This window comes from Nerophis ophidion, linkage group LG04, assembly GCF_033978795.1.
Source record: "Nerophis ophidion isolate RoL-2023_Sa linkage group LG04, RoL_Noph_v1.0, whole genome shotgun sequence".
In the NCBI taxonomy this organism is placed as follows: domain Eukaryota; kingdom Metazoa; phylum Chordata; class Actinopteri; order Syngnathiformes; family Syngnathidae; genus Nerophis; species Nerophis ophidion.
This window is the reverse complement of record NC_084614.1, coordinates 77,188,264-77,332,442: the sequence shown is the minus strand read 5'-3', so window position 1 is coordinate 77,332,442 and position 144,179 is coordinate 77,188,264. Positions and strand designations below refer to the sequence as shown.

General features: G+C 40.8%; 3 protein-coding genes and 1 long non-coding RNA gene across 4 annotated transcripts in view; all 4 read left to right on the top strand.

Annotated features, from left to right (window-relative positions):
- The window catches only part of LOC133550465 (class I histocompatibility antigen, F10 alpha chain-like), a 14,718-nt gene extending 3,969 nt beyond the window's left edge, over positions 1-10,749 (top strand). Inside the window, exon 4 of the mRNA XM_061896448.1 lies at positions 10,655-10,749. Coding sequence (XP_061752432.1) covers positions 10,655-10,749 — 95 coding nt within the window. The remainder of the gene's footprint in view (positions 1-10,654) is intronic.
- A 13,384-nt stretch (positions 10,750-24,133) lies between these two features.
- On the top strand, positions 24,134-121,654 carry LOC133551955 (class I histocompatibility antigen, F10 alpha chain-like). Its single transcript, XM_061899169.1, has 4 exons — positions 24,134-24,434; positions 117,838-118,104; positions 118,376-118,654; positions 120,045-121,654. Exons 1-4 carry the CDS (start codon positions 24,380-24,382, stop codon positions 120,683-120,685), a joined length of 1,242 nt encoding a protein of 413 aa, XP_061755153.1. The 5' UTR covers positions 24,134-24,379; the 3' UTR covers positions 120,686-121,654.
- On the top strand, positions 84,336-88,531 carry LOC133551946 (class I histocompatibility antigen, F10 alpha chain-like). The gene is made up of 4 exons (XM_061899159.1): positions 84,336-84,666; positions 84,941-85,219; positions 86,922-87,503; positions 87,723-88,531. The coding sequence occupies exons 1-4, from the start codon at positions 84,351-84,353 to the stop codon at positions 87,746-87,748; spliced, it is 1,203 nt and encodes a 400-aa protein (XP_061755143.1). The 5' UTR covers positions 84,336-84,350; the 3' UTR covers positions 87,749-88,531.
- On the top strand, positions 104,666-107,924 carry LOC133550609 (uncharacterized). Its single transcript, XR_009806341.1, has 3 exons — positions 104,666-104,764; positions 104,931-105,023; positions 107,501-107,924. It is a non-coding gene; the product is annotated as an uncharacterized LOC133550609 (long non-coding RNA).
- Positions 121,655-144,179: the final 22,525 nt, after the last annotated feature.

Sequence of the window (144,179 nt, the reverse complement as noted above, 5' to 3'; positions counted from 1 at the left end):
CCATCGCTGAGGGACGTCATCACACTCGGAGATGAGATGGAGATGTGCTTTGTTCTTCGTCCGACTGCTCCTCACGCTATTCCATGTATTCTTCTTTGGCCGTTAAAAGACTTTCAAGATCAAACGTTGGTGGCTGTAAAATCGCACGTTTCATGGCCTTGACGTCATGACGAGGATTTCTTCTTTTCTTTCAATGGCCGCTGCTTATGATCAATATCACATTGTGTCACATTTCTGTCAATAAATCCGTTTTTTCTCCACTCGCCTCGCACTGCTTTCTTGGGGACCAGGAAGAGTCTCAGTCATAAAAATGGTAGAAGTAGGTCATTTTTGTTTATGTTTGTATTTTTTCATTCAACACTTAAATCACTAAATCAATTTCAGGTTTATCCGTCCTTATCAGTCTTTTTTTCATAATTTACGCCATTTTTGTCAAAACCTTGTTTTGTTATGGCAAAAGCACAAAATAATAATTTTCACTCAATCGCAATCTTAAATATGTCAATAATTCAGAACATCATCGATTTTAATTCATTATTTTTTTTGAGCAATGACAATTAAAACTTGTCCCACTGAAATTATTAGGATCCAAACGGGCCCCACTCATAAAAAATAAGTCAAACATTATTTTTACTTTCAACACTTAAGTCCCTCGATAAACTTCAGATCCATCCCTCGTTTCTGTGACGACCTGTCACGTCAGGTGTCACGCGGTCTGTTTGCGTTTGTGTTTATCTCCTAGTCAGCGCTCTTATTTTGGTCCCACTTCCTGTTTGTCTCCCTGAGCCCTTTTCCCTCCTCACCTGTCGCTGATTGGCAGCCTGGCCACACCTGGTCATGGGGTGAGGGTGATGGGTCAAATGCAGAGGAAAATCTCACCACACCTAGTGTGTGTGTGACAATCATTGGTACTTTTACTTTAATCAACTGGCTTCTATTTATGCCTGCCTCGCCCTCCAGTCAGGGCTCAAGGATTGTTTTGTGAAACGTTACTTTGGTTTTTCTGTATGCTGCTTATGCTTCTGTGCACTTCCCTGCTGCACCTCCTTGTGCTCCCTGTGGGAATTAAAAGACTCTCACCCGCACGTCGTCCTCCTGTCTCCTGCATCTTGGGGTCACAACTAGAGCAGCCATGCAAGTACGTGACAGCTTCTTCATTTCTTTTTTTTTTTTTTTGGCCCTATTAGTCAAAACCCCTTTTTTTTGTAGGATAAACACAACATATCCTATAAAAATACTCTTAAGTCAAATTTTGTAAGTGACGTAATTGGAGCCATGACTAGTTTAAATAATTTGTAACAACATTGAGTTTGATTCATTATTATTTTTGAGCAATGACAGCTTTAAAGAGAAAACAACCTGCATGGCAGCTTTATTAGACTCAACAATGCAACTTTTCTTTGTTCCATTTCACATGTTTTCACCTCTTTTATTCCACTATTTAGGTTTTTTTATACACTATCTGTAGAATGTGTCGTGTATGAGCTTATATGGGACATAATGTATAATATTTCTAATTGCCTTTTTCTTTTTCATGCCTTTTTAACCTGAGTCTTTCAAGCAAAAGCGTTCCAAAAATCAGCAAACCCGCCTTTCTTCTTCCTCCGTCAAAAGTAGGTGAATCCACAAATATAAATAACTACAGACCGATTTCCAAATTGGGTTAATGTTGAATGTCCAATCCAAGATGGCCGACAGGACTGTCTTTTGTTTGTCTGCTTGTCAAAGTGGTCTGAATTTCTATGTGTTTTATTCTCTTTTTTTTTAGCCGATTTAAGTAAATTGCACTAGTTTTAAGCGTAACAATTGATGAATGAAGGCTTACTTCCAAAAAGTGGTATTTCTGACTGCTTTTGTTGGATTTGGAAACCTGGAGGTCTCTGACCTGCAGAAGCCGGGGGATGTTTTGCTAGCTGAAATTTTGGCCTTCCATCTGCCACAGTCTGGATCTATACTAGTCTCAGCTTGGCCTTCCACTACCTACAGTCTGAGTCGACTGGCTTCATCTTGGCCTTCCGTCTTCCACGGCCTGGATCCATCTTAGCCTCAGACTGACTAAAGCTGGGCCTCTGCTAGCCTTAGCTTGGTCTTCCAACTCTTGTAGCTTGGACATCTGAACTTTGATTATTGGACCTGGGTAGGTAGTAAAACAATTTAACAATGACTTTGACAAAAGCTCTCTATTAATGTTTTTTCCTGGACTTGTTTTCTGCAATTGTAGTGGGGTACCTGACCAGGTGCTCCACCAACCTTTAACTCTACCAAACGCAATAACAATCACCTGGTCCTTTGAAACTACAGCATTTACACAAAGGTTATTGATATCCACATGTGGGTCAGTGCTAAATAATTCTAACCAGCTTCAGTTATGGTGTATTTCTGTGCTAAACAGATGGTTTTCTCCTTCTGATATTACTCATTTTGATATTGTGAAGCCAAATAATGTTGTCATGAGGTCACCTTGCCATATGAAACGGAAAATCTTTATATTGCTCTTACTTCTGCTATCAGGCAATGTGCAACCAAATCCAGGCCCAGCTTTATACAACATCAGTACTCCTGGTGAACTTAGAGCTAGGTCAGGTCTTGGTTTAATTCATTCAAATATTACAAGCCTACTGCCAAAATTAGACTTAGTCAAAATTTGGATTCAAACAACCAATGCAGATATATTTATTTTATCAGAAACCTGGCTAAGTAAAGCAGTCTCTGACAAGGACATTGCTATAAATGGATACAATGTCTTCCGATGCGATCGTCCTCGAAAAGGTGGAGGGGTGGCTATGTATATAAAAAACAGATTTAATGTTACTTTATTATCATCACTGTCAATCACTAAACCATTTGAACTCCTTGCCCTGCAGCTTGAATTCTCGCATGGCCAAACTCTCGCAATTGTAGGGTGTTATAGACCTCCCTATGCCTCCACTGAAGCCCTTGCCTCTCTTGAATCCTTTATGAGTGGACTAGTGAACTTCTCTTGGTTGGTGATTTAAATTTTGACTGGTTGACTTCCTCTTCCGATAACCTTAAAGCTGTATGCAACACACTAAATTTAACTCAATTATTCACTTCCCCACCTCGACCCAATACTAAAAACCCCTCAAAATCATCTTTACTTGATCTAATTCTAACCAAGGCTCCCCATAAGTACACTGGTACTGGGGTGTTTGTCAATGACTTGAGTGATCATTGTACAATTGCAGCTGTAGGAAACTGCAAGCTACCAAAATCAAAACCCATTATTACATGCAAAAGAGATAGTAACATTTTTTGCCTCCCAGCTTTTATATACGACTTAGCTGCCTTTGAGTGGAACAGAGTTGCTTTAATTGATGATATTGAGATAGCGTTGAAATACTTTTATAACAAATTTCAACGTATAGTCAATAAACATGCTCCCTTTCGAAAATGTAGAGTTAAAGGTGGAAATAATCCCTGGTTTACCGCTGCAATTGGAAACCTTCTCAAAGAGAGAGATGTTGCTTGGGCCAGGGCTCGAAAAACAAAGACAGAGGTTGACTGGCTTAGCTTTCGCCAGCTTAGAAATAAATGTACTTCGCTTGTTAGGAGAGCCAAGTCTGATTTTTACCTGCATGAATGCAAAAAACATATAAATGACCCCAAAAAGTTTTGGCAAACCATAAAAGCTTCTTTAAATCATGTGAAAACAAATGACTTTCCATGTCCTTTGATTACTCAATCTGGTACTTTGTCTGATAAGACAACTATATCAAATTGTTTTAATGAGTATTTAGTTTCTGCTGGATTTTTCTTTGAGTCGTTGAATCCTCAATCGTCAAATGTTGGTTTAACTAATGTTAATATCCCAAATACACCACAGGCTGTAATTAGACGCAGCACCTGCACTTGTGACTTCACACCTGTATCAGTATCTGAGGTATACAATGCACTAAAGAGCCTGGACACAACTAAAGCAGCAGGACCGGACCAAATGGAACCCTTTTTCTCAAAATTGGCTGCTGATTTTATTGCTGAGCCTCTCTCGCATATTTTTAACCTCAGTCTAACAAGTAAAATCATTCCAAAAATCTGGAAATCAGCCTTTGTTCTTCCCCTGCTAAAACCGGGGTGAACCCACACATATAAATAATTACAGACCAATTTCTAAATTATGCATTTTAGCAAAATTTAAAAAAAAAATCATCAGTAACCAGCTAAATGATTTTTTTAGAATTAAACAATATTTTATCCCCATTTCAATCGGGTTTTAGAATACAGCATAGCACTATTACAGCTGCTCTTAAGGTCCTCAATGATTTAATCGAGGCTGTGGACGGCAAAAAAATACTGTGTCGGCCTTTTTATCGATTTGTCAAAAGCATTTGACACAGTAGACCACAGTCTGCTCATTGAAGCTCTCCATCACGTTGGATTATCTAAAAATGCAGCTGCTTGGTTCACAGACTATCTTTCCAGCAGAACACAACGTGTACAGGTGGCTGGGACAACCTCTTCATTATTGGACATTACCAAAGGAGTTCCACAAGGCTCAGTGCTGGGGCCCATTTTATTTTCTATCTACTTGAATAATCTTTGCAATAATCTGTCAAATGCAATGTACCATTTTTATGCAGACGACACCATTATTTATTGCTGTTCAACCTCCAGCACTCAGGCTTTTGAGTTTTTACAAGCTGCTTTTGATGTCATCCAGGCTCGCTTATTTGATCTTAAATTGGTTTTAAATACAGATAAAAGCAAAGTAATGGTTTCTCTCATTCAAGGGTGCTACTGGAAAATATTCCAAATATTGTAACATCAAATGGAAACCCTATAGAGCAGGTCTTAAATTACAAGTACTTGGGTTTTACTCTTGATCAGGAGCTTTCATTTAAAGCCCGTATTAACAACTTGGTCTCTAAGCTCAGGGTAAAGCTCGGTTTCCTATTTAGAAATAAAAACGGCTTCTCTCTTAAAGTCAGAAAGATATTGGTGACAGCGACTATCTGGCCCGTAAATGATTATGGAGACCTGCTTTATTTTAGTGCTTCATCTAAATGCCTCCAGTCCTTGGACACTGTTTTTCACTCAGCACTAAGATTTGTTCCTGGCTGTCGTAGTCTCACCCACCACTGTCAACTGTATATGAAGTCAGACTTATCTTCATTGAGTGCACACAGATACACACATTGGCTGGCCATCATTTATAAAGCTCTTTTAGGTTTAATACCTCCATACTTGTCTACTTTGTGACAAAGAAAAAACAGCTCTTATGCGTTCTAACAATTTGTATGTTTTAACTGTTCCCCATGTACGGACTGAATTTGGCAAAAGAGCTTTTGGCATTGCTGCCCCTATGGCATGGAATGCATTGCAGACGAAACTGAAACTCACTGAACTAATTCCATTCGGAGCCTTCCGTTCTGTCCTGAGGGACAGAGAGCAAGAGACTTTTGCTCAGTGCCTGTGTTGCCCACATATGTGGTCCTCTCCAAGGTTTCTCATAGTCATCATGGTCGACGTCCCACTGGGGCGAGTTTTTCCTTGCCCTTATGTGGGCCCTACCGAGGATGTCGTTGTGGTTTGTGCGGCCCTTTGAGGCACTTGTGATTTAGGGCTATATAAATAAACATTGATTGATGATTGATTGATTGAAAGGCCTACTGAAAGCCACTACTAGCGACCACGCAGTCTGATAGTTTATATATCAATGATGAAATATTAACATTGCAACACATGCCAGTTTACTAAATTGCCATTTTAAATTTCGCGCCAAAGTATCCTGCTGAGACGTCGCGGTATGATGACGTGTGTGCGTGACGTCACGCATTGTAGAGGACATTTTGTTCCAGCACCGTTCCCAGCTATAAATCGTCTGTTTTCATCGCATAATCCCACAGTATTCTGGACACCTGTGTTGCTGAATCTTTTGCTATTTGTTCAATGAATAATGGAGACATCAAAGAAGAAAGCTGTAGGTGGGAAGCGGTGTATTGCGGCCGCCTTTAGCAACACAAACACAGCCGGTGTTTCATTGTTTACATTCCCAAAGGATGACGTTGAAGCTTTACTATGGAACAGAGCGGTCAAGCAAACACGGCTGGATTGGACCACACACACAAAGTACAGTGTATTATGCAGCGGTCACTTTGAAAGATCGTGTTTCGAAGAGGGTCCCTTGCGAAGGGCAGAGATGGGCATCGCCACCATCCGTCGACTGGTGCTGAAGAAAGGTGCGGGGCCGACCTTCAGGTTGTACAGTTACGACCATGTAATCTCACTAAAACACTAGTAAAACAAGCAGATAAGGGAATTTCCTGAATTATCCTAGTAAATTTGTCTAATAATATCTGAATCGCTCCCACTGTAGTCTTTTTTTTCTTCTAGTCCTTCACTCTCACTTTCCTCATCCACGAATCTTTGATCCTCGCTCAAATTAATGGGGAAATCGCCACTTTCTCGGTCCGAATCGCTCTCGCTGCTGGTGGCCATGATTGTAAACAATGTTCAGATGTGAGGAGCTCCACAACCCGTGATGTCACGCGCACATCGTCTGCTACTTCCGGTACAGGCAAGGCTGTTTTATCAGCACCAAAAGTTGCTAACTTTATCGTCTATGTTCTCTACTAAATCCTTTCAGCAAAAATATGGCAATATCTGGAAATGATCAAGTATGACACATAGAATGGACCTGCTATCCCCGTTTAAATAAGAAAATCTCATTTCAGTAGGCCTTTAATGTTAGTGCGGCCCGCAAGTTTTATATGAACGGCGCTTGACAGCGTTGTGTTATTCGGGTCCAAAATGGCTCTTTCAACGTTCTGGGTTGCCTACCCTGCGTTAGTGGAAAAGCTGCAAATGAGTGAAAGCGACAGAGACGTTGTCATGGAGACGGGGGTTCACTTAGGTGCCTGGCTGCAGTCACACCGCGACACCTGTCCGTCAGTAATAACAGTCCCCGATAACCTGGACCGATTCAAACCGTTATTTGCTTTTTTTTTTTCTTGTTTAGTTTGCATTGCCTCACACGATGAACACTACATATAAACACTCCGGGAGCCGTCACTTTTTTGCGCTCGCTATCCCGGTACTTTCCCGGCTATTATCCGCCGACCGCCGTGTTGCTGTAGGGAGGAAAAGCGGAGCGACGCACATTGCGGAAACAACATTATTCTCCGTGCGTGGGCTAAATACAAATATATTCCACAACCCCAAACATGTCTTTTTCAAAGCCTGCAGTGAAGAGAAGGGTTAGTGATGAGCAAAGACAATTCCAGGAAAAGTGGGAGATGCGATATTTCTTTGTTGAGCACAGGGGCACCCCGACGTGTCTTATTTGCACCCAGAAAGTTGCACAAGGGATACAATTTGAAACGTCATTATACAACTAGACATGCTGAGGAGTATGCAAAAAAAATAAATAAATACATCTTTTCTTGCGGCCCAGCCTCACTCAGACTCTGCATCCAGTGGCCCCCTGGTAAATTGAGTTTGAGACCCCTGGTCTAGAGTGTAGGCAGTGCTGTTAAGTTTCTCTGTGTGTGAATAAGTGGAGGAGGCGGAAACTTTGAGGCATGACGCAGCTGACTTGTTGATAAACTAGTTTGAGAAGAATGTTTTTGTTTTGCTCATAAGTGGATTGTACTTTTCAGTGGTGTAAATATTGACTATTGTGTGTGAAGTCCTACTAAAGGTGAACATTCAGTTTAAGAATTAGGCCATCAAGTTAAGATAAATGTAATGATGGTGGGAAAAATGTGGATCAAGGATACTTTATTAAGTTGAGTCCACTTTTATATATTTACTTCCCCTCCTGAGAGATTGGCACCTTCTTGTGGTTATTTTGAGCTTAGTCTTCAGGTGGCACACCCAAGTTGCACAGGTGTGAAGGTAGAGGCCTGACAAAGTGCAATCCTCGTCTCCAGGATGGAGTTGGACTCATAGGGCCTGATTTATTAAAGGTTTGCGTGTACTAAAAGACGTGCAAACCCGATAGCACACGCAGAGCTGATCTACTAAACCTGTGCAAAGTGGATTGTGTCTCTTAAGTGAGCAGAATAAGGCGTGCAATACATTTTGGGTCTCTGTCTTCATTAACATGCAAAATATATGCTGATCATTAAAACTCCCACAATACTGGGAGAAAATGCGAATATAATTATTTATCACGCCCAATATGATTTATCAACACTCACCGCTGTCGTGCCAGCACTATTTAGTTTTTATTTAGTAACTGGGCACACTGACAGTTCCACACACGGCTGCAGGATCAGTGCTTGTGCTCCACAGACACACATTTTACAGATATCGTCTTTTCAGCAACATCATTTTATAGCTGCTAAAGGACTTAAGGGGCTAATTACAACCAATTTGATCGATGCGTTTTTGTGGCCTTTATTATTTTTTTCAATGATGTTCTTTTTTTCAATATACAAAACCCGAGACCAATGAAGTTGGGACGTTGTGTAAATGGTAAATAAAAACAGAAAACAGTGATTTGCAAATCTTTTTCAACCCATATTCAATTGAATAGACTGCAAAGACAAGATACTAAACGCTCAAACTAGAAAACTTTATTTTTTGCAAGTATTAGCTCATTTGGAATTGCCTGCAACATATTTGAAAAAAATGGCACAAGTGGCAAAAAAGACTGAGAAAGTTGAGGAATGCTCATCAAAAACTTATTTGAAACATCCCACAAGTGAACAGGCTAATTGGGAACAGGTGGGTGCCATGATTGAGTATAAAAGCAGCTTCCATGAAATGTTTGTTCATTCACAAACAAGGATGGGGCGAGGGTCACCACTTCATGAACAAATGTTTAAAAACAACATCTCTCAACTAGCTATTGCAAGGAATTTAGGGATTTCACCATCTGCGGTCCGTAATATAATCAAAAGGTTCAGAGAATCTGGGTAAATCCCTGCACGTAAGCAGCAAGGCTGAAAACCAACATTGAATCCCCTTGACCTTCGATCCCTCAGGTGGTACTGAATCAAAAAGTTGCATCAGTGTGTAAAGGTTATCACCACATGGGCTCAGGAACACTTCAGAAAACCACTGTCAGTAACTACAGTTGGTTGCTACATCTGTAAGTACAAGTTAAAACTGTACTATTCAAAGCGAAAGCCAGTTATCAACAACACCCAGAAATTCAGCCAGCGTCGCTAAACCCGAGCTCATCCAAGATGGACTGATGCAAAGTGTAAAAGAGTTGTGTGGTCTGACGAGGCCACATTTCAAATTTTTTTTTGGAAACTCTGGACGTTGTGTCCTCCAGATCAAAGAGGAAAAGAACCATGCGGATAGTTCTAGGCGCAAAGTTGAAAAGCCAGCATCTGTGATGGTGTGGGGGTGTATTAGTGCCCAAGGCATGGGTAACTTACACATCTATGAAGGCACCATTAATGCTGAAAGGTACATACAGGTTTTGGAGCAACATATGTTGCCATCCAAGCAACGTTATCATGGACGCCCCTGCTTATTTCAGCAAGACAATGCCAAGCCACATGTTACAACAGTGTGGCTTCGTAGTAAAAGAGTGAGGGTACTGGACTGTTCTGCCTGTAGTCCAGACCTGTCTCCCATTGAAAATGTGTGGCACATTATGAAGCCTAAAAGACCACAACCGAGACCCTGGACTGTTGAACAACTTAAGCTGTTCATCAAGCAAGAATGGGAAATAATTCCACCTGGAAAGCTTCAAAAATGGGTCTCCTCTATCCCCCGGTCGGACACGTTGCACAAAGTGTCGCTTTATGCGGACGACTTGCTCCTATACATCTCAGATCCTGCTAGCTCACTCCCAGTAATCTTTCACATTTTGGAGCGGTTTGGCACACACTCTGGCTACAAACTTAATTACCAAAAAAGTGAACTGTTTCCGATCAATTCCTTAGCTAAACAGTTACCACGATCTTTAGCTGCATTCAAATGGGCACATGACGGGATCCATTACTTGGGAATCCGTATTACTCCGGCTATGTCTGAAATTTTTGACCTCTAATGGAAAAAATGGAGAAGGACTTTGCCCGCTGGTCTGTTTTACTATTATCTCTCGCTGACCGGATCAATCGGATCAAGATGATCTCTCTGCCTGAATTCCTTTACCTTTTCCAACATATCCCCATATTTATCACTAAATCATTCTTCGATAAATTAGACAAATCAATATGCAAATTTATACGGGGGGCCGGATCGGCCCGAATCCGCAAGTCGGTCCTACAATCTCCCAAATTCTGAGGGAGGGCTTGCACTCCCCAATTTCAGACAGTACTATTGGGCGGCTAATGTACAGAAACTCCTATACTGGATGGACGGAGGCTCTCAGACCCTCCCGGCCTGGGTATCCCTTGAAACGGCAATCCCACACTTTTCATGACGTTCTTGCTTATGCTCACCACTCCCTTTTCCATTTAAACTTGAAGGCGCAAACACCATTGTATCGATCTCCATGAAAATATGGAACCAGCTAAGGAAACATTTGGGTTTTCAAGGCCCATCTATATTAACCCCGCTACTTAAAAAACAGTTATTTAAACCTTCCCGTAGCGACCCCGCATTTATGACCTGGCACGATCACGGTATCACCACTGTGGAAGACCTCTATACAGACGGAGTGTTCTCATCCTTCGCTGAACTCTCTCCCAAATACGATTTGCCAAACTCCCACCTTTTTCCTTTTTTTCAGGTGAGGGACTTCGTAAAGAAGCAGTTCCCACACTTCCCAAATCGTCCTCCGGAAACTCTTATAGATACTTTGCTATCTCTGAGCCCAAATCATAAAAAATGTATCTCTGTGATAAATACCTCCTTAAGCTCAGTTGCTCCAAACTCTTTATCAGTGATAAGAGCCTCGTATATGTTTTCTTCCCAAGAGCAGTTTTGTCTGCCTATATATATATATATATATATATATATATATATATATATATATAATTGACGGATGGATCTGAAGTTGATATGAAGACGATTGTGTTTAAAGTAAACAGTAAGAAAAAAAATATATTTTTTTATTTCTAATGAGTAAGACACTTTTGGATCCCCAATAATTTCAGTAGGATTTTTTTGTGTGTGTCATTGCTAAAAAAAAATAATAATAAATTAAAATCAATATTTTTATTTGTTGAAATTTTTAAGGCTCCAATTATTATATAATCTCAAATATTCCACTTTAAAATTCTATTGGGGGAAACTATTGCATATTTTGTGTTTTTTTTTCCATAACAAAACAGGGTTTTCTTTGACAAAAAGGGCATACAACTTAAATCTTTGAAAAGGTTATATTGACAGATAGACCTAATGTTGATCTACAGATTTAAACCTGGAATAAAAATAATACAAAATAATGACACATTTTAAATATTTTTTGGACCAAAATCCTTTGGGGTCCCTGGGATGAAGCCTGAGTGGAGGCCAAAATGTATATTTTTATACATATATTGAATATGTTATATAGCAAAGTAAAAGTTGTGTTTCTTATCTAAGTAAATGTAACTCGTTACTACTCACCTACGTGGATAAGTGTGTTCACCTTTGACAGGTACGAAAAAATTAAAATAAAAACGATCACCTTTCTTTGATATTCTGCCAGCAGAAGCGTCTGCCTCACACTTTTCCCCCACGTTCAGCACTTTGGCCACAGCGAGTCCATCTCATGAAGGCTTTCTGCTGACTTTTTTACTCAGGATGAAACTTCCTGATGCAACCCTGGCCGGGAATCGAACCCATGCGAGGCAGATGCGTGTCCCGTTACCCCAGCAGGGACGCCTCACGCTTGGGAGACATAACGGAGGTGAAAGTTAAGATGTTGTTATATATTCAAATAACGAGGTAGCACACACGTTCAGTAACTTTTATATCTGACTGGGAGTAGCAGTAGCATACACTCTAGAGAGGGATCATCAACACTCATGTACAGCACTTGGTGAGCATGCTAAGTAGACACAACTCAACTACGGCAAGTCAGTCAGGACAAACAACGCTGAGTCAGCATGCACACTACATCACCTCCCCTCATAGATCAAAGGCAATGCAAAATCAGTACACACTTTCAATACGGCAACATTCAATTCTTCAATGCTGTAATAAACAAACACAAAAATGTCACAGATGTTATACCAGATAGTGCATTCAAACTCAAATTCAACCCTCTTTAATAACAAATGAAAAACTCCCTTCTGAAAAGAATCAGTCCCTGTAACGCTGAGGTCGCCTGATAGTACGCTCTGAGCGTCTCAAAGTCACTGTCTCTGGGTCAGGCAGCACTGGCGGTTCCAACTCAAAAGCTGATGGTTCAGGTTCTGCGGAGTCCGTTCCGCTCAGCTGACTCAGTTTCACCTGCAGGCTCTGAATCTGGAGTATCAGGAAGGTAGCGAGGTCTCAGCTGATCTCCGTGACGCCGGTACACTTGGTCTGGTGTCTCGCCTTGCACTCGGTATGACGCTGGACCAGTCTGTTGTGTCACTACCCCAGGAATCCATTTGGGTTTCTCTCCTGCGGTGTTGCGCAGATACACAGAGTCATTTACATCAAACTGTCTCTCGGCAGCCTGACTGTCATGTTTCTCCTTCTGCTGATACTGTCTCTTTCTGACTCGTTCGGTGATGCTTGGTTTCAGGAAGTCCAAACGTGTTCGCACATGTCTTTTCAGGAACAAGGCCGCTGGTGACTCTCCAGTGGTGCTGTGGGGAGTAGTGCGATAGCGCAGCAGGATGTGTGATATCTTGTCCTCAACACTCAGGTTCTGTCCAACAAGCTTTTTCATGCCTGCTTTAAAAATAGCAACATATTTGTAGCTGGATGTCTCGGTGCACCGGTCGTGTGAAGGACTCCATTCCTCTTTATGAACTGCTGAAACTCATCCGATGTGAACGTTGTCGCATTGTCTGTGACTATTTGTTCCGGCACACCGAATGATGCGAACAGTCTCTTAAGTCGTGTAATGGTTGCAGTGGACGTGATTTGTGCCATTTTGTAAACCTCCAGCCACTTAGAGTATGCATCAACCACAATCATGAACATGTGACCCAAGAACGGGCCTGCAAATTCAGTGTGTAGTCTTTTCCAAACCTCTCCAGGAAAATCCCAGGGATGCAGCGGGACTTGGCGTGGCGTGCGCTGTTCCAGCTGGCAGGTCTCACACTGCTTGCAGAGTCTCTCAGCATCCATATCTACATTTGGCCACCAGACATATTGTCTGCCAGAGTGTCCGTCGTGGATCTCTTTTAGCACTGCGCCTCTCATTTTTGCAGGTACTATTACTCTTGTTCCCCATAGAACACACCCCTGTTCGACAGATAGCTCATCTCTCTTTCTGTAGTACACCCTCAGTTCATCTGGTATTTCTTTTGGCCATCCTTCCATGCTGTACCTGTGCAGCTTTGAGAGCTCCGTGTCCTTTCGTGTAGCCTTGGAAATTTGTTTTTGCACTCATATAACATATAACAGTGCATTTATGCAAGCTGTCATTGTCTCTGTACCTGTATCTTTGGTCTCAGGCAGCGGGACACGAGACAGCCCGTCCGCATTGCCGTGCTCCTCTGACCTGCGGTATGTCCTGTGGTAATCATACGCAGACAGTATGATGGCCCATCTCTGAAGGCGCGCTGCTGCCATTGTAGGAAGTCTCTCATGTTCTCCAAACAGCGCGAGCAGGGGCTTGTGGTCGGATATTAAGTCGAACTTGCGCCCCCACAGATATTGATGGAACTTCTTCACACCAAACACCAGGCTCAATGCCTCTTTTTCTATCTGTGAATAGTTTTTCTCTGCCGGAGAGAGCGTGCGGGAAGCATAGGCTATTGGATGTTCATGCCCGTCTAGTGTTGTGTGCTGTATCACTGCTCCGATCCCATAAGCAGAAGCATCACATGCAAGCGAAAGCGGCAGACGTGGATCATAGTGAACCAGCACTTTGTCACTGGTCAAAAGCTCCTTGCATTTGCCAAAAGCACTCTGCTCCGCCTCGCCCCATCTCCATTTAACTTTAGCGTTCATTAGCCTGTAAAGTGGGGCCAAAATTGTGCTTTGCTGAGGCACAAAACGTCCATAGTAGTTCACTAGGCCCAGGAAAGCTCTGAGCTCTTTGACATTTCTGGGTGCCGGAACATCATGTATGGCTATGACCTTATTTTTGGATGTGTAGACGCCTTTCCCGTCCAGCACATCCATCCATCATCTTCCGCTTATCCAAGGTCGGGTCGCGGGGGCAACAGCCTAAGCAGGGAAACCCAGACTTCCCTCTCCCCAGCCACTTCGTCTAGCTCTTCCCGGGGGATCCCGAGGCGTTCCCAGGCCAGCCGGGAGACATAGTCTTCCCAACGTGTCCTGGGTCTTCCCCGTGGCCTCCTACCGGTTGGACGTGCCCTAAACACCTCCCTAGGGAGGCGTTCGGGTGGCATCCTGACCAGATGCCCAAACCACCTCATCTGGCTCCTCTCGATGTGGAGGAGCAGCGGCTTTACTTTGAGTTCCTCCCGGATGGCAGAGCTTCTCACCCTATCTCTAAGGGAGAGCCCCGCCACACGGCGGAGGAAACTCATTTGAGGTAGTTAAAAAGCTCCTCGGTGGCAAGGCCCCAGGGGTGGACGAGATCCGCCCGGAGTTCCTTAAGGCTCTGGATGCTGTGGGGCTGTCTTGGTTGACAAGACTTTGCAGCATCGCATGGACATCGGGGGTGGTACCTCTGGATTGGCAGACCGGGGTGGTGGTTCCTCTCTTTAAGAAGGGGGACCGGAGGGTGTGTTCCAACTATCGTGGGATCACACTCCTCAGCCTTCCCGGTAAGGTTTATTCAGGTGTACTGGAGAGGAGGCTACGCCGGATAGTCGAACCTCGGATTCAGGAGGAACAGTGTGGTTTTCGTCCTGGTCGTGGAACTGTGGACCAGCTCTATACTCTCGGCAGGGTTCTTGAGGGTGCATGGGAGTTTGCCCAACCAGTCTACATGTGCTTTGTGGACTTGGAGAAGGCATTCGACCGTGTCCCTCGGGAAGTCCTGTGGGGAGTGCTCAGAGAGTATGGGGTATCGGACTGTCTTATTGTGGCGGTCCGTTCCCTGTACGATCAGTGCCAGAGTTTGGTCTGCATTGCCGGCAGTAAGTCGAACACATTTCCAGTGTGAGTTGGACTCCGCCAAGGCTGTCCTTTGTCACCGATTCTGTTCATAACTTTTATGGACAGAATTTCTAGGCGCAGTCAGGGCGTTGAGGGGTTCCGGTTTGGTAACCGCAGGATTAGGTCTCTGCTTTTTGCAGATGATGTGGTCCTGATGGCTTCATCTGACCGGGATCTTCAGCTCTCGCTGGATCGGTTGGCAGCCGAGTGTGAAGCGACCGGAATGAGAATCAGCACCTCTAAGTCCGAGTCCATGGTTCTCGCCCGGAAAAGGGTGGAATGCCATCTCCGGGCTGGGGAGGAGACCCTGCCCCAAGTGGAGGAGTTCAAGTACCATGGAGTCTTGTTCACGAGTGAGGGAAGAGTGGATCGTGAGATCGACAGGCACATCGTCCAGCACATGTCCCAGATATTCAATCTGTGTCTTGCCGAAGTCACACTTTGACTTTTTCACTCTCATGCCGTTCTCTTGCAGTCTCTGTAAAACCTTGTCCAGGTTCACGAGATGCTGGGCTTCATCTCGGCCCGTAATCAATAAATCATGGAGATAAATTACCACATCAAGATCTTTCAACAGGTTCTCCATATTGCGTTGAAAAAATACTAACAGCTGAAGTGACACCGAAACAAAGTCTATTGTACACAAACAGTCCCTTGTGAGTATTCACTGTTGTATACTTTTTCGTCTCTTCATCCAGGAGTACTTGTTGATAGGCTGCTGCTAGATCTATTTTAGAAAATATTTTTCCTCCACATAGTGCTGCTAACACCTCCTCAATTCTTGGTAGGGGGTACGTTTCAGCGTTTGTAGCCAAGTTCACAGTTATCTTGTAGTCGCCACACAAGCGAAGTCCTCCATCCCGCTTAAGCACTGGAACCACTGGAGCAGCCCAGTCACTGTGGTTCACTGGACTGATGACACCCTCCTTTTCTAGGCGCTGCAGCTCCTTTTCAACTTTTTCTTTCATGGCGAATGGCAGGACGCGGGCTTTGTGGAACTTTGGGACTGCGTCAGGCTTTACAGAAATTGTGGCTTTGATGTCCTTTAATGTTCCAAGCTCATCCTTGAATACCTCATCATATTTAGCCAGCACTTCTTGGATTGATTTGGGCTTTTGTGCTGATGTTAAATTTTCAGCGACTGTGTTGATTGCGGCTGCTTTAATCATTTTCCAGTTTAGCCTGATCTCATCTAGCCATTCTCTACCACACAGTGAAGGACTCTCAACTCCCACAACTATCAGTGGTAGGCTAGCAGTCTGATTTCCATAAGCCACGTTTGCCATAAACTGGCCTTTTAACAGGAATTGGCTCCCCTGAGTCGCCCTTTAGCTTTACGCGGCTGCCCACTAGTGGTACATGTGAGAATGACTGCTCATGGACATCTTCTGAGATTATACTCATTCCTGATCCTGTTTCTATTTCCATCAGGACTTTCTTTCCATTTACATCAAAAATGGCCTTGTATGGCTGTCGGCCTGCACCATTTGTGCTGAAAACAGTCAAAATATCACCAACATCATCTTCATTTTTGTCAGTTTGCACATAGCCTGTCCTTCAATCAATCAATCAATCAATGTTTACTTATATAGCCCTAAATCACTAGTGTCTCAAAGGGCTGCACAAACCACTACGACATCCTCGGTAGGCCCACATAAGGGCAAGGAAAACTCACACCCAGTGGGACGTCGGTGACAATGATGACTATGAGAACCTTGGAGAGGAGGAAAGCAATGGATGTCGAGCGGGTCTAACATGATACTGTGAAAGTTCAATCCATAATGGATCCAACACAGTCGCAAGAGTCCAGTCCAAAGCGGATCCAACACAGCAGCGAGAGTCCCGTTCACAGCGGAGCCAGCAGGAAACCATCCCAAGCGGAGGCGGATCAGCAGCGCAGAGATGTGCCCAGCCGATACACAGGCGAGCAGTACATGGCCACCGGATCGGACCGGACTCCCTCCACAAAGGAGAGTGGGACATAGAAGAAAAAGAAAAGAAACGGCAGATCAACTGGTCTAAAAAGGGAGTCTATTTAAAAGCTAGAGTATACAAATGAGTTTTAAGGTGAGACTTAAATGCTTCTACTGAGGTGGCATCTCGAACTGTTACCGGGAGGGCATTCCAGAGTACTGGAGCCCGAAATGAAAAAGCTCTATAGCTCGCAGACTTTTTTTGGGCTTTGGGAATCACTAATAAGCCGGAGTCCTTTGAACGCAGATTTCTTGCCGGGACATATGGTACAATACAATCGGCAAGATAGGATGGAGCTAGACCGTGTAGTATTTTATACGTAAGTAGTAAAACCTTAAAGTCACATCTTAAGTGCACAGGAAGCCAGTGCAGGTGAGCCAGTACAGGCGTAATGTGATCAAACTTTCTTCTTCTTGTCAAAAGTCTAGCAGCCGCATTTTGTACCAACTGTAATCTTTTAATGCTAGACATGGGGAGACCCGAAAATAATACGTTACAGTAATCGAGGCGAGACGTAACAAACGCATGGATAATGATCTCAGCTTCTTTAGTCGACAGAATGGAGCGAATTTTAGCGATATTACGGAGATGAAAGAAGGCCGTTTTAGTAACGCTTTTAATGTGTGACTCAAAGGAGAGAGTCTGGTCGAAGATAATACCCAGATTCTTTACCGTGTCGCCTTGTTTAATTGTTTGGTTGTCAAATGTTAGAGTTGTATTATTAAATAGAGGTCGGTGTCTAGCAGGACCGATAATCAGCATTTCCGTTTTTTTGGCGTTGAGTTGCAAAAAGTTAGCGGACATCCATTGTTTAATTTCATTAAGACACGCCTCCAGCTGACTACAATCCGGCGTGTTGGTCAGCTTTAGGGGCATGTAGAGTTGGGTGTCATCAGCATAACAGTGAAAGCTAACACCGTATTTGCGTATGATGTCACCTAGCGGCAGCATGTAGATGCTGAAGAGTGCAGGGCCAAGGACCGAACCCTGGGGAACTCCACACGTTACCTTAACGTAGTCCGAGGTCACATTGTTATGGGAGACACACTCCATCCTATCAGTAAGATAAGAGTTAAACCAAGACAGGGCTAAGTCTGACATACCAATTCGTGTTTTGATACGTTCTAATAAAATATTATGATCGACAGTATCGAAAGCAGTGCTGTCCTTCTCTCCTCTCTTCGCTCACTGCTTTTCTTCCCTTTTTTATCATATTTATTTTCACGTGCTGGTCCTCCAGATCTGCATGCTTTCTGTATGTGCCCCATTTTATCACATTTATGACACTTTGCATTCTTGTAGTAGCAGTCACTTGCATTATGATTCTTGCCTTTGCATCTGTAGCATGCCTGTTGTTCTGAAGGCGAGCGCCGTCTTTGCCTCTCCTTTACCTTGTGAACAGCTGAGGTGACGTCATCACCCTTTCTCAACTGCCGTCTCCATGTTGACAGCCAGCTCCACAGCTCTTGCAAAAGTCCGTCTGTCCTCCGAGAGCAACTTGCGTCGACATGCCTCAGAACTGACCCCGCTGACAAAGCCATCACGCAGAGCCTCATCCAGTCCGTCACCAAAATCACACTTTGCAGCTAGTTGACGCAGCTCAGCGGTATATTCCGTAACCGTCTGGTTGCTTTCCTGAACACACTTGCGGTGCCTGAAGCGTTCGGCAATAACCAACGGCTTTGGCTCATAATAGTCTTTCAGAGTGTCCACAATCTGGTCAAATGTTTTGTTTTCGGGCAAATCAGGCTGAACCAAATTGCGCAGAAGTCCATATGTCACTGCCCTCACTGAACTTAACAACAATGGGACCCTCTTTTCATCATCGACATCATGGGCTTCAAACAGCAACTCCATGCGCTCAATGTAGGCTGACCATGATTCAATCTCAGACTTAAACTCGTCCGGTCGCTGGGAAAAGTATGCCATCTTCACTTCCAAAAAAAAAACCGCAAGGAACACTCATAAACCGATTAAACTCATCGCCAATATGTTATGTATTCAAATAACGAGGTAGCACACACGTTCAGTAACTTTTATATCTGACTGGGAGTAGCAGTAGCATACACTCTAGAGAGGGATCATCAACACTCATGTACAGCACTTGGTGAGCATGCTAAGTAGACACAACTCAACTACGGCAAGTCAGTCAGGACAAACTACGCTGAGTCAGCATGCACATTAATATACCACAGGGGACTAAACATACTAGATGCCGGATCACAACACATTTCTTCACCAGAAAATTAATCTTTAACATCAATAATTGTCCCTCAGTGGACACCATAGTCAGAGAGAACTAGGCGCCATTGGTTTAACTCTTATCTTACTGATAGGATGCAGTGTGTCTCCCATAACAATGTGACCTCGGACTACGTTAAGGTAACGTGTGGAGTTCCCCAGGGTTCGGTCCTTGGCCCTGCACTCTTCAGCATCTACATGCTGCCGCTAGGTGACATACGCAAATACGGTGTTAGCTTTCACTGTTATGCTGATGACACCCAACTCTACATGCCCCTAAAGCTGACCAACACGCCGGATTGTAGTCAGCTGGAGGCGTGTCTTAATGAAATTAAACAATGGATGTCCGCTAACTTTTTGCAACTCAACGCCAAAAAAACGGAAATGCTGATTATCGGTCCTGCTAGACACCGAACTCTATTTAATAATACAACTCTAACATTTGACAACCAAACAATTAAACAAGGCGACACGGTAAAGAATCTGGGTATTATCTTCGACCCAACTCTCTCCTTTGAGGCACACATTAAAAGCGTTACTAAAACGGCCTTCTTTCATCTCCGTAATATCGCTAAAATTCGCTCCATTCTGTCCACTAAAGACGCTGAGATCATTATCCATGCGTTTGTTACGTCTCGTCTCGATTACTGTAACGTATTATTTTCGGGTCTCCCCATGTCTAGCATTAAAAGATTACAGTTGGTACAAAATGCGGCTGCTAGACTTTTGACAAGAACAAGAAAGTTCTCATAGTCATTATTGTCACCGATGTCCCACTGGGTGTGAGTTTTCCTTGCCCTTATGTGGGCCTACCGAGGATGTCGTGGTGGTTTGTGCAGCCCTTTGAGACACTAGTGATTTAGGGCTATATAAGTAAACATTGATTGATTGATTGATATTTGACAATGTTTTTCTTTTCCACTGAAAAGGTGAGACCTGTTTTATGACTGTCTGAACACTTTATAAGATAGTAAAGTTAAAAATGCCCGTCCAGCGAATTCGTTGCAATACAGTGTTAGCTAAGGTGTTTACTTACATTTTGATGTGTTTTGAAGAAATGTGCAATTCCGTTTTTGTACTTAAATGTTTGATGTAAGTTGGCCAGTGTGATTAACATTTAGTTGAGTCTGAATTGAATGGGGTTGTGAAGGATGTCTTTTTACATGTTTATTCTGGTCACTGTGTTTGAACTACTGATTTGTGATTTATTGTTATTTAGCATCTGGGCATATTGAATATGAGACAGATTTATATGTTAATGTGTTCTTTTGCATTGAGACACATTTGTAATGTGAATGTTTTTCTTTTCCACTGAAAAGCTTAATGACCAGAGCCAGAGAGGACCACTAGTGTGAGCAAATAAATGCAACAAGGTCTCATCCACAATCCAGAACCACTGTGTCCAGTGTCCAATCTCTCTGCACAACAACCCACCTTATAAACACTAAAAACACAACGCAGAGTCCAAGGGTGTGTCGAGAGGCAGTGACATTGTGGGTTACATAAACAAGGAAGTGCGCTATCAAACGGGATCGATAGAGTCCAAAACATGATCAAAACATAATAGGAAAATACAAAAAGGGGACTAAACATACTAGATGTGTGATCCGGAAGCCGGATCACAACACATTTCTTCACCAAAAAATTCATCTTTAACATCAATATTTATGAAACATGTCCACAAAAAAAATCTAGCTGTCAACACTGAATACTGCATTCTTTTCACAGTTTATGAACTTACATTCAGATTTTGTTGGAAGTATTATTCAATAAATATATTTATAAAGGATTTTTGAATTGTTGCTATTTTTAGAATATTTAAAATAAAATCTCACGTACCCCTTGGCATACCTTCAAGTACCCCCAGGGGTACGCGTACCCCCATTTGAGAACCACTGCTGTAGAGGATGTGACTCATTTCTTTGTGGAATTTGGGAGGGGGTCAGAAATCGTTTGAGAGCCAGTTAAGGGTGTGGAGATATCAAATTTGGCATATGTATAGATGAAGGGAACATAGAAAATGCTTGTCAATATAATTATGTTGCAAGCTAAACATTTTTGTATCAAAATGTTGATTTCTGAAAGTGAAAACAACATTTTCACATTGGCTTAATGATTTACAAATAGGTGGTTCGGGCATCTGGTCAGGATGCCACCCGAACGCCTCCCCAGGGAGGTGTTAAGGGTACGTCTGACCGGTAGGAGGCCACGGGGAAGACCCAGGACACGTTGGGAAGACTATGTCTCCCAACTGGCCTGGGAAGGCCTTGGAATCCCCCGGGAGGAGCTGTGCAAAGTGGCTGGGGAGAGGGAAGTCAGGGCTTCCCTGCTTAGGCTGCTTCCCCCGCAACCCGACCTCGGATAAGCGGAAGAAGCTGGATGGATGGAATTAAATCTTGGATATTGGTTAGAAGTAGAACATCCCTCATGTTCGAATCTCTATTGGAGGAATTTGAATTGGATTAGCACTATTTGTAAATGTGGTATTTTTCATTATTATTGTGATTATTATTTTGAAATAATGTATTTGTATTGTCTTTTACTTCACTTTCCTTGACATGTTTTTTTTTCAAAACGCTAATTGCTCATCCTGGTGGATGTTTGAAATGGTTTGTATGTGTTGAAAGTAGAGATGTCCGATAATGGATTTTTTGCCGATATCCGTTATTCCGATATTGTCCAACTCTTGATTACCGATTCCGATATCAACGGACACCGATATATACAGTCGTGGAATGAACACATTATTATGCCTAATTTAGTTGTGATGCCCCGCTGGATGCATTAAACAATGTAACAAGGTTTTCCGAAATAAATCAACTGAAGTTATGGAGAAAAATGCCAACATGGCACTGCCATATTTATTATTGAAGTCACAAAGTGCAATATTTTTTGGAACATGCCTCAAAACCAGGGGTCACCAAGGCGGTGCCCGCGGGCACCAGGTCACCCGTAAGGACCAGATGAGTCGCCCGCTGGCCTCTTCTAAAATTAGCTCAAATAGCAGCACTTACCAGTGAGCTGCCTCTATTTTTTAAATGTTATTTATTTACTGGCAAGCTCGTCTCGCTTTGCTCGACATTTTTAATTCTAAGAGAGACAAAACTCAAACTGAATTTGAAAATCCAAGAAAATATTTTAAAGACTTGATCTTCACTTGTTTAAATAAATTCATTTATTTTTTTACTTTGCTTCTTATAACTTTCAGAAAGACAGTTTTAGAGAAAAAATACAACCTTAAAAATGATTTTAGGATTTTGAAAAACATATACCTTTTTACCTTTTAAATTCCTTCCTCTTCCTGACAATTTAAATCAATGTTCAAGTAAATTTATTTTTTTATTGTAAAGAATAATAAATACATTTTAATCCAAGTCTTTATTTTAGCTTGTGTTTTTTCGACAAAAATTATTTGTGAAATATTTCTTCAGTTATGATTAGAATTCAAAAAAATTATTGTGGCAAATCTAGAAAAACCTTTAGAATCAAATTTAAATCTTATTTCAAAGTCTTTTGAATTTCTTTTAAAATTCTTCTTCTGGAAAATCTAGAAGAAATGATGATTTGTCTTTGTTAGAAATATAGCTTGGTCCAACTCGTTATATATTCTAACAAAGTGCAGATTGGATTTTAACCTTTTAAAACATGTCATCAAAATTCTAAAATTAATCTTCATCAGGAAAAAATACTAATGATGTTCCATAAATTCTTTTTAAAAAATGTTTCAAAAAGATTTGAATTAGCTAGTTTTTCTCTTCTTTTTTTCGGTTGAATTTTGAATTTTAAAGAGTCGAAATTGAAGATAAACTATGTTTCAAAATTTAATTTTCCTTTTTTTTCCTGTTTTCTCCTCTTTTAAACCGTTCAATTAAGTGTTTTTTTTCATCATTTATTCTCTACAAAAAACCTTCCGTAAAAGGAAAAAAAAATGTATGACAGAATGACAGACAGAAATACCCATTTTTTTATACATATAGATTTATTTATTAAAGGTAGATTGAGCAAATTGGTTATTTCTGGCAATTTATTTAAGTGTGTATCAAACTGGTAGCCCTTCGCATTAATCAGTACCCAAGAAGTAGCTCTTGGTTTCAAAAAGGTTGCTGACCCCTGATATAAATGAATGTAACGATGGTAATAAAATGTTATATAGCAAAGTAAAAGTTGTGTTTCTTATCTAAGTAAATGTAACTCGTTACTACTCACCTACGTGGATAAGTGTGTTCACCTTTGACAGGTACGACAAAATAAAAATAAAAATGATCACCATCGAGTTCAATGTTTGGCTTTACCGTGTCTACTTTTACTTTCACTTTCTTTGATATTCTGCCAGCAGAAGCGTCTGCCTCACACTTTTCCCCCACGTTCAGCACTTTGGCCACAGCGAGTCCATCTCATGAAGGCTTTCTGCTGACTTTTTTACTCAGGATGAAACTTCCTGATGCAACCCTGGCCGGGAATCGAACCCATGCGAGGCAGATGCGTGTCCCGTTACCCCAGCAGGGACGCCTCACGCTTGGGAGACATAACGGAGGTGAAAGTTAAGACGTGAAATAAAAAGAAGTGAGGATGTCCTGCGGTGTAGCGACTTTATGTCTATCAATCATTATTTGTATTGATGCTTTCTTGAGAGGACTACAATACGATCACTGATCGGATGTTCCAGCCCTGTCATTACTTTTAACTCTCAATCTCACCTTCATTCCTCTTTCTTTCTTTTCTTTCCAAGTTTGGCGGCCAACTTGACACACCTTTTTGTTGTCAAGTCACGTGATTTCCCAGAAAAGCCACACAAGCATTTACCTGACGTGGCCACAAGGGGCGCTCTCTAGTGAGTCCAGTAGAAGACTTCTTGTCAGTTGACTGCTGCCACTTTTCTGTGCAGAATAGCGTTTCGTTTTCTCTCCTCACTGTGACGTCACAGAATGCTGACTCCTCATTGGCTCGGGTGGAGTATTATAAAAAGAGCCTCGACAGTTCCTGGTTCATTTTTCCTGTTTGCGAGTCAAGCGAGTGTTCTTCACTTTTGTCTTTCTCTGCGGGATTAAAAGTGGCAAACATCTTTTTGTTTCGCGCTGACATCATGAACTTGTTTTTATTCTTTCTTCTGGTCGTGCAAATGCACAGCGTGACGCCTGGTAAGTCCTTTTTATAAGTTTATTAATATTTTATTCATAAATCCTCTTTGTGCCTTCACTTATTTGACTTCTGAGAGTTTCTGTTACTTATTAATTAAATTATTGTTGTATTATTTAAGCCCTTTATTACTTAATCCTGGTTCTTTTTAAACATATTTTATTGTTTTCCCTTTTTCCTAGTAAAAATTCAAAATGTTCCAATAAGGTTACAGAAGCAGATAAATCCGTTTAGGCTCTTTATTTTTTTTACTTTAGTGTTTCTTGTTCAAAGACTTATTTTTTCCAAGGCTTGTAAGAACGAACACAAATCTTCAAACACGGAAGTGTCAGAAACTAATCAAGTGTAGTAACATCACCCCGCCACAAGATGTCAGTAAGAGTCGACATCAAATGGGCAGAACAGGTTGTGTTCAACTCTGTTGTACTTTTTATTCAGCCTCCATTGTAGAAAATATATGTTTATTTTCAAAATGTTCAAACCGTCAACAGATGTTAGTAATATTATTAATGTGTTGTATTTGTCATAGAACATGTGAGTCTTGACTGTGATATCTAGCAGTGTTTGATGTTCACTTTAAGACCCGACTGAAGACGGAAGGAGCTAAAATATTCACAGTGCAAGATTGTTGAACATGAAACTAAATAATAAAAAGTCATCCTGTTGTTGTTTTCTTCTTTCAGTGATTCACACGCTGCAGTATTTCTACACTGTGTCCTCTCAAGTTCCAAACTTCCCAGAGTATGTGGCTGTTGGTTATGTTGATGGAGTTCAGATTGATCACTATGACAGCAACAGCAGGAAAGCAGAAGCCAAACAGGACTGGATGAACAAAATCACAGCAGAGGATCCAAAATACTGGCAGAGACAAACAGAGGTCAATGTTGGTAATGAGTTGAGGGCAAACACAGCCTTGAAGTTCTTAAGAAGCGTTTCAACCAAACTGGAGGTTTGTTTATGTTGAACTTTCTACTACTTAAATGTATTTGATGTACTCTTTTTATACTGTAGTAAACACACATTACTGCACTGATACTTGTCTCTGTCCATCCCATAATAATCTACACTAATACTGTGTGTGTGTGTGTGTGTGTGTGTGTGTGTGTGTGTGTGTGTCTCAGGTGTTCACATTCTCCAGTGGATGACTGGATGTGAATGGAATGATGAGACTGATGAAGTTAAAGGTTGGTATCAGAGAGGTTATGATGGAGAAGATTTCATATCGTTGGACATGAAGACATGGACATTTACTGCAGCAAAACAACAAGCTTTCCCCACCAAACTCAAGTTGGACCAGAACAAACATCTACTAGAATACTATAAGTTTTACTACACTGAGGATTGTCTTTCTTACTTGAAGAAGCATGTGAACAATGGGAAGGAGGTCCTAATGAGAACAGGTAGAAACACAACATGTACTTTCACCTTTTAACTTGTTAGCACTCCCCCTATAGGAACATTACTGACATTACACCCTGTCTCTTTATACTCTTCTCTCTTTCTCTCACCTTCTCTCCATCTTTACCTTCATTCTAACCTTCTCTCCATCTTTACCTTTGTTCTCACCTTCTCTCCATCTTTACCTCCATCCTCACCTTTTCTCCATCTTTACTTTCATCTACACCTCTCCATCTTTACCTCCACTCTAACCTTCTCTCCATCTTTATCTCATTCTCTTCTTCTTTTCATCTTTACCTCCATCATCACCTTCTCTCCATATTTACCTTTGTTCTCACCTTTTTTCCGTCTTTACCTCCATCATCACCTTCTCTCCATCTTTTCCTCCATCTACACCTCTCCATCTTTACCTCCACTCTAACCTTCTCTCCATCTTTATCTCATTCTCTTCTTCTTTTCATCTTTACCTCCATCATCACCTTTTCTCCATCTTAACCTGCGCTCTCACCTTCTCTCCATCTTTACATCATTCTCTCCATCCTTACCTCCATTCCCACCTTCTCTCCATCTTTATGTCATTCTCTCTTTCTCTCCATCTTTACCTTATTCCCTCCATCTTTCCCTCCATCCACACCTTCTCTCCATCTTTACCTCTGTTCTCCCCTTCTCTCCATCTATACCTCCGTTCTCTCCATCTTTACCTCCATCCACACCTTCTCTCCATCTTAACCGGCATTCTCTCCTTCTCTCCATCTTTACCTCCATTCTCTCCTCTCCATCTTTATATCGTTCTCACCTTCTCTCCATCTTTACCTCCGTTCTTCCCTTTTCTCCATCTTTACCTCCACCCTAACCTTCTCTCCATCTTTATCTCATTCTCTTCTTCTTTCCATCTTAATCTCATTCTCTTCTTCTCTCCATCTTTACCTCCATCCTCACCTTCTCTCCATATTTACCTTTGTTCTCACCTTTTTTCCGTCTTTACCTCCATCATCACCTTTTCTCCATCTTTATCTCCACTCTAACCTTCTCTCCATCTTTATCTCATTCTCTTCTTCTTTTCATCTTTACCTCCATCATCACCTTTTCTCCATCTTAACCTGCGCTCTCACCTTCTCTCCATCTTTACATCATTCTCTCCATCCTTACCTCCATTCCCACCTTCTCTCCATCTTTATGTCATTCTCTTCTTCTTTCCATCTTAATCTCATTCTCTTCTTCTCTCCATCTTTACCTCCATCCACACCTTCTCTCCATCTTTACCTCTGTTCTCTCCTTTTCCCTCCATCTTTACCTCTGTTCTCACCTTTTCTCCATCTTTACCTCTTTTCTCCCCTTCTCTCCATCTATACCTCCATTCTCCCCTTCTCTCTATTTGTACTGCCATTCTCTCCATATTTACCTCCATCCACACATTCTCTCCATCGTTACCTCCATTCTCTCCTTCTCTCCATCTTTACCTCTTTTCTCCCCTTCTCTCTATTTGTACTGCCATTCTCTCCATATTTACCTCCATCCACACGTTCTCTCCCTCGTTACCTCCATTCTCTCCTTCTCTCCATCTTTATATCATTCTCTCCTTCTCTCCATCTTTACCTCCATTCTCTCCATCTTTACCTTATTCTCTCCTTACCTCCATCCTCACCTTCTATCCAACTTTACCTCCATCCACACGTTCTCTCCATCTTTACCTCCTGTCTTCCCTTCTCTCCATCTTTACCGCCGTTCTTGTCTTCTCTCCATCTTTACCGCCGTTTTCACTTTCTGTCCATCTTTAACTCCGTCCACTCTCTCACTCCATTTTAACCTCCGTCCACAAGTTCTATCCATCTTTACCTCTATCCATCTTTACCTCCGTTATCACCTTCTTTCCATCTTCCATTCTCCCCTTCTCTCCATCTTTACCTCCATCTACTCTCTCCCTCATCTTTACCTCTGTTCACACCTTCTCTCCATCTTTACCTCCGTCCACTCTCTCTCTCCATCTTTACGTTCATCCACATCTTCTCTCTATTTGTACCCCCATTCTCTCCATCTTTACCTCCGTCCTCACCTTCTCTCCAGCTTTACCTCCGTCCACTCTCTCAGTTCATCTTTACTTCCAATCTTGCCTTCTCTCCATCTTTACCTCCGTTCTCACCTTCTCTCCATCTTTACCTCAATCTAGACTTTCTTTCCATCTTTACCTCCATCCACTCTCTCACTCCATCTTTACCTCCGTTATTACCTTCTCTTCCATATTTACTTTAATCTACACTTTCTGTCCATCTTTACCTCCACCCACACCTTCTCCCCATCTTTGCCTCCATCCACACCTTCTCTCCATCTTTACTTACATCCAGACTTTCTCTGCGTTTTTACCTCGATCCACACTTTCTCTCCATCTTTACTTCCATCCCCACCTTCTCTTCATCTCAACCTCCATCCCCACCTTCTCTCCATCTTTTCCTCCATCCACCCCTTCTTTCCATCTTTGCCTCCATCCACACCTTCTCTCCATTTTAACCTCTGTCCACACGTTCTCTCCATATTTACCTCCGTTATTACCTTATCTCCATCTTTACTTTAATCTACAATTTCTGTCCATCTTTACCTCCATCCACACCCTCTCTCCATCTTTACCTCCATCTTTGCCTCCGTCCACACCTTCTCTCCATCTTTTCCCCCGTCCACACCTTCTTTCCATCTTTACCTCCATCCACACCTTCTCTCCATTTTTACCTCTATCTTTGCCTCCGTCCACACCTTCTCTCCATATTCTCTCCGTCCCCACCTTCTCTCCATCCACACCTTCTCCCCACGTTGTCCTGTGTTCACACGTGACATCACTTCCTGTGCAGAGCTTCCAGAGGTGTTCCTGCTCCAGAAGACGCCGTCCTCTCCGGTCAGCTGCATGGCGACAGGTTTCTACCCCGACGGTGCCGACCTGTTTTGGAGGAAAGACGGCGAGCAGATCTTCGAGGACGTGGAGCACGGAGAGATACTCCCCAACCACGACGGAACCTTCCAGATGTCGGTGGCGCTGAAAGTGGAGGTGACGGCCGACGTGGAGGGCAAGTACGAATGTGTGTTTCAGCTGTCAGGCGTCAAGGAGGACTTGGTCACCAAGCTGGAGAGAAGAAGCATCCTGAGCAACGCAAGCCATGAAGGTGAGAAAGACACATTTAGTTGGAGATGTTTCCCATCACAAGTCCACCTGTCACCATTATTGATCCATGTCACCATGACAACGCTTGACGTCTGCATGCAAAGTAGTCATGAAGGTTTCCTCTTCATGCTTTGTCACTCCACTTGTGCTTTTTTGCTCTCCACAGACAACTTGAGCGTCGCCCTCGCTGCCACGGCGGCGGTCCTCGCTGTGGCGGCCATCATCATCATCATCATCATCATCATGGTCATGGTCAGGCGTCACAGAAACAGACAAGGTGAGGGACGCCAATGTCCTCTGTCTTCTTCTTCTCGGTGCACTCGGTCCAGGCCGTGAGTTGATGCTTTCATCCGGGCTGCAAAGGTGCGGCCATCTTTTAGTTGCCTTCCAGCCAAACACTCAAAGATCCACAGAGACAGAGCGCACACTCTCACGTAGAAACACGGCGTGACGTGAGGGGAAAAGTCCACTTCACCTTGTTTCTCTTTCATTTCAGCCCAGTACGATCCAGCTGGTAAGTAAAACATCTTTTCTTTGAGCCGCAAGAAACAAAGCCGTGGTGAAGCGTCACTCACATGGAGGTCTGATGTGGACCTTTGTTACAAGTTTAGCCGGAAAAGCCCAACTGGAGCTGACTCCTTCACAATAAAAGTCCCTCCTGTGAGCACACGCAATACAAAGTCTGGCATATCTCACTTTTGACAGGAGTCCTCATGATGAGGATCAGCCAAATGAGACATCAAGTGTGCTGACTCGTCATGTTTCCAAGTCACACCTCAAAGATCTGATGTGAGTGACGAGGCACCTTCTGGATGTTCTTCCTTCACCGTTTGCGTTTGTCCCGCAGCTCGCCACGGCGGCGTGGAGCTCGACGAGAACGTGCAGGCGGCTGAAGGCTGAGTAAGCTCACATGGACTGTCTGCACCTCCAAATGTTCTTGTGTGAAGATGATGTTCAACTTGGATTCACCTGCTTCTGTCGGGAATGTGCTGAGTGGTCTTCTTCCTCCAGGATGCTTTGTGCACTGGAACACAGGGAGATGTCTCCATCGCTGAGGGACGTCATCACACTCGGAGATGAGATGGAGATGTGCTTTGTTCTTCGTCCGACTGCTCCTCACGCTATTCCATGTATTCTTCTTTGGCCGTTAAAAGACTTTCAAGATCAAACGTTGGTGGCTGTAAAATCGCACGTTTCATGGCCTTGACGTCATGACGAGGATTTCTTCTTTTCTTTCAATGGCCGCTGCTTATGATCAATATCACATTGTGTCACATCTCTGTCAATAAATCCGTTTTTTCTCCACTCGCCTCGCACTGCTTTCTTGGGGACCAGGAAGAGTCTCAGTCATAAAAATGGTAGAAGTAGGTCATTTTTGTTTATGTTTTTACTTTTTCACTCAACACTTAAATCCCTAGATCAATTTCAGGTTTATCCGTCCTTATCAGTCTTTTTTTTTCATAATTTACGCCATTTTTGTCAAAACCTTGTTTTGTTATGGCAAAACCACAAAATAATATTTTTTACTCAACGTAATTGCAATCTTAAATATGTCAATAATTCATAACATCATCGATTTTCATTCATAATTTTTTTTGAGCAATGACAATTAAAACTTGTCCCACTGAAATTATTAGGATCCAAACGGGCCCCACTCATAAAAATAAGTCAAACATTATTTTTTATTTTCAACACTTAAGTCCCTCGATAAACTTCAGATCCATCCCTCGTTTCTGTGACGACCTGTCACGTCAGGTGTCACGCGGTCTGTTTGCGTTTGTGTTTATCTCCTAGTCAGCGCTCTTATTTTGGTCCCACTTCCTGTTTGTCTCCCTGAGCCCTTTTTCCCTCCTCACCTGTCGCTGATTGGCAGCCTGGCCACACCTGGTCATGGGGTGAGGGTGATGGGTCAAATGCAGAGGAAAATCTCACCACACCTAGTGTGTATGTGACAATCATTGGTACTTTTACTTTAAACAACTGGCTTCTATTTATGCCTGCCTCGCCCTCCAGTCAGGGCTCAAGGATTGTTTTGTGAAACGTTACTTTGGTTTTTCTGTATGCTGCTTATGCTTCTGTGCACTTCCCTGCTGCACCTCCTTGTGCTCCCTGTGGGAATTAAAAGACTCTCACCCGCACGTCGTCCTCCTGTCTCCTGCATCTTGGGGTCACAACTAGAGCAGCCATGCAAGTACGTGACAGCTTCTTCATTCCTGGTTTTTTTTTTTTTTTTGCCCTATCAGTCAAAAACCCTTTTTTTTTGTAGGATAAACACAAAATATCCTATAAAAATACTCTTAAGTCAAATTTTGTAAGTGACGTAATTGGAGCCATGACTAGTTTAAATAATTTGTAACAACATTGAGTTTGATTCATTATTATTTTTGAGCAATGACAGCTTTAAAGAGAAAACAACCTGCATGGCAGCTTTATTAGACTCAACTATGCAACTTTTCTTTGTTCCATTTAACATGTTTTCACCTCTTTTATTCCATTATTTAGTTTTTTTATACACTATCTGTAGAATGTGTCGTGTATGAGTTTATATGGGACATAATGTATAATATTTCTAATTGCCTTTTTCTTTTTCATGCCTTTTTAACCTGAGTCTTTCAAGCAAAATCGTTCCAAAAATCAGCAAACCCGCCTTTCTTCTTCCTCCGTCAAAAGTAGGTGAATCCACAAATATAAATAACTACAGACCGATTTCCAAATTGGGTTAATGTTGAATGTCCAATCCAAGATGGCCGACAGGACTGTCTTTTGTTTGTCTGCTTGTCAAAGTGGTCTGAATTTCTATGTGTTTTAGTCTCTTTTTTTAGCCGATTTAAGTAAATTGCACTAGTTTTAAGCGTAACAATAGATGAATGAAGGCTTACTTCCAAAAAGTGGTATTTCTGACTGCTTTTGTTGGATTTGGAAATCTGGAGGCCTCTGACCTGCAGAAGCCGGGGGATGTTTTGCTAGCTGAAATTTTGGCCTTCCATCTGCCACAGTCTGGATCTATACTAGTCTCAGCTTGGCCTTCCACTACCTACAGTCTGAGTCGACTGGCTTCATCTTGGCCTTCCGTCTTCCACGGCCTGGATCCATCTTAGCCTCAGACTGACTAAAGCTGGGCCTCTGCTAGCCTTAGCTTGGTCTTCCAACTCTTGTAGCTTGGACATCTGAACTTTGATTATTGGACCTGGGTAGGTAGTAAAACAATTTAACAATGACTTTGACAAAAGCTCTCTATTTAATATTAATGCTTTTTCCTGGACTTGTTTTCTGCAATTGTAGTGGGGTACCTGACCAGGTGCTCCACCAACCTTTAACTCTACCAAACGCAATAACAATCACCTGGTCCTTTGAAACTACAGCATTTACACAAAGGTTATTGATATCCACATGTGGGTCAGTGCTAAATACTTCTAACCAGCTTCAGTTATGGTGTATTTCTGTGCTAAACAGATGGTTTTCTCCTTCTGATATTACTCATTTTGATATTGTGAAGCCAAATAATGTTGTCATGAGGTCACCTTGCCATATGAAACGGAAAATCTTTATATTGCTCTTACTTCTGCTATCAGGCAATGTGCAACCAAATCCAGGCCCAGCTTTATACAACATCAGTACTCCTGATGAACTTAGAGCTAGCCCATAGCAAAGCAAAATTGAAGATGAGATCTCATATATGTCTTATATATATCTCCTAGACATAAAAGAGCACTAATCGAGACCAAAGTAGATTTCTCATTCTTCTCAAATGGAGCTCCTGAGAAATAAGGCTCGCAGTGAGCACTGTGAGAGATCTCAAAGTTGTCTAACAGTTATCTCTTTTTCCGATTTCAACAAAGACCAAAATGAGAGATGAATGAGCTGGTCTCCAATATGTCTCAATAATGACTCAGTGAGAGATACACATGGTTTTGTTTCTCACTACTCACTGTTTGAGTTCTCAGATGTCTCTTTGCTATTTCGGCAAAAAGACAATGAGTATTGGTTTCAATACGTCTCAATGATGTCTGAGTGAGAGATATACTTGGTTTTGTCTCTCACTGCTCACTATTTGAGTTGTTATATACCCGTTTTCTGGCTTGGAAAAAATAATTTTCAAAAATGCATTTTAATTGACACAGTTTAATTATACCTCAATCATACTCCAGTTTATCTCACGCTAACATTTGGAGATAATAATTAATTCAGGCAATATGGATATATGGTCTGTAATCTAAATGGTTTATTTAAATAATTTTCTACTTAATTTGTTGATTTCTTATCCGCACGCCATGTACAGTAACTCAGTGAATACAATTGTGAGATTTAAAACTGAACCCAAACAATACTGATATGATCACAAGACACTTTTTAAGAGCTTTTAACATTTGTGAACTTTCTAGAGCAGTGGTTCTCAAACTCTTTTAACAAGGTACCACTTCAGAAGATATTTGGCTCTCCAACCACCATTATAAGGACTAATATTAAAATACAGTAGCATAGTAGGCCTATGTATTCATTAAAAAAAGACAGTAGTTTTATTAAACAAGTAAATTTAATAAATTGGCCACTGAAATATTACACACAATGCAAAAACATAATCAACAATGATACTCCATATACAGTACATATTTACAGACTTTTACAGCATCCACGGCAACATCACATCAGTGTGTATTTTCAGAGCATTTATAACAATGATCAAAAAATTGATTTGTGGCTTCTTAGGCCAGTTCAGTTCTTAATTATCTAAAACTTTTCAAGTGTATTGGGGAAATGAGCTGCAAACACAATGCCAAGCATAGATGTGAAGTCAAGGAAAACAACTTTACCCAATATGTCATCCAAGGATACTACTGTACTGGCAGAAGTTTCCAATAGGGGAATAACATAACTGCATGTCTCATATGTTACACTATCTTGCAGCAAAGAAAAACCTGCATGTTTAAATTCACGAACGAGGGCCCATTTGGCACATGAATGTGCTACGGTAAACAAGAAATCAATCTGTACATACTTTAAAAAAAAGGATGAGAATCTTTCTTCTGACACACTAGTCCCACAAAACAGGCATTTTATTTGTTTACTTTCTATTGGCCCAAAACAATTACTGGAGGATTTATGTAATATAATAAGCGATGATGCAGAGTGGGATAAAAAAAAGTTTTTGAACTTCTGCACACTGTTTAAGCAGTCTGTGTTCAGACTATCGGGATAAAGCAACTTGAACATTTTGAGCATATCGCTTAGGGCCTTATCAGTGACTTTATGACAGTTTACATAACCCATGATGATCAGAAGGCACTCTGCCATGGCTTCTGATGCATTGTCATGTATTGGTTTGTCTGTTGTGTCCTTGAAATTTGACTCTTCTGCACACTCCTCACTCAAACTATCTTCAAATCCTTCATAAAACGTATGTCCGTCATTGTACATCCAATCCCCTATATCAGGGAGAGCTTCCTCAAATGATTGAGATGAATCATACTCAGCATCGACATGTAGTTTAGTTGTTAGGCCATCAGGAGGATCTGTGAGGGCTGTTCTGGAAAATGTTTTTCCATTGTCTTTGATAGTCAGAAGTAGAAATATTTTCATGTGCTGAAATTAAAATAGAATACAAATCATTAAAGGTTTTTTATAACATTTTGTCAAAAGGCAGAACGTATAACATCTCAGCATATCGCTCACATTCTTACACTCAAAAGTTTGTCATATTTTAGCAGGATTTGCTTCGTGACAAAATTCACAACAAAACAATAGTCAGACACAGAAGACGGTGGGTGTACCTGGCAGGTAGGGAGAGGCTTGATGTTCCAGAGTGGTACATCCTGCACGGTCACCTGAAGGTTGGATGTGTTCCATTTGAAGAGCAGTGTTTTGGGATCCTTCAGGAGGCACCGCCTCCTTCAGTGTTATTCTGCTGCTATCCCCTGACACAAAGAAGAGGAACCAAAAAACTCAAAAGACTAAGATTTAGTAAACACACAGCATCAAACCAAACCTATGAGAAAGGATCTTGACGAGGGATGCAACATTATTGTAAATATTACGTTACATTGGTTTCAAAATTCTCACAATAATGCCGTGATGTGTGACGCTATCAAACGAGAACTCCAGTGGGTGTGTTTTTTTCTGACAATATTAAGTAGGCTCATCTGAGAAGTAAACTCGATCTCCCATGATAACCCGCGTAGTGTGGGACAACAAAGTTCAAACAGGGGACATTATATAGGGGTGAAAAAGTGGAAGTGTGCAGGAGTGACGGGAATGTTTGTGCTTCGGTGATCCGAGGAATTGTTGCTGTGAAATATTTCTGTGCCTATAACTGTCGTGCTTGTTTAACCTTAAATAAAGTCTGCATAATACAAGGTAAAGCTTGCCACGTTCATCCAGACCATTTCCAAGTCGGCCCAGAGCTGTTGCACCTCACCAAAGGAAATGTGGACATGCACAAAATAAGAAATTTGCCGACACTTCACACCACAATGTCTACAATAAGTTAAGGAATATGAGTAATATATTAGAATGAGTTGTATTTTAGAACCATTATTTGGAAAATATCATTGATGTGAAACCAAGACGTAAGCAAGGGACAATATCCATTTGTGAGGTATTTATGATTAAAAGTCAAATTATTAGTTAATTCTTAAGAATCAGTATTTTACAAACTAATACTAACATTTCCATTGCAAATGACAGTTTCTTAGGAAGTTAAAAGTAAAAAAAATACTAAACTAAACAGCAGTGATGTAACAATACCAAAATGTCATATCACCGTTACTGTGACCAAAATGATCACTGTTTGCATTATAATCGCATTATTGTTGAATGTGCTAAAAATTTAATCAAACCCACAATAATACCAAGTTATATTAAAAAAAAACATACCGGACAAACACAGTATAGTTTCTTGGCTAAAGAAACATTATTGTTCTACATTAGTTACACTGCAAGTTTACTGTTAATGTCAGTTTAAAGACACATATTTGAAAGTTTTGTTTTTTGTTTGTTTTTGTGTGTTACTTGAAATTCTGGAATTCTGCACCATTCCTTTGCACCTGAAATACCTGTTTATAATAATAAATATGACTACAACATATGAACATTATGTTTGTGTTCAATTATAGTAAGTCTGTTTATCCTAAACATTCCTGCCACTTCATTTAACACCACCCATCTATCCATTTTCTACCGCTTATTCCCTTTGGAGTCGCGGGGGGCGCTGGTGCCTATCTCAGCTACAATCGGGCGGAAGGCGGTGTACACCCAGGACAAGTCCCCACCTAATCGCAGGGCCAACACAGATAGACAGACAACATTCACACTCACATTCACACACCAGGGACCATTTAGTGTTGCCAATTAACCTATCCCCAGGTGCATGTCTTTGGACTTTGACATTTTTGTAACAATATCTTATTGTGGCTTTAACACTATGAGGATATCATACCGTGAAATTTTGATATTGTTACATCCCTAATCATGACCTGATGTTACCTACCAGCCTTAACTTGAAGGTGAAAGGTTCAAAAAACATTAATTACACATGCTGAGATTACTTATATTTCAAGTTTCATTCTTCATACGTACTACTGTAATCAGGGTAAAAGAAAGCAATATTTCCATGCTTGTTCCTGACAAACTGTGGACAGCTTTTTATCCTTCTATCTGGTCTGTAAATCTCAATCAGAACTAATCCATTTAAACAAAGAAAACGCATATACATGTAACTTACTTAGCCATTGCTCATCAGTCTTCACATAGGTGGTTGCAGGACGACATGACTGCAGGAAGAAAAATAAAATATCATATATCTGCTGCCAGTTTAATGCACCACAACTATGCCAGTCTACTTACCAGCTTTACAGTCCTTCTTGATCATTTATTTGAGTCGACTTCTTTACCAGTTCTTCTCCATCGTTTTCCAGGTTTTCATTTTGTCATTTCGACACTCCAATACTATGTAAATACAGACAAAGGTTGCTGGAATATACAGTGGAACTTCTTGTAAATGTAAAACTCTATATCATGTCGAAGCAGTGTATGTTCAGTAATTTATATTGTTCAACTTCAAATGTTCTTTGAACATTTACTTCTATCATTGCTATTTCACTATGGGATGTATGAAGTGTAGTTTATCACTTGAGATGCCTCGCTGGAGGTAACTTTCATAGCTTCTAGCAAGGTTGAATGCGGCATTTATAGCTATATTTCCGTAAATCAGTGACGTTACAGTAGTTTAATAAATACTAACTCGTGTATGTTAAAGTAATTTAAATACCAAAACAAAAACAATAAATGGTATTACTTACTTGCAGTTGTTATTTTTTTTATTTTTTTTTTTTAAAGGTTTATTTATAAATTTCAACAATTACAAACAGTAAGACAAACAGCAATATACAACATTATAAAACATTATGAAAACAGTACAAAACAGCGCCAGGGGGTTGTAAGTTCAAAATAATAAAAAAAGAATACAAACATATATATATAAATAATAAACAAAATGCAAAGCCGTAGGCTTATTCAGATTCATCAAACAACTTAAATTTGGAACACAGCATCATCGTTTTCACAGCTTTTTTGTTGTTAGAGGTAGAGAGTGTTTTAATGTAAAGTTCCAGATCTTGCAGTTGTTATTCCTTCAGTGCCGAATTGTTTCTTCAAGTCACATCCGCCCACTAAATGCGCATGCGTGTTTTTCAGGTAGAGCAAATATGATTGGACAGATTCATGGGGCGCCGTGCCAAATCTCGCGAGAGTGTCGTTGAGATGCACATCTCAGAATTTAGATAAAGTTGATTTTCTCCTTATATGACCATCTGAAAATAGCCATTTTTGGCTATGAGTAACTTTCAAAGGAAGGAAATTTAGAAAATTTACGCTTTCTATCAGACGGCGGCGGACATGACGCGTGGTTTGCCGTCAGTTAACGTCAGAAGAAGAAGAAGAGGCGGGGAAACAGTAGGTGGCGTAACATTTGAACGTTGTCTGTGCGCCTACCTTAAACTAAAACGAGGAAGAAGAAGAAAGCGAAGAAGAAAGAGAAGAAGAAGCGGGAAAGTTTTTGGAAACGACAGTCGCAACGCTTGCGACATGAGACTTGGAGAGGTAAGTATGCTAATATTTTTTAGTTGGTCAACCATGTAATGTTGTGAAATGAAAATATTTAACTGTTGTGAAATGAAAATATTTAACTGTTGTGACAACGGAGCGGTCCTTTAGGAGGCTGCGGTAACCATAATGGCGTCTGCCCAACAAGTAATGTTAGCATACATAATGACCTTCACAATTGGATTCTACAGTGCATATTAATTTGGGGAGCTTAACTTAAAAATGTTTTTTATAATACTGTTGTAGATAAAGTGACACTCGACAAAGGAGGTCCGGGTTGAATTTTATCGGTAAGGCTGGCTATTTGCAATAAATAAGAGATTACATCCAAAAGTATTAAATGATTCACTAATTTGCCCCGCCATTTTGAAAGCAGCAGTATATTTGCTTACTCGCTGGCAGAGGCACAGTATGTTTTGTATCATGCTATCGATTGTATAAACTGCATATATTTAGGAAAATAAAGTAGGTATGTGTGTAAAATGTTAAACATTCATTAAATGAATTCGGTATTATCAGTCAGGTCTTTTTAAGACTAGCAACATGATATAAGAATAGTTTTCCTGTGATACATGTTTAAAAACTTATTATTGTTTTAACCTGGTCAAAATGCACTAATTATGGTCAACCTCTTCAATACAAAGTCATTGGGGCTCGAGATTATATTCATGACCTTTTTGTTAAAAATACTATAACTTTCCTAAAATGTACCCCATTATAAAAAGGTGCCATCAAGCCCACCGCACCTCAAAATAGATATGAATTAAAATAAGAATTAAACTGTCTGGGTTAAGATTTTTTTTTTACTATAGCCAGAACGATCATAAAATATCATTTTGTTTACTTGTTTTTAACAGAAGTTAAATATGATTCACCCTAAAAGTTAACATCCATATGGAGTGACCCCATATATGTAAATAATTTCCATTTATATTATAGTTCCATCCATATATTTTCTACTGCTTTTCCCTTTCGTATCGTGGGGGTGCTATGTCCTATCCCAGTTCCGCTCGGGCGAAAGGCGGGGTACACCATGAACAAGTCAACTTAGATCGACAGACAACATTCACACACGCGTCAATTTAGTGTTGCCAATCAACCCATCCTCAGTTTATGATCCAAAATTAATTTTTTCATTTACAGCTTGGACCAAAAGGAAACGACTACAAGAAAGTGGTTAAGAGTTCCCACAAAGAAAATGAAGGACCTGCATAATTCTCCTCCCCCAATTAAGCAATCTGGTAAGTTTCTATGTATGTGTGGCAAAGCGGACTACGGTTAAGCCAAATTGCAGTACATGTAGCTAACAAACTGGAAAAATGACTTTATTAATTTGTGTAGTATTTAAAGAACAGCTGAAAATACCACCTTGAGAAAGTCGCCCCAAAGCAGTTAGGTAACAATACCCTAATTGTAATGAGGCCACACACCTCTAAGACAGCGATGGGCAAGCTCTTCCTACTGCATCTGCTTTAAAATGCAAATAGGGATGGGGAGAGGGAATAATCATAACATTGATGTCCAAATGAGATGACAAATACCAGTCCAATTTTTTATACTCAAATAAACAATTTTAAACACTTTCTCTTTTGCACTCTCTCTTTCAGATTGTTTGGCATTCGTCAGATGGGAGGACGGTTATACCGGCAAAATCTTTACAGGAGCAGACATTTTGCCAAGAGATGGCTCCTGTGCAGATCTTAGATCTTAAAACAGGAGATTCTGTTTTAGCAAAGTGGTCAGATAGTAAATTTTATAGGGCAACTGTTGAACATATTTTAGGAAAAGATCAGACTCAGTCACCAAAAGGCTGCCAAACTCCACAGGAGTTATTTTTAAATATGTTGGAAGCCAGTGAGCCATCACACTCAACATCAGGGTCTGAAACCATTACAGTAGATCAGAAACCACTGTCTGAACATGATAATATTACAGCGCTGAATCTATCAAGTGACGGGGGACTTGTAACAGGCGGCAACACTGCCTATGGGTAAGCTTGACATTTATTACCTCATGCCTATGGGTCTACAAGTTCAAAACGTTTAATCTTTAGCAAATTTAGTGAATTTCAAAACCAAAAAAAACAGCATTAATTTAAACATTATTTTATTTGCCATCAAATCATTGTTTCAGTAAATAGTATGTTAATGACAAATACAAATATTTGATGTATTAAGTTGCCCAAAACCCAACATCTGTATCCACTCTGATTTCAGGATTAAAAGTTCTGAACTTGTGGACCCTGAAAACAATTTGTTGCCATCATTTTATTACTTTTTAGTTATGGTCAAAACGTTCCTAGAGTGTAAATATCCACTCTACAATCTCATGTGTCAAAACTAGGGAGTAACAAAATGAACATTTCATGTCATGGTTACAATTGTTATCACAGTATTGATGAATGTGCTCAAGAAGTACTTGAACACACACTGAAGTCTTATAAACAAGTTTTATTGAGAAAAATTTACACAATATGTACTTTCTTAACAGTTTTTAAACATTCAGTTTCACGTCAAAATATAAATTCCGTTTGTTTTGTTTTTTCAATTAAATATAAATAAGAATATGAGAAATATAAATAAAAGTAGTTTAAAGATGGGAGTTCAAGGATGAGTGTCAAAAAATCCGGAGCTAACTTCTTATCAGCAATCAAGTATTAACTAAACACTTGTAGGTTCTCAGAGCAACACTCATCGGAAATGTGTCCAGTAAAAACCTGTCCGATCGGAGCGTTCAACAATAACAAAAATTCCATGGATGAATTAAGTAAACAATATCCAAAAAATAGGATCCAAACAAAATTTGTGGAACGCTCTCCTTGGCCGCTGGTACTTGCTGCTGCTCTTGCCTAAACACCGCACTGAATTTCAGGACAGGGACACCAAAACAAGCTTGGCTTGCTAGTTAGCATAATTATCATCATCGAGCTAGCTTACTTGTTGTTGATACTGTTACATGATTGGCTGTTGGCGTGTCCCTTCCATTGCTCAGTAAATACTGTTAACTGATTGTCTGTTGTAGCATGTCACTTCCATTGCTCAGTGACACTTCCTGTTTTCTGTTTACTGGGTTCCCAAAGCGCGAGTGACCTCATGCAGCGAATCATGCTGGCTCGAATATTTTATCGAAAGCATTTAATATTGATATGATTATGTGTATTGCGATGTATAATTATTGTTTTATTGGCCCAGTGCTATGTAGTATTGATTCTTAAAAAATATTTTCATGGGCTTTTGTCGGAGCCCTACATGCGGATGGAAATGTTCCTCTTTTTTGTGAATTTTCCTCCTCTTTTGTCAAAGGGTGCTCACATGCCTGTGCTTCCTTTGTGGAGAAAGGAGGTAGGGCAGAAATCTCAATAAGCAATAGTTTAAAAAAAAAACATATTTAAACCAAATATAAGTACTGGTTTGACAGTTTATACTTAATTGTACATTTCATAAATAATCCTGAGATATATAAAGTAATAACTTTTTCGTGATAGTCAATGTTATGTATCACTTACTATTAAAAAAATCTGTTATTTGTTATTGTTGACTAAGTGAGTTGTCTATTTCCTTGCAGTCAAGATGATTTCATCTTCAGTACTGGTCCAGTTCCTTTGTCTTTGATGTGAAATGTTTTTGTTAAGGAGTACTGTACAGAATGATTATAGATATAGTCAATTTTGGTCATGGTACATTTATTTTAATTATTGGTACTGTCCATCATAGAATGAGGAGAACAAATCATTTATACATTGGTGATTTTGTAGTTCGATGTCTGTTACTTATATTATTATTTTTAGTAATATCATTATAGGCACACTTCAATTGTAAGTGATAGAATCCAAAACAAAAATCCGTAAAATCACATTGTATGAATTTTTTAAAAGTAATTAATTTGCATCTTATTGCATGAAATTTATATTTGATACTTCAGAGAAGTAGAGGTTACTAGGTGATCAATTCCGTGGAGAAAAAAAAATGCAAGTTACTTGAAAATAATAAAATGTGTAATTTTTTATTTTGTTTTAGATTTTACAGAACCGCCAGTCTATTAAATACTTGTTCTCCTCACTGCACATAGACTAAGGTCCACTTTGGCCGCTGCAGGTTAAAATATACTGTAGGTCATTTCAGTAATTTTTTTGTAGTTCAGTATTTCTCATCTCTTTTGATGTTGTATATACATATATGGACAAATTGGGTTTATACAATTGTAATCTATTGTTCAATGAAATATCACGATAGGTTTACCAGAGAGGGAACCATTGGTCCATCACCCTACAGCGGCAATACAGCCATCCCATCACTGTATGACCTCCACATCAATTGTCAATTTCCTTACGGAGGCCATATATCTAGCCTATCACCATATGACAGGGGTGTCCAAAGTGCGGCCCGGGGGCCATTTGGGGCCCCCAGGTCATTCTTTAACGGCACATTTTAAAAATACAACTGAAAAAAATAAAAAGTGATAAAAAGCGCAAACAGGTGAAATGTAACAAGAAAATGTTGCTATGCTTTAATAACACAAAGATGCCATGCAGGCTGTTTCTTTCTTTAAAAAATAATGAATCAAAATCAATGTCATTTTGAATTATTGACCTATTCAAAACTTCAATTACGTCACGTTAAATATTCTACTTTAAGATATTTTTTGGGGAAAATGTTGCATATTTTGTGTTTTGCCATATAAAAAACTGAGCTGTTTTTTTTTTTTTAAAGAAGGGCCTAAAACAAACAAACCAAAAAAATTAAACAACAATAAAAGTTCTAAAATTGACGGATATATCTGAGGTTGATCTCGAGATTATTGGGCTAAAAGTAAACAGTAAAAAAAATGTATTATTTATTTTTTAACACTTTAACGAGTAGGACACTTTGGGATCCCCAATTATTTTAGTGTGATTTGTTTTTAAGTGTCATTCCTCCAAAAAAAAATAATGATTAAATATCCAAAATTAAGGCTCCAATTATTATATAATCTCAAAAATTCCACCCCAAAAAGTTATTGGATGAAAATATTGCATATTTTGTGTTTTTTCCATTTTTTTTTTCCTAATGTTGATCTAGAGATTTAAAACATGAATAATGATAATAATACTGAATAATGACACATTTTTAATATTTTTTTTGACCAAAACCCTTTGGGGTCCCGGGATCATAACTAAGTGGAGGCCTAACTGTATATTTTTTTATACATTTATTGTATTGGTTTTTAAAATATGAAAATGGCCCCCGCTTGCTTTGATTTTTCAGTGTGCGGCCCTCAGTGGAAAAAGTTTGGACACCCCTGCCATATGGTCTCAACATAAAAGGTCCATTTCCCTACGAAGACCATGCATCCTGCCCATCAACCAATGGCCTCACCACCGAAGGTTGATCACTCTGGAGGCTGTACACCCCGCCTATCCCCACACGACTTCAACACCGTTGGCCCATCACCAAATGTCCACAACACCTCTGGTCCTTCACCCGGCGTACACAATAGCTTGCCACCTAGCCGGGTGAATCCACCTGAGAATAAAAACGCAGCTTTCCTGGCACCAGACAGGAGAGATGCACTCAACCCATCTGTTGAGGACACTATCTGTTATCAACCACAGGCAGAAAAATCATGGACGCCATGTGATGGATGTAGGGAGGAGTTGGAAAAAATCCGGCGAGAAAAGCAACGAATCAAAGAAGTCCTCTTGAAAATAGGTAAGTACCCAATGCTAATTCATTCATGATGTAATTGTTTTGTTTACTTAAACTTGTGATTGGGCCTTGAACACATTATTTTCTCATTCTGGTATTGTTTGTGCTATTTTTTCCCTTTCAGATCCGGGCCAAGTCAGAGTACTTCAAACTCCCTGCGACCTCGTTGGAGACAAATACACCGACGGCCCTCATTAATCGGACCAGCAAGAGCTCTTTCCTGAGAGCGGCGTATTCATATCATCGTTCCGCCTTGCTGCCATGAGACATGCTTCAAAGCCCAAATGTATGCGTTTATTCCACGCACTTTTTGACCTCTTTTTTACAGTAGAGGAGTGTCCCTTTTGGTCGCCCTGAAAACAAACCTGCAGGAACACGAAAGCGCATCCTTGACCGGAAAAAAGTTGAAGGAATCCTAAGTAAGTTTTCCCAAACTGAGGGTGTTTTCATGCCAAAATTGGGTAACAATAATTAAATAGAAGTTCAATATGAGAAATGTTGATCCCTTATCGATTACAGCACACTGGAAGTATAACTCAATGTTACATAATTACAATTTGTGATTGACTAAAAACTAGCGTTATGATGAGCAATATAGTGTTATGTCCATCAACTTGAAGTGTGGTTGTGTGTATTAATGATTTTGCGTAAATGAAGGCTTTAAACGGCAATAAAAAGCATTAAATGCTTTGCCCAGAGGCATTTAAAAAATTTAATACGATTGTAGGACATGGCGGACAGTCAATATGTCAAACGGTAAATGAAAATTAACTTAAGAAGGTTACGGTCATCGAAATTGTTAGTCTTCCTGTGTGTTTCTTTTTTTAACTGCGGCTGTCAAACTGCATACAAGAGGTATTGTAAGGTGGGAACACGACAAAAGCACTGCTTCAATAAAGCAAAATGAAACTGCTCTGGGGGCCTAAACTTTTCCATTCTTTGGTCACTGTAGGCGTGTAGTCCTTAACTGTGACACCATGTCAGGATAATGGAAAAGCTGAGCTTTTTTAATACACTGAGTCGTTTATTTCAATCATCTGCACTTCAACACATATGAGCTAACTTGCCTAACATTAGCAACTGTTGTGACGCAAGTGATCTACGCTAGCGAGGCAATTTTCACAGCAGACCACAACTCTTTTATTTTCTGACATTCCCACAATAAATGAATACAAGTTTCTTCAGCTGCCGGACACTTGATACATACTTGCTATTTACTGTAAACATTTTAAACAGAGAAGGTGTAAAATACAATAAATTCAAAATGTTTAATTGCCATAGCTTTTTTTCAAATGCATCTTATTGGCATTTTTACCAATATTGTTCTGTATTTTTCTAAAATGTTTAAATAGATCATCCATTTCCAAACACATGCATAATTTGCAATCCTGGTCTGATGTTCATTTATTATTCCATAAAACCTTTTAACTATTTAAAACAAATTGTATCCTGATTAAAAATGGTATCCTCCAGTTTGTGGCTATTATAAATCATATTTTCAGAGAATATATATATATACTTACAGCATGTTTCAAACAGACACAACTAAATAAATGGCTAATGGGTATATTATATTGATCATCTGATGCAGAATGGGATGTTTGTTTAGAGGGTTTGAGTGCAGTTCTCCTTTAATATTTTTGATAGTCAGAACCTTTTAATTAGCGATTGTCTACGGTCAAAACACCAGATGCTACTCCACAAAAATAAATAAATAAAAATACATTCTCCAATTAAACAGCTTTGTAAGCCAATTCTAATACACTAGATAGTAACAGTTAATGTAAACTTTTCAACTAATTAACTTGTCTAATGCTTGCAACTGTGTGTATACAGATAGATAATTGTAAGCTTTTGACTATATAAAAAAAAAAACTATGCAGTCGCACATGGGCATTACATTTTTTATAGTACCAAAAAATGGCATTAAAAAGCATTACATTTGAATTTGCATTATTATTGTTATTGCATTGCATTGCATAGATTTGATACCTGTAGAAACTGATGTGGGACAAAATTACGAATGGCTGATTATTATGTTCTTGCCTTGCAGCGTATGTCCTGAGATGCGGTACCCTTCCTGATTGGGACCATATTGAGGAGGCCAAGCTCAAGAAAGCTTTGGTAAACAAATGTCGGGCCAGAGACGGTTTTAAGTACGCCCTTGTACCTGTCAAGTTCATTCTATGGTAGGATGTTTCCTTGGTAAACATGTTAAATATTTTGGTCTAGGTTTGCGTAGTATATATTGTAAAAAATTGCCTTATGATGTAGCTTTTAGTACCATGTTATTCTGTGATAATGCATATTGAGGTGTGCTGTGCCAAGCAAATTTGGCACTGATGCCAGCGCCCCCCGCGACCCCAAAAGGGAATAAGCGGTAGGAAATGGATGGATGGATGGATGGATGGATGCAACCTCACTAACAAGCTAGCAGCTAATATCCTTTCACAGTGCAAAGTTTTTTCCAAATAAAAAAATAATGCAAACCGGAAATTACGCAGTATGTTGCTGCTTACATAATCAGGTATATTAGTAGCTTTTGTAACCAATTTCAAAATATTTCAATGATCATGTGTGTACCAAATGTTATATTGTTATCGCAGGAGGCTGTTCTATTGTTTACAACAGTGTTTCTTAATCATAGGGCTGGGGCCCACTGTTTGGCTGCGAGTACCCCTTGGAAGCCGCCAATAAATATCTGTTTCTTAGCTGTTGTCCGTCCATATGGGCAGCAATGGTACTCGGTTGTCTTACACTTTAGTGTAAGATGACTAATTCAGTGTTTATATTTCAGTTGGTCCCAGACTCCTCTTGTGGAAAAGTTGGTCGTGCCCCAAGGTAAAAATGTTAAGTATCCCTGGTTTTCAATGTGTGATTATTTTTTGTATGTAGACCAGTTCCACACAGCACAGTTACAATTTTATAAATGTATTTCAGTTTTTACTTGGAATATTTCAAAAATGGAAATTTTGTCATTTACTCACCCTCTTACTGAGATGAAGTCAAGTGTTTTTTTAACTAAGGTACATGGTTTGCTCAACAAGGAGTTAAAAAGCTACACCTGACTTTTTCACAATAGCAAAGTGAGTACTCAAGGTCAAATTCATTTATTTTTGTATTTGTTTTATTTTTTGTATATTGTTTTCTGTTTTAAGTATTGTGAATGTCAATATGTACATTATGTATGTACTAATTAACTACATTTACATTTTTGTATTTAATCTATTTTTATATTATATTTTGTATTTTTGTGTAGCCAAATAAAGTGATACACCTTTCAATATTTGAGTATTTGTTTAGTGTTATTTCTAATTAAGTCAGATGAATATTTTAATTGCACTCTCAATTTGTTCTCATGATTCTCAAATTTGAGATATGATAATAAATTTAAGAGAAATAATCAAGACATGAAAAAGACATACATAAGATCTCTTTTATTGCTCATACATCTCGTTTCTTTCTCTTTTTATTATCCTTCAAAATAAATGAGACATAATTGAGATCAACGGCATACATATATGAGCTCTCGTCAGTGTATCCCACTTCTCAAATATTGCTCAAAGGGTTGTCTCAACTCAACCTCCTTTGTCTCAGTGATGTCTTGTCTCTTTTTAGCTTATTTATTGCTCCTAAGGGTCCCTTAGGAGCAATAAAAGAGAAACAATTGATCACAGAATTAGACAGATATGAGAAGCTCAAAATGTTCTCAAGATACGAGATTAAGCAACAGATGAGCAAGCAAATTTTTGCTATGGGGAGTTATTTGACAGAGTTGATCACTCATGAGTTAGTTTAACTCTGCTGAGATGCAATTAAGCCCCGCCCTGCATTTCACTTCAGTTGGAGGGAAAAGAGACAATAGGAACCATTTCGCTTCTCTCGTGCAGTTCCACAAGGTAAGTGCAATTTAATCAAATGTACTGAAACAGCTGCAAATTAATGCTGTGAAATGTAGCATGTACAATAAAACATGTATGGAGAATATGTGTTTTAGCAACTAAGCTTTTTTTGTCACCAGTTCTGAGCAACAAAATCGGTCATGCTATTAGCTTGCATTTCTAAGCTAGCAGACAGTAGTAGCAAGTCACTTCAACTTTAAAAATGACAGTAAGTCACTTCCTCAAAGCCATGATAAACAAAGTTTTTACTGTACAAAATCTTATTTAAGGCTGGAACTAACAGTTGTGGGGGCTTTTGTTATTTTGTCCCTCACACTCTAAACTTCAAAAAACTGCAAAAACCTGTGGAGACATGTTTCTCTTGTCCAATTTTGTCTGCGGAGGGATAAGCTCAGTAGTTACTGGTTCATTTATTGCTACTGTAGCCGAGTGTCCTGGGTTCGCATAATTTGGGTACTGATAAAATAAAATAATAAAAGGGAGTCGTGAGAGCAGGTCCGGTCTCCACCACTTTATTGTCCCCTTCTTTACACCTATCTCCATACCCATCTATCACCTTCTTCAACAACCCGCCTTTATATAGACCTCGTCACAGCCTTACGGCAACACTGGAGGGACACCCTGAACTGTTTGTTACATACGTCCCCCCCTCAATTAGAAACCTCCCCGTTTCATCACAAACAAAATAGGTAACAAACAAGGGGAAATAGAACAGAGAAAAGAAAAAAAAAATTCAAAATTCACAATAAATCAACAATATATTTTTTTACACCGTATTGCATAGGCTAACACACTGGCCCCTCAAAACATGCAAAAACTCCCAGATGCGAAGGATGTCACTCCAATCGCCCCATTTGTAAGATAGTTCAATTATGTGGAGGAGGTCGCCCCCAGCGAGATGGTCCGATTGTACGCAGGAGGTTACCCCTGTCACCCCCTGCGAGATAGTCCGATTGTACGCAGGAGGTCGCTCCAGTGACCCCCTGCAAGATAGTCCGTTTGTGAGATAGTTCGTTTATGACGCTCCATCATGCCATCCAACTTGGGGTTATAGGCAGTGGTGCACGTCCTTTTTTTTTCAAGCAACATACAGAGTCTAATTGAAGGGGAAACACCCTGGGGCCCTCACGGCCCCCATGGGAACCTCGGGGCCACATCCAGAACGTCCATGACCACCCTCCGGGTGGGCCGACAAACCTGGGACCCGCCCACGGGGACGTTAAGGGCACCGACGGGTCCGACACGCTCTGTACTTCTCACGCCACCGTCGGCGGTCTCTCAGCGCGAAGGGCCAGCAGCAAGACCGCGGGAACGCCTCTGCAACCAGCCGGGCCACGCCCGCAGCAAACACCTCCACGCTCTCTCCCGGAGCACGCACACTCGCCGACAGGTTGGCCCCGAACCGGTCCATTGTCTTTGTTTAAAAGCTGCCCCCGGTCTCCCACGGGACGAGTTGGGAGGATCCGAAAATCCTCACCAGCTCCTGGTTGCAGTCGGCTCCCTCCGTCGGTGAAAGGAGCGGTTACACAAAAAAAAAAAGTCCACTTTCGACATCCATGCCGTGTGAGTGTCCGTCAAACAGCGCCTCCGGGCTTAAAAAGAGTCGTGGTCACCACACCACGTGTCCGCAAAATGGCCGGGAAGCTTAGCAGCTAACTCGAAACTCACGTGTCCCGTGTAAAACTTTCTTCTTCTTTTTTTTCAACACAGCAGTTAAAATAATCCCACCGCTGCCACCAATGTAGCCGAGTGTCCTGGGTTCGCATAATTTGGGTGCTGATAAAATAAAATAATAAAAGGGAGTCATGAGAGCAGGTCCGGTCTCCACCACTTTATTGTCCCCTTCTTTACACCTATCTCCATACCCATCTATCACCTTCTTCAACAACCCGCCTTTATATAGACCTCTTACGTCACAGCCTTACGGCAACACTGGAGGGACACCCTGAACTGTTTGTTACACTACTCTTCAAGTTTTGGTGTTATTTATTATCAGGGTATTCACTGGGTCATGGACACATTGTATTAAACATTAAATGAGATTTAATTTAATTTAGTATTTAATTCATACCAGGGCCTTTACAAGCATCTGAAACTGTCTTGACCTAGGAATATATAAATGTAAGAACTGATTGTTAGTTTTTTTTGCTTGATTAGGTACAAATTAATATAGCTGCAGCCTCTCCTCTGTTCTCAGGGGCACAGAAACACACGCACGTCAGTGAGCAGCAGAGCAGAGGTTACGGTGGATCCCGTGAAATGACAGTAACTGTAACATCAGTTTGACAACATCTAACTGTAAGTACTGTATGTGAAGAAAAACCTCCGAGTATAAACATCTGTAAAACCTGCGTAAACATGTGAAATACTTTTTAATCCGTTTGCTCCTCCATCTCTCATTTATCCTCTGACACAGCATGCTGGCTCATCTTTAAACTGTAGCAAACAATCTAGCAGTTGTTGTCCTTATACTTTCTGCTAACCATAACTCGCCACTGAAATGATTGTGTTAAAAGTTTCTGCTGGCAGAGCCAACCAGCCCTCACTGCCACATAAACAGCTGAGAAAGGAGGAAAGAGATAGGACAGGAAGAATAACTAATGTTTTTTTTTCTTTTTTGCTGTGTTTTTAATCCTATTTTGAAATTATTCAATATTGTGACTACAGGAATATGATTAAAATGACTTGTTTCCAGTGAGATATTGTTCAGAGTATATTGTGACTTTTCTGTTGTAGAAATTACTGTTACTGCTCTAACATTTAGTTTTAATTACAATATTCAATTGTGATCCCTTTCAAAATTCTCTCCCTCTCTCTGTCTCATGTATACATAAATATAGACACACACATATATATATATATATATATATATATATATATATTATAAAGCAATCATTTAGGAATGAAAAAGAAAATTATTGATAGAGGCCCCTGCAAAATATTAACAAATCTTATCCTTTACTGTGACACATTGACCTCTAAACTGTTCTTTCTTTAAATATTGACTTTCTTTAATATATGTTTTGCATGTCTCAGTGAAGATGCTGGTCCAGGTGAAGTACAACCAACAGCAGAAGTATGTGAAGCTGGATGACGTTGAGGGACAGTTTGACTTTCTCCAATTCCATGAAAAAAGTGTTTCAATTTACTTAATCTTACCTTAAAAACTGTTTAAAAATAGACCCAGTTTCTTTAAAAACCTCATGTTGTATACTCTGGTGTCTTTACATGCCTGAAGCAGTTTCCTTTATAAATGGGGATAATTTACTCAACATGTGTGCCACCTAGAATGTAAAGCATTTTATACACAAGAACAGTTAACTGAGAAAAGCCAATACTTAACTTTTAAATTTGGACTTAAGAAGTGTCAGGGTTACTTGAGGGAAAAAATCACCAGTGGATGACTCCATCTAACTAGAACAGTCATTTGCTGTGAGACAAATGAAACTGCACATAAAGCACATAAATCACAATTTTCTCATACTGTTTTCCAGTCATTGAGAGATTTTGCCTGCCACCCGATGCAAGCATTATGTACAAAGATGCAACAGGGACAGAAGTTGATGCGGAAATATTCAGCGACCTGGTTGGACAAGGCAATGTGGTGCTGACAATATTCTCAAGCCAGGGTGAGATATAACATCATGTATTATCAGGCACTCTGTACAGTACTGAATAAAATGATCAAATGTTTTTTTCTTTTATTCCTTTAGAATTTTCAGACCTGTCCTTGTCCTCTGCATCTGAGATCTCTGACTCTAGCTTCAACTCAAGCGGAACTCTTACCATGGATGAGATCCCTCGCAAGAGACAGCGAAAAGAGAATAAGCATGATGCAACATCAGCTAAACAGGTTTGAACAAAGCTTGATTCACTTGAGTTTTTTTACACATTAAAACAGTTTTTGCGTGTCAAGGATAGCTGTTTATCACCATATTTTGCATTTTCATGTTTTTGTTTTTTATCAGTTGATTGAAGCTGTAACAAGCTATGACGGAATGACAGACAGAAATACCCATTTTTTTTATACATATAGATTTATTTATTAAAGGTAGATTGAGCAAATTGGTTATTTCTGGCAATTTATTTAAGTGTGTATCAAACTGGTAGCCCTTCGCATTAATCAGTACCCAAGAAGTAGCTCTTGGTTTCAAAAAGGTTGGTGACCCCTGATATAAATGAATGTAACGATGGTAATAAAATGTTATATAGTAAAGTAAAAGTTGTGTTTCTTATCTAAGTAAATGTAACTCGTTACTACTCACCTACGTGGATAAGTGTGTTCACCTTTGACAGGTACGACAAAATAAAAATAAAAATGATCACCATCGAGTTCAATGTTTGGCTTTACCGTGTCTACTTTTACTTTCACTTTCTTTGATATTCTGCCAGCAGAAGCGTCTGCCTCACACTTTTCCCCCACGTTCAGCACTTTGGCCACAGCGAGTCCATCTCATGAAGGCTTTCTGCTGACTTTTTTACTCAGGATGAAACTTCCTGATGCAACCCTGGCCGGGAATCGAACCCATGCGAGGCAGATGCGTGTCCCGTTACCAGAGGTGGGACCAAGTCATTTTTTTGCAAGTCACAAGTAAGTCTCAAGTCTTTGCCCTCAAGTCTCGAGTCAAGTCCCGAGTCAAGACAGGCAAGTCCGAGTCAAGTCCAAAGTCAATACTGGAAAGTCTCAAGTCTAGTCCCAAGTCCTGCATTTTGGGTTTCGAGTCATTTCAAGTCTTTTTAACCACAGACTAATATATGTACACAGATTGTGTATGCTTTTAAAACGCTGTATGTATTTATTATTAAAAAAAACAGTGCTGACATTGCACTTCATAATAGCACTATTAACCAGTTATTCTAAACATTTAACTCATTCCTTTACAGTACAAACACATCTGAAAAAACAAGTGCAACTGTACTTATTTGCACAAAAGTGTTAACATTGTATTTCCATGGAATATTGCATTGTAACTAGTTCATCAGCAGTTTATGTCATGTTGTCACCTTATCTCATTGATCTCATCTCATACTGTATGTGTTTATGTCTGTGTACACATGAAAAACCACAAATACATGAACATAACAATGAACAGTGCTGTACTTGTTAGATGTCAGGGCCCTATGCAATATGTACACATATTCTTAATATAGTATACATTTTAACTGACCTTTATTTGACTATGTTTTTCTTTTTGTAGGTGGCTAAAATACGCGGTGCTGCTGACCGCCGTCTAATATTACGTTACTGTGTGTGATACATTCATTAACGTAACGTTATGTGTAGGTACCTCATGCAACCCTGCTTAAAAAAAATCACTTGACAATAAGTATGAATAAGGTAACATCTGCAGTGGACGCAACAGATTGCCGTGTTTGCAATGACGTTATAACCATAGACATCTTATAAGTAGACGCAGAATTGGCTGCTGTGACGCAAGCAATTTGGCCGCCATCTTGAAGTGGTGATGAGGAGCCGGCAAACAGCCTAAACTAACATTTGACAGGTAGAAAAAAAAGATGTTGGGCTGGTATTCAGCGTTTTCCTGCTCAATTGAGCGGACTGTTGAAAATAGGAATTGGAGGATTACTTTTCACAAGTAAGAATTTACATTAACATACTATTGGTTGTATTTTGTGAAAATAATATTACCTCAGAGTTAAGCAGGAGCAAAGAACTACAATATTTGTATGTGAAAATCACAAAGAAATCTTCTGGGGGAGGATGACCCCACTACAGGTATGTGGTTTACAAACTTTCAGGCCCAACTAAAACAAAATTCACCAGCCGCCACTGATTATGATGCATTCTCATTTTATTGTAACCACAGATAAGTCTTCAAGTAACAATATTCAAATACTAACTTTGTTGAGTAAGACAGAATTGTTTTATTCTGAATCCAGTGAAACAGATTGGTGGTTTTAGCTGAAATAAAGACTTTCAGGTGTTTATATATGTTTAAGTATTTGGAAGACACTTGTACCCCCTGTGAACATTTTTTTTAATTCAAGTACCCCCTAATCAGAGCAAAGCATTTTTGGTTGAAAAAAGAGATAAAGAAGTAAAATACAGCACTATGTCATCAGTTTCTGATTTATTAAATTGTATAACAGTGCAAAATATTGCTCATTTGTAGTGGTCTTTCTAGAACTATTTGAAAAAAAAAGATGTAAAATTAACTAAAAACTTGTTGAAAAATAAACAAGTGATTCAATTTTAAATAAAGATTTCTACACATAAAAGTAATCAACTTAAAGTGCCCTCTTTGGGGATTGTAATAGAGATCCATCTGGATTCATCAACTTCATTCTAAACATTTCTTCACAAAAAAAAAACTTTAACATCAATATTTATGGAACATGTCCACAAAAAATCTAGCTGTCAACACTGAATATTGCATTGTTGCATTTCTTTTCACAGTTTATGAATTTACATTCATATTTTGTTGAAGTATTATTCAGTAAATATATTTATAAAGGATTTTGAATTGTTGCTATTTTTAGAATATTTAAAAAAATATCATGTACCCCTTGGCATACCTTCAAGTACCCCCATTTGAGAACCACTGGTCTATAGGTCCGTAAGATATATAGATATCTAATGTATTCATACATTGTTTATGTAATATATACATGCATGTATATATAACCTAATCATATTGTTTCTTTAACTTAAAAATAGCTGACTGTTTTTTTCCCCTTCTCTGGGATTATATTCCCAGTTTTGATCTCCGACGTCTGGTCACTTATAGCATATAAGAATATTCTATTACTGTTAAGCAAATTATGAACATGCCAAGACATGTGTCTTTTATCATAGTTACACGTATGACAAAAAAAGCGCGTGAGTATCAGTGGTATTCAGTGAGTTAATATGAATTAAATGTGCTGACAATTCATTGCTCCTGCCAAAGGAATTGCCCTGAGTGGAGCGGATCACCACTCCAAGATGGCGGCCGCGCGTCACGTCAGCGGCAATAGGCAGTAGCGCTCGATGCTGTGTCTACTTATAAGATGTCTATGGTTCTAACGTTAGCAGTGAGTTCACAGCCTCACTCATTTAACTACACAACGAATAAAAGTTACGTTACTCAGCCAATAAACGTTAGCTTACATTCAAAACGTACCCTTCTTTGTGCAACTTCAAATGTCGAACGAAGTTGGAAGTTGTTGCGTCTCCGTCTGTAATCTTCCAACCGCATGTTTTGCATACGGCGATTCCTGTTTTGTTGACCAAGTCGTACTTTTAATACCCGAACGAAACACTTTATGGCATAATTTTATTCACTTATTCTTCTGTTGTTTGAAAGCTCTTCTTTGTTGGTTTTCCTGCAATTTGATTGGATGAATGCTGTGTGACGAAAACAACGCGGGTGTAATTTGATTGGCTGTAATTTGATTGGGTGTTGTACTGACAGGTAGCGCACAGGCTGTCATCGCACACATGTTGACAAACACGCGTACACAATGGAAGATACGGAGCGCTCCTGAATAACTTTTTAATTGTTGGGTTTTGGGGAAAGTAGCAATGATCGTGGTGACTGCTTGTATTATCTGGAGCAGTTTACCAAAGGACAGCCCAGAGAGTTGGTGCGCAGTTGCCTCTATATGCCTACAGAGAGAGGCTATGCTACAGCAAAACGCCTACTAAGGGAACACTTTGGAAATCCTTCAAAAATAACAGCAGCCTACATGGACAAAATTATGGTATGGCCAAACATCAAGTCTGAGGATGTAAAAAATCTCCAAGCTTTCGCACTGTACTTGTGAGAATGCTCCAATGCCATGGATGAGCTGCAGTACTTGGACGAACTCAACATCCAATCCAATCCACTTTATTTATATAGCACATTTAAACAACAATAACGTTTCCAAAGTGCTGCACAGCCATGTTAAAAACAATTGTAAAAAAAACAATAATAAAATAAAATAAAATAAAATATATATATATACATATTATGCTCCACCAATGACTGAATAAAAACAATAAATAAATAAATATAAAACCAATAAAAACAAATATGATTAAAAACTATTTTAAAGGGTAAAATCAATTAAAACAGTAAAATAGAAATCAAAGTGTATAAAAAACACAGAGGACAACAGAGAACAGAGGACCACACAACTCACGTAGTGTTAAAAGCCAAAGAATAAAAGTGGTTCTTAAGACGAGACTTAAAACACTCCACTGTGGAAGCAGTTTGAACATGGAGGGGCAGAGTGTTCCAGAGCTTAGGGCCGACCACAGAGAAGGCCCTGTCTCCCCTGGTCTTAAGTCTGGTCTTGGGCACCACGAGCTGGAACTGGCTCTCGGACCTCAGAGCGCGCGCAGGAATGTAAATTTGGATGAGGTCTGAGATATATTGAGGTGCCAGTCCATGTAAAGATTTAAAAACAAACAGCAATGTTTTAAAATCAATTCTAAAATGAACAGGGAGCCAGTGCAAACTCTGAAGAATTGGGGTTATATGCTGGCGTTTCCTGGCCCCTGTTAAAAGTCCTGCTGCCGCGTTCTGGACTAACTGCAACCGGGAGAGAGCTTTTTGGCTAATGCCAGCATAAAGTGCATTGCAGTAGTCCAGGCCACTTGAAATAAAAGCATGCACCACTTGTTCAAAAAGGTTAAAAGATAAAAACGGTTTAACCTTTACTAAAAGACGAAGGTGATAAAAACACGATTTTAAAACGCCATGGACTTGTTTGTCTAGTTTAAAATGGCTGTCTATAGTGACGCCAAGGCTGGTGCCAGCTAGCATGAAGATGCTCATACAAAAGCTGCCACACAAATTAAGGGACCAGTGGAGAGGAAAAGCAGCCGACATTGTTGACCAACAAAGGCGACGTGCTTGTTTCACAGACATTGTGAAATTTATTGAACAGCAAGTCAGAATTGCTTCGGATCCTGTCTTTGGCGACATTCAAAACATCCTTCGAAATAAAGCAGTAACCAAACCCAAGCCTATACATCAACGCAAATCACAGTTCAGAAGGAACAGTTTCGCAACTCATGTGGCAGTTGTCGTTAAACCTACACCGGCTCCACACCTCAATAAGTTTGTGAACACCTCCTGTCTTTACTGTACAAGTGAACATGCATTGGAGGACTGTCCAATACTGGAAAATAAGGCACACAGGGAAAAGCTTGACTTTCTAAAAGAAAAAGGCCTGTGTTTTGGTTGCCTGTGCACAGGGCACCTGAGCAAGAGTTGCGACAGGCGCATCACGTGCTCTTACTGCAACAAGACGCATCCCAAAGTGCTACATATTGACAGGAGGCATCTGGAAAGTGGAGAAAATAGCCAACTTCCAAAGGTAAAAGCAGATATTTGCACTACATCATCAACTTGTGGCCATACAGGGGCTGGCAAATATGGAATTTTACCCATCCTGCCCGTTCAAGTGAAGTACTCAAACGGCAGCAAGATAGTCCAGACATATGCTTTCCTAGATCCAGGAAGCACAGGGACCTTCTGTTCTGAACAATTCGTGAACAGGCTGAACACAGAAGGCCGAAAAACAAAAATCCACTTGCGCACCTTGGGGCACAGTAAGGTGGTCCCGAGCAGTGGTCTGGAAATCTCTCAGCTTACTTGTAGTAAGTTTTTTTCAGCTTCCTGATGTCTTCACTCAAAGGCAGATGCCCGTGTACACTAACAATCTGATTGGTGAGGCAGAACTTGATAAGTGGCCTTACCTCCAAGGCATTAAAATTTCTCGGATAACTGCCAACGTGGACCTGTTAATTGGCACCAACGCCTCAAAGTGAATGGAACCACGGGAGGTGATTAACAGCCACGGAGATGGACCTTATGCTGTCAGAACCCTATTGGGGTGGGTGATTAATGGGCCATTACAAGACAATGACACGCCCCACAGTTACTGTTAACAGTTTGGAGGAACCGCTTATGAACCAGTACATGCATGATTTCAATGAGCAGGGATCCAAAGATCAAAAGGATATGTCAAAAAAGGAAAAGAAGCCCAAGATAGAGAAGCCCAGCAGGAAGACACCAAAAAGAAAACGGAGCGCAGATGACAGTGACGATGAAAGAAAAGTCAGTCGAATGCGAACAATACGCCAGGCAGTCTCCAAGGCCGTGTCGAAACAGCGGGAAATCCTTCTGGGTGACGGAGGCCGTGAGGATGAAGAGCAGGATGACCCAGAGGAAGCTTACCTGGATCCTGATGAGTCTGGCAGTGATGAAGACTTCATGGTGGAAGATGACGAGGACAGCGACTATGGCAAGTCCAAAAAGAGAAGAGTTCCCCGAAAGAGGAGGAAGAAAACGACCCCGAGAGTCCTTTGGGAGAAGAAGAGGAGGAAACTGAGAAGAAAAAAAAGCTCTCCTACCCCCAAGGTGACGAAGAAAGCTGATGGCCAGGAGTAGGAAAAGAAGACAGCTACAGTCTACATGTACTGTTGGTAATAGATCACCTGTATTGGATGTGCATAAGGAAATGGAGGCAGAGGCAATATATCGCTGACCTTTTTTGGAACAGGTGGTTTCACGAATATTTACCGTTGCTACAAGAGCGACAAAAGTGGACAAATGAAAAAAGTTTGTCTGCAAACAAAAAGGATTATCATCTAAAGACCTGTTACAAAGATATGCCTTCTAGGTGAAGGTATTGAGTAAATTAACTGCATTATTGCAAAAGGGAACATGAAAACCAAAGAAAGAGGTGTTTGTTTTTGGTATTATGGCTCTATTTTTGTTTTATTGATTCCAAATTAAATCGCTCTGTTCGTCACGCCAGCAGCAATTAGGGGCTGGTGTGTTAGAGCCAAATACACTTTCTGTCTGTCAAATTGATGACGTCACTCAAGGGGTTGGCTCCAAGGCCAAGTGCCTGGATATTTAGGGAGGAGTCAGGATCTTGCCCAGGTGTTGCTGAGTAGAGGCGCAACAGTTTTTGACTGTGCCAGGCTAGTGTTTGTTTGCTCCCGTGTATTTTCCGTTTTTGAACAAAGTGTGTTATATAATTGTGACTTTATGTTAGTAAATATTTTGGTTAAACATGGACACAATTCTGGGCCTCAATTATTAGCCGGTTGCACACGTCTGAACTAGCTTCATTTATATTCGGCAACCAGTAGCAGTAAAAGTATAGGACTTTACCGCTACAGGGGTTTTGGATATTAATTATGAAATGTTGTTCCTAGATTACATCCATGCTAATAAAAAAAAACTGCAATGACGTATTTTACAGACAAAAAGTTACACACTTTATCCCATGCCTGTGCAACAGCAAACATCTGGGCCCCTGTAGAGGGGGTCCAGACTGAGGCCAAGGGAAACAAACCTCATAGCCATAACACACATAAACGTGTGCAAGAGGGAAACGTCAAAGAACACAAAGGACATTAAAGACTTTAAAAGATGAGAGCTGATGCAACCAGACGCAAAAGTAAAACAACAACAAAAAACAAACATATACACTCTGTGGTGTTCCACGCCAACGTCTGCTGTGGTGGGGGGAGTATGGCCGGAGACAGGAGCAGACCCAACAAAGCAACCAAGAGAGCCAAGTCCGCATGGATGAACGAGGATAGATAGAAGGATAGTACTTTATTGATTCCTTCAGTAGAGTTCCCTCAGGAAAATTAAAAATTCCAGCAGCAGCGTACAGAACTGAGGTCAAATTTAAAAAGTAAATCATAAACAAGAAGGGCATGTGTTATTGTTTTTGCATTCCGTCATCCTCGTACAGGGGTGTCCAAAGTGTGGCCCGGGGGCCATTTGCGGCCCACGGGTAATTTTGTAATGGCCAAAGCAAATTCTAAAAATACAATAAAAAAAAAAAAAAGTGCTATTAAAGAGCAAACAGGTGAAATGTGACAAGAAAATGTTGCAATGTTTACTCTAATAACACAAAGCTGCCATCTAGGCTGTTGTTTACTAAAAAAAAAAACAATAAATCAAAATCAATGTCATTATGGATTATTGACCTATTCAAGGCTCCAACGACGCCACATTAAATATTCCACTTTGAGATATTTTGGGGGGAAAATCTTGCATATTTTGTGTTTGCCATATAAAAAAGAAAAAACATAAACACCAATAATATATATATATATACTTGATGGATGGATCTGAAGTTCATCTGAAGATGATTGTGTTTAAAGTTAACAGTAAAAAAATATATATTTTGTTATTTCTAATGAGTAGGACAATTTTGGATCTCCAATAATTTCAGTAGGATTTTTCTTTTGTGTCATTGCCAATTATTATATACTCTCAAATATTCCTCTTTAAAATTCTATTGGGGGAAACTATTGCATATTTTGTGTTTTTTTCCCATAACAAAACAGGGTTTTCTTTGACAAAAAGGGAATACAACTTAAATTTTTGAAAAGGTTATATTGACAGATAGACCTAATGTTGATCTACAGATTTAAACCTTTAGTAACAATAATACAAAATAATGACACATTTTAAATATTTTTTTGACCAAAATCCTTTGGGGTCCCTGGGATGAAGCCTGAGTGGAGGCCTAAATGTATATTTTTATACATATATTGAATATGTTATATAGCAAAGTAAAAGTTGTGTTTCTTATCTAAGTAAATGTAACTCGTTACTACTCACCTACGTGGATAAGTGTGTTCACCTTTGACAGGTACGACAAAATAAAAATAAAAATGATCACCATCGAGTTCAATGTTTGGCTTTACCGTGTCTACTTTTACTTTCACTTTCTTTGATATTCTGCCAGCAGAAGCGTCTGCCTCACACTTTTCCCCCACGTTCAGCACTTTGGCCACAGCGAGTCCATCTCATGAAGGCTTTCTGCTGACTTTTTTACTCAGGATGAAACTTCCTGATGCAACCCTGGCCGGGAATCGAACCCATGCGAGGCAGATGCGTGTCCCGTTACCCCAGCAGGGACGCCTCACGCTTGGGAGACATAACGGAGGTGAAAGTTAAGACGTGGAATAAAAAGAAGTGAGGATGTCCTGCGGTGTAGCGACTTTATGTCTATCAATCATTATTTGTATTGATGCTTTCTTGAGAGGACTACAATACGATCACTGATCGGATGTTCCAGCCCTGTCATTACTTTTAACTCTCAATCTCACCTTCATTCCTCTTTCTTTCTTTTCTTTCCAAGTTTGGCGGCCAACTTGACACACCTTTTTGTTGTCAAGTCACGTGATTTCCCAGAAAAGCCACACAAGCATTTACCTGACGTGGCCACAAGGGGCGCTCTCTAGTGAGTCCAGTAGAAGACTTCTTGTCAGTTGACTGCTGCCACTTTTCTGTGCAGAATAGCGTTTCGTTTTCTCTCCTCACTGTGACGTCACAGAATGCTGACTCCTCATTGGCTCAGGTGGAGTATTATAAAAAGAGCCTCGACAGTTCCTGGTTCATTTTTCCTGTTTGCGAGTCAAGCGAGTGTTCGTCACTTTTGTCTTTCTCTGCGGGATTAAAAGTGGCAAACATCTTTTTGTTTCGCGCTGACATCATGAACTTGTTTTTATTCTTTCTTCTGGTCGTGCAAATGCACAGCGTGACGCCTGGTAAGTCCTTTTTATAAGTTTATTAATATTTTACTCATAAATCCTCTTTGTGCCTTCACTTATTTGACTTCTGATAGTTTCTCTTACTTATTAATTAAATTATTGTTGTATTATTCAAGCCCTTTTTTACTTAATCCTGGTTCTTTTTAAACATATTTTATTGTTTTCCCTTTTTCCTAGTAAAAATTCAAAATGTTCCAAGAAGGTTACAGAAGCAGATAAATCCGTTTAAGCTCTTTATTTATTTTCACTTTGTGTTTCTTGTTCAAAGACTTATTTTTTCCAAGGCTTGTAAGAACGAACACAAATCTTCAAACACGGAAGTGTCAGAAACTAATCAAGTGTAGTAACATCACCCCGCCACAAGATGTCAGTAAGAGTCGACATCAAATGGGCAGAACAGGTTGTGTTCAACTCTGTTGTACTTTTTATTCAGCCTCCATTGTAGAAAATATATGTTTATTTTCAAAATGTTCAAACTGTCAACAGATGTTAGTAATATTATTAATGTGTTGTATTTGTCATAGAACATGTGAGTCTTGACTGTGATATCTAGCAGTGTTTGATGTTCACTTTAAAACCCGACTGAAGACAGAAGGAGCTAAAATATTCACAGTGCAAGATTGTTGAACATGAAACAAAATAATAAAAAGTCATCCTGTTGTTATTTTCTTCTTTCAGTGATTCACACGCTGCAGTATTTCCAAACTGCGTCCTCTCAAGTTCCAAACTTCCCAGAGTATGTGATTGTTGGTTATGTTGATGGAGTTCAGATTTCTCACTATGACAGCAACAGCAGGAAAGCAGAAGCCAAACAGGACTGGATGAACAAAATCACAGCAGAGGATCCAAAATACTGGCAGAGACAAACAGAGATCAATGTTGGTAATGAGTTGAGGGACAAACACAACCTTGAAGTTCTTAAGAAGCGTTTCAACCAAACTGGAGGTTTGTTTATGTTGAACTTTCTACTACTTAAATGTATTTGATGTACTCTTTTTATACTGTAGTAAACACACATTACTGCACTGATACTTGTCTCTGTCCATCCCATAATAACCTACACTAATACTGTGTGTGTGTGTGTGTGTGTGTGTGTGTGTGTGTGTGTGTGTCACTCTGCTTTACAACACTGTGTGTGTCTCAGGTGTTCACATTCTCCAGTTGATGACTGGATGTGAATGGAATGATGAGACTGATGAAGTTAAAGGTTGGTATCAGCAAGGTTATGATGGAGAAGATTTCATATCGTTGGACATGAAGACATGGACATTTACTGCAGCAAAACAACAAGCTTTCCCCAGCAAACTCAAGAGGGACCAGAACAAACATCTACTAGAATACAATAAGTTTTACTACACTGAGGATTGTCCTTCTTACTTGAAGAAGCATGTGAACAATGGGAAGGAGGTCCTAATGAGAACAGGTAGAAACACAACATGTACTTTCACCTTTTAACTTGTTAGCACTCCCCCTATAGGAACATTACTGACATTACACCCTGTCTCTTTATACTCTTCTCTCTTTCTCTCACCTTCTCTCCATCTTTACCTTCATTCTAACCTTCTCTCCATCTTTACCTTTGTTCTCACCTTCTCTCCATCTTTTCCTCCATCTACACCTTCTCTCCATCTTTATCTCCACTCTAACCTTCTCTCCATCTTTATCTCATTCTCTTCTTCTTTCCATCTTTACCTCCATCATCACCTTTTCTCCATCTTTACCTCCACTCTAACCTTCTCTCCATCCTTACCTCCATTCTCTCCATCTTTATATCCTTCTCTTGATCTTTACCTCCATTCTCTCCTTCTCTCCATCTTTACCTTATTCTCTCCATCCCTCCATCTTTCCCTCCATCCTCACCTTCTATCCAACTTTACCTCCATACTCACCTTCTCTTCATCTTTACCTCCGTTCTCCCTTTCTCTCCATCTTTACCTCCATTCTCCTTTTCTCTCCACCTTTACCTCCATTATTCCCTTCTCTCCATCTTTACCTCCATCCACACGTTCTCTCCATCTTTACCTCCATCCACACCTTTTCTCCATCTTTTCCTCTATCTACACCATCTCTCCATCTTTATCTCCACTCTAACCTTCTCTCCATCTTTATCTCATTCTCTTCTTCTTTCCATCTTTACTTCCATCCTCACCTTTTCTCCATCTTTACCTCCATCCACATGTTCTCTCCATCTTTACCTCCACTCTAACCTTCTCTCCATCTTTACCTCTGTTCTCACCTTTTCTCCATCTTTACCTCTTTTCTTCCCTTCTCTCCATCTATATCTCCATTCTCCCCTTCTCTCTATTTGTACCGCCTTTCTCTCCATATTTACCTCCATCCCCACGTTCTCTCCATCTTAACCTGCTTTCTCACCTTCTCTCCATCTTTATATCATTCTCTCCTTCTTTCCATGTTTACGTTATTCTCTCCTTCCCTCCATCCTCTCCTTCTATCCGACTTTACCTCCATTCTCACCTTCTCTTCATCTTTACCTGCGTTCTCCCTTTCTCTCCATCTTTACCTCCATCCACACGTTCTCTCCATCTTTACCTCCATCCACACGTTCTCTCCATCTTTACCTCTGTTCTCGCCTTCTCTCCATCTTTACCTCTGTTCTCGCCTTCTCTCCATCTTTACCTCTGTTCTCATTTTCTGTCCATCTTTACCTCCATCCACTCTCTCACTCCATTTTAACCTCCGTCCACAAGTTCTCTCCATATATACCTCCGTTATTACCTTCTCTCCATCTTTACCTCATTCTCTCCATCTTTACTTCCATTCTCACCTTCTCTCCATCTTTACTTCCATTCTTCCCTTCTCTCCATCTTTACTTCCATTCTCCCCTTCTCTCCATCTTTACCTCCATCCACTCTCTCCCTCCATCTTTACCTCCGTTCTCACCTTCTCTCCAGCTTTACCTCCATTATTACCTTTTCTTCCATATTTACTTTAATCTACACTTTCTGTCCATCTTTGTCTCCATCCACACCTTCTCCTCATCTTTACCTCCGTCCACACCTTCTCTCCATCCACACCATCTCCTCATCTTTACCTCCGTCCACACCTTCTCTCCATCCACACCGTCTCCTCATCTTTACCTCCATCCACACCTTCTCTCCATCTTTACCTCCATCTTTGCCTCCGTCCACACCTTCCCTCCATCTTTACCTCCATCCACACCTTCTCTCCATCTTTACCTCCATCTTTGCCTCCGTCCCCACCTTCTCCCCACGTTGTCCTGTGTTCACACGTGACATCACTTCCTGTGCAGAGCTTCCAGAGGTGTTCCTGCTCCAGAAGACGCCGTCCTCTCCGGTCAGCTGCATGGCGACAGGTTTCTACCCCGACGGTGCCGACCTGTTTTGGAGGAAAGACGGCGAGCAGATCTTCGAGGACGTGGAGCACGGAGAGATACTCCCCAACCACGACGGAACCTTCCAGATGTCGGTGGCGCTGAAAGTGGAGGTGACGGCCGACGTGGAGGGCAAGTACGAATGTGTGTTTCAGCTGTCAGGCGTCAAGGAGGACTTGGTCACCAAGCTGGAGAGAAGAAGCATCCTGAGCAACGCAAGCCATGAAGGTGAGAAAGACACATTTAGTTGGAGATGTTTCCCATCACAAGTCCACCTGTCACCATTATTGATCCATGTCACCATGACAACGCTTGACGTCTGCATGCAAAGTAGTCATGAAGGTTTCCTCTTCATGCTTTGTCACTCCACTTGTGCTTTTTTGCTCTCCACAGACAACTTGAGCGTCGCCCTCGCTGCCACGGCGGCGGTCCTCGCTGTGGCGGCCATCATCATCATCATCATCATCATGGTCATGGTCAGGCGTCACAGAAACAGACAAGGTGAGGGACGCCAATGTCCTCTGTCTTCTTCTTCTCGGTGCACTCGGTCCAGGCCGTGAGTTGATGCTTTCATCCGGGCTGCAAAGGTGCGGCCATCTTTTAGTTGCCTTCCAGCCAAACACTCAAAGATCCACAGAGACAGAGCGCACACTCTCACGTAGAAACACGGCGTGACGTGAGGGGAAAAGTCCACTTCACCTTGTTTCTCTTTCATTTCAGCCCAGTACGATCCAGCTGGTAAGTAAAACATCTTTTCTTTGAGCCGCAAGAAACAAAGCCGTGGTGAAGCGTCACTCACATGGAGGTCTGATGTGGACCTTTGTTACAAGTTTAGCCGGAAAAGCCCAACTGGAGCTGACTCCTTCACAATAAAAGTCCCTCCTGTGAGCACACGCAATACAAAGTCTGGCATATCTCACTTTTGACAGGAGTCCTCATGATGAGGATCAGCCAAATGAGACATCAAGTGTGCTGACTCGTCATGTTTCCAAGTCACACCTCAAAGATCTGATGTGAGTGACGAGGCACCTTCTGGATGTTCTTCCTTCACCGTTTGCGTTTGTCCCGCAGATCGCCACGGCGGCGTGGAGCTCGACGAGAACGTGCAGGCGGCTGAAGGCTGAGTAAGCTCACATGGACTGTCTGCACCTCCAAATGTTCTTGTGTGAAGATGATGTTCAACTTGGATTCACCTGCTTCTGTCGGGAATGTGCTGAGTGGTCTTCTTCCTCCAGGATGCTTTGTGCACTGGAACACAGGGAGATGTCTCCATCGCTGAGGGACTTCATCACACTCGGAGATGAGATGGAGATGTGCTTTGTTCTTCGTCCGACTGCTCCTCACGCTATTCCATGTATTCTTCTTTGGCCGTTAAAAGACTTTCAAGATCAAACGTTGGTGGCTGTAAAATCGCACGTTTCATGGCCTTGACGTCATGACGAGGATTTCTTCTTTTCTTTCAACGGCCGCTGCTTATGATCAATATCACATTGTGTCACATCTCTGTCAATAAATCCGTTTTTTTCTCCACTCGCCTCGCACTGCTTTCTTGGGGACCAGGAAGAGTCTCAGTCATAAAAATGGTAGAAGTAGGTCATTTTTGTTTATGTTTGTATTTTTTCATTCAACACTTAAATAACTAAATCAATTTCAGGTTTATCCGTCCTTATCAGTCTTTTTTTTTTCATAATTTACGCCATTTTTGTCAAAACCTTGTTTTGTTATGGCAAAAGCACAAAATAATAATTTTAACTCAACGTAATTGCAATCTTAAATATGTCAATAATTCATAACATCATCGATTTTAATTCATTATTTTTTTCGAGCAATGACAATTAAAACTTGTCCCACTGAAATTATTGGGATCCAAACGGGCCCCACTCATAAAAATAAGTCAAACATTTATTTTTACTTTCAACACTTAAGTCCCTCGATAAATTTCAGATCCATCCCTCGTTTCTGTGACGACCTGTCACGTCAGGTGTCACGCGGTCTGTTTGCGTTTGTGTTTATCTCCTTGTCAGCGCTCTTATTTTGGTCCCACTTCCTGTTTGTCTCCCTGAGCCCTTTTCCCTCCTCACCTGTCGCTGATTGGCAGCCTGGCCACACCTGGTCATGGGGTGAGGGTGATGGGTCAAATGCAGAGGAAAATCTCACCACACCTAGTGTGTGTGTGACAATCATTGGTACTTTTACTTTAATCAACTGGCTTCTATTTATGCCTGCCTCGCCCTCCAGTCAGGGCTCAAGGATTGTTTTGTGAAACGTTACTTTGGTTTTTCTGTATGCTGCTTATGCTTCTGTGCACTTCCCTGCTGCACCTCCTTGTGCTCCCTGTGGGAATTAAAAGACTCTCACCCGCACGTCGTCCTCCTGTCTCCTGCATCTTGGGGTCACAACTAGAGCAGCCATGCAAGTACGTGACAGCTTCTTCATTTTTTTTTTTTTTTTTTTGCCCTATTAGTCAAACACCCTTTTTTTTGTAGGATAAACACAAAATATCCTATAAAAATACTCTTAAGTCAAATTTTGTAAGTGACGTAATTGGAGCCATGACTAGTTTAAATAATTTGTAACAACATTGAGTTTGATTCATTATTATTTTTGAGCAATGACAGCTTTAAAGAGAAAACAACCTGCATGGCAGCTTTATTAGACTCAACAATGCAACTTTTCTTTGTTCCATTTCACATGTTTTCACCTCTTTTATTCCACTATTTAGTTTTTTTATACACTATCTGTAGAATGTGTCGTGTATGAGCTTATATGGGACATAATGTATAATATTTCTAATTGCCTTTTTCTTTTTCATGCCTTTTTAACCTGAGTCTTTCAAGCAAAAGCGTTCCAAAAATCAGCAAACCCGCCTTTCTTCTTCCTCCGTCAAAAGTAGGTGAATCCACAAATATAAATAACTACAGACCGATTTCCAAATTGGGTTAATGTTGAATGTCCAATCCAAGATGGCCGACAGGACTGTCTTTTGTTTGTCTGCTTGTCAAAGTGGTCTGAATTTCTATGTGTTTTAGTCTCTTTTTTTTAGCCGATTTAAGTAAATTGCACTAGCTTTAAGCGTAACAATTGATGAATGAAGGCTTACTTCCAAAAAGTGGTATTTCTGACTGCTTTTGTTGGATTTGGAAATCTGGAGGCCTCTGACCTGCAGAAGCCGGGGGATGTTTTGCTAGCTGAAATTTTGGCCTTCCATCTGCCACAGTCTGGATCTATACTAGTCTCAGCTTGGCCTTCCACTACCTACAGTCTGAGTCGACTGGCTTCATCTTGGCCTTCCGTCTTCCACGGCCTGGATCCATCTTAGCCTCAGACTGACTAAAGCTGGGCCTCTGCTAGCCTTAGCTTGGTCTTCCAACTCTTGTTGCTTGGACATCTGAACTTTGATTATTGGACCTGGGTAGGTAGTAAAACAATTTAACAATGACTTTGACAAAAGCTCTCTATTTAATATTAATGCTTTTTCCTGGACTTGTTTTCTGCAATTGTAGTGGGGTACCTGACCAGGTGCTCCACCAACCTTTAACTCTACCAAACGCAATAACAATCACCTGGTCCTTTGAAACTACAGCATTTACACAAAGGTTATTGATATCCACATGTGGGTCAGTGCTAAATAATTCTAACCAGCTTCAGTTATGGTGTATTTCTGTGCTAAACAGATGGTTTTCTCCTTCTGATATTACTCATTTTGATATTGTGAAGCCAAATAATGTTGTCATGAGGTCACCTCGCCATATGAAACGGAAAATCTTTATATTGTTCTGACTTCTGCTATCAGGCAATGTGCAACCAAATCCAGGCCCAGCTTTATACAACATCAGTACTCCTGATGAACTTAGAGCTAGGTCAGGTCTTGGTTTAATTCATTCAAATATTACAAGCCTACTGCCAAAATTAGACTTAGTCAAAATTTGGATTCAAACAACCAATGCAGATATATTTATTTGATCAGAAACCTGGCTAAGTAAAGCAGTCTCTGACAAGGACATTGCTATAAATGGATACAATGTCTTCCGATGCGATCGTCCTCGAAAAGGTGGAGGGGTGGCTATGTATATAAAAAACAGATTTAATGTTACTTTATTATCATCACTGTCAATCACTAAACCATTTGAACTCCTTGCCCTGCAGCTTGAATTCTCGCATGGCCAAACTCTCGCAATTGTAGGGTGTTATAGACCTCCCTATGCCTCCACTGAAGCCCTTGCCTCTCTTGAATCCTTTGAGTGGACTAGTGAACTTCTCTTGGTTGGTGATTTAAATTTTGACTGGTTGACTTCCTCTTCTGATAACCTTAAAGCTGTATGCAACACACTAAATTTAACTCAATTATTCACTTCCCCAACTCGACCCAATACTAAAAACCCCTCAAAATCATCTTTACTTGATCTAATTCTAACCAACGCTCCCCATAAGTACACTGGTACTGGGGTGTTTGTCAATGACTTGAGTGATCATTGTACAATTGCAGCTGTAGGAAACTGCAAGCTACCAAAATCAAAACCCATTATTCCATGCAAAAGAGATATTAACATTTTTTGCCTCCCAGCTTTTATATACGACTTAGCTGCCTTTGAGTGGAACAGAGTTGCTTTAATTGATGATATTGAGATAGCGTTGAAATACTTCTTTAACGAATTTCAACGTATAGTCAATAAACATGCTCCCTTTCGAAAATGTAGAGTTAAAGGTGGAAATAATCCCTGGTTTACCGCTGCAATTGGAAACCTTCTCAAAGAGAGAGATGTTGCTTGGGCCAGGGCTCGAAAAACAAAGACAGAGGTTGACTGGCTTAGCTTTCGCCAGCTTAGAAATAAATGTACTTCGCTTGTTAAGAGAGTCAAGTCTGATTTTTACCTGCATGAATGCAAAAAACATATCAATCACCCCAAAAAGTTTTGGCAAACCATAAAAGCTTCTTTAAATCATGTGAAAACAAATGACTTTCCATGTCCTTTGATTACTCAATCTGGTACTTTGTCTGATAAGACAACTATATCAAATTGTTTTAATGAGTATTTAGTGTCTGGCGGATTTTTCTTTGAGTCGTTGAATCCTCAATCGTCAAATGTTGGTTTAACTAATGTTAATATCCCAAATACACCACAGGCTGTAATTAGACGCAGCACCTGCACTTGTGACTTCACACCTGTATCAGTATCTGAGGTATACAATGCACTAAAGAGCCTGGACACAACTAAAGCAGCAGGACCGGACCAAATTGAACCCGTTTTCTTAAAATTGGCTGCTGATTTTATTGCTGAGCCTCTCTCGCATGTTTTTAACCTCAGTCTAACAAGTAAAAGCATTCCAAAAATCTGGAAATCAGCCTTTGTTCTTCCCCTGCTAAAAGGGGGTGAACCCACAAATATAAATAATTACAGACCAATTTCTAAATTATGCATTTTAGCAAAATTGTTTGAGAAAATCATCAGTAAACAGCTAAATGATTTTTTTAGAATTAAACAATATTTAATCCCCATTTCAATCGGGTTTTAGAATACAGCATAGCACTATTACAGCTGCTCTTAAGGTCCTCAATGATTTAATCGAGGCTGTGGACGGCAAAAAATACTGTGTCGGCCTTTTTATTGATTTGTCAAAAGCATTTGACACAGTAGACCACAGTCTGCTCATTGAAGCTCTCCATCACGTTGGATTATCTAAAAATGCAGCTGCTTGGTTCACAGACTATCTTTCCAGCAGAACACAACGTGTACAGGTGGCTGGGACAACCTCTTCATTATTGGACATTACCAAAGGAGTTCCACAAGGCTCAGTGCTGGGGCCCATTTTATTTTCTATCTACTTGAATAATCTTTGCAATAATCTGTCAAATGCAATGTACCATTTTTATGCAGACGACACCATTATTTATTGCTGTTCAACCTCCAGCACTCAGGCTTTTGAGTTTTTACAAGCTGCTTTTGATGTCATCCAGGCTCGCTTATTTGATCTTAAATTGGTTTTAAATACAGATAAAAGCAAAGTAATGGTTTCTCTCATTCAAGGGTGCTACTGGAAAATATTCCAAATATTGTAACATCAAATGGAAACCCTATAGAGCAGGTCTTAAATTACAAGTACTTGGGTTTTACTCTTGATCAGGAGCTTTCATTTAAAGCCCGTATTAACAACTTGGTCTCTAAGCTCAGGGTAAAGCTCGGTTTCCTTTTTAGAAATAAAAACGGCTTCTCTCTTAAAGTCAGAAAGAAATTGGTGACAGCGACTATCTTGCCCGTAAATGATTATGGACACCTGCTTTATTTTAGTGCTTCATCTAAATGCCTCCAGTCCTTGGACACTGTTTTTCACTCAGCACTAAGATTTGTTCCTGGCTGTCGTAGTCTCACCCACCACTGTCAACTGTATATGAAGTCAGACTTATCTTCATTGAGTGCACACAGATACACACATTGGCTGGCCATCATTTATAAAGCTCTTTTAGGTTTAATACCTCCATACTTGTCTACTTTGTGACAAAGAAAAAACAGCTCTTATGCGTTACGTTCTAACAATTTGTATGTTTTAACTGTTCCCCATGTACGGACTGAATTTGGCAAAAGAGCTTTTGGCATTGCTGCCCCTATGGCATGGAATGCATTGCAGACGAAACTGAAACTCACTGAACTAATTCCATTCGGAGCCTTCCGTTCTGTCCTGAGGGACAGAGAGCAAGAGACTTTTGCTCAGTGCCTGTGTTGCCCACATATGTGGTCCTCTCCAAGGTTTCTCATAGTCATCATGGTCGACGTCCCACTGGGGTGAGTTTTTCCTTGCCCTTATGTGGGCCCTACCGAGGATGTCCTTGTGGTTTGTGCGGCCCTTTGAGGCACTTGTGATTTAGGGCTATATAAATAAACATTGATTGATGATTGATTGATTGAAAGGCCTACTGAAAGCCACTACTAGCGACCACGCAGTCTGATAGTTTATATATCAATGATGAAATATTAACATTGCAACACATGCCAGTTTACTAAATTGCAATTTTAAATTTCGCGCCAAAGTATCCTGCTGAAACGTCGCGCTATGATGATGCGTGTGCGTGACGTCACGCATTGTAGAGGACATTTTGTTCCAGCACCGTTCCCAGCTATAAGTAGTCTGTTTTCATCGCATAATTCCACAGTATTCTGGAGATCTGTGTTGCTGAATATTTAGCTATTTGTTCAATGAATAATGGAGACATCAAAGAAGAAAGCTGTAGGTGGGAAGCGGTGTATTGCGGCCGCCTTTAGCAACACAACACAGCCGGTGTTTCATTGTTTACATTCCCGAAGGTTGACGTTGAAGCTTTACTATGGAACAGAGCGGTCAAGCGAACACGGCTGGATTGGACCACACACACAAAGTACTGTGTATTATGCAGCGGTCACTTTGAAAGATCCTGTTTCAGAGAGGGTCCCTTGCGAAGGGCAGAGATGGGCATCGCCACCATCCGTCGACTGGTGCGGGGCCGACCTTCAGGTTGTACAGTTACGACCATGTAATCACACTTTAACACTAGTACCTCAATAAGCAGATAAGGGAATTTCCTGAATTATCCTAGTAAATTTGTCTAATAATATCTGAATCGCTCCCACTGCAGTCTTTTTTTTTTCTAGTCCTTCACTCTCACTTTCCTCATCCACAAATCTTTCATCCTCGCTCAAATTAATGGGGAAATTGCCGCTTTCTCGGTCCGAATCGCTCTCGCTGCTGGTGGCCATGATTGTAAGCAATGTTCAGATGTGAGGAGCTCCACAACCCTTGACGTCACGCGCACATCGTCTGCTACTTCCGGTACAGGCAAGGCTTTTTTATCAGCACCAAAAGTTGCTAACTTTATCGTCGATGTTCTCTACTAAATCCTATCAGCAAAAATATGGCAATATCTGGAAATGATCAAGTATGACACATAGAATGGACCTGCTATCCCCGTTTAAATAAGAACATCTCATTTCAGTAGGCCTTTAATGTTAGTGCGGCCCGCAAGTTTTATATGAACGGCGCTTGACAGCGTTGTGTTATTCGGGTCCAAAATGGCTCTTTCAACGTTCTGGGTTGCCTACCCTGCGTTGGTGGAAAAGCGGCAAATGAGTGAAAGCGACAGAGACGTTGCCATGGAGACGGGGGTTCAATTACGTGCCTAGCTGCAGTCACACCGCGACACCTGTCCGTCAGTAATAACAGTCCCCGATAACCTGGACCAATTCAAACCGTTATTTGCTTTTTTTTTTCTTGTTCAGTTTGCATTGCCTCACACGATGAACACTACATATAAACACTCCGGGAGCCGTCACTTTTTAGCGCTCGCTATCCCGGTACTTTCCCGGCTATTATCCGCCGACCGCCGTGTTGCTGTAGGGAGGAAAAGCGGAGCGACGCACATTGCGGAAACATTATTCTCCGTGCGTGGGCTAAATACAAATATATTCCACAACCCCAAACATGTCTTTTTCAAAGCCTGCAGTGAAGAGAAGGGTTAGTGATGAGCAAAGACAATTCCAGGAAAAGTGGGGGATGCGATATTTCTTTGTTGAGCACAGGGGCACCCCGACGTGTCTTATTTGCACCCAGAAAGTTGCACAAGGGATACAATTTGAAACGTCATTATACAACTAGACATGCTGAGGAGTATGCAAAAAAAAAAATGTAAGAAATCTTTTCTTGCGGCCCAGCCTCACTCAGACTCTGCATCCAGTGGCCCCCTGGTAAATTGAGTTTGAGACCCCTGGTCTAGAGTGTAGGCAGTGCTGTTAAGTTTCTCTGTGTGTGAATAAGTGGAGGAGGCGGAAACTTTGAGGCATGACGCAGCTGACTTGTTGATAAACTAGTTTGAGAAGAATGTTTTTGTTTTGCTCATAAGTGGATTGTACTTTTCAGTGGTGTAAATATTGACTATTGTGTGTGAAGTCCTACTAAAGGTGAACATTCAGTTTAAGAATTAGGCCATCAAGTTAAGATAAATGTAGTGATGGTGGGAAAAATGTGGATCAAGGATACTTTATTGAGTTGAGTTCACTTTTATTTTTTTACTTCCCCTCCTGAGAGATTGGCACCTTCTTGTGGTTATTTTGAGCTTAGTCTTCAGGTGGCACACCCAAGTTGCACAGGTGTGAAGGTAGAGGCCTGACAAAGTGCAATCCTCGTCTCCAGGATGGAGTTGGACTCATAGGGCCTGATTTATTAAAGGTTTGCGTGTATTAAAACTCGTGCAAACCCGATAGCACACGCAGAGCTGATCTACTAAACCTGTGCAAAGTGGATTGTGTCTCTTAAGTGAGCAGAATAAGGCGTGCAATACATTTTGGGTCTCTGTCTTCATTAACATGCAAAATATATGCTGATCATTAAAACTCCCACAATACTGGGAGAAAATGCGAATATAATTATTTATCACGCCCAATATGATTTATCAACACTCACCGCTGTCGTGCCAGCACTATTTAGTTTTTATTTAGTAACTGGGCACACTGACAGTTCCACACACGGCTGCAGGATCAGTGCTTGTGCTCCACAGACACACATTTTACAGATATTGTCTTTTCAGCAACATCATTTTATAGCTGCTAAAGGACTTAAGGGGTTAATTACAACCAATTTGATTGATGCGTTTTTGTGGCCTTTATTATTTTTTTCAATTATGTTCTTTTTTTCAATATACAAAACCCGAAATCAATGAAGTTGGCACGTTGTGTAAATGGTAAATAAAAACAGAAAACAATGATTTGCAAATCTTTTTCAACCCATATTCAATTGAATAGACTGCAAAGACATGATACTAAACGCTCAAACTGGAAATTTTATTTTTTGCAAGTATTAGCTCATTTGGAATTGCCTGAAACATGTTTGAAAAAATATGGCACAAGTGGCAAAAAAGACTGAGAAAGTTGAGGAATGCTCATCAAACACTTATTTGAAACGTCACACAGGTGAACAGGCAAATTGGGAACAGGTGGGTGCCATGATTGGGTATAAAAGCAGTGTTAGAGCCAAATACACTTTCTGTCTGTCAAATTGATGACGTCACTCAAGGGGTTGGCTCCAAGGCCAAGTGCCTGGATATTTAGGGAGGAGTCAGGATCTTGCCCAGGTGTTGCTGAGTAGAGGCGCAACAGTTTTTGACTGTGCCAGGCTAGTATTTGTTTGCTCCCGTGTATTTTCTGTTTTTGTACAAAGTGTGTTATATAAATGTGACTTTATGAAATTAAATATTTTTGTTAAACATGGACACAATTATGGACATCAATTATTAGCCGGCTGCACACGTCTGAACTAGCTTCATTTATATTCGGCAACCAGTAGCTGTAATAGAATAGGACTTTACCGCTACATTTAAGTCACAAACTGCCTCACCTAAAGGCACAAATATTGAAAAATCCAATTTATTGGTGACTATTTGACTTGACCTGCGCACGGGTTGACAAACTTTGACTTTTCCAAATGGAGGAGGAGGAAGCACACGCATGCACTGATGAACACAAACAGCCACAAGGGGACACTGTGGCTGAACGTGACAATGTTGGACAAGGGGTTGAAGGGAAAAAACGTGTGGTAAAAATGACACCCAAGGCTCTAGGTCACAAAATTGAAAGTTTGCAGGGGGAAAGAAAATCAAAGTTGCAAAGACTCTCAATACTAAAAGAGGGGGTCATTGCTGTGATAAATGACGAAACACGTACACATGAGCTAAAGGAGGAATTTAGCAGGTTTATGGATTTATATCATGAAATTAGAAAAGTACACATAACTTTGTTGTCTCTGTTGCCGGAATATGAGCGTATTAAACATGAGACTTGGTACAAAGCAAAAATGTTGAATTTTAATGGTTTTATTGAAAAGGTTGACAGGTTGTTGTGTTTTAAAAATGATGACAATGATGATGAGGTTGAAAATGAGGGTTCCACTGTTGATGGTTTTGAAAATGAAAGTCTACAACCCCATGACAGCATTTCAAATGTTCCATCTATTGTTTTATCAAAGCCCATTGAATCCACAGTCTCAAACAAAAGCAAAATGTCTTCCACTTCTTCTGCTCGCATAATAGCAGAGGCAGATAAGGCAGCACTTGTCGCCCGTGCTATTGCTTTAAAAGAGATCCATGCATTGGAGGCGCAGGCAGCAACTCTAAAGAGGGAACAGGAGGAACAAGCAGCGGCCATAAGGAGGAAAAAGGAGCAAATGGAGTTGGATGCTGAAATAGCAGCCCACAATGCTAAATTGTCTGTCCTCCATGAAGCCAGTGTTGCCGGCAGGAGCAAAAAGTCTGATGGAATGGAGTCCTATTATAGGCAAAGGACAAAACTGAAAAAAAATGCCTGTTCCGCCTGTACAACAACTTAAGCCATCTCTTAAACAGGGGCGGTTCTAGGCATGCTTATATGAGGGGGCAGTCAGAAATGTGAAGGGGGCATCATGTGTACACATCATGCTCCAGCACTTTTTTTTTTTGTGCTTATAGTAACGATGCTTTCTTCATTGAAATGGGTCTTTAGCTATGTGTCCAACCCCAACCTGGACTAGTGGATTGCACTTTGTCAGGCCTCTACCTTCAGACCTGTCCAACTTGGGTGTCCCACCTGAAGACTAAGCTCCTGCTGGTATAGCTCTTACGGTCACTGAGGCACGCAAACCCCCTGACCACAATAAGGTGGCAATCCCTCAGGGGGGAAACTGAAAAATAAAAATACAAATAAATGAATAAAATAAAATAAAACATCCTTCATCCAGATTTTATCAACCAACAACATAACATTTATCCTAACTGGATGGCATAACTCTCAAATAAATTTGGACCCAAAGTAGGACTTCACACACTACAGTCAATATTTACAAAACTGAAAGGTAGTCTGATGAATAATGATAAAAAAGAATCTCAAACTAATTTATAAAACAGAACGTGGGCACTCATTTGGGCACAAAATTCATTCACTCCAATGTATGTGTGTTGCCCACTTGCTTGTAAATTGATGAAAACGGTTGTGTTTTTGTTTTTAGGTGTCTTGGTCATATCAAATGAAACTTGTAATTTGTTTATTACAAAATGTAGATTGAAACATTAAAGGTTGACTATGTAGAATTACAAGAAAAACTACAGAAAAAGAATTCCAGCAGTCGATTGCCAGACCGTTGCTAAGTAAAACGGGCCGTTGCTAGGGACTCCGCTCTGAACAGAGGACAGCAGAGGAGGACTGCTAAGCAGGATATATACCTTATGTTTCATTTTTACCGTCATTAACAGCATCATAAATGACTTGTAGCTTGTTACAGGGACAGTGGAGGCTCTCTGCCTTCCAAACCACTGCTGCTCAGAGCCTCCACTGTCACTGCTCTCGTCAAGTTGTAAAAAAAAAAAAAAAAAAAAGGAACTCCGTAGCACCGAAAGTCCGCAACGATAAACGTGTTTATGACGGATAAGACTACACAAAAACACCCATCCTAACAAGTATATGATAAATGTAGACAACTTTTCCTTTTCTTTTACTTTCATAATGCAACAGTGATTGGATGTTTACTGAGGGCTGAGGGGTGTGTGCGGGTGTGTGTCTGCTGCGCAGCCTGTGGAATGTGGAATACACGCACAGCGGAGGGAGGAATGAGAGGGAAGCCGACACTACTATATCGTGTGTGTCCCTTTTTCGGCGCATTTTTCCGCTAGTGCAGATCATTTTTTCAACTTGTAATATAGTAATTTTGTGAGTTTATTAAAATTTACTTTCTCAAATTTTGATTTGAGGGGGCAAGACATTTATTTAAGGGGGCTCTGCCCCCTCTTGCCCCTGCGTAGAGCCGGCCATGCTCTTAAAGCTGCTCCTTCAGAGCTTCACACAGCCAAGAATGCCCCAAACAAGGTCCATTCACACCCTCAACCAAACAACCAACCACTTCGCTCATCAATTTTGGATCCTGTGGAAAACCAATCAAGGCAAAATTTACCTCAAGCATCTCAATCATTTCAAGGCAACACAATACCAGGTGAATTCCACACTATATTACAGAGGCAAAATGAAATGATGGCACTCCTGGTTCAAGCACAAACCTCCCAATTACTTCCACACGGACAAATTCCGTTTTTTGAAGGTGACCCATTGCAATTTCAGGCTTTCGTAAAAGCTTTTGAGTATTGTATTTAGGCGAAAACCAATGATCGTGGTGACTGCTTGTATTATCTGGAGCAGTTTACCAAAGGACAGCCCAGAGAGTTGGTGCGCAGTTGCCTCTATATGCCTACAGAGAGAGGCTATGCTACAGCAAAACGCCTACTAAGGGAACACTTTGGAAATCCTTCAAAAATAACAGCAGCCTACATGGACAAAATTATGGTATGGCCAAACATCAAGTCTGAGGATGTAAAAAATCTCCAAGCTTTCGCACTGTACTTGCGAGAATGCTCCAATGCCATGGATGAGCTGCAGTACTTGGACGAGCTCAACATCCAATCCAATCCACTTTATTTATATAGCACATTTAAACAACAATAACGTTCCTAAAGTGCTGCACAGCCATGTTAAAAACAATTGTAAAAAAATAATAATAAAATAAAATAAAAATAAAAAATATATATACATATTATGCTCCACCAATGACTGAATAAAAACAAAAAATAAATAAATATAAAACCAATAAAAACAAATATGATTAAAAACTATTTTAAAGGGTAAAATCAATTAAAACAGTAAAATAGAAATCAAAGTGTATAAAAAACACAGAGGACAACAGAGGACAGAGGACCACACAACTCACGTAGTGTTAAAAGCCAAAGAATAAAAGTGGGTCTTAAGACGAGACTTAAAAGAGTCCACTGTGGAAGCAGTTTGAACATGGAGGGGCAGAGTGTTCCAGAGCTTAGGGCCGACCACAGAGAAGGCCCTGTCTCCCCTGGTCTTAAGTCTGGTCTTGGGCACCACGAGCTGGAACTGGCTCTCGGACCTCAGAGCGCGCGCAGGAATGTAAATTTGGATGAGGTCCGAGATATATTGAGGTGCCAGTCCATGTAAAGATTTAAAAACAAACAGCAATGTTTTAAAATCACTTCTAAAATGAACAGGGAGCCAGTGCAAACTGTGAAGAATTGGGGTTATATGCTGGCGTTTCCTGGCCTCTGTTAAAAGTCCTGCTGCCGCGTTCTGGACTAACTGCAACCGGGAGAGAGCTTTTTGGCTAATGCCAGCATAAAGTGCATTGCAGTAGTCCAGGCCACTTGAAATAAAAGCATGCACCACTTGTTCAAAAAGGTTAAAAGATAAAAACGGTTTAACCTTTACTAAAAGACAAAGGTGATAAAAACACGATTTTAAAACGCCATGGACTTGTTTGTCTAGTTTAAAATGGCGGTCTATAGTGACGCCAAGGCTGGTGCCAGCTAGCATGAAGATGCTCATACAAAAGCTGCCACACAAATTAAGGGACCAGTGGAGAGGAAAAGCAGCCGACATTGTTGACCAACAAAGGCGACGTGCTTGTTTCACAGACATTGTGAAATTTATTGAACAGCAAGTCAGAATTGCTTCGGATCCTGTCTTTGGCGACATTCAAAACATCCTTCGAAATAAAGCAGTAACCAAACCCAAGCCTATACATCAACGCAAATCACAGTTCAGAAGGAACAGTTTCGCAACTCATGTGACAGTTGCCACTAGACCTAAACCGACTCCACACCTCAATAAGTTTGTGAACACCTCCTGTCTTTACTGTACAAGTGAACATGCATTGGAGGACTGTCCAATACTGGAAAATAAGGCACACAGGGAAAAGCTTGACTTTCTAAAAGAAAAAGGCCTGTGTTTTGGTTGCCTGTGCACAGGGCACCTGAGCAAGAGTTGCGACAGGCGCATCACGTGCTCTTACTGCAACAAGACGCATCCCAAAGTGCTACATATTGACAGGAGACATCTGGAAAGTGGAGAAAATAGCCAACTTCCAAAGGTAAAAGCAGATATTTGCACTACATCATCAACTTGTGGCCATACAGGGGCTGGCAAATATGGAATTTTACCCATCCTGCCCGTTCAAGTGAAGTACTCAAACGGCAGCAAGATAGTCCAGACATATGCTTTCCTAGATCCAGGAAGCACAGGGACCCTCTGTTCTGAACAATTGGTGAACAGGCTGAACACAGAAGGCCGAAAAACAAAAATCCACTTGCGCACCTTGGGGCACAGTAAGGTGGTCCCGAGCAGTGGTCTGGAAATCTCTCAGCTTACTTGTAGTAAGTTTTTTTCAGCTTCCTGATGTCTTCACTCAAAGGCAGATGCCCGTGTACACTAACAATCTGATTGGTGAGGCAGAACTTGATAAGTGGCCTTACCTCCAAGGCATTAAAATTCCTCGGATAACTGCCAACGTGGACCTGTTAATTGGTACCAACGCCTCAAAGTGAATGGAACCACGGGAGGTGATTAACAGCCACGGAGATGGACCTTATGCTGTCAGAACCCTATTGGGGTGGGTGATTAATGGGCCATTACAAGGCAATGACACGCCCCACAGTTACTGTTAACAGTTTGGAGGAACCGCTTATGAACCAGTACATGCATGATTTCAATGAGCAGGGATCCAAAGATCAAAAGGATATGTCAAAAAAGGAAAAGAAGCCCAAGATAGAGAAGCCCAGCAGGAAGACACCAAAAAGAAAACGGAGCGCAGATGACAGTGACGGTGAAAGAAAAGTCAGTCGAATGCGAACAATACGCCAGGCAGTCTCCAAGGCCGTGTCGAAACAGCGGGAAATCCTTCTGGGTGACGGAGGCCGTGAGGATGAAGAGCAGGATGACCCAGAGGAAGCTTACCTGGATCCTGATGAGTCTGGCAGTGATGAAGACTTCATGACGAGGACAGCGACTATGGCAAGTCCAAAAAGAGAAGAGTTCCCCGAAAGAGGAGGAAGAAAACGACCCCGAGAGTCCTTTGGGAGAAGAAGAGGAGGAAACTGAGAAGAAAAAAAAGCTCTCCTACCCCCAAGGTGACGAAGAAAGCTGATGGCCAGGAGTAGGAAAAGAAGACAGCTACAGTCTACATGTACTGTTGGTAATAGATCACCTGTATTGGATGTGCATAAGGAAATGGAGGCAGAGGCAATATATCGCTGACCTTTTTTGGAACAGGTGGTTTCACGAATATTTACCGTTGCTACAAGAGCGACAAAAGTGGACAAATGAAAAAAGTTTGTCTGCAAACAAAAAGGATTATCATCTAAAGACCTGTTACAAAGATATGCCTTCTAGGTGAAGGTATTGAGTAAATTAACTGCATTATTGCAAAAGGGAACATGAAAACCAAAGAAAGAGGTGTTTGTTTTTGGTATTATGGCTCTATTTTTGTTTTATCGATTCCAAATTAAATCGCTCTGTTCGTCACGCCAGCAGCAATTAGGGGCTGGTGTGTTAGAGCCAAATACACTTTCTGTCTGTCAAATTGATGACGTCACTCAAGGGGTTGGCTCCAAGGCCAAGTGCCCGGATATTTAGGGAGGAGTCAGGATCTTGCCCAGGTGTTGCTGAGTAGAGGCGCAACAGTTTTTGACTGTGCCAGGCTAGTGTTTGTTTGCTCCCGTGTATTTTCCGTTTTTGAACAAAGTGTGTTATATAATTGTGACTTTATGTTAGTAAATATTTTGGTTAAACATGGACACAATTCTGGGCCTCAATTATTAGCCGGTTGCACACGTCTGAACTAGCTTCATTTATATTCGGCAACCAGTAGCAGTAAAAGTATAGGACTTTACCGCTACAGGGGTTTTGGATATTAATTATGAAATGTTGTTCCTAGATTACATCCATGCTAATAAAAAAAAAACTGCAATGATGTATATTACAGACAAAAAGTTACACACTTTATCCCATGCCTGTGCAACAGCAAACATCTGGGCCCCTGTAGAGGGGGTCCAGACTGAGGCCAAGGGAAACAAACCTCATAGCCATACCACACATAAACATGTGTGTAAGAGGGAAACGTCAAAGAACACAAAGGACATTAAAGACTTTAAAAGATGAGAGCTGATGCAACCAGATGCAAAAGTAAAACAACAACAAAAAACAAACATATACACTCTGTGGTGTTCCACGCCAACGTCTGCTGTGGTGGGGGGAGTATGGCCGGAGACAGGAGCAGACCCAACAAAGCAACCAAGAGAGCCAAGTCCGCATGGATGAACGAGGATAGATAGAAGGATAGTACTTTATTGATTCCTTCAGTAGAGTTCCCTCGGGAAAATTTAAAATTCCAGTTGCACTGTACAGAACTTTGATCAAATTTAAAAAGTAAATCATAAATAAGAAGGGCATGTGTTATTGTTTTGCATCCCGTCATCCTCGTACAGGGGTGTCCAAAGTGTGGCCCGGGGGCCATTTGCGGCCCGCGGGTAATTTTGTAATGGCCAAAGCAAATTCTAAAAATACAATAAAAAATAAAAAAAGTGCTATTAAAGAGCAAACAGGTGAAATGTGACAAGAAAATGTTGCAATGTTTACTCTAATAACACAAAGCTGCCATCTAGGCTGTTGTTTACTAAAAAAATAACAATAAATCAAAATCAATGTCATTATGGATTATTGACCTATTCAAGGCTCCAACGACGCCACATTAAATATTCCACTTTGAGATATTTTTGGGGGAAAATGTTGCATATTTTGTGTTTGCCATATAAAAAAGAAAAAACATAAACACCAATAATATATATATATATAATTGATGGATGGATCTGAAGTTCATCTGAAGATGATTGTGTTTAAAGTTAACAGTAAAAAAATATATATTTTGTTATTTCTAACGAGTAGGACACTTTTGGATCTCCAATAATTTCAGTAGGATTTTTCTTTTGTGTCATTTCTAAAAAATAAAAATAAATTAAAATCAATGTTTTTATGTGTTGAATTTTTTAAGGCTCCAATTATTATATACTCTCAAATATTCCTCTTTAAAATTCTATTGGGGGAAACTATTGCATATTTTGTGTTTTTTTTCCCATAACAAAACAGGGTTTTCTTTGACAAAAAGGGAATACAACTTAAATCTTTGAAAAGGTTATATTGACAGATAGACCTAATGTTGATCTACAGATTTAAACCTGGAATAATAATAATACAAAATAATGACACATTTTAAATATTTTTTTGAACAAAATCCTTTGGGGTCCCTGGGATGAAGCCTGAGTGGAGGCCTAAATGTATATTTTTATACATATATTGAATATGTTATATAGCAAAGTAAAAGTTGTGTTTCTTATCTAAGTAAATGTAACTCGTTACTACTCACCTACGTGGATAAGTGTGTTCACCTTTGACAGGTACGACAAAATAAAAATAAAAATGATCACCATCGAGTTCAATGTTTGGCTTTACCGTGTCTACTTTTACTTTCACTTTCTTTGATATTCTGCCAGCAGAAGCGTCTGCCTCACACTTTTCCCCCACGTTCAGCACTTTGGCCACAGCGAGTCCATCTCATGAAGGCTTTCTGCTGACTTTTTTACTCAGGATGAAACTTCCTGATGCAACCCTGGCCGGGAATCGAACCCATGCGAGGCAGATGCGTGTCCCGTTACCCCAGCAGGGACGCCTCACGCTTGGGAGACATAACGGAGGTGAAAGTTAAGACGTGAAATAAAAAGAAGTGAGGATGTCCTGGGGTGTAGCGACTTTATGTCTATCAATCATTATTTGTATTGATGCTTTCTTGAGAGGACTACAATACGATCACTGATCGGATGTTCCAGCCCTGTCATTACTTTTAACTCTCAATCTCACCTTCATTCCTCTTTCTTTCTTTTCTTTCCAAGTTTGGCGGCCAACTTGACACACCTTTTTGTTGTCAAGTCACGTGATTTCCCAGAAAAGCCACACAAGCATTTACCTGACGTGGCCACAAGGGGCGCTCTCTAGTGAGTCCAGTAGAAGACTTCTTGTCAGTTGACTGCTGCCACTTTTCTGTGCAGAATAGCGTTTCGTTTTCTCTCCTCACTGTGACGTCACAGAATGCTGACTCCTCATTGGCTCAGGTGGAGTATTATAAAAAGAGCCTCGACAGTTCCTGGTTCATTTTTCCTGTTTGCGAGTCAAGCGAGTGTTCGTCACTTTTGTCTTTCTCTGCGGGATTAAAAGTGGCAAACATCTTTTTGTTTCGCGCTGACATCATGAACTTGTTTTTATTCTTTCTTCTGGTCGTGCAAATGCACAGCGTGACGCCTGGTAAGTCCTTTTTATAAGTTTATTAATATTTTACTCATAAATCCTCTTTGTGCCTTCACTTATTTGACTTCTGATAGTTTCTCTTACTTATTAATTAAATTATTGTTGTATTATTCAAGCCCTTTTTTACTTAATCCTGGTTATTTTTAAACATATTTTATTGTTTTCCCTTTTTCTAAGTAAAATTCAAAATGTTCCAAGAAGGTTACAGAAGCTGAGAAATCCATTTAAGCTCTTTATTGATTTTCACTTTAGTGTTTCTTGTTCAAAGACTTATTTTTTCCAAGGCTTGTAAGAACGAACACAAATCTTCAAACACGGAAGTGTCAGAAACTAATCAAGTGTAGTAACATCACCCCGCCACAAGATGTCAGTAAGAGTCGACATCAAATGGGCAGAACAGGTTGTGTTCAACTCTGTTGTACTTTTTATTCAGCCTCCATTGTAGAAAATATATGTTTATTTTTAAAATGTTCAAACTGTCAACAGATGTTAGTAATATTATTAATGTGTTGTATTTGTCATAGAACATGTGAGTCTTGACTGTGATATCTAGCAGTGTTTGATGTTCACTTTAAGACCCGACTGAAGACGGAAGGAGCTAAAATATTCACAGTGCAAAATTGTTGAACATGAAACAAAATAATAAAAAGTCATCCTGTTGTTGTGTTCTTCTTTCAGTGATTCACACGCTGCAGTATTTCTCCACTGTGTCCTCTCAAGTTCCAAACTTCCCAGAGTATGTGGAGGTTGGTTATGTTGATGGAGTTCAGATTGATCACTATGACAGCAACAGCAGGAAAGCAGAAGCCAAACAGGACTGGATGAACAAAATCACAGCAGAGGATCCAAAATACTGGCAGAGACAAACAGAGATCAGTGTTGGTAATGAGTTGACTGACAAACACAACCTTGAAGTTCTTAAGAAGCGTTTCAACCAAACTGGAGGTTTGTTTATGTTGAACTTTCTACTACTTAAATGTATTTGATGTACTCTTTTTATACTGTAGTAAACACACATTACTGCACTGATACTTGTCTCTGTCCATCCCATAAAAACCTACACTAATACTGTGTGTGTGTGTGTGTGTGTGTGTGTGTGTGTGTGTGTGTGTGTGTGTGTGTGTGTGTGTGTGTGTGTGTGTGTGTGTGTGTGTGTGTGTGTGTGTGTGTGTGTGTGTGTGTGTGTGTGTGTGTGTGTGTGTGTGTGTGTGTGTCTCAGGTGTTCACATTCTCCAGTGGATGTCTGGATGTGAATGGAATGATGAGACTGATGAAGTTAAAGGTTGGCATCAGGAAGGTTATGATGGAGAAGATTTCATATCGTTGGACATGAAGACATGGACATTTACTGCAGCAAAACAACAAGCTTTCCCCACCAAACTCAAGTTGGACCATGACAAACATCTACTAGAATACTATAAGTTTTACTACACTGAGGAATGTCCTTCTTACTTGAAGAAGTATGTGAACAATGGGAAGGAGGTCCTAATGAGAACAGGTAGAAACACAACATGTACTTTCACCTTTTAACTTGTTAGCACTCCCCCTATAGGAACATTACTGACATTACACCCTGTCTCTTTATACTCTTCTCTCTTTCTCTCACCTTCTCTCCATCTTTACCTTCGTTCTAACCTTCTCTCCATCTTTACCTTTGTTCTCACCTTCTCTCCATCTTTTCCTCCATCATCACCTTTTCTCCATCTTTACCTCCACTCTAACCTTCTCTCCATCCTTACCTCCATTCTCTCCATCTTTATATCCTTCTCTTGATCTATACCTTCATTCTCTCCTTCTCTCCATCTTTACCTTATTCTCTCCATCCCTCCATCTTTCCCTCCATCCTCACCTTCTATCCACCTTTACCTCCATTCTTCCCTTCTCTCCATCTTTACCTCCATCCACACGTTCTCTCCATCTTTACCTCCATCCACACGTTCTCTCCATCTTTACCTCCATCCACATGTTCTCTCCATCTTTACCTCTGTTCTCACCTTTTCTCCATCTTTACCTCTTTTCTCCCCTTCTCTCCATCTATACCTTTATTCTCCCCTTCTCTCTATTTGTACCACCATTCTCTCCATATTTACCTCCATCCACACGTTCTCTCCATCTTAACCTGCTTTCTCACCTTCTCTCCATCTGTACATCATTCTCTCCTTCTCTCCATCTTTACCTCCATTCTCTCCTTCTCTCCATGTTTACCTTATTCTCTCCTTCCCTCCATCTTTACCTGCGTTCTCCCTTTCTCTCCATCTTTACCTCCATCCACACGTTCTCTCCATCTTTACCTCTGTTCTCGCCTTCTCTCCATCTTTACCTCTGTTCTCATTTTCTGTCCATCTTTACCTCCATCCACTCTCTCACTCCATTTTGACCTCCGTCCACAAGTTCTCTCCATATATACCTCCTTCTCTCCATCTTTACTTCCATTCTCCCCTTCTCTCCATCTTTACCTCCATCCACTCTCTCCCTCCATCTTTACCTCTGTTCACACCTTCTCTCCATCTTTACCTCTGTTCACACCTTCTATCCATCTTTACCTCTGTTCACACCTTCTCTCCATCTTTACCTCCGTCCACACCTTCTCTCTATTTGTACCCCCATTTTCTCCATCTTTACCTCCGTCCTCACCTTCTCTCCAGCTTTACCTCAATCTAGACTTTCTTTCCATCTTTACCTCCATCCACTCTCTCACTCCATCTTTACCTCCATTATTACCTTTTCTTCCATATTTACTTTAATCTACACTTTCTGTCCATCTTTACCTCCATCCACACCTTCACTCCATCTTTGCCTCCATCCACACCTTCTCTCCATTTTAACCTCCGTCCACAAATTCTCTCCATATTTACCTCCGTTATTACCTTATCTCCATCTTTACTTTAATCTACAATTTCTGTCCATCTTTACCTCCATCCACACCTTCTCTCCATCTTTGCCTCCATCCACACCTTCTGTCCATCTTTACTTCCATCCACACTTTCTCTCCATCTTTACCTCCATCCACACATTCTTTCCATCCACACCTTCTCTCGATCTTTACCTCCATCCCCACCTTCTCTCCATTTTTACCTCCATCCACACATTCTCTCCATCCACACCTTCTCTCCATCTTTACCTCCGTCCACACCTTCTCTCCATCCACACCTTCTCCCCACGTTGTCCTGTGTTCACACGTGACATCACTTCCTGTGCAGAGCTTCCAGAGGTGTTCCTGCTCCAGAAGACGCCGTCCTCTCCGGTCAGCTGCATGGCGACAGGTTTCTACCCCGACGGTGCCGACCTGTTTTGGAGGAAAGACGGCGAGCAGATCTTCGAGGACGTGGAGCACGGAGAGATACTCCCCAACCACGACGGAACCTTCCAGATGTCGGTGGCGCTGAAAGTGGAGGTGACGGCCGACGTGGAGGGCAAGTACGAATGTGTGTTTCAGCTGTCAGGCGTCAAGGAGGACTTGGTCACCAAGCTGGAGAGAAGAAGCATCCTGAGCAACGCAAGCCATGAAGGTGAGAAAGACACATTTAGTTGGAGATGTTTCCCATCACAAGTCCACCTGTCACCATTATTGATCCATGTCACCATGACAACGCTTGACGTCTGCATGCAAAGTAGTCATGAAGGTTTCCTCTTCATGCTTTGTCACTCCACTTGTGCTTTTTTGCTCTCCACAGACAACTTGAGCGTCGCCCTCGCTGCCACGGCGGCGGTCCTCGCTGTGGCGGCCATCATCATCATCATCATCATCATGGTCATGGTCAGGCGTCACAGAAACAGACAAGGTGAGGGACGCCAATGTCCTCTGTCTTCTTCTTCTCGGTGCACTCGGTCCAGGCCGTGAGTTGATGCTTTCATCCGGGCTGCAAAGGTGCGGCCATCTTTTAGTTGCCTTCCAGCCAAACACTCAAAGATCCACAGAGACAGAGCGCACACTCTCACGTAGAAACACGGCGTGACGTGAGGGGAAAAGTCCACTTCACCTTGTTTCTCTTTCATTTCAGCCCAGTACGATCCAGCTGGTAAGTAAAACCTCTTTTCTTTGAGCCGCAAGAAACAAAGCCGTGGTGAAGCGTCACTCACATGGAGGTCTGATGTGGACCTTTGTTACAAGTTTAGCCGGAAAAGCCCAACTGGAGCTGACTCCTTCACAATAAAAGTCCCTCCTGTGAGCACACGCAATACAAAGTCTGGCATATCTCACTTTTGACAGGAGTCCTCATGATGAGGATCAGCCAAATGAGACATCAAGTGTGCTGACTCGTCATGTTTCCAAGTCACACCTCAAAGATCTGATGTGAGTGACGAGGCACCTTCTGGATGTTCTTCCTTCACCGTTTGCGTTTGTCCCGCAGCTCGCCACGGCGGCGTGGAGCTCGACGAGAACGTGCAGGCGGCTGAAGGCTGAGTAAGCTCACATGGACTGTCTGCACCTCCAAATGTTCTTGTGTGAAGATAATGTTCAACTTGGATTCACCTGCTTCTGTCGGGAATGTGCTGAGTGGTCTTCTTCCTCCAGGATGCTTTGTGCACTGGAACACAGGGAGATGTCTCCATCGCTGAGGGACGTCATCACACTCGGAGATGAGATGGAGATGTGCTTTGTTCTTCGTCCGACTGCTCCTCACGCTATTCCATGTATTCTTCTTTGGCCGTTAAAAGACTTTCAAGATCAAACGCTGGTGGCTGTAAAATCGCACGTTTCATGGCCTTGACGTCATGACGAGGATTTCTTCTTTTCTTTCAATGGCCGCTGCTTATGATCAATATCACATTGTGTCACATCTCTGTCAATAAATCCGTTTTTTCTCCACTCGCCTCGCACTGCTTTCTTGGGGACCAGGAAGAGTCTCAGTCATAAAAATTGTAGAAGTAGTTCATTTTTGTTTGTTTTTACTTTTTCATTCAACACTTAAATCCCTTGATCAATTTCAGGTTTATCCGTCCTTATCAGTCTTTTTTTTTTTTTTCATGTTTTACGCCATTTTTGTCAAAACCTTGTTTTGTTATGGCAAAACCACAAAATAATTTTCACTCAACGTAATTGCAATCTTAAATATGTCAATAATTCATAACATCATCGATTTTAATTCATTATTTTTTTTGAGCAATGACAATTAAAACTTGTCCCACTGAAATTATTAGGATCCAAACGGGCCCCACTCATAAAAATAAGTCAAACATTTATTTTTACTTTCAACACTTAAGTCCCTCGATAAACTTCAGATCCATCCCTCGTTTCTGTGACGACCTGTCACGTCAGGTGTCACGCGGTCTGTTTGCGTTTGTGTTTATCTCCTAGTCGGCGCTCTTATTTTGGTCCCACTTCCTGTTTGTCTCCCTGAGCCCTTTTCCCTCCTCACCTGTCGCTAATTGGCAGCCTGGCCACACCTGGTCATGGGGTGAGGGTGATGGGTCAAATGCAGAGGAAAATCTCACCACACCTAGTGTGTGTGTGACAATCATTGGTACTTTTACTTTAATCAACTGGCTTCTATTTATGCCTGCCTCGCCCTCCAGTCAGGGCTCAAGGATTGTTTTGTGAAACGTTACTTTGGTTTTTCTGTATGCTGCTTATGCTTCTGTGCACTTCCCTGCTGCACCTCCTTGTGCTCCCTGTGGGAATTAAAAGACTCTCACCTGCACGTCGTCCTCCTGTCTCCTGCATCTTGGGGTCACAACTAGAGCAGCCATGCAAGTACATGACAGCTTCTTCATTTCTGTTTTTTTTTTTTTTTTGCCCTATTAGTCAAACCCCCTTTTTTTTTGTACGATAAACACAAAATATCCTATAAAAATACTCTTTAGTCAAATTTTGTATGTGACGTAATTGGAGCCATGACTAGTTTAAATAATTTGTAACAACATTGAGTTTGATTCATTATTATTTTTGAGCAATGACAGCTTTAAAGAGAAAACAACCTGCATGGCAGCTTTATTAGACTCAACAATGCAACTTTTCTTTGTTCCATTTCACATGTTTTCACCTCTTTTATTCCACTATTTAGGTTTTTTTTTTATACACTATCTGTAGAATGTGTCGTGTATGAGCTTATATGGGACATAATGTATAATATTTCTAATTCTTTATTTCTTTTTCATGCCTTTTTAACCTGAGTCTTTCAAGCAAAAGCGTTCCAAAAATCAGCAAACCCGCCTTTCTTCTTCCTCCGTCAAAAGTAGGTGAATCCACAAATATAAATAACTACAGACCGATTTCCAAATTGGGTTAATGTTGAATGTCCAATCCAAGATGGCCGACAGGACTGTCTTTTGTTTGTCTGCTTGTCAAAGTGGTCTGAATTTCTATGTGTTTTAGTCTCTTTTTTTGGCCAATTTAAGTAAATTGCACTAGTTTTAAGCGTAACAATTGATGAATGAAGGCTTACTTCCAAAAAGTGGTATTTCTGACTGCTTTTGTTGTCTTTGGAAATCTGGAGGCCTCTGACCTGCAGAAGCCGGGGGATGTTTTGCTAGCTGAAATTTTGGCCTTCCATCTGCCACAGTCTGGATCTATACTAGTCTCAGCTTGGCCTTCCACTACCTACAGTCTGAGTCGACTGGCTTCATCTTGGCCTTCCGTCTTCCACGGCCTGGATCCATCTTAGCCTCAGACTGACTAAAGCTGGGCCTCTGCTAGCCTTAGCTTGGTCTTCCAACTCTTGTAGCTTGGACATCTGAACTTTGATTATTGGACCTGGGTAGGTAGTAAAACAATTTAACAATGACTTTGACAAAAGCTTTCTATTTAATATTAATGCTTTTTCCTGGAATTGTTTTCTGCAATTGTAGTGGGGTACCTGACCAGGTGCTCCACCAACCTTTAACTCTACCAAACGCAATAACAATCACCTGGTCCTTTGAAACTACAGCATTTACACAAAGGTTATTGATATCCACATGTGGGTCAGTGCTAAATAATTCTAACCAGCTTCAGTTATGGTGTATTTCTGTGTTAAACAGATGGTTTTCTCCTTCTGATATTACTCATTTTGATATTGTGAAGCCAAATAATGTTGTCATGAGGTCACCTTGCCATATGAAACGGAAAATCTTTATATTGTTCTGACTTCTGCTATCAGGCAATGTGCAACCAAACCCAGGCCCAGCTTTATACAACATCAGTACTCCTGATGAACTTAGAGCTAGGTCAGGTCTTGGTTTAATTCATTCAAATATTACAAGCCTACTGCCAAAATTAGACTTGGTCAAAATTTGGATTCAAACAACCAATGCAGATATATTTATTTTATCAGAAACCTGGCTAAGTAAAGCAGTCTCTGACAAGGACATTGCTATAAATGGATACAATGTCTTCCGATGCGATCGTCCTCGAAAAGGTGGAGGGGTGGCTATGTATATAAAAAACAGATTTAATGTTACTTTATTATCATCACTGTCAATCACTAAACCATTTGAACTCCTTGCCCTGCAGCTTGAATTCTCGCATGGCCAAACTCTCGCAATTGTAGGGTGTTATAGACCTCCCTATGCCTCCACTGAAGCCCTTGCCTCTCTTGAATCCTTTATGAGTGGACTAGTGAACTTCTCTTGGTTGGTGATTTAAATTTTGACTGGTTGACTTCCTCTGCTTATAACCTTAAAGCTGTATGCAACACACTAAATTTAACTCAATTAATCACTTCCCCACCTCGACCCAATACTAAAAACCCCTCAAAATCATCTTTACTTGATCTAATTCTAACCAACGCTCCCCATAAGTACACTGGTACTGGGGTGTTTGTCAATGACTTGAGTGATCATTGTACAATTGCAGCTGTAGGAAACTGCAAGCTACCAAAATCAAAACCCATTATTACATGCAAAAGAGATATTAACATTTTTTGCCTCCCAGCTTTTATATACGACTTAGCTGCCTTTGAGTGGAACAGAGTTGCTTTAATTGATGATATTGAGATAGCGTTGAAATACTTTTATAACGAATTTCAACGTATAGTCAATAAACATGCTCCCTTTCGAAAATTTAGAGTTAAAGGTCAAAATCAGGGGCGTCGCCAAACATATTTCACTGGGGCACGTGCCCCACTGTTGATCTGCAGTGCCCCAGTAAAAATGTCGCCAATAAAAAAAAAACGCTTCAGAGTTTTAAGTCTACATAACATAGACAACAGCGCACATACTACTTAGTATGGTAATTGATTGCTACTGTATTCACTCCACGAAACAGTGAGCACATGGCTACTTAATATGGTAATTTATTCACGTGTGGATCAAGACTTCGGTTGCGAGAGAGAGAGAGGTGGGAGGGGGGATTCGAATCACTGCGTGAGGTAGGTAATGTTAGCCAACAACAATTTGTTAATTACATTATTTTTATTTTTATTTGACTCAAACTGTAACTCCTAGATGGATTTAAGAAAGTTATTGGCCCGCAGCAGGGAAGAAGCAGCAAGGAATGAGAGATGTAAGTGAAGTCCTAGCTAGCTAGGCAACATCATTGTCTTGAGTTGATGCTAAGTTAGCTAACGTTATTCCTTGTATCAAGACAAACATATTCATTTGCTGTACGAGCTGTCGGGGCAATTTCCAATCAACATGAAACATCATGTTGGTTATTGTCTGCTGCTTCTGCATCAATGATGATTTGGAGTCAGCATGTGTGAGTTGAGTGCTTCTCAAATGGTTTATCTTCAGGAAGAAAAACATTTTTCCATATCAAGTTATCAGCCAAATTTTTAAATCATTCAAGTTTATTTCACAGAAAAATAGCACAGTAGACTTGACTTAAGCGCTGTGACTTTGACTAAAATAATCTTGTTTTGTCACCAGAAAAAATAGTAACATTTCTGTATTTGTTTTCAGAAAGATGGCTGAAAAATATCGGGTTTTGTTGCCCCATTTAGATTTTTAAAAAATATATTTCCATGTCTGTCCTGAGTCCTCCTCCAACTTGTTAGTCGGTTTGCCTTTTGCTAAAATACTCACTAATAGTCACTAGAAAAAAGGCTAAAATAATCTGGTTTTGTTGCCACAATTTGATTTTTTCTCCCTAAACTTTTTTTTTTTCATGCACACATCTGACTGAAAATGACACACAATCCACTTTTATGTCGCGACCCAGCAGTTGGGAACCACTGGTCAACTGTATAACAGTTACTGTAATATTTCCATGTCTGTCCAGAGTGATTGACCACTTTGCAAAAATGAAAAGGAGACGTTACAGTTTACTTCTCAGAAAATGATTCCCTGAACAGACACACAACAGTTGTTCATTTATTCTACTACTGTGGCTTTATTGTTTTGTGTATATTTTATAGTTGTGTGTATCTGAAATAGGATTAGCCACATTGCCATAAATGGAAATTAAATAATATAAAAGAACCCAGAGATGTAGGGGTGCTTTATTTTTTGTTTTACTTTTGTCGATGTTAAATTTGCAGATGATTACTGCAATAAATATTTCAAAAAGATTCATTGCTCTTCCTTTTTGCTTTTACCAGTAGCAGTTTAGAAGTCTGGAGTAAAAAAAGTGCACAAGTAGGTCAAATGCATGAGTTAATTTCAGGTGGTTCATCAAAGATCCATACAACATCATCTGATATGATTTCATAGTTTAAAGCACTATTTATGTATTTTTTATGATAAATAAGTGCTAAAAATGGTTTTGCTTGCGCGCTTTGCACGCTCACATGGATTATTTGTGCCCCAGGTGTGCCCCAGTACAGTATTAGGTCTAGTGACGCCCCTGGTGGAAATAATCCCTGGTTTACCGCTGCAATTGGAAACCTTCTCAAAGAGAGAGATGTTGCTTGGGCCAGGGCTCGAAAAACAAAGACAGAGGTTGACTGGCTTAGCTTTCGCCAGCTTAGAAATAAATGTACTTCGCTTGTTAAGAGAGCCAAGTCTGATTTTTACCTGCATGAATGCAAAAAACATATCAATGACCCCGAAAAGTTTTGGCAAACCATAAAAGCTTCTTTAAATCATGTGAAAACAAATGACTTTCCATGTCCTTTGATTACTCAATCTGGTACTTTGTCTGATAAGACAACTATATCAAATTGTTTTAATGAGTATTTAGTTTCTGCCGGATTTTTCTTTGAGTCGTTGAATCCTCAATCGTCAAATGTTGGTTTAACTAATGTTAATATCCCAAATACACCACAGGCTGTAATTAGACGCAGCACCTGCACTTGTGACTTCACACCTGTATCAGTATCTGAGGTATACAATGCACTAAAGAGCCTGGACACAACTAAAGCAGCAGGACCGGACCAAATTGAACCCTTTTTCTTAAAAGTGGCTGCTGATTTTATTGCTGAGCCTCTCTCGCATATTTTTAACCTCAGTCTAACAAGTAAAAGCATTCCAAAAATCTGGAAATCAGCCTTTGTTCTTCCCCTGCTAAAAGGGGGTGAACCCACAAATATAAATAATTACAGACCAATTTCTAAATTATGCATTTTAGCAAAATTGTTTGAGAAAACCATCAGTAACCAGCTAAATGAATTTTTTAGAATTAAACAATATTTAATCCCCATTTCAATCGGGTTTTAGAATACAGCATAGCACAGGGGTGGCCAACAAGTCAGAGACTAAGATCCACTTTTTTTTCGGTGTTACTGCAAAGAGCCACATCATACACATGGGTACACATGAACATTATATTTTAATCATGTATGCACGCATACACAGACCTCAGCTCAGACAGATCTAATGAAAATAACCACACCAACATGATAGTATCAGTAATTTTCAACAGTTAACATTGTGTGTCTCACACACACATACTCTCAGTTCAAGCAAGTCCACAAACAATAATAGAATCATTTTCAATAACATCTTTCTCTTACTATGGTGCTTAGTGAGACTTCTGGCATTCCTTATCTTGAACAATCCTCTTCAAATCTGGCTTGTATTCTATTGTTGCCACTCTAAGCAATTCTTTCAAATGAGTGTCAGTCAGAACAGATCGATGCTTTGATTTCACATGTTTCAGGGTAGAAAACACAGACTCGCAGACGTACGTCGACCCAAACATGGACAGTATCTCAAGCGCAGCTCGTTTGATGTTGGGGTATTTTTCAATTGGCACACTTTTCCAGAACTCAACGGTCCCTTCCCTTAAAACAATTTTCAATTGATCCTCCTCACAAAGGTCGATCATCTCCAACTCAGCCGCAGCCTCATCTGTGACGAGCGGGGCTTTCAAACAGTCGGTCTCCCCATTAAATGGGTCGACGAGAAACGTAATCTGTGGTCTTTCAGTTGTAGATCACAGAACCGGGTCACAAAGCTTTGGTGCAGGTTTGCAACCAGTCTTGCATATCTGTCTCTTTTCTTTTCCAGGGCGGCGCTGGTGACTTGCTCACTGGCTTTTAGCAGAGAATGAAAATGTGTTAGATCTTCCTTTTGAATATGCGCCTCGAACAGCTTTAGTTTGTTGACAAACGCAAACACACCTTGCACCATGTCAGGCAGCATTTTTAACTTACCCTGCAGGGTCAGGTTCAGTCTGTCCAAGTGACACAGCATGTCGACTGAAAATGCCAGATCCATAATCCACTGGAGGTCTGAGAGCTCGGGATAGTCCTCGTCCTTCTCTTCCATGAACAGTTTCACAGCATCCAAAAGCTCAAAGAAGTGAGAGAATACCTTGCTTTTTGACCGCCACCTCACAGTGCAGTGCAGCGGCAGGTCACCTGGAAGCCCTTGGTCAAGCTCAGCGATGAGATTCCTGAATTGCCTGTGGTTAAGCGCATGTGTGCGGATGTAGTTGACGATTTCCATCACAGGCTTCATGACGTTGTTTAAATTCAATGATTTAGACACGAGTTGCTCCCTGTGGATGATGCAGTGGAAATTCCAAAAGTTGGGAAATGTTTGATCAGTTTTGCACAGCCCCACAAGACCGTTCACGGAGCCGATCATAGCTGGCGCTCCATCCGTGGCTATTGCAGTTAGTTTTGGTATGGGCAGATTTGCTTTTGCAAACGCAGCCATCATTGCTTCTTTCACATCTATGCCACGGGTTCTGTCTTTTAATGTCACAATATCAAGGAGTTCTTCTTTGAGCATACATTCATTTGACACAGACCGTGCAAATATTGCCAACTGAGGCTTGTCTTGTATGTCACAACTCTCATCCAATGCCACACTAAAATACTCACATGCTTGAAGGTCAGAGTGCAACTGTGATTCAACAGCTGTATTAATATCCGATATTCTGCGTTTAACACTGTGGCGGGAAAGTTGAACGTCTGATACGCTCCGTTTTAGTTTGTCGTCTCCAGGAGCCAAGATTTCAAAGGCGTCAATGAGGCATTTTTTAATGAAGTCCCCTTCGTTGTATGGCTTTTTAGCCCGTGCTATGTTCCAAGCCAGCTGATATGGTCTCCGAGTGTTTCGTAAATTTTTGGAAAAACTGCACCTGCTTTTCTGCCTGGCTTTTCAAAGCGACCAACTTGTTCTTGCGAAGTTCAGTCCCTTTTGGAAAATTCCTGTTCGATGTTAGGGTGGAGTGAGCTGAAGTGACGCTGAAGATTTGAAGCTTTGAAATGCGCAAATGCTCTGTGATATATCGGCTTGCCACTACGTTTAACAAAAAAATAGAAACTCTCCCACTCTGGCAAAAACGTCCTGTGTTCTTCTTCATATTTTCGTTTGACTGTGCTTTTTTTCCCTGCCATTTCAAGAGGTAACTTGATGAAAATTGTTTACAACACAAATTATGTCACACCAAAGATTCTCTCGGCGCTCGTTTGACGTCACTCAAACAGGCTTACATGGTCAGTGTGCCATCTAGCTGTAGGGGGAGTGAATGACAGCGCCAGCCAAGCATTTTTGACGCATGTCATGTGACAGCTCATGAAGAGCCGCATGAAACTAGTTAAAGAGCCGCATGAGGCTCGCGAGCCGCGGGTTGGCCAGGCCTGGAATATCACTATTACAGCTGCTCTTAAGGTCCTCAATGATTTAATCGAGGCTGTGGACGGCAAAAAAAATATTTTTATTGATTTGTCAAAAGCATTTGACAAAGTAGACCACAGTCTGCTCATTGAAGCTCTCCATCACGTTGGATTATCTAAAAATGCAGCTGCTTGGTTCACAGACTATCTTTCCAGCAGAACACAACGTGTACAGGTGGCTGGGACAACCTCTTCATTGTTGGACATTACCAAAGGAGTTCCACAAGGCTCAGTGCTGGGGCCCATTTTATTTTCTATCTACTTGAATAATCTTTGCAATAATCTGTCAAATGCAATGTACCATTTTTATGCAGACGACACCATTATTTATTGCTGTTCAACCTCCAGCACTCAGGCTTTTGAGTTTTTACAAGCTGCTTTTGATGTCATCCAGGCTCGCTTATTTGATCTTAAACTGGTTTTAAATACAGATAAAAGCAAAGTAAAGGTTTCTCTCATTCAAGGGTGCTACTGGAAAATATTCCAAATATTGTAACATCAAATGGAAACCCTATAGAGCAGGTCTTAAATTACAAGTACTTGGGTTTTACTCTTGATCAGGAGCTTTCATTTAAAGCCCGTATTAACAACTTGGTCTCTAAGCTCAGGGTAAAGCTCGGTTTCCTTTTTAGAAATAAAAACGGCTTCTCTCTTAAAGTCAGAAAGAAATTGGTGACAGCGACTATCTTGCCCGTAAATGATTATGGAGACCTGCTTTATTTTAGTGCTTCATCTAAATGCCTCCAGTCCTTGGACACTGTTTTTCACTCAGCACTAAGATTTGTTCCTGGCTGTCGTAGTCTCACCCACCACTGTCAACTGTATATGAAGTCAGACTTATCTTCATTGAGTGCACACAGATACACACATTGGCTGGCCATCATTTATAAAGCTCTTTTAGGTTTAATACCTCCATACTTGTCTACTTTGTGACAAAGAAAAAACAGCTCTTATGCGTTCTAACAATTTGTATGTTTTAACTGTTCCCCATGTACGGACTGAATTTGGCAAAAGAGCTTTTGGCATTGCTGCCCCTATGGCATGGAATGCATTGCAGACGAAACTGAAACTCACTGAACTAATTCCATTCGGAGCCTTCCGTTCTGTCCTGAGGGACAGAGAGCAAGAGACTTTTGCTCAGTGCCTGTGTTGCCCACATATGTGGTCCTCTCCAAGGTTTCTCATAGTCATCATGGTCGACGTCCCACTGGGGTGAGTTTTTCCTTGCCCTTATGTGGGCCCTACCGAGGATGTCGTTGTGGTTTGTGCGGCCCTTTGAGGCACTTGTGATTTAGGGCTATATAAATAAACATTGATTGGCAATTGATTGATTGAAAGGCCTACTGAAAGCCACCACTAGCGACCACGCAGTCTGATAGTTTATATATCAATGATGAAATATTAACATTGCAACACATGCCAGTTTACTAAATTGCCATTTTGAATTTCGCGCCAAAGTATCCTGCTGAAACGTCGCGGTATGATGATGCGTGTGTGTGACGTCACCAATTGTACAGGACATTTTGTTCCAGCACCGTTCCCAGCTATAAGTCGTCTGTTTTAATCGCATAATTCCACAGTATTCTGGAGATCTGTGTTGCTGAATATTTAGCTATTTTTTCAATTAATAATGGAGACGTCAAAGAAGAAAGCTGTCGGTGGGAAGCGGTGTATTGCGGCCGCCTTTAGCAACACAAACACAGCCGGTGTTTCATTGTTTACATTCCCAAAGGATGACGTTGAAGCTTTACTATGGAACAGAGCGGTCAAGCGAACACGGCTGGATTGGACCACAAACACAAAGTTCTGTGTTTTATGCAGCGATCATTTCGAAAGATCGTGTTTCGAAAAGGGTCCCTTGTGAAGGGCAGAGATGAGCGTCACCACCACCCGTCGACTGGTGCTGAAGAAAGGTGCGGTTGTACAGTTACGACCATGTAATCACACTTTAACACTAGTAACACAATAAGCAGATAAGGGATTTTCCAGAATTATCTTAGTAAATTTGTCTAATAACATCTGAATCGCTCCCACTATATAGTCTTTTATTTTTTGTAGTCCTTCACTCTCACTTTCCTCATCCACAAATCTTTCATCCTCGCTAAAATTAATGGGGAAATTGCCGCTTTCTCGGTCCGAATCGCTCTCGCTGCTGGTGGCCATGATTGTAAACAATGTTCAGATGTGAGGAGCTCCACAACCCGTGATGTCACGCGCACATCGTCTGCTACTTCCGGTACAGGCAAGGCTTTTTTATCAGCACCAAAATTTGCTAACTTTATCGTCGATGTTCTCTACTAAATCCTTTCAGCAAAAATATGGCAATATCTGGAAATGATCAAGTATGACACACAGAATGGACCTGCTATCCCCGTTTAAATAAGAAAATCTCATTTCAGTAGGCCTTTAATGTTAGTGCGGCCCGCAAGTTTTATATGAACGGCGCTTGACAGCGTTGTGTTATTCGGGTCCAAAATGGCTCTTTCAACGTTCTGGGTTGCCTACCCTGCGTTAGTGGAAAAGCGGCAAATGAGTGAAAGCGACAGAGACGTTGCCATGGAGACGGGGGTTCACTTACGTGCCTGGCTGCAGTCACACCGCGACACCTGTCCGTCAGTAATAACAGTCCCCGATAACCTGGACCAATTCAAACCGTTATTTGCTTTTTTTTTTCTTGTTTAGTTTGCATTGCCTCACACGATGAACACTACATATAAACACTCCGGGAGCCGTCACTTTTTTGCGCTCGCTATCCCGGTACTTTCCCGGCTATTATCCGCCGACCGCCGTGTTGCTGTAGGGAGGAAAAGCGGAGCGACGCACATTGCGGAAACAACATTATTCTCCGTGCGTGGGCTAAATACAAATATATTCCACAACCCCAAACATGTCTTTTTCAAAGCCTGCAGTGAAGAGAAGGGTTAGTGATGAGCAAAGACAATTCCAGGAAAAGTGGGAGATGCGATATTTCTTTGTTGAGCACAGGGGCACCCCGACGTGTCTTATTTGCACCCAGAAAGTTGCACAAGGGATACAATTTGAAACGTCATTATACAACTAGACATGCTGAGGAGTATGCAAAAAAATAAATAAATAAAAATATTTTCCCGCGGCCCAGCCTCACTCAGACTCTGCATCCAGTGGCCCCCTGGTAAATTGAGTTTGAGACCCCTGGTCTAGAGTGTAGGCAGTGCTGTTAAGTTTCTCTGTGTGTGAATAAGTGGAGGAGGCGGAAACTTTGAGGCATGACGCAGCTGACTTGTTGATAAACTAGTTTGAGAAGAATGTTTTTGTTTTGCTCATAAGTAGATTGTTCTTTTCAGCGGTGTAAATATTCACTATTGTGTGAGAAGTCCTACTAAAGGTGAACATTCAGTTTAAGAATTAGGCCGTCAAGTTAAGATAAATGTAGTGATGGTGGGAAAAATGTGGATCAAGGATACTTTATTGAGTTGATTTCACTTTTATATATTTACTTCCCCTCCTGAGAGATTGGCACCTTCTTGTGGTTATTTTGAGCTTAGTCTTCAGGTGGCACACCCAAGTTGCACAGGTGTGAAGGTAGAGGCCTGACAAAGTGCAATCCTCGTCTCCAGGATGGAGTTGGACTCATAGGGCCTGATTTATTAAAGGTTTGCGTGTACTAAAAGACGTGCAAACCCGATAGCACACGCAGAGCTGATCTACTAAACCTGTGCAAAGTGGATTGTGTCTCTTAAGTGAGCAGAATAAGGCGTGCAATACATTTTGGGTCTCTGTCTTCATTAACATGCAAAATATATGCTGATCATTAAAACTCCCACAATACTGGGAGAAAATGCGAATATAATTATTTATCACGCCCAATATGATTTATCAACACTCACCGCTGTCGTGCCAGCACTATTTAGTTTTTATTTAGTAACTGGGCACACTGACAGTTCCACACACGGCTGCAGGATCAGTGCTTGTGCTCCACAGACACACATTTTACAGATATCGTCTTTTCAGCAACATCATTTTATAGCTGCTAAAGGAATTAAGGGGCTAATTACAACCAATTTGATCGATGCGTTTTTGTGGCCTTTATTATTTTTTTCAATTATGTTCTTTTTTTCAATATACAAAACCCGAGACCAATGAAGTTGGGACGTTGTGTAAATGGTAAATAAAAACAGAAAACAGTGATTTGCAAATCTTTTTCAACCCATATTCAATTGAATAGACTGCAAAGACAAGATACTAAACATTCAAACTGGAAACTTTATTTTTTGCAAGTATTAGCTCATTTGGAATTGCCTGCAACATGTTTGAAAAAATATGGCACAAGTGGCAAAAAAGACTGAGAAAGTTGAGGAATGCTCATCAAACACTTATTTGAAACATCCCACAAGTGAACAGGCTAATTGGGAACAGGTGGGTGCCATGATTGGGTATAAAAGCAGCTTCCATGAAATGTTCGGTCATTTACAAACAAGGATGGGGCCAGGGTCACCACTTCATGAACAAATGCGTGAGCAAATTGTCCAAAAGTTTAAAACCAACATCTCTCAACGAGCTATTGCAAGGAAGTTAGGGATTTCACCATCTACGGTCCGTACTATAATCAAAAGGTACAGAGAATCTGGGTAAATCACTGCACGTAAGCAGCAAGGCTGAAAACCACCATTCAATCCCCTTGACCTTCGATCCCTCAGGCATCAGTGTGTGAAGGTAATCACCACATGGGTTAAAAAACACTTCAGAAAACCATTGTCAGTAACTACAGTTGGTTGCTACATCTGTAAGTGCAAGTTAAAACTGTACTATGCAAAACGAAAGCCATTTATCAACAACACCCAGAAATGCCGCTAAACCCGAGCTCATCTAAGATGGACTGATGCAAAGTGTAAAAGTGTTCTGTGGTCTGACGAGTCCACATTTCAAATTGTTTTTGGAAACTGTGGACGTTGTGTCCTCAGATCAAAGAGGAAAAGAACCATGCGGATTGTTCTAGGCGCAAAGTTCAAAAGCCAGCATCTGTGATGGTGTGGGGGTGTACTAGTGCCCAAGGCATGGGTAACTTACACATCTATGAGGGCACCATTAATGCTGAAAGGTACATACAGGTTTTGGTGCAACATATGTTGCCATCCAAGCAACGTTATCATGGACGCCCCTGCTTATTTCAGCAAGACAATGCCAAGCCACATGTTACAACAGTGTGGCTTCGTAGTAAAAGAGTGAGGGTACTGGACTGTTCTGCCTGTAGTCCAGACCTGTCTTCCATTGAAAATGTGTGGCACATTATGAAGCCTAAAAGACCACAACCGAGACTCTGGACTGTTGAACAACTTAAGCTGTTCATCAAGCAAGAATGGGAAATAATTCCACCTGGAAAGCTTCAAAAATGGGTCTCCTCTATCACCCGGTCGGACACGTTGCACAAAGTGTCGCTTTATGCGGACGACTTGCTCCTATACATCTCAGATCCTGCTAGCTCACTCCCAGTAATCTTTAACATTTTGGAGCGGTTTGGCACACACTCTGGCTACAAACTTAATTACCAAAAAAGTGAACTGTTTCCGATCAATTCCTTAGCTAAACAGTTACCACGATCTTTAGCTGCATTCAAATGGGCACATGACGGGATCCATTACTTGGGAATCCGTATTACTCCGGCTATGTCTGAAATTTTTGACCTCTAATGGAAAAAATGGAGAAGGACTTTGCCCGCTGGTCTGTTTTACTATTATCTCTCGCTGACCGGATCAATCTGATCAAGATGATCTCTCTGCCTGAATTCCTTTACCTTTTCCAACATATCTCCATATTTATTACTAAATCTTTCTTCGATAAATTAGACAAATCAATATGCAAATTTATACGGGGGGCCGGATCGGCCCGAATCCGCAAGTCGGTCCTACAATCTCCCAAATCTGAGGGAGGGCTTGCACTCCCCAATTTCAGACAGTACTATTGGGCGGCTAATGTACAGAAACTCCTATACTGGATGGACGGAGGCTCTCAGACCCTCCCGGCCTGGGTATCCCTTGAAACGGCAATCCCACACTTTTCATGACGTTCTTGCTTATGCTCACCACTCCCTTTTCCATTTAAACTTGAAGGCGCAAACACCATTGTATCGATCTCCATGAAAATATGGAACCAGCTAAGGAAACATTTGGGTTTTCAAGGCCCGTCTATATTGACCCCGCTACTTAAAAAACAGTTATTTAAACCTTCCCGTACCGACCCCGCATTTATGACCTGGCACGATCACGGTATCACCACTGTGGAAGACCTCTATACAGACGGAGTGTTCTCATCCTTCGCTGAACTCTCTCCCAAATACGATTTGCCAAACTCCCACCTTTTTCCTTTTTTTCAGGTGAGGGACTTCGTAAAGAAGCAGTTCCCACACTTCCCAAATCGTCCTCCGGAAACTCTTATAGATACTTTGCTATCTCTGAGCCCAAATCATAAAAAATGTATCTCTGTGTGTATGTATATATATATATATATATATATATATATATATATATATATATATATATATATATAATTGACGGATGGATCTGAAGTTGATATGAAGACGATTGTGTTTAAAGTAAACAGTAAGAAAAAATATATTTTTTTATTTCTAATGAGTAGGACACTTTTGGATCCCCAATCATTTCAGAAGGATTTTTTTGTGTGTGTCATTGCTAAAAAAAACAAAATAATAAATTAAAATCAATATTTTTATTTGTGATGAGGTGGCGACTTGTCCAGGGTGTACCCCGCCTTCCGCCCGATTGTAGCTGAGATAGGCGCCAGCACCCCCCGCGACCCCAAAAGGGAATAAGCGGTAGAAAATGGATGGATGGATGGATTTTTGTTTGTTGAAATTTTTAAGGCTCCAATTATTATATAATCTCAAATATTCCACTTTAAAATTCTATCGGGGGAAACTATTGCATATTTTGTGTTTTTTTTTCCATAACAAAACAGGGTTTTCTTTGACAAAAAGGGCATACAACTTAAATCTTTGAAAAGGTTATATTGACAGATAGACCTAATGTTGATCTACAGATTTAAACCTGGAATAATAATAATACAAAATAATGACACATTTTAAATATTTTTTTGAACAAAATCCTTTGGGGTCCCTGGGATGAAGCCTGAGTGGAGGCCTAAATGTATATTTTTATACATATATTGAATATGTTATATAGCAAAGTAAAAGTTGTGTTTCTTATCTAAGTAAATGTAACTCGTTACTACTCACCTACGTGGATAAGTGTGTTCACCTTTGACAGGTACGACAAAATAAAAATAAAAACGATCACCTTTCTTTGATATTCTGCCAGCAGAAGCGTCTGCCTCACACTTTTCCCCCACGTTCAGCACTTTGGCCACAGCGAGTCCATCTCATGAAGGCTTTCTGCTGACTTTTTTACTCAGGATGAAACTTCCTGATGCAACCCTGGCCGGGAATCGAACCCATGCGAGGCAGATGCGTGTCCCGTTACCCCAGCAGGGACGCCTCACGCTTGGGAGACATAACGGAGGTGAAAGTTAAGACGTTTTTATGTATTCAAATAACGAGGTAGCACACACGTTCAGTAACTTTTATATCTGACTGGGAGTAGCAGTAGCATACACTCTAGAGAGGGATCATCAACACTCATGTACAGCACTTGGTGAGCATGCTAAGTAGACACAACTCAACTACGGCAAGTCAGTCAGGACAAACTACGCTGAGTCAGCATGCACATTAATATACCACAGTGAGAGAATGGCTTTGTTGTCAGAAATAAAAAAGTGTGACAATGAAGTGCTGATAAAAGCAAAACGGGTATAAAACTTCTCCCACAGAAGACGAGAGGTCGTTGAACAGAGGCCCATGATAGAGGAAATCAAAACTGGTGACCCGCCCGGTTTCAGCAGAGTGAAGTACTATCTATCAATAAAGTACTATCTAGTAAGTTAACTTGTATTTTTATGTATTGATATTTAACTGTAAGAAAATGGCACATTTTTCCAAATACATTTTATTGAATATTTTTCAGATTAATGAGGAGTTCTTGCAAATCACTACAAAGCCGCTGCAGTCAAAGTTTATAAACATCTGGACCACATTTCACTCAAGCTGATGCAGATCTTCAAAAGCAAAGGTGGAGTATATATATATATATATATATATATATATATATATATAAAAAAGATGTATTGGTTTATCTAGTTTTCTGTACACACTGTCGTCAACTTGCCCCTCTCCCTGTGCCACTGTTGCACCAATATTTGGCTAAATTCTGTTTTGATTTTTCACCCCTGCTTTAGTGTGACGACACTGACATCAGGAGGGAGAGCATCCTGAGAAGCCTTGTTATCCGTCTCAATGAAGACCCAGACACTTTCTTCAAGGAATATCTAGTAAGTTAATAGTTTGTGTTACACAGTAGCATGAAATGATGTTACCCATTTTTATTTACATATTTTGTGGTTCTTTGAGCTCAACACACTACAACTTTTTGAATAACTGGCATTTTGTAAACAATGGGGCTCTTTCAATTTTTGTTTTTGTTTGGAATCACTGGTAGGTGCAAGAAAAGACAGAGTCAGAGTCTCCTAAGCTAGTAGTGGCAAACGGGCAGAGGCCCTGTGGAGTAAAACAGCTATTTCTGTCTCACAGGTCCATTTCTATAGGGTTCTCAACCTTTTTTCAGTGATGTACCCCCTGTGAACATTTTTTTAATTCAAGTACCCCCTAATCAGAGCAAAACATTTTTGGTTGAAAAAAAGAGATAAAGCAGTGAAATACAGCACTATGTCATCAGTTTCTGATTTATTAAATTGTATAACAGTGCAAAATATTGCTCATTTGTAGTGGTCTTTCTTGAACTATTTGGAAAAAAGATATGAAAATAACTAAAAACTTGTTGAAAAATAAACAAGTGACTCAATTATAAATAAAGATTTCTACACATAGAAGTAATCATCAACTTAAAGTGCCCTCTAATAGAGATCCATCTGGATTCATCAACTTCATTCCAAGCATTTCTTTACAAAAAAAAAGAAATATTTAACATCAATATTTATGAAAAAATCTAGCTGTCAACGCGGAATATTACATTGTTGCAGGTCTTTTCACAGTTTATGTACTTACATTCATATTTCATTAAAGTATTATTCAATACATATATTTATAAATGATTTTTGCATTGTTGCTATTTTTAGAATATTTTTTTAAAATCTCACGTACCCCTTGGCATACCTTAAGTACCCCCAGGGGTGCGTGAACCCCATTTTAGAACCACTGGCCTAAATGATCACGTTGCAGCAATTGCATTATGTTCATGAGCTTTCACTGTTATGCTGATGACCCCCAACTCTACATGCCCCTAAAGCTGACCAACATGCCGGATTGTAGTCAGCTGGAGGCGTGTCTTAATGAAATTAAACAATGGATGTCCGCAAACTTTTTGCAACTCAACGCCAAAAAAACGGAAATGCTGATCATCGGTCCTGCTAGACACCGACCTCTATTTAATAATACAACTCTAACATTTGACAACTAAACAATTAAACAAGGCGACACGGTAAAGAATCTGGGTATTATCTTCGACCCAACTCTCTCCTTTGAGTCACACATTAAAAGCGTTACTAAAACGGCCTTCTTTCATCCCCGTAATATCGCTAAAATTCGCTCCATTCTGTCCACTAAAGACGCTGAGATCATTATCCATGCGTTTGTTACGTCTCGTCTCGATTACTGTAACGTATTATTTTCGGGTCTCCCCATGTCTAGCATTAAAAGATTACAGTTGGTACAAAATGCGGCTGCTAGACTTTTGACAAGAACAAGAAAGTTTGATCACATTACGCCTGTACTGGCTCACCTGCACTGGCTTCCTGTGCACTTTAAGGTTTTACTACTTACGTATAAAATACTACACGGTCTAGCTCCATCGTATCTTGCCGATTGTATTGTACCATATGTCCCGGCAAGAAATCTGCGTTCAAAGGACTCCGGCTTATTAGTGATTCCCAAAGCCCAAAAAAAGTCTGCGGGCTGTAGAGCTTTTTCATTTCGGGCTCCAGTACTCTGGAATGCCCTCTCGGTAACAGTTTGAGATGCCACCTCAGTAGAAGCATTTAAGTCTCACCTTAAAACTCATTTGTATACTCTAGCCTTTAAATAGACTCCCTTTTTAGACCAGTTGATCTGCCGTTTCTCTTCTTTTTCTCCTATGTCCCACTCTCCCTTGTGGAGGGGGTCCGGTCCGATCCGGTGGCCATGTGCTGCTTGCCTGTGTATCGGCTGGGGACATCTCTGCACTGCTGATCCGCCTCCGCTTGGGATGGTTTCCTGCTGGCTCCGCTGTGAACGGGACTCTCGCTGCTGTGTTGGACCCGCTTTGGACTGGACTCTCGCGACTGTGTTGGATCCATTATGGATTGAACTTTCACAGTATCATGTTAGACCCGCTCGACATCCATTGCTTTCCTCCTCTCCAAGGTTCTCATAGTCATCATTGTCACCGACGTCCCACTGGGTGTGAGTTTTCCTTGCCCTTATGTGGCACTACCGAGGATGTCGTAGTGGTTTGTGCAGCCCTTTGAGACACTAGTGATTTAGGGCTATATAAGTAAACATTGATTCATTGATTGAGGACTGCTTGCTGAAGTTATTTCTGAACCAATTTCAAACATATTATATATATATATATATATATATATATATATATATGGTTAATTTTCCAATCACGTTTTAACTCATGATGCATAAATGATTGATTTGACAAGCAAAGAGGACTTTTAAAATTTTTTTTTAAAAAAGCTAATTCATATTCTGCTAGTGGTGTTCAGCATTTTACCTAACACAAGTGTTCTGTTTTTGTGTTGTTCAGGCCTCCGCCACTGAGGATGCAGAAAGGGACATTGCCCTCACAGTCATGGGGATATACAGTACATAATCCGTGGAGATGGCGATAGGGAGCCAGAGGATGTTGGAGTTGTTATCGAAGGCATCAAAGTCCTGAGCAACGTGGACATTGTCATCATGGGGATTATAATGATGTTTGGTCTCAATTATGCTCTCGATCTAAGGTTTCCAGACAACCTCAAGTACACATTCGAGTTTTTCCAGAAGATCCTAATGAACTTGGATGGTCACAAACTGAACACAAAGATACAGCAGCTGAAAATCAAGTTGTTTGCATGGGAGGTGAACACTTGTTGATGAAGTTCATCATCGGATCTTTGACATCTTGTGGTGTTATTTTCAAGATTGTTGAAAAAAAGGATTATTCTACATTAAAAGTACCAACCAGGTTTTGTCTGATGTGTTTTTATGGCATCAAGGGTGATTTTTAGCTTGCTTAATTTCCAGTCAATTTTAAGTTGGGCACATATTAATTTCACTTAGTAACCAAAATAATTTCATTTTAGCTGTGTTTGTAAAAAAAAATAGTCTGACAAATGTAAATAGATTTTGCTTGGTTATTGCAATAATTTTAGTTTGGCTTTATTTGCTAAAAATTAGTTGGATTAACTCATTTTTATTGTATTATGAGAATGTACCAATTTTGAGTTGGGGCAACATATATTTGTTGGATGGAAATCCTGCCCTCATTTTAATTGAGTTCATCCAATGAGTCATTTCTTTGAGTGTAACTTTGTTGTCTCCGTTGCCAGAATATGAGAGTACCAAACGTGAGACGTGGTACAAAGCAAAAATGTTGAATTTTGATGGTTTTATTGAAAAGGTTGACAGGTTGTTGTGTTTTAAAAATGATGACAATGATGATGAGGTTGAAAATGAGGGTTCCACTGTTGATGGTTTTGAAAATGAAAGTCTACAACCCCATGACAGCATTTCAAATGTTCCATCTATTGTTTTATCAAAGCCCATTGAATCCACAGTCTCAAACAAAAGCAAAATGTCTTCCACTTCTTCTGCTCGCATAATAGCAGAGGCAGATAAGGCAGCACTTGGCGCCCGTGCTATTGCTTTAAAAGAGATCCATGCATTGGAGGCGCAGGCAGCAACTCTAAAGAGGGAACAGGAGGAACAAGCAGCGGCCATAAGGAGGAAAAAGGAGCAAATGGAGTTGGATGCTGAAATAGCAGCCCACAATGCTAAATTGTCTGTCCTCCATGAAGCCAGTGTTGCCGGCAGGAGCAAAAAGTCTGATGGAATGGAGTCCTATTATAGGCAAAGGACAAAACAGAAAAAAAATGCCTGCTCCGCCTGTACAACAACTTAAGCCATCTCTTAAACAGGGGCGGTTCTAGGCATGCTTATATGAGGGGGCAGTCAGAAATGTGAAGGGGGCATCATGTGTACACATCATGCTCCAGCACTTTTTTTTTTGTGCTTATAGTATCGATGCTTTCTTCATTGAAATGGGTCTTTAGCTATGTGTCCAACCCCAACCTGGAGTAGTGGATTGTACTTTGTCAGGCCTCTACCTTCAGACCTGTCCAACTTGGGTGTCCCACCTGAAGACTAAGCTCCTGCTGGTGTAGCTCTTACTGTCACTGAGGCACGCAAACCCCCTGACCACAATAAGGTGGCAATCCCTCAGGGGGGAAACTGAAAAATAAAAATAAAAATAAATGAATAAAATAAAATAAAACATCCTTCATCCAGATTTTATCAACCAACAACATAACATTTATCCTAACTGGATGGCCTAACCCTCAAATAAAATTGGACCCAAAGTAGGACTTCACACACTACAGTCAATATTTACAAAACTGAAAGGTAGTCTGATGAATAATGATAAAAAAGAATCTCAAACTAATTTATAAAACAGAACGTGGGCACTCATTTGGGCACAAAATTCATTCACTCCAATGTATGTGTGTTGCCCACTTGCTTGTAAATTGATGAAAACGGTTGTGTTTTTGTTTTTAGGTGTCTTGGTCATATCAAATGAAACTTGTAATTTGTTTATTACAAAATGTAGATTGAAACATTAAAGGTTGACTATGTAGAATTACAAGAAAAACTACAGAAAAAGAATTCCAGCAGTCGATTGCCAGACCGTTGCTAAGTAAAACGGGCCGTTGCTAGGGACTCCGCTCTGAACAGAGGACAGCAGAGGAGGACTGCTAAGCAGGATATATACCTTATGTTTCATTTTTACCGTCATTAACACCATCATAAATGACTTGTAGCTTGTTACAGGGACAGTGGAGGCTCTCTGCCTTCCAAACCACTGCTGCTCAGAGCCTCCGCTGTCACTGCTCTCGTCAAGTTGTAAAAAAAAAAAAAAAAAAAAAGGAACTCCGTAGCACCGAAAGTCCGCAACGATAAACGTGTTTATGACGGATAAGACTACACAAAAACACCCATCCTAACAAGTATATGATAAATGTAGACAACTTTTCCTTTTCTTTTACTTTCATAATGCAACAGTGATTGGATGTTTACTGAGGGCTGAGGGGTGTGTGCGGGTGTGTGTATGCTGCGCAGCCTGTGGAATGTGGAATACACGCACAGCGGAGGGAGGAATGAGAGGGAAGCCGACACTACTATATCGTGTGTCTCCCTTTTTCGGCGGATTTTTCCGCTAGTGCAGATCATTTTTTCAACTTGTAATATAGTAATTTTTTGAGTTCATTAAAATTTACTTTCTCAAATTTTGATTTGAGGGGGCAAGACATTTATTTAAGGGGGCTCTGCCCCCTCTTGCCCCTGCGTAGAGCCGGCCATGCTCTTAAAGCTGCTCCTTCAGAGCTTCACACAGCCAAGAATGCCCCAAACAAGGTCCATTCACACCCTCAACCAAACAACCAACCACTTCGCTCATCAATTTTGGATCCTGTGGAAAACCAATCAAGGCAAAATTTACCTCAAGAATCTCAATCATTTCAAGGCAACACAATACCAGGTGAATTCCACACTATATTACAGAGGCAAAATGAACGCCTGGTTCAAGCACAAACCTCCCAATTACTTCCACACAGACAAATTCCGTTTTTTGAAGGTGACCCATTGCAATTTCAGGCTTTCGTAAAAGCTTTTGAGTATTGTATAGAGGCAAAAACCAATGATCGTGGTGACTGCTTGTATTATCTGGAGCAGTTTACCAAAGGACAGCCCAGAGAGTTGGTGCGCAGTTGCCTCTATATGCCTACAGAGAGAGGCTATGCTACAGCAAAACGCCTACTAAGGGAACACTTTGGAAATCCTTCAAAAATAACAGCAGCCTACATGGACAAAATTATGGTATGGCCAAACATCAAGTCTGAGGATGTAAAAAATGTACAAGCTTTCGCACTGTACTTGTGAGAATGCTCCAATGCCATGGATGAGCTGCAGTACTTGGACGAGCTCAACATCCAATCCAATCCACTTTATTTATATAGCACATTTAAACAACAATAACGTTTCCAAAGTGCTGCACAGCCATGTTAAAAACAATTGTAAAAAAATAATAATAAAATAAAATACAAATAAAAAATATATATACATATTATGCTCCACCAATGACTGAATAAAAACAATAAATAAATAAATATAAAACCAATAAAAACAAATATGATTAAAAACAATTTTAAAGGGTAAAATCAATTAAAACAGTAAAATAGAAATCAAAGTGTATAAAAAACACAGAGGACAACAGAGAACAGAGGACCACACAACTCACGTAGTGTTAAAAGCCAAAGAATAAAAGTGGGTCTTAAGACGAGACTTAAAAGAGTCCACTGTGGAAGCAGTTTGAACATGGAGGGGCAGAGTGTTCCAGAGCTTAGGGCCGACCACAGAGAAGGCCCTGTCTCCCCTGGTCTTAAGTCTGGTCTTGGGCACCACGAGCTGGAACTGGCTTTCGGACCTCAGGAGTGTAAATTTGGATGAGGTCCGAGATATATTGAGGTGCCAGTCCATGTAAAGATTTAAAAACAAACAGCAATGTTTTAAAATCAATTCTAAAATGAACAGTGCAAACTCTGAAGAATTGGGGTTATATGCTGGCGTTTCCTGGCCCCTGTTAAAAGTCCTGCTGCCGCGTTCTGGACTAACTGCAACCGAGAGAGAGCTTTTTGGCTAATGCCAGCATAAAGTGCATTGCAGTAGTCCAGGCCACTTGAAATAAAAGCATGCACGACTTGTTCAAAAAGGTTAAAAGATAAAAACGGTTTAACCTTTACTAAAAGACGAAGGTGATAAAAACACGATTTTAAAACGCCATGGACTTGTTTGTCTAGTTTAAAATGGCGGTCTATAGTGACGCCAAGGCTAGTGCCAGCTAGCATGAAGATGCTCATACAAAAGCTGCCACACAAATTAAGGGAGCAGTGGAGAGGAAAAGCAGCCGACATTGTTGACCAACAAAGGCGACGTGCTTGTTTCACAGACATTGTGAAATTTATTGAACAGCAAGTCAGAATTGCTTCGGATCCTGTCTTTGGCGACATTCAAAACATCCTTCGAAATAAAGCAGTAACCAAACCCAAGCCTATACATCAACGCAAATCACAGTTCAGAAGGAACAGTTTCGCAACTCATGTGGCAGTTGTCGTTAAACCTCAATAGGTTTGTGAACACCTCCTGTCTTTACTGTACAAGTGAACATGCATTGGAGGACTGTCCAATACTGGAAAATAAGGCACACAGGGAAAAGCTTGACTTTCTAAAAGAAAAAGGCCTGTGTTTTGGTTGCCTGTGCACAGGGCACCTGAGCAAGAGTTGCGACAGGCGCATCACGTGCTCTTACTGCAACAAGACGCATCCCAAAGTGCTACATATTGACAGGAGGCATCTGGAAAGTGGAGAAAATAGCCAACTTCCAAAGGTAAAAGCAGATATTTGCACTACATCATCAACTTGTGGCCATACAGGGGCTGGCAAATATGGAATTTTACCCATCCTGCCCGTTCAAGTGAAGTACTCAAACGGCAGCAAGATAGTCCAGACATATGCTTTCCTAGATCCAGGAAGCACAGGGACCTTCTGTTCTGAACAATTGAGTTTGAGTTTTAGTTTATTTCGAACATGCAAGCATACAACATGATACATCACAATTTCCAGTTTCTCTTTTCAACATGTTCAAAAAGGAGGAGGAAGAAGCAGAGCTTATTTAATCCTACCCCTTTTCTTTACATAACAGTTGCTAAAACTTTTGTTCACTTCCTGTTCTCAATGTATTCACAATGTATACTCCATAAGTAATAAGTAATCACAATACAAATAAATAAATAAATAAATAATTGCTTAAATTTTAATCCATACGATGAGATAAATCAGATTATTTTGAGAATGAATGAGTGAGTAAAATCAGAATGTTTATCATGGTTCTTCATTTTTGTACTTTGTTAACACTTCCAGTTTGACGAGTTTCTTGAAGTGGATCATATTAGTACATTGTTTGATTGCTTTGCTTAATCCATTCCATAATTGAATTCCACATACTGATATACTGAAGGTTTTAAGTGTTGTACGTGCATACAAATGTTTTAAATTACATGTTTTAAATTGGTGAACAGGCTGAACACAGAAGGCCGAAAAACAAAAATCCACTTGCGCACCTTGGGGCACAGTAAGGTGGTCCCGAGCAGTGGTCTGGAAATCTCTCAGCTTACTTGTAGTAAGTTTTTTTCAGCTTCCTGATGTCTTCACTCAAAGGCAGATGCCCGTGTACACTAACAATCTGATTGGTGAGGCAGAACTTGATAAGTGGCCTTACCTCCAAGGCATTAAAATTCCTCGGATAACTGCTAACGTGGACCTGTTAATTGGTACCAACGCCTCCAAGTGAATGGAACCACGGGAGGTGATTAACAGCCACGGAGATGGACCTTATGCTGTCAGAACCCTATTGGGGTGGGTGATTAATGGGCCATTACAAGGCAGTGACACGCCCCACAGTTACTGTTAACAGTTTGGAGGAACCGCTTATGAACCAGTACATGCATGATTTCAATGAGCAGGGATCCAAAGATCAAAAGGATATGTCAAAAAAGGAAAAGAAGCCCAAGATAGAGAAGCCCAGCAGGAAGACACCAAAAAGAAAACGGAGCGCAGATGACAGTGACGATGAAAGAAAAGTCAGTCGAATGCGAACAATACGCCAGGCAGTCTCCAAGGCCGTGTCGAAACAGCGGGAAATCCTTCTGGGTGACGGAGGCCGTGAGGATGAAGAGCAGGATGACCCAGAGGAAGCTTACCTGGATCCTGATGAGTCTGGCAGTGATGAAGACTTCATGGTGGAAGATGACGAGGACAGCGACTATGGCAAGTCCAAAAAGAGAAGAGTTCCCCGAAAGAGGAGGAAGAAAACGACCCCGAGAGTCCTTTGGGAGAAGAAGAGGAGGAAATTGAGAAGAAAAAAAAGCTCTCCTACCCCCAAGGTGACGAAGAAAGCTGATGGCCAGGAGTAGGAAAAGAAGACAGCTACAGTCTACATGTACTGTTGGTAATAGATCACCTGTATTGGATGTGCATAAGGAAATGGAGGCAGAGGCAATATATCGCTGACCTTTTTTGGAACAGGTGGTTTCACGAATATTTACCGTTGCTACAAGAGCGACAAAAGTGGACAAATGAAAAAAGTTTGCCTGCAAACAAAAAGGATTATCATCTGTTACAAAGATATGCCTTCTAGGTGAAGGTATTGAGTAAATTAACTGCATTATTGCAAAAGGGAACATGAAAACCAAAGAAAGAGGTGTTTGTTTTTGGTATTATGGCTCTATTTTTGTTTTATTGATTCCAAATTAAATCACTCTGTTCGTCACGCCAGCAGCAATTAGGGGCAGGTGTGTTAGAGCCAAATACACTTTCTGTCTGTCAAATTGATGACGTCACTCAAGGGGTTGGCTCCAAGGCCAAGTGCCTGGATATTTAGGGAGGAGTCAGGATCTTGCCCAGGTGTTGCTGAGTAGAGGCGCAACAGTTTTTGACTGTGCCAGGCTAGTGTTTGTTTGCTCCCGTGTATTTTCCGTTTTTGAACAAAGTGTGTTATATAATTGTGACTTTATGTTAGTAAATATTTTGGTTAAACATGGACACAATTCTGGGCCTCAATTATTAGCCGGTTGCACACATCTGAACTAGCTTCATTTATATTCGGCAACCAGTAGCAGTAAAAGTATAGGACTTTACCGCTACAGGGGTTTTGGATATTAATTATGAAATGTTGTTCCTAGATTACATCCATGCTAATAAAAAAAACTGCAATGACGTATTTTACAGACAAAAAGTTACACACTTTATCCCATGCCTGTGCAACAGCAAACATCTGGGCCCCTGTAGAGGGGGTCCAGACTGAGGCCAAGGGAAACAAACCTCATAGCCATACCACACATAAACATGTGTGTAAGAGGGAAACGTCAAAGAACACAAAGGACATTAAAGACTTTAAAAGATGAGAGCTGATGCAACCAGACGCAAAAGTAAAACAACAACAAAAAACAAACATATACACTCTGTGGTGTTCCACGCCAACGTCTGCTGTGGTGGGGGGAGTATGGCCGGAGACAGGAGCAGACCCAACAAAGCAACCAAGAGAGCCAAGTCCGCATGGATGAGCGAGGATAGATAGAAGGATAGTACTTTATTGATTCCTTCAGTAGAGTTCCCTCAGGAAAATTAAAAATTCCAGCAGCAGCGTACATAACAGAGGTCAAATTTAAAAAGTAAATCATAAATAAGAAGGGCATGTGTTATTGTTTTTGCATTCCGTCATCCTCGTACAGGGGTGTCCAAAGTGTGGCCCGGGGGCCATTTGCGGCCCGCGGGTAATTTTGTAATGGCCAAAGCAAATTCTAAAAATACAATAAAAATAAAAAAAAGTGCTATTAAAGAGCAAACAGGTGAAATGTGACAAGAAAATGTTGCAATGTTTACTCTAATAACACAAAGCTGCCATCTAGGCTGTTGTTTACTAAAAAAATAACAATAAATAAAAAATCAATGTCATTATGGATTATTGACCTATTCAAGGCTCCAACGACGTCACATTAAATATTCCACTTTGAGATATTTTTGGGGGAAAATGTTGCATGTTTTGTGTTTGCCATATAAAAAAAAAAAAAAAACACCAATAATATATATATATATACTTGATGGATGGATCTGAAGTTCATCTGAAGATGATTGTGTTTAAAGTTAACAGTAAAAAAATATATATTTTTTTATTTCTGAGTAGGACAATTTTGGATCTCCAATAATTTCAGTAGGATTTTTCTTTTGTGTCATTGCTAAAAAATAATAATAAATTAAAATCAATGTTTTTATGTGTTGAATTTTTTAAGGCTCCAATTATTATATACTATATTCCACTTTAAAATTCTATTAGGGGAAACTATTGCATATTTTGTGTTTTTTTCCATAACAAAACAGGGTTTTCTTTGACAAAAAGGGCATACAACTTAAATCTTTGAAAAGGTTATATTGACAGATAGACCTAATGTTGATCTACAGATTTAAACCTGGAATAATAATAATACAAAATAATGACACATTTTAAATATTTTTTTGACCAAAATCCTTTGGGGTCCCTGGGATGAAGCCTGAGTGGAGGCCTAAATGTATATTTTTATACATATATTGAATATGTTATATAGCAAAGTAAAAGTTGTGTTTCTTATCTAAGTAAATGTAACTCGTTACTACTCACCTACGTGGATAAGTGTGTTCACCTTTGACAGGTACGACAAAATAAAAATAAAAATAAAAATGATCACCATCGAGTTCAATGTTTGGCTTTACCGTGTCTACTTTTACTTTCACTTTCTTTGATATTCTGCCAGCAGAAGCGTCTGCCTCACACTTTTCCCCCACGTTCAGCACTTTGGCCACAGCGAGTCCATCTCATGAAGGCTTTCTGCTGACTTTTTTACTCAGGATGAAACTTCCTGATGCAACCCTGGCCGGGAATCGAACCCATACGAGGCAGATGCGTGTCCCGTTACCCCAGCAGGGACGCCTCACGCTTGGGAGACATAACGGAGGTGAAAGTTAAGACGTGAAATAAAAAGTGAGGATGTCCTGCGGTGTAGCGACTTTATGTCTATCAATCATTATTTGTATTGATGCTTTCTTGAGAGGACTACAATACGATCACTGATCGGATGTTCCAGCCCTGTCATTACTTTTAACTCTCAATCTCACCTTCATTCCTCTTTCTTTCTTTTCTTTCCAAGTTTGGCGGCCAACTTGACACACCTTTTTGTTGTCAAGTCACGTGATTTCCCAGAAAAGCCACACAAGCATTTACCTGACGTGGCCACAAGGGGCGCTCTCTAGTGAGTCCAGTAGAAGACTTCTTGTCAGTTGACTGCTGCCACTTTTCTGTGCAGAATAGCGTTTCGTTTTCTCTCCTCACGGTGACGTCACAGAATGCTGACTCCTCATTGGCTCGGGTGGAGTATTATAAAAAGAGCCTCGACAGTTCCTGGTTCATTTTTCCTGTTTGCGAGTCAAGCGAGTGTTCGTCACTTTTGTCTTTCTCTGCGGGATTAAAAGTGGCAAACATCTTTTTGTTTCGCGCTGACATCATGAACTTGTTTTTATTCTTTCTTCTGGTCGTGCAAATGCACAGCGTGACGCCTGGTAAGTCCTTTTTATACATTTATTAATATTTTATTCATAAATCCTCTTTGTGCCTTCACTTATTCGACTTCTGAGAGTTTCTGTTACTTATTAATTAAATTATTGTTGTATTATTCAAGCCCTTTTTTACTTAATCCTGGTTATTTTTAAACATATTTTATTGTTTTCCCTTTTTCTAAGTAAAATTCAAAATGTTCCAAGAAGGTTACAGAAGCTGAGAAATGCATTTAAGCTCTTTATTTATTTTGACTTTAGTGTTTCTTGTTCAAAGACTTATTTTTTCCAAGGCTTGTAAGAACGAACACAAATCTTCAAACACGGAAGTGTCAGAAACTAATCAAGTGTAGTAACATCACCCCGCCACAAGATGTCAGTAAGAGTCGACATCAAATGGGCAGAACAGGTTGTGTTCAACTCTGTTGTACTTTTTATTCAGCCTCCATTGTAGAAAATATATGTTTATTTTCAAAATGTTCAAACTGTCAACAGATGTTAGTAATATTATTAATGTGTTGTATTTGTCATAGAACATGTGAGTCTTGACTGTGATATCTAGCAGTGTTTGATGTTCACTTTAAGACCCGACTGAAGACGGAAGGAGCTAAAATATTCACAGTGCAAGATTGTTGAACATGAAACAAAATAATAAAAAGTCATCCTGTTGTTGTTTTCTTCTTTCAGTGATTCACACGCTGCAGTATTTCCACACTGTGTCCTCTCAAGTTCCAAACTTCCCAGATTATGTGAGTGTTGGTTATGTTGATGGAGTTCAGATTTTTCACTATGACAGCAACAGCAGGAAAGCAGAAGCCAAACAGGACTGGATGAACAAAATCACAGCAGAGGATCCAAAATACTGGCAGAGACAAACAGAGATCAGTGTTGGTAATGAGTTGAGGGGCAAACACAACCTTGAAGTTCGTAAGAAGCGTTTCAACCAAACTGGAGGTTTGTTTATGTTGAACTTTCTACTACTTAAATGTATTTGATGTACTCTTTTTATACTGTAGTAAACACACATTACTGCACTGATACTTGTCTCTGTCCATCCCATAATAACCTACACTAATAGTGTGTGTGTGTGTGTGTGTGTGTGTGTGTGTGTGTGTGTGTGTGTGTGTGTGTGTGTGTGTGTGTGTGTGTGTGTGTGTGTGTGTGTGTGTGTGTGTGTGTGTGTGTGTGTGTGTCACTCTGCTTTACAACACTGTGTGTGTCTCAGGTGTTCACATTCTCCAGTGGATGTCTGGTTGTGAATGGAATGATGAGACTGATGAAGTTAAAGGTTGGGAACAGGATGGTTATGATGGAGAAGATTACATATCGTTGGACATGAAGACATGGACATTTACTGCAGCAAAACAACAAGCTTTCCCCAGCAAACTCATGTGGGACCAGGACAAACATCTACTAGATGACAAGAAGTTTTACTTCACTGAGGAATGTCCTTCTTACTTGAAGAAGTATGTGAACAATGGGAAGGAGGTCCTAATGAGAACAGGTAGAAACACAACATGTACTTTCACCTTTTAACTTGTTAGCACTCCCCCTATAGGAACATTACTGACATTACACCCTGTCTCTTTATACTCTTCTCTCTTTCTCTCACCTTCTCTCCATCTTTATCTCCACTCTAACCTTCTCTCCATCTTTATCTCATTCTCTCCTTCTCTTCGTCTTTACCTCCATCCTCACCTTCTATCCATCTTTACTTCCATCTACACCTCTACATCTGTATCTCCACTCTAACCTTCTTTCCATATTTATCTCATGCTCTCCTTCTCTCCATCTTTACCTCCATCCACACGTTCTCTCCATCTTAACCTGCGTTCTCACCTTCTCTCCATCTTTACCTCCATTCTCTCCTTCCTTCCATCTTTATATCATTCTCTCCTTCTCTCCATTTTTACCTTATTCTCTCCATCCCTCCATCTTTCCCTCCATCCTCAACTTCTCTCCATCTTTACCTCCATTCTCACCGTCTATTCATCTTTACCTCCATTCCCTTCTCTCCATCTTTACCTCCATTCTCTCCATCTTTACCTCCATCCACACGTTCTCTCCATCTTAACCTGCGTTCTCACCTTTTCTCCATCTTTACATCATTCTCTCCTTCTCTCCATCTTTACCTCAATTCTCTCCTTCTTTCCATCTTTATATCATTCTCTCCATCTTTACCTTATTCTCTCCGTCCCTCCATCTTTCCCTCCATCCTCAACTTCTATCCAACTTTACCTCCATTCTCACCGTCTATTCATCTTTACCTCCATTCTTCCCTTCCCTCCATCTTTACCTCCATTCCCTTCTCTCCATCTTTACCTCCATTCTCTCCATCTTTACCTCCATCCACACCTTCTCTCCATCTTTACCTCCATTCTCACCTTCTCTCCATCTTTACCTCCATCATCACCTTTTCTCCTTCATCTCCACTCTAACCTTCTCTCCATCTTTATCTCATTCTCTCCTTCTCTCCATCTATACCTCCATTCTCCCCTTCTCTCTATTTGTACCGCCATTCTCTCCATATTTACCCCCTTCCACACGTTCTCTCCATCTTAACATCATTCTCTCCTTCTCTCCATCTTTATATCATTCTCTCCTTCTCTCCATCTTTACCTCCATTCTCTCCTCTCCATCTTTATATCATTCTCACCTAATCTTCATCTTTACCTCCATTCTCACCTTCTCTCCATTTTTACCTCCATTCTTCCCTTCTCTCCATCTTTACCTGCATTATTACCTTATCTCCATCTTTACTTTAATCTACAATTTCTGTCCATCTGTACCTCCATCCACACCTCTCCATCTTTACCTCCGTCCACACCTTCTTTCCATCCACACCTTCTCCCCACGTTGTCCTGTGTTCACACGTGACATCACTTCCTGTGCAGAGCTTCCAGAGGTGTTCCTGCTCCAGAAGACGCCGTCCTCTCCGGTCAGCTGCATGGCGACAGGTTTCTACCCCGACGGTGCCGACCTGTTTTGGAGGAAAGACGGCGAGCAGATCTTCGAGGACGTGGAGCACGGAGAGATACTCCCCAACCACGACGGAACCTTCCAGATGTCGGTGGCGCTGAAAGTGGAGGTGACGGCCGACGTGGAGGGCAAGTACGAATGTGTGTTTCAGCTGTCAGGCGTCAAGGAGGACTTGGTCACCAAGCTGGAGAGAAGAAGCATCCTGAGCAACGCAAGCCATGAAGGTGAGAAAGACACATTTAGTTGGAGATGTTTCCCATCACAAGTCCACCTGTCACCATTATTGATCCATGTCACCATGACAACGCTTGACGTCTGCATGCAAAGTAGTCATGAAGGTTTCCTCTTCATGCTTTGTCACTCCACTTGTGCTTTTTTGCTCTCCACAGACAACTTGAGCGTCGCCCTCGCTGCCACGGCGGCGGTCCTCGCTGTGGCGGCCATCATCATCATCATCATCATCATGGTCATGGTCAGGCGTCACAGAAACAGACAAGGTGAGGGACGCCAATGTCCTCTGTCTTCTTCTTCTCGGTGCACTCGGTCCAGGCCGTGAGTTGATGCTTTCATCCGGGCTGCAAAGGTGCGGCCATCTTTTAGTTGCCTTCCAGCCAAACACTCAAAGATCCACAGAGACAGAGCGCACACTCTCACGTAGAAACACGGCGTGACGTGAGGGGAAAAGTCCACTTCACCTTGTTTCTCTTTCATTTCAGCCCAGTACGGTCCAGCTGGTAAGTAAAACATCTTTTCTTTGAGCCGCAAGAAACAAAGCCGTGGTGAAGCGTCACTCACATGGAGGTCTGATGTGGACCTTTGTTACAAGTTTAGCCGGAAAAGCCCAACTGGAGCTGACTCCTTCACAATAAAAGTCCCTCCTGTGAGCACACGCAATACAAAGTCTGGCATATCTCACTTTTGACAGGAGTCCTCATGATGAGGATCAGCCAAATGAGACATCAAGTGTGCTGACTCGTCATGTTTCCAAGTCACACCTCAAAGATCTGATGTGAGTGACGAGGCACCTTCTGGATGTTCTTCCTTCACCGTTTGCGTTTGTCCCGCAGCTCGCCACGGCGGCGTGGAGCTCGACGAGAACGTGCAGGCGGCTGAAGGCTGAGTAAGCTCACATGGACTGTCTGCACCTCCAAATGTTCTTGTGTGAAGATGATGTTCAACTTGGATTCACCTGCTTCTGTCGGGAATGTGCTGAGTGGTCTTCTTCCTCCAGGATGCTTTGTGCACTGGAACACAGGGAGATGTCTCCATCGCTGAGGGACGTCATCACACTCGGAGATGAGATGGAGATGTGCTTTGTTCTTCGTCCGACTGCTCCTCACGCTATTCCATGTATTCTTCTTTGGCCGTTAAAAGACTTTCAAGATCAAACGCTGGTGGCTGTAAAATCGCACGTTTCATGGCCTTGACGTCATGACGAGGATTTCTTCTTTTCTTTCAATGGCCGCTGCTTATGATCAATATCACATTGTGTCACATCTCTGTCAATAAATCCGTTTTTTCTCCACTCGCCTCGCACTGCTTTCTTGGGGACCAGGAAGAGTCTCGGTCATAAAAATGGTAGAAGTAGGTCATTTTTATTTATGTTTGTATTTTTTCACTCAACACTTAAATCCCTTGATCAATTTCAGGTTTATCCGTCCTTATCAGTCTTTTTTTTTTTTCATAATTTACGCCATTTTTGTCAAAACCTTGTTTTGTTATGGCAAAAGCACAAAATAATAATTTTCACTCAACGTAATTGCAATCTTAAATATGTCAATAATTCATAACATCCTGGGGATAGGTTGATTGGCGACACTAAAATTGGCCCTAGTGTGTGAATGTGAGTGTGAATGTTGTCTGTCTATCTGTGTTGGCCCTGCGATGAGGTGGCGACTTGTCCAGGGTGTACCCCGCCTCCGCCCGATTGTAGCTGAGATAGGCGCCAGCGCCCCCCGCGACCCCGAAAGGGAATAAGCGGTAGAAAATGGATGGATGGATTCATAACATCATCGATTTTAATTCATAATTTTTTTTGGAGCAATGACAATTAAAACTTGTAAAACTGAAATTATTGGGATCCAAACGGGCCCCACTCATAAAAATAAGTCAAACATTTTTTTTTACTTTCAACACTTAAGTCCCTCAATAAACTTCAGATCCATCCCTCGTTTCTGTGACGACCTGTCACGTCAGGTGTCATGCGGTCTGTTTGCGTTTGTGTTTATCTCCTAGTCAGCGCTCTTATTTTGGTCCCACTTCCTGTTTGTCTCCCTGAGCCCTTTTCCCTCCTCACCTGTCGCTGATTGGCAGCCTGGCCACACCTGGTCATGGGGTGAGGGTGATGGGTCAAATGCAGAGGAAAATCTCACCACACCTAGTGTGTGTGTGACAATCATTGGTACTTTGACTTTAATCAACTGGCTTCTATTTATGCCTGCCTCGCCCTCCAGTCAGGGCTCAAGGATTGTTTTGTGAAACGTTACTTTGGTTTTTCTGTATGCTGCTTATGCTTCTGTGCACTTCCCTGCTGCACCTCCTTGTGCTCCCTGTGGGAATTAAAAGACTCTCACCCGCACGTCGTCCTCCTGTCTCCTGCATCTTGGGGTCACAACTAGAGCAGCCATGCAAGTACGTGACAGCTTCTTCATTTCTGTTTTTTTTTTTTTTTTTCCCTAATAGTCAAACACCCTTTTTTTGTAGGATAAACACAAAATATCCTATAAAAATACTCTTAAGTCAAATTTTGTAAGTGACGTAATTGGAGCCATGACTAGTTTAAATAATTTGTAACAACATTGAGTTTGATTCATTATTATTTTTGAGCAATGACAGCTTTAAAGAGAAAACAACCTGCATGGCAGCTTTATTAGACTCAACAATGCAACTTTTATTTGTTTCATTTCACATGTTTTCACCTCTTTTATTCCACTATTTAGGTTTTTTTTGTACACTATCTGTAGAATGTGTCGTGTATGAGCTTATATGGGACATAATGTATAATATTTCTAATTGCCTTTTTCTTTTTCATGCCTTTTTAACCTGAGTCTTTCAAGCAAAATCGTTCCAAAAATCAGCAAACCCGCCTTTCTTCTTCCTCCGTCAAAAGTAGGTGAATCCACAAATATAAATAACTACAGACCGATTTCCAAATTGGGTTAATGTTGAATGTCCAATCCAAGATGGCCGACAGGACTGTCTTTTGTTTGTCTGCTTGTCAAAGTGGTCTGAATTTCTATGTGTTTTATTCTCTTTTTTTAGCCGATTTAAGTAAATTGCGTAACAATTGATGAATGAAGGCTTACTTCCAAAAAGTAGTATTTCTGACTGCTTTTGTTGGATTTGGAAATCTGGAGGCCTCTGACCCGCTGAAGCCGGGGGATGTTTTGCTAGCTGAAATTTTGGCCTTCCATCTGCCACAGTCTGGATCTATACTAGTCTCAGCTTGGCCTTCCACTACCTACAGTCTGAGTCGACTGGCTTCATCTTGGCCTTCCGTCTTCCACGGCCTGGATCCATCTTAGCCTCAGACTGACTAAAGCTGGGCCTCTGCTAGCCTTAGCTTGGTCTTCCAACTCTTGTAGCTTGGACATCTGAATTTTGATTATTGGACCTGGGTAGGTAGTAAAACAATTTAACAATGACTTTGACAAAAGCTCTCTATTTAATATTAATGCTTTTTCCTGGACTTGTTTTCTGCAATTGTAGTGGGGTACCTGACCAGGTGCTCCACCAACCTTTAACTCTACCAAACGCAATAACAATCACCTGGTCCTTTGAAACTACAGCATTTACACAAAGGTTATTGATATCCACATGTGGGTCAGTGCTAAATAATTCTAACCAGCTTCAGTTATGGTGTATTTCTGTGCTAAACAGATGGTTTTCTCCTTCTGATATTACTCATTTTGATATTGTGAAGCCAAATAATGTTGTCATGAGGTCACCTTGCCATATGAAACGGAAAATCTTTATATTGCTCTTACTTCTGCTATCAGGCAATGTGCAACCAAATCCAGGCCCAGCTTTATACAACATCAGTACTCCTGATGAACTTAGAACTAGGTCAGGTCTTCGTTTAATTCATTCAAATATTCGAAGCTTACTGCCAAAATTCGACTTAGTCAAAATTTGGATTCAAACAACCACCCAGTGGGCACCCGTCCTTAGTTCAACGTCGAGGTGACGTTGAAATTACGTCGCGACGTCACTCAACCAAATCACAACCAAACTGACCCCACCACACCATATGTTGCAAATCTGGTTTGTTTTCATCATTGGGGGACATCGTCTATTTAACGTCCTTTCAACGTGTACAATTCAACTTGCCAACCATTCCGCGCGCATCGGCCATTTGCGACAGTTTTCAACGAAAGCGCCGCTTGATGGCAGCGTGAACTAAAAGCCAAGCTTGTGCGCATGCGTGCTGAAGTACTTCCTTTCCAATCCAGCAAGCAAGACGAAGAGCGAAGATTTGAAGCGGAAATCGAACTATTTCACTGCAAAGAAAACCATCGACGTCCATAAAGATTCAGGTTTGTACCTTGAGATAATACTGCTTATTTATATCGATATCATTTTGGCCCTTTTCACAAGAGGGTTGCAGGAAAACGAGAAATTTATCTCACGCCTATTCTCAACGTTTATTTTGACTGTATAAACTGGACCTGAGCAAACTTTTTTTTTTCTCCCCAAGCAGACAACTAACAATTTGTTCCCCCACCTGCCCAAAAGCAAACTATTGTTTTTCCAGGTTTAGTTTAGTTTAGGGGCGGTTTAGCTCGGTTGGTAGAGCGGCCGTGCCAGCAACTTGAGGGTTGCAGGTTCGATTCCCGCTTCCGCCATCCTAGTCACTGCCGTTGTGTCCTTGGGCAAGACACTTTACCCACCTGCTCCCAGTGCCACCCACACTGGTTTGAATCTAACTTAGATATTGGGTTTCACTATGTAAAGTGCTTTGAGTCACTAAAGAAAAAGCGCTATATAAATATAATTCACTTCACTTCAGGTTAACACAAAAAAACATTTTTTTTTTGGTTCTGTACCCATTGTCTTTTACAGCCGCGCCAGTCACTGTATTTATTTACTTCCTCTTGATTTTGATCTTCAAAACACCCGTCTGGATGGCAGTTAGGTTTTTCTGGCTCATTTTAATGTTTATCTAAAATGTTGCCAGTTTATTTTAAGTACAGGTACTTTTTTAATTAGTTTGACTTGTTAGCAAGGCTTTGTCTCAAAAGGCAAGTCCACGGGTCGCCCATAAAAGGATCCATGTAATATTAAATGCTATGATCTTTACTTATTGTTTTATTTTACTGATAAGGCCAGTACTGCTATTACAAGAGCTTTTGTCAAGTATTGAAACTCCCAAATGGTTTCACTGTTGGCCAACATGTATACTAAAATATATGACAATAAAATATCCAGACAGATTTTGTTTCATATGTTTTATGATCGACAATCGGGGGGGTTTAGCTCGGTTGGTAGAGCGGCCGTGCCAGCAACTTGAGGGTTGCAGGTTCGATTCCCGCATCCGCCATCCTAGTCACTGCCGTTGTGTCCTTGGGCAAGACACTTTACCCACCTGCTCCCAGTGCCACCCACACTGGTTTGAATGTAACTTAGATATTGGGTTTCACTATGTAAAGCGCTTTGAGTCACTAGAGAAAAAGCGCTATATAAATATAATTCACTTCACTTCACAATAAAAGACTAGCACAGAGCACATACATTTTTGGGGGGTACAAATTTTTTTTTCTCTTGGCACAAGAAGGCAAGCAACTTTTTTTTTTTTTTGCAGAGTTTACAGTAGCAAACTTTTTTTTATATACTTCAGTAAAACTATTTATTTTTCAGTTTTTGCCAAACATGTTGCGATCTGCTGCTCAGATCTACACTATTTTTGTATTTTTGTATATTTCTCCGACTCCTTATTTCCTGTTTGCTTTGTCACCATGATCACTCATCAGTCCACCTGCTAGTCTCGCCCCGCACACCTGCTACTAATTTTCACCCTCCTATTTAAGCTCGCCTTTTCTGTTCACTCACTCTCGGATCCTAAATTTGGCCACAAGCAACAGTGACGACTCTCGACCTTCATCTTTGTATGTATATTCTCGCTAGCTTTTACGCTAAGCCATTTGTTTATTCCAGCTCACATGCTGAGGAATTGTTTTTCTGTTTTTTGTGTGCCTTCGTGCCAGCTTATTTTTTTTATTTTTACTTCCTAGTTCTCATACTAACGTTTTTGGTTTGCCTTCTCTTTACGCCAGTGTTTTTTCTTCCTAGCCTTTTATTATTTAATAAATACCTTATATCTTACCTTTTCTGTGTTCTGCTTCGACGCATCCTCGGGAAAACAACACCGGCATTACCATGCCGAAGAAGAGTCTTCACAAAACAATCTCTTTTATTCCAAAAAAAAAAACATCCCCTCCCCCACGTTTCATCTGGTCCGCCCCTAAGTCTATGTACATGTACCACTACCGGTAATTGAAAAGCAGAACGTTAATGCAAGGCAATGTACCAATGATTTCAGTTTATGCATATATGGAACGACACAGCACACTTGCTATGATACATATAATACCATCCATCCATCCATTTTCTACCGCTTATTCCCTTTTGGGGTCACGGGGGGGCGCTGGCGCCTATCTCAGCTACAATCGGGCGGAAGGCGGGGTACACCGTGGACAAGTCGCCACCTCATCGCAGGGCCAACACAGATAGACAGACAACATTCACACTCACATTCACACACTAGGGCCAATTTAGTGTTGCCAATCAACCTATCCCCAGGTGCATGTCTTTGGAAGTGGGAGGAAGCCGGAGTACCCGGAGGGAACCCACGCATTCACGGCGAGGACATGCAAACTCCACACAGAAAGATCCCGAGCCTGGATTTGAACCCAGGACTGCAGGACCTATAGAGTTTTGTTATTTACCTTAAGTGTTTGTGTGTTTTGAGGCGACAAGCCAGGTTCAGTAGTTGTTTGTGTAATCGCCCTGAGAAGGGAGATGTTTTAGTTATACAGACACAAGGACACAACTTCGTTCCGTACACGTCTGTAAGGACTGCTACAATCAAACATCAAAATTGTATACATGTACACAGTATTTGAAGATGTCTCAAGTAAATACAAAGGTTCATCCCATACAGTAAGCCCACATTGTTTGAGTAGCAAAAGTCACTAATCATTCCTAAACATAACAAATTACACTGAATTATTCCCAGAAACTCTATAAAACACACATTTAAACAGAAATACACGCAGATTAATAATGAACTACACACAGTAACTTTGTATATATCCAACACTGATGACGCAGCTAGCATTCGCCTCGACATCGGCAGTTAGCATTAGCTTTAGCATTAGCTTGATCCTATATAAAGCCTTGTCGACTGACAAGACACAGATTATAACAATATACTCTTTCAAACATGTTTTAACAGTACAAAGATACATCAATCAATCAATCAATGTTTACTTATATAGCCCTAAATCACTAGTGTCTCAAAGGGCTGCACAAACCACCACGACATCCTCGGTAGGCCCACATAAGGGCAAGGAAAACTCACACCCAGTGGGACATCGGTGACAATGATGACTATGAGAACCTTGGAGAGGAGGAAAGCAATGGATGTCGAGCGGGTCTAACATGATACTGTGAAAGTTCAATCCATAATGGATCCAACACAGTCGCGAGAGTCCAGTCCAAAGCGGATCCAACACAGCAGCGAGAGTCCCGTTCACAGCGGAGCCAGCAGGAAACCATCCCAAGCGAAAGCGGATCAGCAGCGCAGAGATGTCCCCAGCCGATACACAGGCAAGCAGTACATGGCCACCGGATCGGACCGGACCCCCTCCACAAGGGAGAGTGGGACATAGAAGAAAAAGAAAAGAAACAGCAGATCAACTGGTCTAAAAAGGGAGTCTATTTAAAGGCCAGAGTATACAAATGAGTTTTAAGGTGAGACTTAAATGCTTCTACTGAGGTAGCATCTCGAACTGTTACCGGGAGGGCATTCCAGAGTACTGGAGCCCGAACGGAAAACGCTCTATAGCCCGCAGACTTTTTTTGGGCTTTGGGAATCACTAACAAGCCGGAGTCCTTTGAACGCAGAAGGCCGTTTTTCGAGGGTAAAACTATTTACATAAAAATACTTGCACCTGAGAAGGGAGATGTTTTAGTTATATAATACCAAAATGGATAATTTTTTGATAAAACTGTCCTTCCATGTGCAGAAATTGGAGACAGTGGAGGAACTACTCGACCTTGACGAGTTGATAAAAACTCAACCAAGCAAGAAAGAATTGCTGATAAGTAATTATAACATTATAATTGTGTACTTGTTTTTACATCGGAAATATTACTGTATTTAGATAGAAATTTCAGGTTATGAAATTGTGTAGATAAAACAGGTGTAGATGAAACAGGTCCTATACTTGAATGTATGTATGTGTTTGCCAGCCCCTTCCCCCAGTGTATGCTAAACACATTCTCTTGTATATTTGCAGACAGCCAGGCTCTCAAAGATTGGTGGATATGACTTAAAGAGCTGTTTAAGCACCATCATGGACAGCTACTTTCCTCTTTCTCTACATATATATTAAAATAGGCGATGTAAGACCCAAATTCTAATCTATGAGTGCTAGATCGGGAATTATAGTAATGCAAAATTCCGTACTTTTTGGCCTGCGTGTTCAATTTCAGGCTCATGACAAATGAATTCATGTCCAATCTGAACATGAAGGGGAGAGGGGAAAAAAATAGCTTTGCTGAGACGAAGCTGCTCGATGTAGTCACAGGTGAGTTTGTGTGTGTGTTTAATAATTACATTAACTTGATTGGGGTAAATCACATGCACCCTTAATTAATTTGTATTCTTTTTGCCTGTTTACAGCTAGTGTCTTGGATACCCAGAAGGGGACTGAAACGATGGTCCGTGATGCCATAAAAAATGAACTGAAATATGCCTCTGGACGGAAGGGAGGAATAGGATGTGCATCACAGGCTAAATAAATAATTACATCGATTGACATTTTCCATTTTCTTTGTACTTAATTTTAATTTTGCATTAACAGGATTCAACCTGGAGCTATATATGCACTATGTTTTGTTGTCTTTAATTATATTGATGTATTGGTTGATATTACGTTGATAATTGGTTGGTTGATCTTAGGTTGAAACTGAAAGTTGATTCAACGTCGGTATTTAAACGTTGATGCAACTTTCATTTTCAACCCAAATCCAACGTTATTACAACGCGGGAAAGTAACGTTGTTTCAACGTTGATTAAACGTCTCTGTTAGGTAGAAACTAAAAGTTGAATCAACGTTGAAACATTGACGTTGATTCTACGTCGGTATTTAAACGTTGATCCAACTTTCATTTTCAACCCAAATCCAACGTTGTTTCAACACGGGAAAGTAACGTTGTTTCAACGTTGATTAGACGTCTCTGTGCCCACTGGGAAAGGTGGAAATAATCCCTGGTTTACCGCTGCAATTGGAAACCTTCTCAAAGAGAGAGATGTTGCTTGGGCCAGGGCTCGAAAAACAAAGACAGAGGTTGACTGGCTTAGCTTTCGCCAGCTTAGAAATAAATGTACTTCGCTTGTTAAGAGAGCCAAGTCTGATTTTTACCTGCATGAATGCAAAAAACATATCAATGACCCCAAAAAGTTTTGGCAAACCATAAAAGCTTCTTTAAATCATGTGAAAACAAATGACTTTCCATGTCCTTTGATTACTCAATCTGGTACTTTGTCTGATAAGACAACTATATCAAATTGTTTTAATGAGTATTTAGTTTCTGCTGGATTTTTGTTTGAGTCGTTGAATCCTCAATCGTCAAATGTTGGTTTAACTAATGTTAATATCCCAAATACACCACAGGCTGTAATTAGACGCAGCACCTGCACTTGTGACTTCACACCTGTATCAGTATCTGAGGTATACAATGCACTAAAGAGCCTGGACACAACTAAAGCAGCAGGACCGGACCAAATTGAACCCGTTTTCTTAAAATTGGCTGCTGATTTTATTGCTGAGCCTCTCTCGCATATTTTTAACCTCAGTGTAACAAGTAAAATCATTCCAAAAATCTGGAAATCAGCCTTTGTTCTTCCCCTGCTAAAAGGGGGTGAACCCACAAATATAAATAATTACAGACCAATTTCTAAATTATGCATTTTAGAAAATTTGTTTTAGAAAATCATCAGTAATCAGCTAAATGATTTTTTAGAATCAAACAATATTTAATCCCCATTTCAATCGGGTTTTAGAAAAGAGCATAGCACTGTTACAGCTGCTCTTAAGGTCCTCAATGATTTAATCGAGGCTGTGGACGGCGGACATTTTGTTCCAGCACCGTTCCCAGCTATAAGTCGTCTGTTTTCATCGAATAATTCCACAGTATTCTGGACACCTGTGTTGCTGAATTTTTTGCTATTCGTTCAATAAATAATGGAGACATCAAAGAAGAAAGCTGTAGGTGGGAAGCGGTGTATTGCGGCCGCCTTTAGCAACACAAACACACAAACCCTAACCCTAACCCTAACCAAAACATCGACACTGCAGTGTTGAGCACGAGCCCCGCCCACTGCAGACCTCCTATGTATTCTCCTCCTGCTCAAAACGGCTCAGTACTCTCCGGCAGTTGAATGGAGCACATCCTGCTGTAGAGAAAAATAGAGAAGCCGTAAATCTAGGGGATTAGAAGTGCCCCACCTACTAGGGAATTAGGAGTGTCCCAGTAGGCACAGACTCGCAGTTAAAAATATGTTTACATCCTGCAATCAGTGCAAAGCCAGCCTGAAGAGGTCAAGAGACCGAAACGCGTTGCTGGATGGCAGGGCCAGTCATGCCCGTCACTAATTTAGCTGTATGTGTCTGACGCAGCATGCGCACCTTTCAGGGTCTTCATTGTTTACATTCCCGAAGGATGACGTTGAAGCTTTACTATGGAACAGAGCGGTCAAGCGAACACGGCTGGATTGGACCACAAACACAAAGTACTGTGTATTATGCAGCGGTCACTTTGAAAGATCGTGTTTCGGAGAGGGTCCCTTGCTCAGGGCAGAGATGGGCATCGCCACCATCCGTCGACTGATGCGGGGCCGACCTTCAGGTTGTACAGTTACGACCATGTCATCTCACTAAAACACTAGTAACACAATAAGCAGATAAGGGATTTTCCTGAATTATCTTAGTAAATTTGTCTAATAACATCTGAATCGCTCCCACTATATAGTCTTTTTTTTTTGTAGTCCTTCACTCTCACTTTCCTCATCCACAAATCTTTCATCCTCGCTCAAATTAATGGGGAAATTGCCGCTTTCTCGGTCCGAATCGCTCTCGCTGCTGGTGGCCATGATTGTAAACAATGTTCAGATGTGAGGAGCTCCACAACCCGTGACGTCACGCGCACATCGTCTGCTACTTCCGGTACAGGCAAGGATTTTTTATCAGCACCAAAAGTTGCTAACTTTATCGTCGATGTTCTCTACTAAATCCTTTCAGCAAAAATATGGCAATATCTGGAAATGATCAAGTATGACACATAGAATGGACCTGCTATCCCCGTTTAAATAAGAAAATCTCATTTCAGTAGGCCTTTATCAATCAATCAATCAATGTTTATTTATATAGCCCCAAATCACAAATGTCTCAAAGGACTGCACAAATCATTACGACTACAACATCCTCGGAAGAACCCACAAAAGGGCAAGGAAAACTCACACCCAGTGGGCAGGGAGAATTCACATCCAGTGGGACGCCAGTGACAATGCTGACTATGAGAAACCTTGGAGAGGACCTCAGATGTGGGCAACCCCCCCCCTCTAGGGGACCGAAAGCAATGGATGTCGAGCGGGTCTAACATGATACTGTGAAAGTTCAAACCATAGTGGCTCCAAGACAGCAGTGAGAGTCCCGTCCACAGGAAACCATCTCAAGCGGATCAGCAGCGTAGAGATGTCCCCAACCGATACAGGCGAGCGGTCCATCCTGGGTCCCGACGAGCGGTCCATCCTGGGTCTCGACTCTGGACAGTCAGTACTTCATCCATGGTCATCGGACCGGACCCCCTCCACAAGGGAGGGGGGGACATAGGAGAAAGAAAAGAAGCGGCAGATCAACTGGTCTAAAAAGGTCTATTTAAAGGCTAGAGTATACAGATGAGTTTTAAGATGAGACTTAAATGCTTCTACTGAGGTAGCATCTCGAACTGTTACCGGGAGGGCATTCCAGAGTACTGGAGCCCGAACGGAAAACGCTCTATAGCCCGCAGACTTTTTTTGAGCTCTAGGAATCACTAATAAGCCGGAGTCTTTTGAACGCAGATTTCTTGCCGGGACATATGGTACAATACAATCGGCAAGATAGGATGGAGCTAGACCGTGTAGTATTTTATACGTAAGTAGTAAAACCTTAAAGTCACATCTTAAGTGCACAGGAAGCCAGTGCAGGTGAGCCAGTACAGGCGTAATGTGATCAAACTTTCTTGTTCTTGTCAAAAGTCTAGCAGCCGCATTTTGTACCAACTGTAATCTTTTAATGCTAGACATGGGGAGACCCGAAAATAATACGTTACAGTAATCGAGACGAGACGTAACAAACGCATGGATAATGATCTCGGCGTCTTTAGTGGACAAAATGGAGCGAATTTTAGCGATATTACGGAGATGAAAGAAGGCCGTTTTAGTAACGCTTTTAATGTGTGACTCAAAGGAGAGAGTTGGGTCGAAGATAATACCCAGATTTTTTACAGAGTCACCTTGTTTTATTATTTGGTTGTCAAATGTTAAAGTTGTATTATTAAATAGAGGTCGGTGTCTAGCAGGACCGATAATCAGCATTTCCGTTTTTTTGGCATTAAGTTGCAAAAAGTTAGCGGACATCCATTGTTTAATTTCATTAAGACACGCCTCCAGCTGACTACAATCCGGCGTGTTGGTCAGCTTTAGGGGCATGTAGAGTTGGGTGTCATCAGCATAACAGTGAAAGCTAATACCGTATTTGCGTATGACGTCACCTAGCGGCAGCATGTAGATGCTGAAGAGTACAGGGCCAAGGACCGAACCCTGGGGAACTCCACACGTTACCTTAACATAGTCCGAGGTCACACTGTTATGGGAGACGCACTGCATCCTATCAGTAAGATAAGAGTTAAACCAAGACGGGGCTAAGTCTGACATACCAATTCGTGTTTTGATAGGTTCTAATAAAATATTATGATCGACGGTATCGAAAGCAGCGCTAAGATCGAGGAGCAGCAACATAGATGACGCATCAGAATCCATCGTCAGCAATAGATCATTAGTCATTTTTGCGAGGGCTGTCTCCGTGGAGTGATTTGCCCTGAAACCGGATTGAAAGGTTTCACATAGATTGTTAGTTAATGTTAGTGCGGCCCGCAAGTTTTATATGAACGGCGCTTGACAGCGTTGTGTTATTCGGGTCCAAAATGGCTCTTTCAACGTTCTGGGTTGCCTACCCTGCGTTAGTGGAAAAGCGGCAAATGAGTGAAAGCGACAGAGACGTTGTCATGGAGACGGGGGTTCACTTAGGTGCCTGGCTGCAGTCACACCGCGACACCTGTCCGTCAGTAATAACAGTCCCCGATAACCTGGACCGATTCAAACCGTTATTTGCTTTTTTTTTTCTTGTTTAGTTTGCATTGCCTCACACGATGAACACTACATATAAACACTCCGGGAGCCGTCACTTTTTTGCGCTCGCTATCTTTCCCGGCTATTATCCGCCGACCGCCATGTTGCTGTAGGGAGGAAAAGCGGAGCGACGCACATTGCGGAAACAACATTATTCTCCGTGCGTGGGCTAAATACAAATATATTCCACAACCCCAAACATGTCTTTTTCAAAGCCTGCAGTGAAGAGAAGGGTTAGTGATGAGCAAAGACAATTCCAGGAAAAGTGGGAGATGCGATATTTCTTTGTTGAGCACAGGGGCACCCCGACGTGTCTTATTTGCACCCAGAAAGTTGCACAAGGGATACAATTTGAAACGTCATTATACAACTAGACATGCTGAGGAGTATGCAAAAAAAATAAATAAATACATCTTTTCTTGCGGCCCAGCCTCACTCAGACTCTGCATCCAGTGGCCCCCTGGTAAATTGAGTTTGAGACCCCTGGTCTAGAGTGTAGGCAGTGCTGTTAAGTTTCTCTGTGTGTGAATAAGTGGAGGAGGCGGAAACTTTGAGGCATGACGCAGCTGACTTGTTGATAAACTAGTTTGAGAAGAATGTTTTTGTTTTGCTCATAAGTGGATTGTACTTTTCAGTGGTGTAAATATTGACTATTGTGTGTGAAGTCCTACTAAAGGTGAACATTCAGTTTAAGAATTAGGCCATCAAGTTAAGATAAATGTAGTGATGGTGGGAAAAATGTGGATCAAGGATACTTTATTGAGTTGAGTTCACTTTTATATTTTTACTTCCCCTCCTGAGAGATTGGCACCTTCTTGTGGTTATTTTGAGCTTAGTCTTCAGGTGGCACACCCAAGTTGCACAGGTGTGAAGGTAGAGGCCTGACAAAGTGCAATCCTCGTCTCCAGGATGGAGTTGGACTCATAGGGCCTGATTTATTAAAGGTTTGCGTGTACTAAAACACGTGCAAACCCGATAGCACACGCAGAGCTGATCTACTAAACCTGTGCAAAGTGGATTGTGTCTCTTAAGTGAGCAGAATAAGGCGTGCAATACATTTTGGGTCTCTGTCTTCATTAACATGCAAAATATAGGCTGATCATTAAAACTCCCACAATACTGGGAGGAAATGCGAATATAATTATTTATCACGCCCAATATGATTTATCAACACTCACCGCTGTCGTGCCAGCACTATTTAGTTTTTATTTAGTAACTGGGCACACTGACAGTTCCACACACGGCTGCAGGATCAGTGCTTGTGCTCCACAGACACACATTTTACAGATATTGTCTTTTCAGCAACATCATTTTATAGCTGCTAAAGGACTTAAGGGGCTAATTACAACCAATTTGATCGATGCGTTTTTATGGCCTTTATTATTTTTTTAAATTATGTTCTTTTTTTCAATATACAAAACCCGAGACCAATGAAGTTGGCACGTTGTGTAAATGGTAAATAAAAACAGAAAACAGTGATTTGCAAATCTTTTTCAACCCATATTCAATTGAATAGACTGCAAAGACATGATACTAAACGCTCAAACTGGAAAACTTTATTTTTTGCAAGTATTAGCTCATTTGGAATTGGCTGAAACATGTTTGAAAAAATATGGCACAAGTGGCAAAAAAGACTGAGAAAGTTGAGGAATGCTCATCAAACACTTATTTGAAACGTCCCACAGGTGAACAGGCAAATTGGGAACAGGTGGGTGCCATGATTGAGTATAAAAGCAGTGTTAGAGCCAAATACACTTTCTGTCTGTCAAATTGATGACGTCACTCAAGGGGTTGGCTCCAAGGCCAAGTGCCTGGATATTTAGGGAGGAGTCAGGATCTTGCCCAGGTGTTGCTGAGTAGAGGCGCAACAGTTTTTGACTGTGCCAGGCTAGTATTTGTTTGGTCCCGTGTATTTTCTGTTTTTGTACAAAGTGTGTTATATAAATGTGACTTTATGAAATTAAATATTTTTGTTAAACATGGACACAATTATGGACATCAATTATTAGCCGGCTGCACACGTCTGAACTAGCTTCATTTATATTCGGCAACCAGTAGCAGTAATAGAATAGGACTTTACCGCTACATTTAAGTCAAAAACTGCCTCACCTAAAGGCACAAATATTGAAAAATCCAATTTATTGGTGACTATTTGACTTGACCTGCGCACGGGTTGACAAACTTTGACTTTTCCAAATGGAGGAGGAGGAAGCACACGCATGCGCTGATGAACACAAACAGCCACAAGGGGACACTGTGGCTGAACGTGACAATGTTGGACAAGGGGTTGAAGGGAAAAAACGTGTGGTAAAAATGACACCCAAGGCTCTAGGTCACAAAATTGAAAGTTTGCAGGGGGAAAGAAAATCAAAGTTGCAAAGACTCTCAATACTAAAAGAGGGGGTCATTGCTGTGATAAATGACGAAACACGTTCACATGAGCTAAAGGAGGAATTTAGCAGGTTTATGGATTTATATCATGAAATTAGAAAAGTGCACATAACTTTGTTGTCTCTGTTGCCAGAATATGAGCGTATTAAACATGAGACTTGGTACAAAGCAAAAATGTTGAATTTTGATGGTTTTATTGAAAAGGTTGACAGGTTGTTGTGTTTTAAAAATGATGACAATGATGATGAGGTTGAAAATGAGGGTTCCACTGTTGATGGTTTTGAAAATGAAAGTCTACAACCCCATGACAGCATTTCAAATGTTCCATCTATTGTTTTATCTCAAACAAAAGCAAAATGTCTTCCACTTCTTCTGCTCGCATAATAGCAGAGGCAGATAAGGCAGCACTTGGCGCCCGTGCTATTGCTTTAAAAGAGATCCATGCATTGGAGGCGCAGGCAGCAACTCTAAAGAGGGAACAGGAGGAACAAGCAGCGGCCATAAGGAGGAAAAAGGAGCAAATGGAGTTGGATGCTGAAATAGCAGCCCACAATGCTAAATTGTCTGTCCTCCATGAAGCCAGTGTTGCCGGCAGGAGCAAAAAGTCTGATGGAATGGAGTCCTATTATAGGCAAAGGACAAAACTGAAAAAAAATGCCTGCTCCGCCTGTACAACAACTTAAGCCATCTCTTAAACAGGGGCGGTTCTAGGCATGCTTATATGAGGGGGCAGTCAGAAATGTGAAGGGGGCATCATGTGTACACATCATGCTCCAGCACTTTTTTTTTTTGTGCTTATAGTATCGATGCTTTCTTCATTGAAGTGGGTCTTTAGCTATGTGTCCAACCCCAACCTGGAGTAGTGGATTGCACTTTGTCAGGCCTCTACCTTCAGACCTGTCCAACTTGGGTGTCCCACCTGAAGACTAAGCTCCTGCTGGTATAGCTCTTACGGTCACTGAGGCACGCAAACCCCCTGACCACAATAAGGTGGCAATCCCTCAGGGGGGAAACTGAAAAATAAAAATAAAAATAAATGAATAAAATAAAATAAAACATCCTTCATCCAGATTTTATCAACCAACAACATAACATTTATCCTAACTGGATGGCATAACTCTCAAATAAATTTGGACCCAAAGTAGGACTTCACACACTACAGTCAATATTTGCAAAACTGAAAGGTAGTCTGATGAATAATGATAAAAAAGAATCTCAAACTAATTTATAAAACAGAACGTGGGCACTCATTTGGGCACAAAATTCATTCACTCCAATGTATGTGTGTTGCCCACTTGCTTGTAAATTGATGAAAACGGTTGTGTTTTTGTTTTTAGGTGTCTTGGTCATATCAAATGAAACTTGTAATTTGTTTATTACAAAATGTAGATTGAAACATTAAAGGTTGACTATGTAGAATTACAAGAAAAACTACAGAAAAAGAATTCCAGCAGTCGATTGCCAGACCGTTGCTAAGTAAAACGGGCCGTTGCTAGGGACTCCGCTCTGAACAGAGGACAGCAGAGGAGGACTGCTAAGCAGGATATATACCTTATGTTTCATTTTTACCGTCATTAACAGCATCATAAATGACTTGTAGCTTGTTACAGGGACAGTGGAGGCTCTCTGCCTTCCAAACCACTGCTGCTCAGAGCCTCCGCTGTCACTGCTCTCAAGTTGTAAAAAAAAAGGAACTCCGTAGCACCGAAAGTCCGCAACGATAAACGTGTTTATGACGGATAAGACTACACAAAAACACCCATCCTAACAAGTATATGATAAATGTAGACAACTTTTCCTTTTCTTTTACTTTCATAATGCAACAGTGATTGGATGTTTACTGAGGGCTGAGGGGTGTGTGCGGGTGTGTGTATGCTGCGCTGCCTGTGGAATGTGGAATACACGCACAGCGGAGGGAGGAATGAGAGGGAAGCCGACACTACTATATCGTGTGTCTCCCTTTTTCGGCGGATTTTTCCGCTAGTGCAGATAATTTTTTCAACTTGTAATATAGTAATTTTGTGAGTTTATTAAAATTTACTTTCTCAAATTTTGATTTGAGGGGGCAAGACATTTATTTAAGGGGGCTCTGCCCCCTCTTGCCCCTGCGTAGAGCCGGCCATGCTCTTAAAGCTGCTCCTTCAGAGCTTCACACAGCCAAGAATGCCCCAAACAAGGTCCATTCACACCCTCAACCAAACAACCAACCACTTCGCTCATCAATTTTGGATCCTGTGGAAAACCAATCAAGGCAAAATTTACCTCAAGCATCTCAATCATTTCAAGGCAACACAATACCAGGTGAATTCCACACTATATTACAGAGGCAAAATGAAATGATGGCACTCCTGGTTCAAGCACAAACCTCCCAATTACTTCCACACGGACAAATTCCGTTTTTTGAAGGTGACCCATTGCAATTTCAGGCTTTCGTAAAAGCTTTTGAGTATTGTATTTAGGCGAAAACCAATGATCGTGGTGACTGCTTGTATTATCTGGAGCAGTTTACCAAAGGACAGCCCAGAGAGTTGGTGCGCAGTTGCCTCTATATGCCTACAGAGAGAGGCTATGCTACAGCAAAACGCCTACTAAAGGAACACTTTGGAAATCCTTAAAAAATAACAGCAGCCTACCTGGACAAAATTATGGTATGGCCAAACATCAAGTCTGAGGATGTAAAAAATCTCCAAGCTTTCGCACTGTACTTGTGAGAATGCTCCAATGCCATGGATGAGCTGCAGTACTTGGACGAGCTCAACATCCAATCCAATCCACTTTATTTATATAGCACATTTAAACAACAATAACGTTCCTAAAGTGCTGCACAGCCATGTTAAAAACAATTGTAAAAAAAATATATTAAAAAAAAATATATATACATATTATGCTCCACCAATGACTGAATAAAAACAATAAATAAATAAATATAAAACCAATAAAAACAAATATGATTAAAAACAATTTTAAAGGGTAAAATCAATTAAAACAGTAAAATAGAAATCAAAGTGTATAAAAAACACAGAGGACAACAGAGAACAGAGGACCACACAACTCACGTAGTGTTAAAAGCCAAAGAATAAAAGTGGGTCTTAAGACGAGACTTAAAAGAGTCCACTGTGGAAGCAGTTTGAACATGGAGGGGCAGAGTGTTCCAGAGCTTAGGGCCGACCACAGAGAAGGCCCTGTCTCCCCTGGTCTTAAGTCTGGTCTTGGGCACCACGAGCTGGAACTGGCTCTCGGACCTCAGAGCGCGCGCAGGAATGTAAATTTGGACGAGGTCCGAGATATATTGAGGTGCCAGTCCATGTAAAGATTTAAAAACAAACAGCAATGTTTTAAAATCAATTCTAAAATGAACAGGGAGCCAGTGCAAACTCTGAAGAATTGGGGTTATATGCTGGCGTTTCCTGGCCTCTGTTAAAAGTCCTGCTGCCGCGTTCTGGACTAACTGCAACAGGGAGAGAGCTTTTTGGCTAATGCCAGCATAAAGTGCATTGCAGTAGTCCAGGCCACTTGAAATAAAAGCATGGACCACTTGTTCAAAAAGGTTAAAAGATAAAAACGGTTTAACCTTTACTAAAAGACGAAGGTGATAAAAACACGATTTTAAAACGCCATGGACTTGTTTGTCTAGTTTAAAATGGCGGTCTATAGTGACGCCAAGGCTAGTGCCAGCTAGCATGAAGATGCTCATACAAAAGCTGCCACACAAATTAAGGGACCAGTGGAGAGGAAAAGCAGCCGACATTGTTGACCAACAAAGGCGACGTGCTTGTTTCACAGACATTGTGAAATTTATTGAACAGCAAGTCAGAATTGCTTCGGATCCTGTCTTTGGCGACATTCAAAACATCCTTCGAAATAAAGCAGTAACCAAACCCAAGCCTATACATCAACGCAAATCACAGTTCAGAAGGAACAGTTTCGCAACTCATGTGACAGTTGCCACTAGACCTAAACCGACTCCACACCTCAATAAGTTTGTGAACACCTCCTGTCTTTACTGTACAAGTGAACATGCATTGGAGGACTGTCCAATACTGGAAAATAAGGCACACAGGGAAAAGCTTGACTTTCTAAAAGAAAAAGGCCTGTGTTTTGGTTGCCTGTGCACAGGGCACCTGAGCAAGAGTTGCGACAGGCGCATCACGTGCTCTTACTGCAACAAGACGCATCCCAAAGTGCTACATATTGACAGGAGACATCTGGAAAGTGGAGAAAATAGCCAACTTCCAAAGGTAAAAGCAGATATTTGCACTACATCATCAACTTGCGGCCATACAGGGGCTGGCAAATATGGAATTTTACCCATCCTGCCCGTTCAAGTGAAGTACTCAAAGGGCAGCAAGATAGTCCAGACATATGCTTTCCTAGATCCAGGAAGCACAGGCACCTTCTGTTCTGAACAATTGAGTTTGAGTTTTAGTTTATTTCGAACATGCAAGCATACAACATGATACATCACAATTTCCAGTTTCTCTTTTCAACATGTTCAAAAAGGAGGAGGAAGAAGCAGAGCTTATTTAATCCTACCCCTTTTCTTTACATAACAGTTGCTAAAACTTTTGTTCACTTCCTGTTCTCAATGTATTCACAATGTATACTCCATAAGTAATAAGTAATCACAATACAAATAAATAAATAATTGCTTAAATTTTAATCCATACGATGAGATAAATCAGATTATTTTGAGAATGAATGAGTGAGTAAAATCAGAATGTTTATCATGGTTCTTCATTTTTGTACTTTGTTAACACTTCCAGTTTGAAGAGTTTCTTGAAGTGGATCATATTAGTACATTGTTTGATTGCTTTGCTTAATCCATTCCATAATTTAATTCCACATACTGATATACTGAAGGTTTTAAGTGTTCTACGTGCATACAAATGTTTTAAATTACATGTTTTAAATTGGTGAACAGGCTGAACACAGAAGGCCGAAAAACAAAAATCCACTTGCGCACCTTGGGGCACAGTAAGGTGGTCCCGAGCAGTGGTCTGGAAATCTCTCAGCTTACTTGTAGTAAGTTTTTTTCAGCTTCCTGATGTCTTCACTCAAAGGCAGATGCCCGTGTACACTAACAATCTGATTGGTGAGGCAGAACTTGATAAGTGGCCTTACCTCCAAGGCATTAAAATTCCTCGGATAACTGCCAACGTGGACCTGTTAATTGGTATCAACGCCTCAAAGTGAATGGAACCACGGGAGGTGATTAACAGCCACGGAGATGGACCTTATGCTGTCAGAACCCTATTGGGGTGGGTGATTAATGGGCCATTACAAGACAATGACACGCCCCACAGTTACTGTTAACAGTTTGGAGGAACCGCTTATGAACCAGTACATGCATGATTTCAATGAGCAGGGATCCAAAGATCAAAAGGATATGTCAAAAAAGGAAAAGAAGCCCAAGATAGAGAAGCCCAGCAGGAAGACACCAAAAAGAAAACGGAGCGCAGATGACAGTGACGGTGAAAGAAAAGTCAGTCGAATGCGAACAATACGCCAGGCAGTCTCCAAGGCCGTGTCGAAACAGCGGGAAATCCTTCTGGGTGACGGAGGCCGTGAGGATGAAGAGCAGGATGACCCAGAGGAAGCTTACCTGGATCCTGATGAGTCTGGCAGTGATGAAGACTTCATGGTGGAAGATGACGAGGACAGCGACTATGGCAAGTCCAAAAAGAGAAGAGTTCCCCGAAAGAGGAGGAAGAAAACGACCCCGAGAGTCCTTTGGGAGAAGAAGAGGAGGAAACTGAGAAGAAAAAAAAGCTCTCCTACCCCCAAGGTGACGAAGAAAGCTGATGGCCAGGAGTAGGAAAAGAAGACAGCTACAGTCTACATGTACTGTTGGTAATAGATCACCTGTATTGGATGTGCATAAGGAAATGGAGGCAGAGGCAATATATCGCTGACCTTTTTTGGAACAGGTGGTTTCACGAATATTTACCGTTGCTACAAGAGCGACAAAAGTGGACAAATGAAAAAAGTTTGTCTGCAAACAAAAAGGATTATCATCTAAAGACCTGTTACAAAGATATGCCTTCTAGGTGAAGGTATTGAGTAAATTAACTGCATTATTGCAAAAGGGAACATGAAAACCAAAGAAAGAGGTGTTTGTTTTTGGTATTATGGCTCTATTTTTGTTTTATCGATTCCAAATTAAATCGCTCTGTTCGTCACGCCAGCAGCAATTAGGGGCTGGTGTGTTAGAGCCAAATACACTTTCTGTCTGTCAAATTGATGACGTCACTCAAGGGGTTGGCTCCAAGGCCAAGTGCCTGGATATTTAGGGAGGAGTCAGGATCTTGCCCAGGTGTTGCTGAGTAGAGGCACAACAGTTTTTGACTGTGCCAGGCTAGTGTTTGTTTGCTCCCGTGTATTTTCCGTTTTTGAACAAAGTGTGTTATATAATTGTGATTTTATGTTAGTAAATATTTTGGTTAAACATGGACACAATTCTGGGCCTCAATTATTAGCCGGTTGCACACGTCTGAACTAGCTTCATTTATATTCGGCAACCAGTAGCAGTAAAAGTATAGGACTTTACCGCTACAGGGGTTTTGGATATTAATTATGAAATGTTGTTCCTAGATTACATCCATGCTAATAAAAATAAAACTGCAATGATGTATATTACAGACAAAAAGTTACACACTTTATCCCATGCCTGTGCAACAGCAAACATCTGGGCCCCTGTAGAGGGGGTCCAGACTGAGGCCAAGGTAAACAAACCTCATAGCCATACCACACATAAACATGTGTGTAAGAGGGAAACGTCAAAGAACACAAAGGACATTAAAGACTTTAAAAGATGAGAGCTGATGCAACCAGACGCAAAAGTAAAACAACAACAAAAAACAAACATATACACTCTGTGGTGTTCCACGCCAACGTCTGCTGTGGTGGGGGGAGTATGGCCGGAGACAGGAGCAGACCCAACAAAGCAACTAAGAGAGCCAAGTCCGCATGGATGAACGAGGATAGAGTGAAGGATAGTACTTTATTGATTCCTTCAGTAGAGTTCCCTCAGGAAAATTAAAAATTCCAGCAGCAGCGTACAGAACTGAGGTCAAATTTAAAAAGTAAATCATAAATAAGAAGGGCATGTGTTATTGTTTTTGCATCCCGTCATCCTCGTACAGGGGTGTCCAAAGTGTGGCCCGGGGGCCAATTGCGGCCCGCGGGTAATTTTGTAATGGCCAAAGCAAATTCTAAAAATACAATAAAAAAAAAAAAAATTGCTATTAAAGAGCAAACAGGTGAAATGTGACAAGAAAATGTTGCAATGTTTACTCTAATAACACAAAGCTGCCATCTAGGCTGTTGTTTACTAAAAAAATAACAATAAATCAAAATCAATGTCATTATGGATTATTGACCTATTCAAGGCTCCAACGACGCCACATTAAATATTCCACTTTGAGATATTTTGGGGGGAAAATGTTGCATATTTTGTGTTTGCCATATAAAAACAAAAAACAAACACCAATAATATATATATATATAATTGATGGATGGATCTGAAGTTCATCTGAAGATGATTGTGTTTAAAGTAAACAGTAAAAAAAATATATTTTTTGTTATTTCTAATGAGTAGGACACTTTTGGATCTCCAATAATTTCAGTAGGATTTTTCTTTTGTGTCATTGCTAAAAAATAAAAATAAATTAAAATCAATGTTTTTATGTGTTGAATTTTTTAAGGCTCCAATTATTATATAATCTCAAATATTCCTCTTTAAAATTCTATTGGGGGAAACTATTGCATATTTTGTGTTTTTTTCCCATAACAAAACAGGGTTTTCTTTGACAAAAAGGGCATACAACTTAAATCTTTGAAAAGGTTATATTGACAGATAGACCTAATGTTGATCTACAGATTTAAACCTGGAATAATAATAATACAAAATAATGACACATTTTAAATATTTTTTTGAGCAAAATCCTTTGGGGTCCCTGGGATGAAGCCTGAGTGGAGGCCTAAA

Bases quoted from the DNA above. Each gene is read 5' to 3' on its own strand.
- LOC133551955 (XM_061899169.1), top strand. From the start codon at position 24,380: ATGAACTTGTTTTTATTCTTTCTTCTGGTCGTGCAAATGCACAGCGTG. The intron at 24,435-117,837 runs GTAAGTCCTTTT...TTCTTCTTTCAG, and splicing joins AATGCACAGCGTGACGCCTG to TGATTCACACGCTGCAGTAT. The intron at 118,105-118,375 runs GTTTGTTTATGT...TGTGTGTCTCAG, and splicing joins GCGTTTCAACCAAACTGGAG to GTGTTCACATTCTCCAGTGG.
- LOC133551946 (XM_061899159.1), top strand. From the start codon at position 84,351: ATGAAACAAAATAATAAAAAGTCATCCTGTTGTTGTGTTCTTCTTTCA. The intron at 84,667-84,940 runs GTTTGTTTATGT...TGTGTGTCTCAG, and splicing joins GCGTTTCAACCAAACTGGAG to GTGTTCACATTCTCCAGTGG. The intron at 87,504-87,722 runs GTGAGGGACGCC...CTTTCATTTCAG, and splicing joins GCGTCACAGAAACAGACAAG to CCCAGTACGATCCAGCTGGT.